The sequence below is a fragment of the Bos mutus genome, chromosome 18 (assembly GCF_027580195.1).
Source record: "Bos mutus isolate GX-2022 chromosome 18, NWIPB_WYAK_1.1, whole genome shotgun sequence".
Lineage (NCBI taxonomy): Eukaryota > Metazoa > Chordata > Mammalia > Artiodactyla > Bovidae > Bos > Bos mutus.
Window position 1 is genome coordinate 29282224 of NC_091634.1, and position 144179 is coordinate 29426402.

General features: G+C 42.8%; 1 long non-coding RNA gene across 1 annotated transcript; it reads right to left on the reverse strand.

Moving 5' to 3' along the window:
- Positions 1-35907: 35907 nt before the first annotated feature.
- LOC138991682 (uncharacterized) lies at positions 35908-103631 on the reverse strand. Its single transcript, XR_011467552.1, has 3 exons — positions 103427-103631; positions 82468-82650; positions 35908-36004 (listed from the first exon to the last, which is right to left on the reverse strand). It is a non-coding gene; the product is annotated as an uncharacterized lncRNA (long non-coding RNA).
- Between the last annotated feature and the right edge of the window lie 40548 nt (positions 103632-144179).

A 144179-nucleotide genomic window follows, 5' to 3' on the forward strand; every position in this document is an offset into this window, starting at 1 on the left:
CTCCAGTGTTCTTGCCTGGAGAATCCCAGGTTCGGAGGAGCCTGGTGGGCTGCCGTCTATGGGGTCACACAGAGTCAGACACGACTGAAGCGACTTAGCAGCAGCAGCAGCATGCATCTGACATCAGAGCACCAGAATATATAAGCAAAAACAGAATTAAAAGGTGAACTATACAGAAAAATAACAATAATTGGAGATTTTAAATCTCCATTCTCAAAAATAGGTATGTTATTGGACAGTCAATAAGTAAACAGTAGATTTGATCGAGGGAACCTAACAAGCATATACAGACTGTTCTACCCAACAATAGTGGAATACAGTCTTCTAAAGCACAAGCGAATTTTCTATGATGGAGCCTATGTTAGAAAACAAAACAAGTCTCAACAAATTCAAGTATTAAAATCCTATCAAGTATCTTCTCTGACCACATGATATGAAACTAGAAAACTAGAAATCAATAACAAGAGGAAAACTGGAAATTCATTAGTATATAGAAATTAATCACCACTTCTGAACAGTGAAGGGATCAAAGAAGAAATTAAAAGGGGAATAAAAAAGCCTCTTGAGACAACTGAAACTGGAAACACACATACTAACTAATGGGATGCAGAAAAACCATTCTAAGAAATGTAAAATACAACAGTATTGTGCATAAAATCATAAAATAGTTTTAAAATACTGGCATAAAGAGATATGTGGACCAATAGAACAGAATTGAGAACTCAGAAAAGAAACTCCACATATATGTATGGTCAACTAATATTGACCAGAGAGCCAAAAAAATGCAATGGATTAAAGACAGCCTCTTTACTAAATGGTGCTGGGAAATGGATATTGATTGACATGTAAGAATGAAACTAGACTCTTATCTTACACTACTCATAACAATCAACTTGAAATGGATTAACGATGTAAATGTAAGATCTGCAACCATAAAATTCCTAGAAGAAATATAGGAAAAAAGGTCCTTGGGGTGGATCTTGCAAATGAATTTTTGTACTGTATATAATAGCTAAAGCATAAGCAACAAAATAAAAAAAAACAAGAGAGACTACATCAAACTAAATGGCTTCTATTCAGCAAAATAAATGATCAACAAAATAAAAAGACAACCTGTAGCATGGGCAAGAATATTTGCAAATCATGTATCTGACAAGGGGTTAATATCCAAAATATATTAAGTCACACAACTCAATAGCAAAACTAAATAATCTGATTAAAAATGGGCAACCAACTTAGAGATTTTTTTCCAAAGAAGATATTCAAAAGGCCAACAGCTACCTGAAAAAGTACTCAACATTAATTATTAGGGAAATTTAAGTCAAAACTACAATGAGACATCACCTCATATCTGTTAGAATGGCTACCATCCAAAAAAACAAGAGATAACGTGGTGACAAGGATATGAAGATAGGAAAACCCTTGTGTACTATTGATGGGAATGTAACTTGGTACACTCACTGTGAAAACCAATATAGAGGTTTCTCTGAAAATTAAAACGTGAACCAACATATGATTTAGCAATTTCACTGCTGGGTACATATCCATAGGAAATAAAATCACTATGTTGAAGAGTAATCTGCATCCCCTTGTTCACGGTAGCGTAGTTTATAGTAGCCAAGACATGGAAGCAACCCAAGTGTTCACTGATGCACAAATGGATGTAGAAAATGTGTGTACATCCATATACTATACACACGCTATATGTGTGTGTGTATATATATATATGTGTGTGTGTATATATATGTGTGTATATATATATACACAATGAAATACTATTTGGCCATAACAAATAAGGAAATTCCGTCATTCGCAACAACATGGATATACATTAAGGGCATAATGCTAAGTGAATTCAGTCAGAGGGAGAAAGAAAATACTGATCTTACTTATATGTGGAATTTAAAAACAAAAAAACTCAACACCAAACTCATTAACACAAGAGATCAGAACAGTTGTTACTAGAGACAGGGGTAGGGGTGGGGAAGTTGGATGAAGTTGTTCAAAAGGTGCAAACTTCCACATATAACAATAACAAGTACTGGGGATATGGTGTGCTACTTTATGACTTCGATTTATACTGCTGGTGGTATATTTGAAGGTTGCTAACAGGGTAGATCCTTAAAGTTCTTATAGGGAAAATAGCTTTTTTCCTTCGGTCATGCTGGTGCGGCTTGTGGGGTCTTCATTTCTGGAGCAGGGCTTGAGCCTGGTTCCTCAGTGGTGAAAGCACTGAGTCCTAACCACTGTACTGCCAGGGAATTCCCCAGATTGCTTTTTTTATATGTATGACAGACATTAACTAAATTTATTTTTTTAATCATTATGCAACATGTATGTCAGGTCATTATGTTATTCATCTTAAACTTATACAATGCTCTATGTCAATTATATCTCAATAAAAATGAAAGAAAAAAAGAAACACTGGTTTGTACAAGAACACCTAAGTTTCTAAACAATGGAGCCAGCTCCCATTATAAAAAACATATCAGTATGCACAATAAGATGCTTCTAAAAATCAAACACACATGCTTATGAAAAAAATATCTGGAGTGTGAGTGTGTGTGTGTGTGAGTGTGTGTGTGAAGTATACCCTATACCTGTATGCTGTGTGTGTGCGTGAAGGTGATAAAGTAAGGGGAGCATCAGAAATATACTGACAATTACAGATTTGGGGTTGTGTTCATGGTATGCCACTTTGCTATAAATTTTTAGAGGTTAATGGGGTAAATAATTGGTTTTAATATTCACGTGGTAATGCGTTTTGAATATATATTAAAGTAAGGCTCGCGTAAGCTGCCTAATAACCAGAAAGATCTCTTTGGCTCCCAAGAAGAGCCAAAACTCTCAGAAGGAGAAAAAAATAATCTAATAACTTTATTCATGATTGTTGGGTTACCAGCAAAATACAGACCATCTTGGTATTAGGTGGAATCAGCCCTACTGTTACCTGTGTGATGGTGTGCAAGGTGCATCGCCTCTCGGACAATTAGTTGCCTTAAATGTGAAACAACAATAATACCCTACTTGTTTCATAATCTTGCATTTAATGCATAAATCCCATCAAGGATCATTTAGGCTTCCAGTAACAGAGGACTTATTCCATTGATATGGGGCCTGTTTCCTTCCTGGGTAGTGCAATCAGAAACTTCTTTCATACATTGATCTGAAACCCACTGGTCATTAAGGATAAGGATCTCCTCCCATCTATGTAGGTCCTTGAAAGAGGCAGTGTATTTCCTTAGGTTCTGTCCTCATACTGCCTGAAATTTTCCATTTCATTCATGTTCCCCTGTTCTGGATGGTGAAACCATTTGAGAACATTTTTCTTTAAATTTAACAACTGCACTGTATATCACTTATGCTCCCAACCACTGCTAATGTATCTTATATAAAATAGTAAGCAGAAAGGAGGAGGATAAATGAAAAACAACAAAAAAGCAATGTGTCTGGTTAGAATGGCCATTGTTAAGAAGTCTGTGAGTAACAAATGCTGGAGAGTGTGTGGAGAAAAGGGAACCCTCCTACATTCTTGGTGGAAATGTAAATTGGTGCAGCCACTATGGAAAAGAATTTGGAAGTTCCTCAAAAAACTAAAAATAAGAGTTGTCATATGATCCAGCAGTCCCACTCCTGGACATATATCCAGGAAAAACTATAATTTGAAAAGATACATGCTACCAGCCTCTGGGGTGGGAGAAGGTCCCCGGCAGTCACAACAGTTGAGACTTGAATAGGACTAGTCATACAATGAATAGTATGTTCATTGCAGCGCTACTCACAATTGCCAAGACATGGAAACAACCTAAATATCCACCATCAGATCAGATTAATAAAGCAGATGTGGTGTATGGATGTATGTGTGTGTGTGTGTGAAAGTAAAAGTGTTAATCACTCAGTTGTGTCCAACTCTTTGCGACCCCATGGACGAGGCTCCTCCGTCCATGGGATTCTCCAGGCAAGAATACTGGAGTGGGTTGCCATTCCCTTCTCCAGGGGATCTTCCAGACCCAGAGATCAAACCTGGGTCTCCCGCATTGCAGGCAGATTCTTTACCATCTGAGCTAACAAGGAAGTCCTTACATACACACACACACACACACACACACACACACGGATACATACAGTGGAATGCTACTCAATCATAAAAAGAATGAAATGGAGCTAGAGATTATCATACTAAGTGAAGTAAATCAGAAAGACAAATATTATATGATATCACTTACATGTGGAATTAAAACTTAAAATTCAGAAAACTAACATCATGGCATCTGGTCCCATCACTTAATGGCAAATAGATGGGGAAACAATGGAAACAATGAGAGACTTTATTTTGGGGGGCTCGAAAATCACTGCAGATGGTGACTGCAGCCATGAAATTAAGACACTTGCTCCTTAGAAGAAAAGCTATGACCAACCTAGACAGCATATTAAAAAGCAGAGACATTACTTTGCCAACAAAGGTCCATCTAGTCAAAGCTATGGTTTTTCCAATAGTCATGTATAGATGTGAGAGTTGAACTATAAAGAAAGCTGAGGGCCAAAGAACTGATGCTTTTGAACTGTGGTGGTGAAGACTCTTGAGAGTCCCTTGGACTACGAGATTAAACCAGTCCATCCTCAAGGAAATCAGTCCTGAATATTCATTGGAAGGACTGATGCTGAAGCTGAAACTCCAATATTTTGGCTACCTGACTCGAAGAACTGACTCCTTGAAAAAGACCCTGATGCTGGGAAAGATTGAAGGTGGGAGGAGAAGGGAACAACAGAGGATGAGATTGTTGGATACAAACACTATGACTCTGAGCAAGCTCCGCGAGTTGGTGATGGACAGGGAAGCGTGGTGTGCTGCAACTTATGGGGTCGCAAAGAATCAGACACGACTGAGTGACTGAACTGAAGATGTGGAATGTAAAATACAGCACAAATGAACCTACCTACATGTCCAGTCAATCACCATGAACATTCATTTGTTTTTCCTAAATATCGGCAGAGTCTGTGAACCACTCCCCTCCTCTGTCACTACCACCTTCCAGCCAGCCAATGTTGATTCGTTGATTCTCATCAGGATAACATCAACAGCCTCCTGACAGCCTCTCCCCACGTACCCTTGCCCCGTTCAGATGCATTCTCTACCCTGCAGTCAGAGCAATTTTAAAAATGTGACTATGATTACAGACTGTTCATTGTTTAAGAATCTTCAATGGCTTTTCATTTAAGAATAAGTTCTAAAGTCATTCAGTCAGTTCAGTTCAGTCGCGTCCTACTCTTTGCGACCCCATGGACTGCAGCACGCCAGGCTTCCCTGTCCATCACCAACTCCTGGAGCTTACTCAAACTCATATCCATCAAGTTGGTGATGCCATCCAACCATCTCATTCTCTGTTGTCCCCTTCTCCTCCCGCCTTCAATCTTCTCCAGCATCAGGGTCTTTTCCAGTGAGTCAGTTCTTTGCATCAGGTGGCCGAAGTATTGGAGCTTCAGCTTCAGCATCAGTCCTTCCAATGAATATTCAGGACTGATTTCCATTAGGATGGGCTGGTTGGATCTCCTTGCAGTCCAAAGAACTCTCAAGAGTCTTCTAAAGTCTAAAGTTGTTACTGTGCTTTAAAAGGCTATCTGTGATCGGGCCATAACAAACCTCTCCACCTCAGCATTTCTTGCCTTATCTACCCAGCCATCCTGGGACCCACAGTCAGTCCTACTTTCTGACCAGATGCTTCTGTTAACAGGCACTAAGCACTTACCCTTGGATGAAAGTAGCAGTGAGCTTTAGGAAACAGGATGTGCATGTTTTTTCTCCTCCCTTTCTGTTTTCTTAAATATTCTTCATGGAATCACAACCTCTGTTAACTACAATATTTTATTGTTGTTGTTTAGTCATTAAACCATGACTCATTAAGCCATGTCCAACTCTTTTGCAACCCCGTAGCCTGCCAGTAACTCTTTTGGTTCCCCATAACTCTTTTGGACCGTAGCCTGCCAGGCTTCTCCATTCATTGGATTTCTCAGGCAAGAATACTGGAGTGGGTTGCCATTTCCTTCTCCAGGGAATCTTCCCAACCCAGGGATCAAACCCACATCTCCTGCATTGGCAGGCAGATTCTTTACCCCTGAGCCACCCGGGAAGCCCAACTATAATATAATTGATACTAAAAGAATGAATGAATGAAAGATATTTTTCATGTTCCCACTAGACTAGGAAGATTTGTAAAAGGGAAATAATTTCTAGGGTTGGCTAACCAGAAGAGGGATTTCAAACAGAATGTCTGCCTGTGCACAGAAAGAAAAGCAGGGACTAAGTATCTGTGTCACCCATTTATAATTATGAAATAATCATAAAATAAGTTGAGAAAATATTACCATAAGGCTGGTAGGATTCAGAATAAATCTTCACAAAAGAGCATTAAGCAGTTGCTGTGACAAGATTGAGCAAGTGAACGAATGTCCTCCTATTTTTCAAGGTTTGTGGGGGCAAGCGCTCCCTTCCTGCTCCACAAGGCTCACTGTAGCCCCCTGCTTCACACTCCCTGGTGAGAGTGTTCTCAATATGAATTGCTGGTGGTGGACTCACAGGGCTCCACTGAGGAAACAAAACTCTGGATATCTCACAGTTCTATTGCTGCCAACAGAATTTTTAATCTATAAAGGAAATTTTATTTTTTCCTCTTTTCCTGATTCTTTTTATAATTCAGAAGAAAGAGCAGTTCTCAGATTCTATCCCATCTACAGCATTTGAATCTATTCACAATTATTTAAAAGTGCTGCAAGTGGTCATTGACTTTCACATATGTCCCCGCTTGGGAGTGATGTGTTTGATGGCACCCACCCCTTTTCCCTTCCAACTCCAGTCACAGCTCTCCTGGTCCAGGGCTCCATCCCAGAGGATGCTTTCCCAGACAGCTGATGTCTAGGATACAGCCTTGCAGCAAGTATCCAGGATATCAGTGGACTTCTCCACTAGTCTGACAGCAGTGCACGGTTTAATGTTCAGCTGATTTCAAGGTGGTGGCCACGGTCTCAGCAAGTGAAAGGGATGCAGCTTCTGTAACCACATGACGACTTCCCAGGTGCCCACAGCAGATTTAGACAGCAGCCCCATGATTACTTCCCTGAGGACATATTCCTGGATTCTCCCTGGTCAGTTCAGATTGCCCTATTATAGGCTGTCATAACCACATGCTCTCATTACACATTTACTTCCTGATTTCTTTGTTTTTCTCTTGTTAGGATAAGTTCCACGAAGATGGGGTTATAATCTTTTTTATTCATTCACTCCTTCCCTTTATGTTTTCCTTCCTTCCTCCCCCTCCCTCCTTTTCTCTTTCTTCCATATATATATATATATACACACATACATATTCCTTTTCTCTCTCTCTCTCTCTCTCTCTCTTGGCAGTGAAAGCCCAGAACCCTAACTGGGTTGCATAGGCCACCAGGGACCACCCCCCCCACTCCCTTTATGTTTCTATTTACTGTTTTATCTCCTACGTCTAACCCAGTACAAGGAACATGGAGGAGTTCAGCAAGACTTGTCAAATAAATGCATAGATATAAAAATACTCAAGACATTCTGATTTAGGTAATAGTGAAGCTTGTATGAACAAAGCTAGTGGAGGTGATGGAATAGTTGAGCTATTTCAAATCCTGAAAGATGATGCTGTGAAAGTGCTGCACTCAATATGCCAGAAAATTTGGAAAACTCAGCAGTGGCCACAGGACTGGAAAACGTCAGTTTTCATTCCAATCCCAAAGAAAGGCAATGCCAAAGAATGCTCAAACTACTGCACAATTGCACTCATCTTACACGCTAGTAAAGTAATGCTCAAAATTCTCCAAGCCAGGCTTCATCAATATGTGAACCGTGAACTTCCTGATGTTCAAGGTGGTTTTAGAAAAGGCAGAGGAACCAGAGATCAAATTGCGAATATCTGCTGGATCATGGAAAAAGCAAGAAAGTTCCAGAAAAGCATCTATTTCTGCTTTATTGACTATGCCAAAGCCTTTGACTGTGTGGATCACAATAAACTGTGGAAAATTCTGAGAGAGATGGGAATACCTGATCTGCCTCTTGAGAAATTTGTATGCAGGTCAGGAAGCAACAGTTAGAACTGGACATGGAAAAACAGACTGGTTCCAAATAGGAAAAGGAGTACGTCAAGGCTGTATATTGTCACCCTGCTTATTTAACTTATATGCAGAGTACATCATGAGAAACGCTGGACTGGAAGAAACACAAGCTGGAATCAAGATTGCCGGGAGAAATATCAATCACCTCAGATATGCAGATGACACCACCCTTATGGCAGAAAGTGAAGAGGAACTAAAAAGCCTTTTGATGAAAGTGAAAGTGGAAAGTGAAAAAGTTGGCTTAAAGCTCAACATTCAGAAAATGAAGATCATGGCATCCGGTCCCATCACTTCATGGGAAATAGATGGGGAAACAGTGGAAACAGTGTCAGACTTTATTTTTTGGGGCTCCAAAATCACTGCAGATGGTGATTGCAGCCATGAAATTAAAAGATGCTTACTCCTTGGAAGGAAAGTTATGACCAACCTAGATAGCATATACAAAAGCAGAGACATTACTTTGCCAACAAAGGCTTGTCTAGTCAAGGCTATGGTTTTTCCTGTGGTCATGTATGGATGTGAGAGTTGGACTGTGAAGAAGGCTGAGCGCTGAAGAATTGATGCCTTTGAACTGTGGTGTTGGAGAAGACTCTTGAGAGTCCCTTGGACTGCAAGGAGATTCAACCAGTCCATTCTGAAGGAGATCAGTCCTGGGATTTCTTTGGAAGGAATGATGCTAAAGCTGAAACTCCAGTACTTTGGCCACCTCATGCGAAGAGTTGACTCATTGGAAAAGACTGATGCTGGGAGGGATTGGGGGCAGGAGGAGAATGGGACGACAGAGGATGAGATGGCTGGATGGCATCACTGACTCGATGGATGTGAGTCTGGGTGAACCCTGGGAGTTGGTGAAGGACAAGGAGGCCTGGCGTGCTGCGATTCATGGGGTCGCAACGAGTTGGACACAACTGAGCGACTGAACTGAACTGAACTGAAGCTTGTACTGAACTAATAATTCCAGAGGAAACAGAAAATAAGGATACAACATAAGGAAAAAAAAATACAGGAATTAAAGAGTGCCCCCAAAGTAGAAATAAACACTAAGGATTTTATTCTTAAAAAACAAAACCAAACAACAACAACAAAAAAACCCAGCCACGTTTGATGAGACCCACATTTATTTTTCCTCTGAGGCTACTCTAATAGTATGGGTCTGACAGCTAGAGCTCAAGCCACAGTACTTTGGGTCTAAGGAACCAGAGACAGTTTAGGGGCTTCCAGATATCTTGGAACACTGAGGAGAAAAATTCTAAGAAGAAAATCACTGAAAATAAAATTCCCAAAACCCACATATGAACTCTTCTCTAATCTGGGCCTAAATACTTAACTATGAATGTTGGAGTGAGGCTATAGGGAGCCCAGAGGCAATATGAACAGCTGAAGGATAAGAGAGCTAAACAGAGATTTAATCTCCTGCCTATCAAAGAGGCACAAGAGTATGGAGTTAGAATCCCTCTATGTGAGAAGCTTGGTAAATATATTTTGTTTTTTGTTGAAATTGGAGAGAGGCCAAAACTTAGAAGTAAAGACTCTGAGAACTGAAAGATTTTACCACGAAGGGCAAAATGAACATAGCAACAACCTGACAGACTCTAACGGTAAGGCAGGATCAAGATGATCTGTGAATAACTGCTCAACTGCCAGGGCAGAAAAGCAGCACTGTTCCGAAGGGCCTAACGTAATTCAGAGTCTGTACAACCAAGTGATGACGCCCAACACACACTTTTAACAATTATTAGATGCATGAAAAAGCAGGACAGTGGTGAAAACAGTCAATAAAAGTAGACCTGTAACGTCCAGCAGCTGGAATTAGCTGGCAATCAGTTTAAACTAACCAAGGCAGGACGTCCCCGGCGGTCCAGTGGTTAGGAATCTGCCTGCCAATGCAGGGAACATGGGTTTGATCCCTGATCCAGGAAGATTCCCTATGCTTCAGGGCAAATAAGCCTGTGCATCACAACTACTGAGCCCACGAGCTGCAACTCCTGAAGTCTGTACCCCTAGAGCCTGTGCTCGGTAACAAGATAAGCCACCACAATGAGAAGCCTGTGCGCTGCAACGAGAGAGAAGCCCTCACTTGCCTCAACTAGAGAAAGCCCACACACAGCAATGAAGACCCTGTGCAGAAGAAAAAACAAATTTTTTTAATTAAAAGCAAATAAAATAAACCAAGTATTCTGGGGAATAAAGACAGTATAGGAGACTGCAGCTTCCCTGTCCTCCCACAAAGGTCAGTGACTAGAGAGCTACCCACAAACACACCTGAAGACATTTTGGCAACACCATCGAACCAAATGTATGAGAAGAACGGCAGAAGAGGAAGGCAGCTTTGTTTTACCTGCCTCGTCCCATGTCCCAGGCTGTCTTTGTTCAGCTCTGAGAAGGAACTTCCCAGCTAGTAAAAGCTCCTCTCACCAGGAGAGGAAGAGAGGGGTGAATGACTAGCTTCTTCAGGCTTTCTGAGCACTGTGTGAAGGACCAGCTTAGTTTTTTCCATCCTAGATAAGCAAAGAGAGCTGGCTAGGGAAAAGAAAGAAGAGGCTATTATTAGCAAACACACAGTGGGAATGATTTGGTCAAGAGAGATCTTTCTTCCAGACAAATTCAGCAGCTTCCACCACACACCAGGTTATGGACTGGCTGTGCAGATCTTGCCAGCTGCCTTACCGGTGTTTATGTTCACTGACACTGGTTGTGATTCAGTCCTTCCCTGCTCCCTTCACACTCCTCATACCCCACCAGGGCTTATGCCCACCCTGCAGCCATCTAAGGTCTTTCTGGCAGTACAAATATAAAACAACAGCCCTTTGGGTCCCCTCTCCTCATCAGAACCCAGGATCTATGCTCACAGCCAGCCAGGCTTTAGGAGCTAAGTGAATACTGATTTTTGAAAAAGATCAACAAAATTGAAAAACTTTTTGCTAACTAACTCAAGAAAACAGAGAGAAGACTCAAAAATCAGAATTAGAAATGAGAAAGAAGACACTGAATTTGATACTGCAGAAATATAAAAGATCATGAGAGACTTCTGTGAACAGTTATATACCAATAAACTGGACAACATAGAAAAACAGATACATTCCTAGGAATATACAACCTACCAAGAGTGAATCATGAAGAAATAGGGAATCTCAACAGACAGATATCAAGGAAGAAGATAGTATTAGTAATCAAAACTCCCCAAGCAGAAAAGCCCAGGCAGACTGTTTTACTGCTAAATTCTACAATATTTACAGAAAAATTAATGCCATCTTTCACTAACTCTTATAAGAACTGAGGAAGAGAGAACACTCCCAAACTCATTTTATGAGGCTATCATCAACCTGATACCAAAGCCAGAGGACACAAGGAAACTACAGACAAGTATTCCTGATGAATATTGATGCAAAAAATTCTCAACAAAATATTAGCAAACTGAATGCAACAGCACATTTAAAAGCATCGTTCACTATGATCAAGTAGGATTTATGTAAATTTAGGATGCAAGGATGGTTCAATATGCAAAGCAGTAAATGTGAAACACCACATTAACAGAATGAAAGATAAAATCATGATCATCTGGATAGATGCAGAAAAGCATCTGACAAAGTACTGTATCCTTCATGATAAAAATGCTCAACAGATTGGGTATAGAGGGCATACACCTCAAAAAGTAAAGGACATATATGATAAACCCATAGCCAGCATCATTCTCAATAGTGAAAGTTTTGAAAGCTTTTTTCTAAATTCAGGAACCAGATAAATGTGCCCACTTCCACCACTCCTATTCAACATAGTCCTGGAAATCTTAGCCAGAGCAATTAGGCAAGCAAAAGAAATAAAAGGCATCAGAACAGGAAAGGAAGAGGTAGAAATGTCTTTGCAGATGATATGATTATATATGTATGAAGTCCTAAATTATATATATATATATATATAAAGTCTCCACCAAAATCATAACTAAATCAATAAATTCAGTAATATTGAAGGGTATAAAATCAACATACAGAATACAGTTCAGTTCTGTACATTAGCAATAAAACATATAAAAAGAAAACAATCTTGTGTATAACAGCATTAAAAGTAATAAAATACTTAGAATTAAACTTTTTTTTTAACCAATCCATTGATTTTTAATGTATGTAGTGTAACATTTTCAAATATCAAGTGAAAAGCATATTATAAATCTATTTTTTGGCACTTTAACATGTCTTTAATGCAAATGTCCGTTTTAGTATTCATTTGGTGCCCAAGCTCCAATGAATCATTGGAGTGGAATTTTGTTGCCTACCAGGACCCTGAGCTAGGGGTGGGGGCAGAAATTAGCAGAAGACCCGTGACTTAATTCTGGAACTTCTTGGCTGCATGGTCCTAAACCATTTTCTGGATTCCTTGTGCTTCATTTTCATCCTGTGTAAAATGAGTCTTAATGGTACCTGTTCCTCAAGTGCTTAACTCAGTAAGGTATAGGCCACAATGCTTACTCTCCTGGTTTGGGTTCGTAAAAGCATGGTCTGTACTAACCCAGTATATGACCTCCTCGGCATGTTGCATGTTGCTGAATAACTGCTAACATCTGTGTCTAAACATTGGTATACACTCAGGCCAAGAGTTTCAAGAGATGGTTTGCTTTTATTTCCATTACTCTGGGAGATGGGTCATAGAGGATCCTGCTGTGATTTATGTCAGAGAGTGTTTTGTCTATGTTTTCCTCTAGGAGTTTTATAGTTTCTGGTCTTACATTTAGATCTTTAATCCATTTTGAGTTTGTTTTTGTGTTTGGTGTTAGAAAGTTTTCTAATTTCATCCTTTTACAAGTCGTTGACCAGTTTTCCCAGCACCACTTGTTAAAGAGATTATCTTTTCTTCATTAGCTTCCAATTAAAATAAATTAATTTACAAAAAAAAAAGGAGATGGTTTGATTCTGAATTTTGCAACTCATGATATGTTCCTTGAATCTCCAAATTTTTCTTTTCTTTCTCCCTAATGTCCTACTGTGGGTTATCTTAGAAAAGTCTGTTGAGGAACTCCAAGCTTGGTGAACTCCAGTTCTCGTACACAAGATCTATCCTCCAAGAGCTTAGTAACAATATGGTAACAGGAACAGAGCTAGCACATGTGTGGCTAGCCTATGGCCCAGTCTGTCATATCTGGAGGAAGAACCACAGCATGCATTCTGGCAAAGGGACTTACAGTGAAACGGACTCAGTCCCCAGTTTGTGAGAAACGCCATGCGCTGCACTGTGCTTTCTTAGCCCTCAAAATCCCAGCTTTGCCTCCAGAGCTGCTTAGTCTCCAGAACCATTGTCCCCAGTCAGGTTGGAGGACTTCAGGCTTCAGAGGGTTGGCAAGAAGAGATCTAGAAAAGCCAGGCATCCCAGACACATGCTGCAGGAGGGAAACGAGATGAGGACAGGTTTCTTGCTTGCTATTATTTTAGGTCAAGTGACAGTCAACACAGTCACAAGAGAGTCTGACCATGAATTAGCAAACTCAGTTATGTTCCCCAAACATGAGGCTACAGAAATCTGATCTGTTTTCCCAGAAGGCCTTGCCAGGTGCTAGCAGCTAGGTTTAAAAATGTCAAGTGATGTCACAGATAGGTTTTTCTGCCTTCACCCACTCCCCTTTTCAGTTACTTCCCACATCTCCCCATCTCCTTTTTCTTCCCTTGGACCACTCCCTGTGCCTCCCAACAGTATCATGTGGAATTGAAAATAGTGCTGTGCCCTCCTGATTTGCTGCTGGAAGGAACTTGTTTGTTCCAGAGGCAAAGGGGGCTGAAAGAAAACAGCTGGTGTCTGGTCAGCTTTGTTTGTATTCTGCTGTGATGGTGATGAACTGTTTTCCTTTGGCCATCCTTCCTGCATGGTTGGGTCTGGGGGCGCTCTGTCCTGAGTACATTGCTTCTTTATTATTATTTTTCTTTGGGTCTCTCTTTGCTGGCTTATTTTCTATCACATGCCACTGTAAGATTCATTTAGGGTGAAAGTAATGAAGGCTTTTTTTTTTTTTTAAATCAGCATCCTTGATAAATGTTCTTAAGGCTCTGAATGTAGAATACAGGGCTAGACCCAGATGTATAAAGTATATACCTTTTCCAGAGGATTACAATCTACCTAAATAAGTAATCAAATTTAATTCAAGTTCATACAGGGTGGACAGGGCAAAGAGTAGGGGCGGGGTAGTCATGGATCTTGGTCATTGCCGGGTGCTGGGTCCCTAGGATACATCTTACATGAGTGACCCATCCTAACACCCCTTGAGAAAAGGGTGGTTCCCATTTTACCCGCAAAGAAAATGAAGTCAGGGAGGAGAGATGGCTCCACACAGGTGTGATGTGGCAGATCTCATCTGCCACTCTATGAGGGGGAAAGTAAGAGGGTTAAATGATAGGAATTCAAGGCAGAATTATTAATATTAGAGAGCCAAGGTCCAGCAGTGATTCTCAAAGTGTGGTCCCTAGACCAGATGCATTAGCACCCCCTGGGAACTTGTCAGGAAGGCACATTCTGAGGCCCCACCCACACCTTCTGACCAGAACCTCTGGGGGTTGGAGCCTAGCAATCTGTGTTTTAACCTGGTCATTTTAACCAAGTTACTCAGAGACAGGAAAATGTTGACAACCACTGACCAGGGAAAAGAAGTCCAGCTGGGTGAGGGAGCAGGCACCCGGAGATGGAGACAAGATGATGATGCAGGACTGAGTAGCAAACTTGGAGCATCCAAAACTTTGAGAAGGCAGCATGCAAACCTCACTGGGAAAGAGGGGCCTGATCTTAGCACACTCTCAGCACAGCCTGGTATCCTGCCAAGGACAGAACCTGAGGCCTCAGCTGGTTCTCTTAGACCCAGCGTGTTTGAATCATCACATTACAATGAATTCAGCAGGCAACAAAGGTTGTGCTATCTGAAATGCTCATGCTCTGGTGCTTATCAAGCATCTAACCATGATGAAACTCCTGCAGGTCTTGGGTGGAAGACCATTTGTCCTTCAATTTTATTTTTACATTAATTATTGTGAAGTAGAGTTTAAGTGTGGACCATATCCTCTGATTCCAGCTAAAAAGATAAGCACATTTGTATTTGTGTGGACAAGCCTGTAGATTTCTAACTGTTGTCATTACCTGGATAAAAGCAACACTTTTAAATAACAGTTCCCCTACATGATGAGATTAAAGATTGTTCTTATTGCTGTTAACAAGAATACTCATGGGTTGGTTGTGTAGATGAACAGAAAGTATTTCTATTGTTGCTTGGAGTTGTGACATCATCTGTTGCCTAGTAGCTTTACTTGGGGCTATCTCTCAGAAAATTGATAAAAAGACAGAAACATAAAGGATTCAGAAGAAATGTTCCCTGAACTCTATTATGAGAACTTCTTTTCACATGTTTATCCCCACATTTTCTCCTTGGAAAACATTAGTTTTGGGTAGAAAAACATACCAAGTACAGTTGTGGGGTTTTTGTTTTTGAGCTACCTATTATATAACTTAGAATCAATCACTCTCTGGTTATAATAAAATATACCAGTTGACCTTTAAACTTTTTTGGCATCTTGAAATTGAAAATGAACTGTTTCTATCTGGATCGCAAGGAAAAATTAGAAAAACTCAATCCTGACATCATTACAGCTTGGCATTTTGCATATATATGTTCAAAGGATGTGTGTCCATGATGTACCAAAAAACATCATGCTGGTGCCTGTTTCTTCACAGTCTACTGAACATCCAGTGTACAGTATAGTGTACATCCCAGTGTACAGTTGAATGTACATTCAGTGTGCAGTATACACCCCAGTGTATGGTGTACAGTCCAGTGTACACTCACTGTCCAGTATAGTGTACATCCCAGTGTACAGCCTAGTGTACAAGTGTACATCTATGTACAGTCTGATGTATGGTCCACTGTACAGTGTACATTCCAGTGTACAGCTGGAGTACAGCAGGCATACAGCCAAGTGCACATCTGGACACATCTGGTGTACAATCCAAAGGCACATCTCAGTGTACACAGTGCAGTGTAAATCAGTGTATGTCTGGCGTACATTCCAATGGAACAGTCTGATGCACAGCCCAGGATACACCAGTGTATATCTAGTGTACACCCATGTACAGTCCAGTCTGTGCCTGTCTCTTTCACATTCATAAAATCTTATGAATAGCTCTTACAGTCATTCTTACAAGAAATGGCAAAGAACAAATAATGAATAGGTTCAAAGAAGAAAGGAAAAAAGGAACAAAATTTAGGCAAATTGAAAATCGGATTGCTTGACATTGAATTCAGGTCAGTGGTGTGCCAGAGCTCTCTCGTATTGTCCTACACAAGCAGTGTTCAAAACAACAGGAATTTTGCCAGCTGATTATTAGGCCCTTTGTAGCTTGAAACTGCTGGGAACAGTTACACCTGGGAAATCAGCAAGCTCTACAAGTCAGGGCGTTTATCAGCAAGTCCAGGTTCTAGTGGGCAACTGACATTCATGGTTGTGGTACAGTTCGTCCAAGTTCTTGTCCATCCAACATATGATGCTACTAAATCTCCCAGATGCCAGTGACCGGCAGTTCACGTCCTAAGTATCTCCCTGGTATGTCCCTTCTCCCCCATCCTGCCATCTCTGCCTAGTTCCTGTCTTTATTGTCTCTGCCTTAGATTACTGCTATTGCTTCCCAGCAGACTCCACCCCTGGAACAATATCATGGTTAAAGATACCACTAGAGGGACTTCTCTGGTGGTCTAGTAGTTAAGACTCCATGCACCCAATGCAGAGGGCACAGGTTCAAATCCTGGTTGGGGAACTAAGATCCTACACGTTGCATTGTATGTGTGTTAGTCACTCAGTCATGTCCAACTCTGCAATTCCCATGAACTCTAGCCTGCCAGGCTCCTCTGTCCATGAAATTCTCCAGGCAAGAATACTGGACTGGGTCACAGCTAAGCCAAAAAAAAAAAAAAACCTACCACTAGAATAGTTTAGTATGAACCCTGCCAGTCTGGAATCTAAGAAAATAAGACTATTATCTTTGACTACGGGGAAAAATAATGTGTAACACATTCCTATATAAACAGGGAATTTTTGATTGACTATAAAGTAGGTGCTTTTATTTTTTTCCTCTTTTGATGTAGGTTTCTACACATTGAATCCATAACCATAGGTTTTATTTTCGAAATAGTTGGCCATGGCTAGGTTACAGCCTGTAACTATGTGACAGGGATGGTAATATGATCACAGTGGTGTTGACCCCATGACTTTTAACCTCAGGGTTGTCCTGTTCTAGCCAGCCGACCAAAAGCAATTTGTCAATGAAAACATCCACCAGAGGGAATGTTCCTGTGGAGCATGATTAGACCTATTTCTGTCTTCACTCCACCCTAAGCTTAGTCTGGGGGAAGAAGTCTTTCAAGCTGCCTCAGCACTGATTTTCTGTCACCCAGGCTGGTGTAAGTGTATCTATAATTAACACTGGTAGACATGCAGAAATGCAAGAATGCCATCTTCTCTTCTAATCCATGCAGATTCATTAAGAAAGTAAAATATCTATGAGTCTCCTGCAAGGTTTCCTCCTCTGGGTTGTAGAAGCTCTCTGGCTGTTGGCACAGCACTCTGGGCCAGGAAAGTTCAGAGAATTACTTCAATCATATGACAGCTTTGTCTGTTTAAAATGGAATTCAATGTTGGCTTCCTTCAGAGGCATTCATTGAAAGTCTGTGCATGATCTGTTCTTGTAGTCACTTAACAGTGTTTCTTATGTTTGCTGGCCAGTGACAGCATTCCTCAAGATCATTAGGATGAAATGGGCTTACTGGGATGTGATTAGGCTCCTGTGGCTCATTCTGCATCTTGTTCCAAGCAAGAACAGCAGCTGTCACCAGGCCATTAGGGATTGCCACCATGGGCACAAGTGGAGGGGTCTTAGAAGTCAACTTAACCAAGGAGAGGAAAGATCTGTAAAGTAAATGCTATAAGACTTTGATGAAGACAAACAAATGTAAAGATACCCCAAGTTTATGGATTGGAAGAATGCTGTTTAAAATGTTCATATTATCCAAAGTCATTTATAGATGTAGTATAATCACTATCAAAATTCCCATGGCATTTTTCACAGAAATAGAAAAAAGTCCATGCCCAAATTCTCATGGATCCACAAAGGGCCTCAAATAGCCAAAGCAATCTTGAGAAAGAACAAAGCTAGAAGCATCACATATTTTTATTTTAAACTAAACAATAAAACTATAACATTCAAAACTGTATGGCACTGGCATAAAAATAGACACATGGAATAGAAGTGGGAGCCTAGAAATAAACCCCTATATATATGGGCAACTAATATTTTATAAGAGTACCAAGAATACCCAATGAGGAAAATATAATCTCTTCAATAAATGATGATTGGAAAAGTGTATAACATACAGAATAATGAAACTGGATCTCCATCTTTCACAGTGACAAAATAGAACTCAAATTGAAGGCTTAAATTTAAGAATTGAATCCATAAAATAATTATAAGTAAAATAGAGAAAAATCTCCTTGACATTAATCTCAGCAGTGATTTTCTGGATATGATAGCAAAAGCACATGCAACAAAAGCAAAAATAAATAAGTGGGACTACAACAAACAAATGAGCGAACTTCAGGAGACAGTGGAGGACAGAGGAGCCTGGAGGGGTACAGTCCATGTGGCTGCAAAGAGTTGGACATGACTTAGCAACAGAACAACATCAAACTGAAAAGGTTTTGCATAGCAAAGGAAAAAATAAACAAAACCTAAAGGCCATCTGAGGAATGAGGAAAAATATTTGCAAATCATACATCTGATAAGAGCTTAATATCTAAATTATCTCAATACAATCTAATAGCTAAAAATCTAATAGATTAAAAAATGGACAGAGGGCCTTAGTAGACAGTCTTCAAAAGAAGACATACATATAGCCACTGGTACATGGAATGCTGGTCAACATCATAAATCATCAGGGCAATGCAAATCCAAACCTTACAGCAGTTAGAATGCCTGTCATCAAAAAGACAAGAGGTAAGTGTTGGCGAGAGTGTGGGGAAAAGGGAACTCTAGTGCGAATGTAGGAATGATGTAATGTACTCTAGGAATATAAATCGGTACAGCCACTAGAAAACAATATGGGAGTTCCTCTAAAAATAGAAACATAACCACCATATCCTCCAGCAATCCTACTTCTAGGTATATTTCCAAAGAAATTAAATCAGGATCTTGTAGAGATATCTGCACTTCCATGTTCATTGCAGCATTATTCACAATAGCCAAGACATGGAAACAACCTGTGTCCATCAACAGATGAATGGATAGGAAAAAATGTGTTTATTTAAACATAGAGAAAAAGGAATATTATTCAGCTCTAAGAAAGAAGTCTTGGTGTTTGCCAACAACTTGGATGACATTGAGAGCTTTATGCTAAGTGGATAAGTCAGAGAGAGAAAGATACAATACTGAATGATATCACTTATATATGGTAGCTAAAAAAAGACAAACTCAGAGAAACAGAGTAGAATGGTGGTAACCAGTAGTTGGGGGTTAGGTGTAATGAGTAGACACTGGTCAAAGGCTACAAACTTCCAGTTATAAGATTAACAAATTTGGGGCTCTAATGTAGGAGCATGGTGCTTATGCTCTACACTATATACTTGAATATTAGAAGACAGTAGCTCTTAGATTTTCTCAGTACAAAAATGATATGGTAACTATGTGACAGATGGCAGCTAATGGTGGTAATCATTTTACAATTAATAAATGTATCAAATGAAGATATTGTAACCTTAAACTGGCACCATGTTACCTTGTCAATTACATCTCCATGAAGCTAGGGGGAAATGTCTTTGCACTTTGTTAAAAAATAACCAATAAAAAATGTTAGAGATAAAGATAATAAGTAGATAATTTCAGGAGATATAACAACTTAGAAAAGGCTCAAATAGAGATCTTACATGGACAGCACATCAGCTAAAATTAAATAAAAAGAATTACCGATTAACAGAAGATTGGATCCAACAAAAATAATTCATAAATTTAAAGACACATTAACAGTAATCATTTTAGACTAAGAACAGAGGAAAGAAAAACTTGGACAAAAACCCCATAGCTGTGTCCAAGAGGATAGGAAAGGGAGAATTAGGGGGATAAAAACTGTATATTGGAAAAAATGTTGGCCAAAGTTTTTCAGAGTTTGAGCAAAATCATCAACCCACAAATTCAATAATCCCAGAAAACCTCAGGCAGAACAAATACAAAGGAAATCACACCTGAGCACATTACAGTTAAACTGCTGTCAAACAAGGTAGAAGACAAACCTTGCAAGCTTAGGGGATGGAAGGTGCGGAGATGTCTACAGGAGAACTCGGAGAAGAATGACAGCGGATGTATTATTTAAAAAGAAAGCCGGAAAAAGCGTGAAGACTGGAAGATAAAGGAAAGACATCTTAAGAGTGTCATGGGGTGATGTGTGGGGAGGGACCATTATATAGATTGCTCCACCAAGTGCGAAAATATCCTTTTTAAAATGACAGAAAAAAATAAAGACTTTTTTCCCAGTAAATAAAAGCTGTGAAAATATATCCAGACTCATACTACAAGAAGTGCTATAGGAAGTTCTTCAGGTTGAATGGGAATAATACCAAATGATCCATTACATCTGAAGAGCACTGCAAACATTAAATATGAAAAGCTGTATTTTCTTTTCTCAAATTTTATACCATGTAATGAACTGTTTAGAGTGAAAAATAATAACTGGAGGCTGATAACAAAGTATTGGTAAAATATGTGATGGTAGCACTAAGACAGGGTGGGAACACACTATTTTAGGCTTTGTCATTATATGTGAAGGGATATAAAGTTAATTCAAATTAGGTTTGAATTTGAATTTATCAAAATAGGTTTAGATAAGCTAAGGATGCATATTGTTATCGGAGTAACAATTTTAAAAAGACTAACTAAAAATGAAAATGCCAATAAAGGAGGGAAGTTAAAAAAAACTCAGAAAGGTGATTATACCAAAACCAGACAGCAAGGGGAGAACAAGAGGACCAAGAACTGAGAATGCAAATAAGCAATAAACAGCCTGCTGGTATAATCAACACAAACTATATCGATATTTCCATCAAATGCAAAGAAACTGCACATTCCAATTTAAAGGAAGAGATGGTCGCACCAGACAAAAAGAACTACCAAATACATGTTTTTAAGAGATCTCCTCTGTCCATGGGATTCTCCAGGCCGTGATACTGGAGTGGGTTGCCATTCCCTTCTCCAGGGGACCTTCCTGACCCAGAGATCCAAGCTGGGTCTCCTACATGGCAGGCAGATTCTTTACCATCTGAGCCACCAGGGAAACCCTTTTAGGAGATACAGGGTAAGTATAACCACATGGATGAGTTGAAAGCAAAAAGAAAGAAAAACAGTGAACAGAACCTTAATGCTCTATGTGGCTATGAAGAGGCTTATACTGCACATCGGGTAAAGACGTCAAGACAAGGAGGACTGCCATAAGTAAAGAATAGGATTTAATACCAGCTTGAGCATACTGGTATTTTGTAGAACAAATACCAGCAGCTGCAAAATGCACGTTCTTTAAAAGTACATGTGGCACATTCACAAAGACAGACCGCACGTTGGCCCTTAAAGTGAAGTGAAAGTCGCTCAGTCGTGTCCAACTCTTTGCAACCCCGTGGACTATACAGCCCTTGGAATTCTCCAGGCCAGAATACTGGAGTGGGTAGCCTTTCCCTTCTCCAGGGGATCTTCCCAACCCAGGGATTGAACCCAAGTCTCCTGCATCCTTTACCAGCTGAGCCACAAGGGAAGCCTGCTGGCCCTTAAAAGATGTTCCTAAAATCATCTACTGGTTGGAATTATACAGAGTATATTCTTGTACAAGAGTAGAATAACATTTGAAGTCAGTAAGATTTCTGTAAGATATCTAGAAAGGTCTAACATACTTGCAAATTAGTAGAAATCACAAAGGGGGCGGGGTTAAAAATATTTTGAAATAAAGGGTAATGAAAGCACAACCTATCAACATTTGTGGGCAGGAACTAAAGAAAAATTTAGAAATGAATGTGTAAACTGTAAATAATTATATCAGAAAAGGAGATAGGCTTAAAAATCAGCGATTGAAGCTTCCACCGTATGAAGCAAATAAAAGTATAAGTTAGTCACAAAGGAAAACAAAAATCAGGAAATGATGAAGATGAGGTCAGAAATCATGACCGAAAACAAACCAACAGTGACCAGTGCTGAGTTGTCAAGTCCACAAGGCCAAAGTTTGTTCTCCAAAAGGATTCCTAGACCAATTAAGGAGAAAATATAAATGACAGATACTGTTATGATAGAGGAGAAATCAGTACTGTATTATTGGTCCCCAGACTGCCCAGGTTTCCTGGGATGACTCAGCATATAGACAGACTCATGGCTAAGTGTTTTGTTTGTTTGTTTTACAGCAAAAGGGTATAAAACGAAATTAACAAAGAGAAGCATTTCATGGAGTGATGTTCAGAGGAAACCAATGTGCCAGCAAAAATGGCACTGATGGCATTCCTATCTGTAGGGCAGGGACAGAGGCACAGACATGAGAATGGATCTGTGGACACGGTGAAGGAGAGCGTGGCGCAAATGGAGCAAGCAGCACTGACATATATACACTGTCGCGTGTGAAACAGACAGCTAGTGGGAAGCTGCCCACAGCAAAGGGAGCGCAGCTCGGCGCTCTGTGGTGGCCCAGAGGGGTGGGATGGGGGGAGGGGGGCTCAGGAGGGAGGGGATAGGTGTATACTTTTGGCTGATTCATGTTGTTGTATGGCAGAAAGCAGCACGACATTCTAAAGCAATTATCCTCCAATTAAAAACAAATTAAAAAATAAAACCATGCTTAGTTTCCCCACAATGACTTATGACAGCGTATGTAATACATCTGACGAGCTTAACAGAGACGCAGTGTTCAGGGATTCGGGGGGCTGGTCACGTATGCAGCCTCTGTCTATCAGATAACAAAATTCCAGGGAGACTTTCCTGGTCATCCAATTTCAACCTCTGGTCAGGGAACTTGATCCCACAGTCTGAGACTAGACCTGGTACAGCCAAATAAGTATTTTAAAAAATTCCAGAAGGAAAGTACATATTTAGCACGCACCATATTGTCTATACAGTTTAGGACAACGAGGACCCTCCTGAAACCCAAGTTTCTAGATGCTAGGCAGGGGCCAACCTTGCAAGCAGCTCTTTCAAATGACAGCAGTCAGATATGCTGTGTTACCTCTTTTTCTGCACTAGACACCCTACAAATATGACAGAACTGACCATTTTACACTAATATCAGAATGACAGAGGAGAATAACAACAAACCCCATAAATATTACAAAACTAACAACTTTGTGTGATTTGTCAACTGAAACAAAATGGTCAAGTTTCTTGGCAGTGACAACATATCAAAGCAAACAGGAAAGATTTTGAATGGCAATATAGCTTTCAAGCACTTTCACAGCATCATCTTTCAGGATTTGAAATAGCTCCACTGGAATTCCATCACCTCCACTAGCTTTGTTCATAGTGATGCTTTCTAAGGCCCACTTGACTTCACATTCCAGGATGTCTGGCTCTAGGTGAGTGATGACAGCATCGTGATTATCTGGGTCATGAAGATCTTTTTTGTACAGTTCTTCTGTGTATTCTTGCCACCTCTTTTTAATATCTTCTGCTTCTGTTAGGTCCATACCATTTCTGTCCTTTATCAAGCCCATCTTTCCATGAAATGTTCACTTGGTATCTCTAATTTTCTTGAAGAGATCTCTAGTCTTTCCCATTCTATTGTTTTCCTCTACTTCTTTGCATTGATCTCTGAGGAAGGCTTTCTTATCTCTCCTTGCTATTCTTTGGAACTCTGCATTCAGATGCTTATATCTTTCCTTTTCTCCTTTGCTTTTCACTTCTCTTCTTTTCACAGCTATTTTTCAGGCCTCCTCAGACAGCCATTTTGCTTTTTTGCATCTCTTTTCCATGGGGATGGCCTTGATCCCTGTCTCCTGTACAATGTCACTAACCTCCATCCATAGTTCATCAGGCACTCTATCTATCAGATTTAGTCCCTTAAATCTATTTCTCACTTCCACTGTATAATCATAAGGGATTTGATTTAGGTCATACCTGAATGGTCTAGTGGTTTTCCCTACTTTCTTAAATTTAAGTCCGAATTTGGCAATAAGGAGTTCATGATCTGAGCCACAGTCAGCTCCCGGTCTTGTTTTTGCTGACTGTATAGAGCTTCTCCATCTTTGGCTGCAAAGAATATAATCAGTCTGATTTCGGTGTTGACCATCTGTGATGTCCATGTATAGAGTCTTCTCTTGTGTTGTTGAAAGAGGGTGTTTGCTATGACCAGTGCATTCTCTTGGCAAAACTCTATTAGCCTTTGCCCTGCTTCATTCCGTACTCCAAGGCCAAATTTGAGCTATTTCAAATCCTGAAAGATGATGCTGTGAAAGTGCTGCACTCAATATGCCAGCAAATTTGGAAAACTCAGCAGTGGCCACAGGACTGGAAAAGGTCAGTTTTCATTCCAATTCCAAAGACAGGCAATGCCAGAGAATGCTGAAACTACCGCACAATTGTACTCATCTCACACGCTAGTAAAGCTAAGCTCAAAATTCTCCAAGCCAGGCTTCAGCAATATGTGGACCATGAACTTCCAGTTGTTCAAGCTGGTTTTAGAAAAGGCAGAGGAACCAGAGATCAAATTGCCAACATCTGCTGGCTCATGGAAAAAGCAAGAGAGTTCCAGAAAAACATCTATTTCTGCTTTATTGACTATGCCAAAGCCTTTGACTGTGTGGATCACAATAAACTGTGGAAAATTCTGAGAGAGATGGGAATACCAGACCACCTGACCTGCCTCTTGAGAAACCTATATGCAGGTCAGGAAGCAACAGTTAGAACTGGACGTGGAACAACAGACTGGTTCCAAATAGGAAAAGGAGTACGTCAAGGCTGTATATTGTCACCCTGCTTATTTAACTTATATGCAGAGTACATCATGAGAAACGCTGGACTGGAAGAAACACAAGCTGGAATCAAGATTGCTGGGAGAAATATCAATAACCTCAGACATGCAGATGACACCACCCTTACGGCAGAAAGTGAAGAGGAACTAAAAAGCCTCGTGATGCAAGTGAAAGTGTAGAGTGAAAAAGTTGGCTTAAAGCTCAACATTCAGAAAACGAAGATTATGGCATCTGGTTCCATCACTTCATGGCAAATAGATGGGGAAACAGTAGAAACAGTGTCAAACTTTATTTTTTTGGGCTCCAAAATCACTGCAGATGGTGACTGCAGCCATGAAATTAAAAGATGCCTATTCCTTGGAAGGAAAGTTATGACCAACCTAGATAGCATATTCAAAAGCAGAAACATTACTTTGCCAACTAAGGTCCATCTAGTCAAGGCTATGGTTTTTCCAGTGGTCATGAATGGATGTGAGAGTTGGACTGTGAAGAAAGCTGAATGCCAAAGAATTCATACTTTTGAACTGTGGTTTTGGAGAAGACTCTTGAGAGTCCCTTGGACTGCAAGGAGATCCAACCAGTCCATTCTGAAGGAGATCAGCCCTGGGATTTCTTTGGAAGGAATGATGCTAAAGCTGAAACTCCAGTACTTTGGCCATCTCATGCGAAGAGTTGACTCATTGGAAAAGACTCTGATGCTGGGAGGGATTGGGGGCAGGAGGAGAAGGGGATGACAGAGGATGAGATGGCTAATGGCATCACTGACTCGATGGATGTGAGTCTGAGTGAACTCCGGGAGTTGGTAATGAAGAGGGAGGCCTGGCGTGCTGTGATTCATGGGGTCGCAAAGAGTTGGACATGACTGAGCAACTGAACTAAACTGATAGGTTTTAAAGAAATCAAATTAGGGGGGAAGATTACAAGAAAACCCTAGATTCATACAGTTACTCTGGTAAATTCTATAAAATGCTTTAGGAAGAAATAGCATGAATCTCACACAAACTCTTTCAGAAAACAGAGGCTCAGGGAGCATATCTGACTTGTTTCATAAGATCATCATTACTCTGATACCAAAACCTGACAAACATATTATTAGTAAATAAAATTATGGTTCACTGTCCATCATGGTTATAAATGCATACTTAAAAGTATACTAGAAGATTAACCGAGAAATATATAAAAGGAGTAATGCATCATTGGGATTTATTCCAGGTAGTCAAGATTGATTGATGTAGGCATGTTAAACCAATGTAACTTAACCCATTAGCAAAATAAAGAGAAAAATTACATGACTACCTTAATAGATGCAGGAAAAGCATTTGACAAAATTCAGTTCCCATGAGTGATCATGGAAGGGGGGTAAAAAAAAAAAAAGACCTCAGCAATCTAGAAATAGAAAGAAATTTTTTTCAAGCTAATAAAAGACATGAGGTATAACCAACATTATACTTTAGGGAGAAATACTGGATGTTCTACTTGAGATTGGAGAGAAGACAGGGTTTCTGTTCATACCATTTCTGTTCAACATTGTGCTGCATATTTTAGCCAGTGCACTAAAGCAAGAAAAATAAGCTACATTAGAAAGAAAAATCTTTATGCACAGATGACATGATTTCGTTTACAAAGAAAATCCTAAGACATCTTAAAAAGAAAAAACCTACTAAAATTAATGTCCACGTAGCAAGGTCACAGAATGCAAATCAACATAGAGGAATCAGTTCTATTTCTATTGATGGGATTGGCATCTAGTTTCTAAAATGATTTTTAGTGACCCCTTGCTTCCCACTATTTACTCCCTGTCTAGTTGGCTCAGACGGTAAAGAATCCGTCTGCAATGCAGGAGATCCAGGTTGGATCCCTGGGTTGGGAAGACCCCCTGGAGGAGGGCTTGGCAACCCACTCCAGTATTCTTGCCTGGAGAATCCCCATGGACAGAGGAACCTGGCGGGCTGCAGTCCATGGGGTTGCAAAGAGTTGGACCTGACTGAGTGACTAAGCCCAGCACACAGTCTCTGCAGACACTGAATCAGGGCTGCCTTAAGTGACTGGTAGGATAAGCAAAAATGACTATGTGTAGTTTCTAAGGCCAGGTCACAAAAGGCATTGCAGCTTTTGCTCAGTCTTTTGGATCACTCTCTGTGGAGGGAGCCAGCTACCCTGATACGAAGACGGCCAACCAACCCCACAGAGAGGCTCACACAAGGAGAGTGATCAGCATCAAACCACCAGCTTTGTGAGGAGCTTATGTGTGATGAGCTCACCTAGTTAGGGTCAAGCCTTCAGATGACTGCAGCCTGATTTTACTTTTTCCTGCAGACTTAGGAGAGACTCTTGAGTTGAAACTTCCCATCTAATCAGTTCCAAATCTCTGACTGATAGAAACTATGAGGGGAAATAAATGATGACTGATTTTTTGAGCCCTGTTGGAAGGTGTATTGTACAGCAACTGATAATGAATATAGAGATTAGAAAATGAAATATAAAGTAATACAATCTACAACATCAAGAAAGTATTTGAGGATATAACTTTATATGTCAGGTTTTATGCTGTAAACTACAAAACACTGTTGTGGGGGTGGGGGGAGGCGGGAAAGACCTAAGTAAAAGATTCACCATGTTCATGGATTAGAAGATTCAGCACTGTAAGATGTCTTCCCCTCCTCATTGTTCTATAAAATTAATGTCTTTCTTATTAAAATTCCAACAAGCCTATTTGTACTAATTGATTAGTGGATTCTAAAATTTTTATGTAAATACAAAGGAGCCAAAACTATCTTGGATAAAGAAGATAGAAGACTTACAGTATCTGAATGTTAAGACTTAAAAGAATTCAGTAATGAAGAGTGTGTTATTGTAATGATGAGGACAGACAAATCAATCAAGCATTACCAAATGGAGAATCTGTAAATAAATTCATACATATAGACGTCAAGGCAACTCACTGGGGAAAGGAAGGTCTTCAAGAAATAATATTGGAAGATGTTTCTAACAACTTTTTTTTTAAGATTTTTTTTTTCTTTGAAGTGAACCATTTCCAAAGTCTTTACTGAACTTGTTACAACATTGCTTCTGTGGTTGATGTTCTGATTTTCCAGATGTGGTTCATGTGGAACGTTAACTCCCCAACCAGGATCAAACCTGCACCTCTGCATTAGAAAGTGAAATGTTAACCAATGGGCTCCCAGGGAAGTCCCTCTAACAACTCTTAAAACAAACAAAAAACAGTATTAGATCAGTTATTTACTAGATGCCTTCAGAGCACTGCAGCCCGGTTTTACTTTTTCCTGCAAACTAAGGAGAGACTCTTGAGTTGAAAAAAAAAATGGGAAAACTCAATCCTTACTCATACCATTCACAAAAGTTAATATGAGATGGATAGTATACCTAGCATACCAGCTAAAACTAGGTAACTTCTGGAAGAAATGTAAGAGAATATCTTCATGCCTTAAAGGAGATGCAAATTTCTTAGCTGGGACCCAAATAGCACTCATCATAAAAGGAAAAAAAAAAAAAACTTTAGTAAAATTAAAATCTGTTCTTGAATAAAAGTAAAAAAAAAAAATACATCAGGCTGGTAAACACATTTGCAATGGAAGCATTTTATCTAGGATATACAAGAATTCATGCAGTTCATTAATAAAACAATAGCCCATTAAGAAAATGGACAAATGATTTGTAAAATAATATACACATAGCCAATAAGTATATGAGAAGATGTATCACACAATTAGTCATTAGAGAAGTACAAATTAAAACCACTGGGAGATATCACTTTGTAGACTGACATCAGAACAGCTAAAGTTAAAAAGACTGACAATACCAGGGGATTGGTAAGCATGGGGGGCATCTTGCAATTTGATGGGAATACAAAATGGTTCAGCTGTGTTGAGAAATAATTTGGTAGATGCTTATAAAGGTAAAGATACAGCTACCCTGTGACTCAGAAATCTCACTCCTCTTTAGCCAAGTGAAATGAATGCATGATTATTTCCACAACAACTGTACAGGAATGTTCATAGCTTTACTTGTTATCGCCCAAGCTGTTATCAACCCCAGTGTCCACCTACAAGTAAATGGATTAACTGTGATACATTCTTATAATAAAATACTATTCGGCAATAAAACAGAACCAATTTTTATTGCACACTACAGCAGAGACAATGTAAAATCATTCTTCTGGGAGAAAGAAGTCAGACCGAAAAGCATACTGTATGATTCTGTTAGGTAGGTAGAATAGGGAAAAGGAGTCCAGAATGGCGGTGGCTAAAGGACAAAGAAGGGAAAAGCCCGCGAAAATAGAACAAAGGAAGGTCTGAGGACCGGAGTGAGGACCTCAGGTAAAACAAACAACACTCCTGGCTGGCCCAATTTACACAGGACAGGCCCAGGGAGAGATAAACATATAAAAAGAGGAGCCAAAGCTAGCTCTCTCGCGCGTGAGCGCGCTGGGGCGCTCTTCTCTTCTTGTCTTTGGATCGTCGTGCCCTCACGCCTCGAAGATGGATTTTCCTGCTATCTTCTAAATAAAATAGAGCTGTAACACTGAGCTGTAACACTGGTTTGTCTAAGAGCTATAACATGGTCCTTTCGAGACCTGAGAGCTATAACATGGTCTATCCAAGACCCGAAAGCTGTGACACGCTGAGGGGGCTTTAATGTCCGTCACTCCAAATCTTTGTTGTGACGAGACAAAGAACCGAGGAACACACACTCCATTTAAATGAAGCTCTAGAACAAGCAGAACTCACCTTGTGATGACAGAAATCAGTGTTTGCCCCTGCAAGGGAAGTGGGGTGAATACTGGCTCGAAGGGGCAGAGGGGAACCACTCTGGGCTGACGGGGAAATGTTCTGTATTTTGACCGGGACACTAGTTACATGAGTGATCTGTTTGCAAAACTCAAATCAGCTGCACCCGTAAAAACAAAACAAAACAAAACAACTGTTGTATGTAAATCGTTCAGTTAGAAAAAGTAAACACCAAAACACTTTTATCCTCGGGGTCAGGTTGGCTAAGGGAGAAGCTGGGACATTCCTGGTTTGGGGTTCTTCAACCTGGGAGTCTCCATTCGGAATCATGCCTGTTCTTTTCTGCCCGCAGTCCCCAAAGACACCCTCCCCTTGGAAAGGGGTGACCTCTGGCTTGGCACGTCTCTTCAACCCTCCCTCTGACCCACAGGGCTCCCAGCCTGCCCACCCTTTTCTCCACTTCTGACTCCATCCCAGACTCACAGATATAAAGCCTCCCAGCTGAAACAATTTTCTTCCTTCTGCCCCTGAGCTCTTGCAAATTTCAGGTTGATTTGTCTCTAGGGAACAATCTCCACTTAAAGTCACAGCTACCAAGAGGCTTCTCTAATATCAAAAGCATTCGTGGAGCTCAAAGCCATGTTTTCCTTTGCGGGCTAACCTGCCTGCAGTCACCAACTCTGCCTTGTCCTGTCGCACTTTCACAGCGAGTGCAGGCAAATGGGGCCCGCTTTCCTTAAAAACTCCTGTACCTGACAGGTGACCCTGAACCTCACTTTTCATCCTGAGTTGTTGCTCCCCAACGCAGAGACAGAAAGGCAGGCTCTGGCTTCCTGAGTCCCCATCAGCCGTTCTGGAGCACAGGGACATCTCATCAGACCACCAACCCCTTTGGCAGACAGCATCTCCCTTCCCAGCACACCCCACGTGTGAGCCTTTCCTCCTTCACAAACCATCAGTAATGATATTTTCTCCCGGGCCGACACCTGCCTTATTAGGAATGTGCTCCACTCAGCAGAGCAGAGCCCAGGCCTCCAGCCTGCCCCAGGGCTGGCTGAACCCAAGAGATGAAAGACAGTCGATTCAGAACATCAAAACCGAGTCACCGAGATTTGCAGATACTTGTGTCCTTGAGGGAGCTGTTAGGATCCAGGGATATTTTCAGAGTCACCTGACTGGATGTGATTTGGGGGCTTCGTTAGTCCTTGTTCAATGGCATGATCCAACCTTCCTCCATCTTGGCAAGTGTGGTTTGCATTTTGGGGAGCTCCCTCTGCACTCACACAGGGCTCAGGGAGTTTGGAACTCAGATAACAAAAGTTCTTAGAAGGTCCCCCTGCATTCTTTGTGTCAGCTCACTGCAGATCAGCAAAGGAGGGCAGGGATGCGTGGCTGCCTGCATCTAAGGTAATAGCTCGTAAGGACAGGGAATGCTACCTGGAGTCTGCACACAGCAGAGAACACTGAGCTGGAGGGGCAGGGGGCTGAAAAACATCCTGCTGTAATGAGAGAAACAGTCATGTAGACTGTCTTCCCAGACATACTGCTATCAGGAAGCTTGAAGATGTTCTGGGAACCTGATTTCCTTGAGCTTTTCCCAGGCTGGAGGCTCCAGGGGGTCCAGACTGAGGCCATGGGAAGGCATTAAACTGTGTGACTCGGGCATAAAGAACACACATTTCTAGTTCTGACCCCACAGCTGGGTTCCAAATGCTGATCAGGAGTCCCTCCTTCCAGGGCTGTTGAGCAGCATGTGTCCAGATCTGTCTGCTACATGCCCTCCTCATGTGACTTCAGTGGTCTTCCCTGCTCGCATCGGCCTGGCGCCTGGAGGCTGGCTGTGACCGGAGAGGGGGACACAAAGGCAGTTGAGACCAGCACAGGTTTTGCATCTTTAGAAAATGAAGCAGAAAGGTATAGTGGGCAGCCGCTGGGCAGTACAAAGCAGAATCAAAAATAAAACCCAGGCTTAGGGGTGAGACACTTGTGTACTTGAATCCCAGCTCTGCCATCAGCCAGCTGGTTGGTTTTGGGAAAAAAACACTGATGTCTCTAAGTCTATTGTTTCTTTATCTGTGAACTGGGGAAAATATGTGGTATCTGGTGGCTGTGTGAATCCAGGCAGGTAATGGATATAATCAAGTGCTCAGTGCTGGGCTTAGCACACAGAAGCATGAGTAAGTGGTTGTCTTGGCTTACCAAGTTTAAGTTTGAGTCATTACGCCCGAGTTTGAGACCAAATTTCTGTCATTTCATAGCTACGCTGCCTTGGGCTACTAAGACAGAATCTTTTTAAAAACTTCATTGTCCTTACTTACAGGACAAAGAAAGTGATGTCCAACTCATCAAATTGTTGAGCACCCCACAGCTCTTCCCGATCCCCTGCCACGTGGAGTACTGCTCTCAGACTTTAAAGTGCTTTTGCTAAGGCACGGGTCATGATCAGTATGTCTGTGATGGGGTCTGAGAGTCTGAGTTTATAACTCACATCCAGGTTATGCTGATGCTGCTGGGCCATGGACCACACTTTGAACAGCAAGGATATAAAGTTAATCATTCTGAGGGGGGGGGGTGGTGTGTGTGTGTGTGTACCTTTACACATGTGCATGTGAGTGTATACATGTGTGTGTGCCTTTGTCTCCCATGCACAGGGCAGGGACCAGGTTGGACTCTCTTCCCTCCATTCTTCACAGATGGGTCCATCCCTGTCCAGGGCTCAAGACAACTTTCACAGGCAGGAGGCTCCAGCTCAGTCTTGTGAGACTTTGAACGAAGTCCCCCGCAGTGACCTGGAGTGGAGAAGCCCAGCTCCACCTGTTGGCAGCCCCATGATTCCATCTTGGATCTCCTCCACGTCCCTTCACCCTCAGAGTCCTTGCCCATACACATAACTTTCGATTCACCACCCTTCAATGGACATGAGTTGGAGCACACTCTGGGAGATAGTGAAGGACAGGGCAGCCTTACGTGCTGCAGTTCATGGGGTCGCAAAGAGTTGGACATGACTTAGCTACTGAACAACAACAATCCCACCCCATGTTGGCTTCTAGAACTCTCTACTGGTCTTTGTGCCCAGGATCCAGTGTCCCTCCATCTGATGCTGCTATCCTCTGCTCATGGACCATAGGCTGCCCTCCTGGGTGGGGAACATACACTGAGTCCATACATCCATGGACATAACTAACCCTAATCTATCTGCCGGGTCAGGACTGACCCTTCCTCTGTCAGAGACCTCAGAGCCAGAAACCCAGTTTAGTGCTTGCTGCCTGTGGAAGCTGAGCCTGACCCTGCAATAGACCCCAGCACCCTCCCCTCTGACCGCTTTCAGGCCTGCAGGATTCCCCTCCAGAGTGACCCCCTGCCATGTCCCAGGGTGTGAAGCAATAAACCACAGAGTCCCCAGCTGCTGACGAAATGACTGGAAGAGCTGGTTCCTTTCCAGGAAGAGAGGAAGAACGAAAAGCAAAGCTCTTTTGGACGCTTACAGAGGTGTCTGAGGTAGTGAGGGGCGGGTGAGGCAGAGGGCATCCTCTAAGTCAGAGAGCTTCAAATCCCGTGCCTGTCGGAGGCTCCTTCCACACACACACCCCCATCACATGTGCACACACGTATTCGCACACACCTGCAGCATCGTCATCCACACTCACTCGTACACCCTCGTTCACACGCCCTCACACCTACCCTCACCCGCGGCCGTCAGCCTCGGGCGCAGTCTGTTCACAGACTCGCCTCTTCTTCTCGGAGCCCCCAGCACTCCTGTGGGTTTCTGCCTTCTGTCTCATTCTGCTCTGTCTCTTTCAGTCCTCCTCGCCTGTCTTTTATTTTCACAGCCTTTCCCTCTGTGCCCTTCACTCCTTGTCTCTGTCTTGCTCCCCTCTCCCTGTCCCCTCTTCCTGTTACCACTCTTTCTCTCCTTCCCTGCCTTTTTCTGAGCTGTCTGCTCTCTGGGGCTCACTCTCTCTTGTCCTATCTCCCAGCATCTCTGAGCTTCTCCATCTCTGTCTGTTTCCCCAGCGTGTGGGTATATTTTGTCTCCTCACATACCTCAACCAGGCTGAACAATGAGAGAAGGGAATGGCCAGCTGTCTTCCTCATCAGAGCCTGACAATCTGGACTTAAGCCCTTTGAGTCAACCCAGCAGGCCCTCTGCTTCCTGGCAGGAGAAGAGCTGGGAGGTCCTGCCTGAGTCATCCCATCCCCACATCATCCAGTGGGCATGGGTCAGACACCGCCCATCAGTGATGCAGACAGCTAAGAGGGATGGACACAGACACACACACACATGTATCAGCTTCCAAATCTCATTGTAAACACACCCTCCTGCCCTTTCTACCGTCAGTTCTGAGGAGAATCATTTCTTCAGCCTTTACTGTCTTCCCTGAGGGAATTCTCTGAAGGGTGGGCTCGTTTCTGCTTTCTTCAACCCTTTTCAAATAATTTACAATGACTGTGAATGATCTTTGTTAGAAGAGAAAAAGAGTCATGAAATAAATAATTAGTGTGTTAACCTTAGTCATCTTTGGACCCACTTTTCATGATTCTGTGATAGCTCCTGACTTTGCAAACTCAAAAACAAAAGAATGTTATGTGTCAATTATAGCTCAATAAGGGGCTTCCCTCGTGGCTCAGCTGGTAAAGAATCCTCCTGCAATGCGGGAGACCTGGGTTCGATCCCTGGGTTGGGAAGATCCCCCGGAGAAGGGAAAGGCTACCCACTCCAGTGTTCTGGCCTGGAGAATTCCATGGACTGTATAGTCCACGGAGTAAGAGTTGGACGTGACTGAGCTACTTTCACACACACACGTAGCTCAATAAAAAAAGAGAACGTTAGCACGCGTGAGTGAGTGTAGGCTTCTATGCTGAGGAAAGAAAGTCATTCTACATAGAAAGGGCCTCTGCTTCTCTTTTGAGCTTGGAAGGAGGAATTTCAGAGGTGATTGATACTTTTTAAGTATTTCACAACAAGAATGATAGATTAGGTGATTAGCACCTGCCCAAGCCATCATTTGGCTCCTCCCAGTTTCTCAAGAACTCACTTCATCTGCTTAGGTGGAGCATTTGAGTGGTCCAAAGATGCCCAGTGAAATACCAAAACCCTTGAATTTTGCAGGTGACATCAAGAATATCAAAGATGCGCCACGTACAAGGAGACTCAAGTCATTTTACAAAAGGGGAACAATGCCTATAGCATTTGCTGACACCTTCTCTTATATCCTCCTTCATAGCATCACAAAAAACAAAATGCCCCGTCTAATTCCATCCGCGGGCCTCGGCTGTCTATTACATTATCCCACAATTAGCACAACAACGGGTGATCTGGGCGGGTGGAGTGATATTGCTGCGAATGACCTATTATTATCTGCAGATTACATTTTCCATGGAAATTAAATGAATTCTGTCAGAGCTCTGGGGCCTGGGAGAGAGGAAAATGCCTCATTGTTCAGTTCCGCGAGCTGAAGGGACTGCACGTGGCGATAAAGAGACCTGTGTTTGTGCAAACAAGGCGTGGGCTTCCAGTTTGAAAGATACATTTGTTACACCAAAGCTCGAAATAGGAAATGTGTGTGGGCAGAAACAACGGAGATGAAAGGGGGAGAAAACTAATTATTACTACCGCTGCATATGCGTATTGGGGTATTTATATAATGTGCTAAACTTCTTCTGTTGGGAAAATGTTTGTCATATCAGTGAGAATGAAACTTTACCCTGAGAAGGGGTGTTCTAAGGCTTCATGCTTTTAGCTCAGTGGTTTTTTTTTTCCTTAAAAATTATCTTCTGCACTTTTCTCTTCTCTCCACTTGTCTTTCAATGAACACTCTCCTTTTTCTCCATAAGTGTGCCTTTTGTTTTTCTTTCTCAGGCATATGGCAGTTATTAGTATCAAGTAAAGAGCGACTTAGCAGCAGCAGCAAAGAGTCAAAGGAAAAATAGCCTTGGCCTGAAGCCACAGTGATCTGGGGAAACAATATTAAAGCTGAGAAATCTATAAAAGGTCAGAGACTCATAGAGACCTTAACTTGGATGGGAAAACATACCTTCAGCCAAGTGTTCTGAAATGAGGAGGAAGAAATGGGGTGACCGCCTCCTTTTGGAAAAGGAGTTGAGTTCTGACTGATGAAGGTGTTTTGTCATCTGTAAAAGGAGAAGGACAGGTATGAATCAAGTCTCTCAAACTCTTCTACTTCTGATAGTTGCACAAGGCTGTTTAGTATCTTGACTCATCCATCCAGCAAATATCAACTGACTTACCATTAGCAAGCATTGTGCTGGGCATTGGTGAAGACCGAATCTGGGAACAATACATACAACTAATGAGCTAACTCCTAAACAAGCCCTTTTTACCAAGCACCCAATAAAACTTTACCCCTTTCCTTTTTTTTTTTTTTGGTGCACATTTCCTTTTAATTTTATTTTTTCAGTTAATGTTTAGGGACTTTCTGGTGGGCCAGTGATTAAGACTTTGGCTTCCATTGCAGGGGGTGTGGGTTTAACTCCTAGTCTAGGAGCTAAGATCTCACATGCCACACAGCCAAAAAAAAAAAAAAAACACCAAAATGTAAAACAGAATCAGTATTGTAACAAATACTAAAAATGGACCACACCAAAAGCAAAATCTTTAAAAAAAAAAGTAATGCTTAATTGAAGTGATGTTGATTTATAACCTTACGTTTTATGTTGGTTTATAACATGATATAAGTTCTATGATGTACAACATATGTGTACACATGTTAACTTCTGTGTATACAACATGCTTACCACCAAAAATTTAGTTTCTAGCTGTCAGTACCACAGGGAAAAGAATGAAACTAGACCACTATTTCACATGGTACACAAAAATCGTCTCAAAATGGATTAAAGCCTTGAATGTTAAGACTGAAACCACAAAACCAGAAGAAAACATAGGCTGTATGCTTTTTTGACATTGGTCTTAGCAACATCTTCCTGGATATGTCTCTTTGGGGAAGGGTAACAAAAGCAAAAATAAACACATGGGTCTTCTGCATAGCAAAGGAAACCATCAACAAAAGGAAACCTACTGAATTGGTGAAGATACTTGCAAATCATATATCCTATAAGGTGTTAAAATCCAAAATATATAAAGAACTTGTACAGATCAACAATGATAAAACAACCCCTGCCCCTTTTTGAGGCACCTTTTTCTCAAGAGTAGGAAGACTACTGCCATCTCTCCATGGCTATGCATCTTTGTGTCTCAAATAGGAACAGAAGGACCGTGATTGGATACCCAATTCAATTCATCAGCACAAGGGTATAGCGGATCTGGAACAAGGTTGCAGCTAAGCCATCTGAGTTGTTGGGGAGTGAGGATCCTCTATGTATGTTTTAATAAGGACTAGTAAAAACCAGATTTTTGCGCTCATTCTCTTAGTCAAGAGGTGCTGCAGACACATGGAGGAACCTGTGTTTTGTTTTGTTTTCCTTTTTGGATTTTTTTTGGAATGTAATGGATCATCAACAATATAACAAATATGGATTGGGAAGAGAAGAACATCTTTCCCCATCCACAGTGGAAATGATGCTGGTAATGCGCATTCTGGCCATTAGGGGATGTGAATCTTTTCAGGAAATTGCTGAAATGCTATATGAAATGCTCAAGGGAGAAGAATGCAATGGTGTTTAAACTTATGTGAATCAGAATCCCTTGTGGCATATTAAGATTCTGGGTGCATGTGTACTAAGTCACTTCAGTTGTGTCTGACTCTTTGCAACTCTATGGACTGTAGCCTGCCAGACTCCTCTGTCCATAGGATTCTCCAGGCAAGAATACTGGAGTGTGTTGCCATGCCCTCCTTCCCAACCCTGGGATGGAACCTGCATCTCCTGTATTGCAGGTGGATTCTTTACTCCTGAGCCAGGGAAGCCCAGGATTCTGAGTACCACCTTCTCATTCACCTGGTCTCATTCAGTTGGTCTGGGCTGGGGCCAGATAATCTGTGTGTGTAATCTTATAGGTGGTCTTACAGGTATTCTTTGTCCAGGCTGAGAGAAATATCCCTGATACAGGAGTGAAGTACTTGAATTCTGCCCATATTAGCCGAGTAATTGTATACAAGACCCTACAACATATAGAGTATGTCTGCTGAAATCCCAAGGAAGAAAATGGCCATGAAGATTGAAAGTTAATCTATATTAGGGCTTCCCTGATGGTCCACTGGTTAAGAATCTACCTTGCAACATAGGGGACACCAGTTAGACCCCTGGTCTGGGAAGATCCCACATGCCACAGAGCAACTAAGCCTGCAAGCCACAACTACTGAGCCCACAATCCTCAAATCCTGAAGCTCATGTGCCCTAGAACCTGTGCTCTGCAATGAGAGAAGTCACCACAATGAGAAACCCATGTGCCGTGACTAGCTAAGCCCCTGCTTAGCGCAACTAGAGAAAAGCCCACACACAGCAATGAAGAATCAGCACAGCCAAAAATCAATAAAAATAAATGCATAAATTGGCATATAAAAATTAAATAAAAATAAAATTAATCTATATAAAGCAATTATGCCAGTCTCAGTTGACATTGTGTGCTTAATAATACCAACTCATTACCTTTATCCTGTGAGAAGGGTAAGAGGTTCTGGGGTGTAAATGTCACCCATTGACAGTTCCTAGGCATATCACAGACTGGTAGAAATGTATGGAAGGAGTCCAGAGTCTCAAATCGAATAAAGCTGTGAGGCTAAGGCATGGAATTGGAAGAGAGGCATTTAGCTTAGAAAAGCTTAGGAAGAGGATCATGCTGATAGGAGATGGTGCAGAGAAATTCCAAAAGCAAGACACCGTAGGGGCCTTTATGACATCCCAGTGTGATCTGGAGCTGGCCTGTCGGCTCATTTAAAAAGGTCAGAAGAGGGTAACCACAAGTTTTATGGTAACTGCAAAGACTCCAGGTGACCATACACAGACCATCATGCACTCCAGAAGGATCTTATCTGTGAATCAACACCAATACATGTTTTTTTTTTCCCCTTTCTTTCTGGTATGAATTATACTTGATTATTAGTTAGCTTCCTAGAACAGTTCTAGAAAAGGTCTACATGGCTTAAGTTTGAGTCAACAGTTTGTTCCCACATGAATCCTAATGAAAAAAAAAGTCACATTCAAGCTCTATGAACGAAGTCACCGAGTTAACATTCACTTTTGTAGCTAGCACATTCTAAGATAAAAGTTTGCAGTTTGCTATATAAAGAAACTAATTAATACTGAATATGTAGAGTGAATATAGTATAATATATACACACACAGACACATTTATAGTTTTAAAACTATTTTATTGATCCAGCCCTGTCAAATCACTTTACAGATAATTTTCTCATTTTGGCATCAAAGTTGCTGATGTTATAAATACATCTTTCCATTACTTTAATTATTTCTAACATTTCAAAACATGCTTTTCATCTGTTTCCAGCTATTAGTTTAGGGATAGACATACCATTTATAATGAGATAGTTTCCTATATTTTAGAGCAGAATGGTGATTTACATGTAATACAAATTTCCATGGAAGAATAAAAGGGTTGATTTTACTTCACTGAAAAATGAGTATTGAAACAGGAAAATAATCTGGAGTCTCACAGGTGTAAAGAAACATTTTCATAATACCAGCCCCACTGCCCAAGTGTGGACCAATTCATCTTTGAATTTTTAATTCATTGTCCCTTTTCTTAAAAAATTAAAAATGCTTTATTTAGATACAATTTACTTATCATGTAGTTCACCCATTTAAAATACACAACTCAAGAGTTTTTAGTATGAAATTGTGTAACCATCACCACAGTCTGAATTTCAAAACCCATTTATCCCTCCAAAAAGGAAACCCCCTGCCTCTTTAGCAGTCTTTATTATCTCCCAGTTTTAGGATAACCATTGACCCATTTCCTGTCTCTATGGATTCACCTATTCTGGACATTTCACATAAATGAAATCATGTAATACATATTTTTTTTCCCCTGACCTTACACTTAGGATATGTTTTCAAGGTTTATCCAGACTATAGCATGTATCAAAACTTCATCCCTTTTCATTGCTTTTTATCACGAGAGTATATCACCTTTTATTCATCCATTCATTTTCTGTTGAACACTTGTTTGTTTCCACTTTTTGGCTTTGTGAATAATGCTGCTATGAACATTCATATACAGATATTTGTCTGGATATATGTACTTATGTATCTACCTAATAGTGGAATTGTTGGGTCATATGACAATTCTATGTTTAACTGTTTAAGGGAATGTCAAACTATTTTCTAAAGTGACTGCATCACTTCACATTCCCACTGGCACTGTATAAGAGTTCCCATTTCTTCATATCTTTGCCAACACTTGCTAATTGCTGTTCTATTATAACCATCCTACTAGGTATGAAGTGGTATCTTATTGTGGTTTTGATTTGTATTCCCTAATTACTAACGACATGAACATTTTTCATGTGATTATTGAGATTTGTGTATCTTCTTTGGAGAAATACACATTCAGACAATTTGGCCACTTTTTAAATTTGGATTTTTTATTATTGAGTTATTAATTTCATTTTCAGATATGTCATTCATAGTGTACAGAAATACAATTAATTTTTAGCATATTGCTCTTGTATCCTGGAACTTTGTTAAATTAATTTGCTACTTCTAATGGGTTTTAATATTAAGTAAATTCCTCAAGGTTTTCCATGTATAAGATTACCTTCAAATATACTTTGACTTTTCCTGTCTAATCTGAATGCTTTTGATTTCTTTTTCTTACCCTCATGCCCCACATAGAATCTCTGGTATGATGTTGAACAGAAACAATGAAAGCAGTCATCCTTGCCTTCTTTCTCATTTTAGGGGACAAAGTATCCTGTTTTTCTCCACTAAGTTTTAGTATCTGTGGGTTTTTCATAGATATTCTTTATCAGATTCAGGAAATTATTTTCTATTCCTAGTTTATTGACTTTTTAAAAAAAATCATGAGGGAGTGTTGATTTTTTCAAATCCTTTTCCTACATCTATTGAGATGATCATATTGATTTTATCCTTTATTCTATTAATATAATGTATTGTGTTAACTCAATTTTGGATGTTAAATTTGCCTTTTTTGTATAAATCCCACTTGGCTTCAGTGTGTAATTCTTTATACTGTTTCTAAGTTTGGTGTGCTAGTATTTTGTTGAGAATTTTTGCGCCTGTATTCACAAGAAATGTTAGTCAGTAATTCTCTCATCATGTTTTTGTCTGATTTTGGTATCAGCCTATTACTGGCCTCATAACCATATGGTATCACTTACATGTGGAATCTAAAATATTTATGACACAAATGAACATATCCTTGAAACAGAAATAGAGAACAGACTTGTGGTTGCCAGTGGGAAGAGCTGGTGGGGAAGGAAAGGATTGAGAGTTTGAGATTAGCAGATACAAACCATTATATATAGGATGGCTAAACAACAAAGTCCTGCTATATAGCACACAAAACTATATTCAATATCCTGGGATGAACCATAATGAAAAAGAATGTGAACACACACACACATATGTAACTGAATCACTTAGCTATACAGCAGAAATTAACACAACATTGTAAGTAAATCATACTTCAATAAAATCTTTAAAAGACCCAGAATTGCCAGAGTAATCCTGAGGAAAAATAACAAAACAGGAGGTATAACCTCTCAGACTTCAGACAATACTACAAAGCTACAATAACCAAAACAGTGTGGTACTGGCACAAAATGGATATATATGGAACAGAATAGAGAGCCAGAAATAAACCCACACACCTATGGTCAATTAATCTTGAACAAAGGAAGTAAGGATATACAATGGAAAAAGACAATCTCTTTGGCAAGTGGTGCTGGAAAAGTTGGACAGCCACATGCAAATGAATGAAGCTAGAACACACCCTCACCCCATATACAAAAATAAACCCAAAATGGCTTAAAGACAAGACCGGACACCATAAAACTCCTAGAAGAGAACATTTTATGACATAAACCAATGTTTTCTTAGTTTCCCAAGGCAACAGAAATAAAAGCAAAAATAAACAAATAGAACCTAATCAAACTTACAAGCTTTTACACAGGAAAAGAAACCATAAACAAAATGAAAAGACAACCTACAATATGGAAGCAAATATTTGCAAATGATGCAACTGACAGGGCTTAATTTCCAAAATACACAGATGGCTCATACAACAACAACAAACTACAATCAAAAAATGGGCTGATGATCTAAATAGACATTTCTCCAAAGACATACAGGTGCCCAACAAGCACATGAAAAGATGCTCAATATCACTATTAGAGAACTGCAGGTCAAACCTACAATGAGGTACCACGTTACAATGATCAGAATGGCCATCATTAAAAATTTTTCAAATAACAAATGCTGGAGAAGTTGTGGAGAAAAGGGAGCCCTCCTACACTAGGGTTGGAATGTGGTACATCCACTATTGGCCCAGCCACCCTGGAAAACAGTACAGAGGTTCCTCAAAAACCTAGAAATAGTGTTTCCATATGATTGAGCAATCCCACTCCTGAGCACATATCTAGACAAAACTATAATTCAAAAAGACACATGCATCCCTATGTTCATAGCAGCACTATTCACAATAGCCAAGACATGGAAACAACCTAAATGCCTATTGACAGGTTGAGTGTATAAAGAAAATATGGTCTCTCTCTCTATATGTGTGTGTGTGTGTGTATGTATATGTGTATATATATATATATATATATATATATGGAACATAACTCAACATAATAAAAGCCATATACTATATGACAAACCAACAGCAAACATTATCCTTAATGGTGAAAACTGAAAGCATTTCCTCTAAAATCAGGAATAAGACAAGGTGTCCACTCTCACCACTGCTATTCATATAGTTTTGGAAGTCCTAGCCACAGCAATCAGAGAAGAAAAAGAAATAAAAGGAATCCAGATTGGAAAAGAAGTAAAACTCACTGTTTGCAGATGACATGATCATCTACATAGAAAACCCCAAAGATACCACCAGAAAATTACTAGAGCTAATCAATGAATATAGTAAAGTTTCGGAATATAAAATTGATACACAGAAATCTCTTGCATTCCAATACATAACAATGAAAAAAACAGAAAGAGAAATTAAGGAAACAGTCCCATTTACCATTGCAATGAAGAGAATAAAATATTTAGGAATAAATTTACCCAAAGAAACAAAAGACCTATATATAGAAAACTATACAACACTGATGAAAGAAATCAAAGATGACACATATAAATGGGGAAAAATACCATGTCCGTGGATTGGAAGACTCAATATAGTGAAAATGAGTATATTACCCAAAACAATCTATAGATTCAACACAATCCCTGTAAAGCTACCAATGGTATTTTTCACAGAATTAGAACAAATAATTTCACAATTTGTATGGAAACACAAAAAAACTCAAATAGCCAAAGCAGTCTTGAGAAAGAAGAATGCAACTGGAGGGATCAACCTTCCTGACTTCAGATTATACTATTAAATTACAGCCCTCAAGATAGTATAGTACTGGCACAAAGACATAAATATAGATCAATGTAACAAAATAGAAAGCCCAGAGATAAATCTATGCACCTGTGGACACCTCATTTTCGACAAAAGAGGCAAAACTATACAATGGAGAAGAGACAATGTCTTTAACAAGTGGTGCTAGGAAAACTGGTCAACCATGTATAAAAGAATGAAACTAGAACACTTTCTAACACTATACACAAAAACAAACTCAAAATGGATTAAAGATATAAGACCAGAAACTATAAAACTCTTAGAGAAAAACATAGGCAGAACACTCTGTTGCATAAATCACAGCAAGATCCACCATAACCCACCTCATAGAGTAATGGAAATAAAAACAAATGGGACCTAATTAAAATTAAAAGCTTTTGCATAATGAAGGAAACTGTAAGGAAGGTGAAAAGGCAGCCTTCAGAATGGGAGAAAATAATAGCAAACAAAAAAACTGACAAAGAATTAATCTCCACAATATACAAGGAGCCCATGCAACTCAATACCAGAAAAACAAACAATCCAATCAAAAAGTGGGCCAAGAACTAAACAGACATTTCTCCAAAGAAGACATACAGATGGCTAATAAACACATGAAAAGATGATCAACATCACTCATTATTAGAGAAATGCAAATCTAAACCATAACGAGGTATCATCTCACACCAGTCAGAATGGCTGCCATCAAAAAGACTCAGTTCAGTTCAGTTGCTCAGTTGTGTCTGACTCTTTGCAACCCCATGGACTGCAGCACACCAGGCCTCCCTGTCCGTCACCAACTCCTGGAGTTTACTCAAACTCATGTCCATTGAGTCAGTGATGCCATACAACAATCACATCCTCTGTTGTCCCCTTCTCCTCCCGCCTTCAATCTTTGAATTCATCAGGGTCTTTTCCAATAAGTCAGTTCTTTGTATCAGATGGCCAAAGTTTTGGAGTTTCAGCTTCAACATCAGTCCTTCCAATGAATATTCAAGACTGATTTCATTTAGGATGGACTGGTTGGAACTCCTTGCAGTCCAAGAGACTCTTAAGAGTCTTCTCCAACATCACAGTTCAAAAGTATCAGTTCTTCGGTGCTCAGCTTTCTTTATAGTCCAACTCTCACATCCATACATGACTACTGGAAAAGCCAAGGCTTGACTAGACAGACCTTTGCTGGCAAAGTACTGTCTCTGCTTTATAATATGCTGTCTAAGTTGGTCATAATTTTTCTTCCAAGGAGTAAGCATTTAATTTCATGGCTGCAGTCACCATCTGCAGTGGTTTTGGAGCCCCAAAGAATAAAGTCTGTCACTGTTTCTACTGTTTCCCCAACTATTTGCCATGAAGTGATGGGACCAGATGCCATGATCTTAGCTTTCTAAATGTTGAGCTTTAAGCCAACTTTTTCACTCTCCTCTTTCACTTTCATCAAGAGGCTCTTTAGTTCTTCTTCATTTTCGGCTATAAGGGTGGTGTCATCTGTGTATCTGAGGTTATTGATATTTCTCCCAGCAATCTTGATTCCAGCTTGTGCTTCTTCCAGCCCAGCATTTCTCATGATGTACTCTGCATATAAGTTATATAAGCTGCTGCTACTAAGTCACTTCAGTCATGTCCAACTCTGCGACCCCATAGATGGCAGCCCACCAGGCTCCCCCATCCCTGGGATTCTCCAGGCAAGAACACTGGAGTGGGCTGTCATTTCCTTCTCCAATGCATGAAAGTGAAAAGTGAAAGTGAAGTCACTCAGTCATGTCTGACCCTTAGCGACCCCATTGCAGCCTACCAGGCTCCTCCATCCACGGGATTTTCCAGACAAGCAAACTGGAATGGGGTGCCATTGCCTTCTCCAGTTATATAAGCACAGTGACAATATACAGCCTTGACTTACTCCTTTCCATATTTGGAACTAGTCTGTGGTTCCACGTCCAGTTCTAACTGTTGCTTCCTGACCTGCATACAGATTTCTCAAGAGGCAGGTCAGGTGGTCTGGTATTCCCATCTCTTTCAGAATTTTCCACAGTTTATTGTGATCCACACAGTCAAAGGCTTTGGCATAGTCAATAAAGCACGAAAAAAAAAAAAGTTTTTCTGGAACTCTCTTGCTTTTTTGATGATCCAGCGGATGTTGGCAATTTGATCTCTGGTTCCTCTGCCTTCTCTAAAACCAGCTTGAACATCTGGAAGTTCACAGTTCACGTACTGTTGAAGCCTGGCTTGGAGAATTTTGAGCATTACTTTACTAGCGTGTGAGATGAGTGCAATTGTGCAGTAGTTTGAGCATTCTTTGGCATTGCCCTTCTTTGGGATTGGAATGAAAACTGACCTTTTCCAGTCCTGCGGCCACTGCTGAGTTTTCCAAATTTCCTGGCATATTGAGTGCAGCACTTTCACAGCATCATCTTTCAGGATTTGAAATAGCTCAACTGGAATTCCATCACCTCCACTAGCTTTGTTCGTAGTGATGCTTTCTAAGGCCCACTTGACTTCACATTCCAGGATGTCTGGCTCTAGGTCAGTGATCACACCATAGTGATTATCTAGGTCATGAATATCTTTTTTTGTACAGTTCTTCTGTGTATTCTTGCCACCTCTTCTTAATATCTTCTGCTTCTGTTAAGTCCATACAATTTCTGTCCTTTATCATGCCCATCTTTGCATGAAATGTTCCCTTGGTATCTCTAATTTTCTTGAAGAGATCTCTAGTCTTTCCCAGTCTATTGTTTTCTTCTATTTCTTTGTACTGATCGCTGAGGAAGGCTTTCTTATCTCTCCTTGCTATTCTTTGGAACTCTGCATTCAGATGCTTATATCTTTCCTTTTATCCTTTGCTTTTCGCTTCTCTTCTTTTCACAGCTATTTGAAAGATCTCCTCAGACAGCCATTTTGCTTATGCAAACTCTCTTACACTGTTGGTGGGAATGCAAACTGGTATAGCCACTATGCAGAACAGTTTGGAGAATCCTTAAAAAACTGGAAATAGAACTGCCATATGTCTCAACAATCGTACTGCTGGGCATACACAGTGAGGAAATCAGAATTGAAAGAGACACATGTACCTCAGTGTTCACTGCAGCAGTGTTTACAATAGCTGGGACATGGAAGCAACCTAGATGTTCATCAGAAGATGAACGTATAAGGAAGTTGTGCTACATATACAAAATGGAATATTACTCAGCTATAAAAGAGAACACATTTGAGTCAGTTCTAATGTGGTGGATGAAACTGGAGCCTATTATACTGGAGCCTATTAAACTGGAGCCTATTATACTGGAGTGAAGTTAGAAACAGAAACACCAATACAGTATATTAACATATATATATGGAATTTAGAAAGATGGTAACAATGATCCTACATGCAAGGCAGCAAAAGAGACACAGATAGATGTAAAGAACAGACTTTAGCACTATGTCGGAGAAGGCAAGGGTGGGATGATTTGAGAGAATAGCATTGAAACATGTATATTGCCATTTGTAAAATAGATGACCAGTGAAAATTTGAAGCATGAAGCAGGGCACTCAAAACTGGTACTCTGGGAGAACCCAGAGAGATGGGGTGGGGAGGGCAGAGGGGTTCAGGATAGGGGGACACAAGTGCACCTGTGGCCGATTCATCTCCATGCATGGCAAAAATCACAATACTGTCAACTAATTATCCTCCAATTACAATAAATAAATTAAAAATGTAAAAACAAAAAGCCTCTTGATGAAAGTGAAAGTGGAGAGTGAAAAAGTTGGATTAAAGCTCAACATTCAGAAAACTAACATCATGGCATCTGGTCCCGTCACTTCATGGGAAGTAGATGGGGAAACAGTGGAAACAGTGTCAGACTTTTTTTTGGGGGGGGGCTCCAAAATCTCTGCAGATGGTGATTGCAGCCATGAAATTAAAAGACACTTACTCCTTGGAAGGAAAGTTATGACCAACCTAGATAGCATATTCAAAAGCAGAGACATTACTTTGCCAACAAAGGTCCATCTAGTCAAGGCTATGGTTTTTCCAGTGGTCATGTATGGATGTGAGAGTTGGACTGTGAAGAAAGCAGAGCGCCAAAGAATTGATGCTTTTGAACTGTGGTGTTGGAGAAGATCTTTGAGAGTCCCTTGGACTGCAAGGAGATCCAACCAGTTCATCCTAAAGGAGATCAGTCCTGGGTGTTCATTGGAAGGACTGATGCTGAAGCTGATACTCCAATACTTTGGCCACCTCATGTGAAGAGTTGACTCATTGGAAAAGACCCTGATGCTGGGAGGGATTGGGGGCAGGAGGAGAAGGGGACAACAGAGGATGAGAGGGCTGGATGGCATCACCAACTCGATGGACATGAGTTTGGGTGAACTCCAGGAGTTGGTGATGGACAGGGAGGCCTGGCGTGCTGCAATTCATGGGGTTGCAAAGAGTCGGACGTGACTGAGCGACTGAACTGAACTGAACTGAAAAACAAAAAGAATAAAATAGTACTCAGCCATAAAAGAAGAATGAAATAATACCATTTCAGCAACATGAACAGACCTAGGGATTATTATACAAAGTGAAGTAAGTCAGAAAGACAAATGCCATGTGATATCACTTATATGTGGAATCTAAAATATAACAGATGAATTTATCTATGAAACAGAAACAGACTCACAGACAGAGAACCGACTTGTGGTTGCCGAGGCAGGGGGGATAGACTGGGAGTTTGGGATTAGCAGATGCAAACTGTTATATATGGAATTTATAAACAACGAGGTCCTACTATATAGCACAGGGAGCTACATTCAATATCCTGTGATAAACCATAATGGAAAAGAAATACAAAGTATGTGTGTATGTGTATGTGTGTATAAATATATATAAAATACATATACATACCTAATGTATGTGTATATGTATATACACACATATATACACACATACACACACATACATACCTGAATCACCTTGCTGTACAGCAGAAATTAACATTGTAAGTCAACTATAATTCAGCAACTTAAAAAACATTACCAGTTATATGCGTGCATGCACGCTGAGTCGCTTCAGTCATGTCCAGCTCTTTGCGACCCTATGGACTGTAGCACACCAGGCTCTTCTGTCCATGGGATTCTCCAAGCAAGAATACTGGAGTGGGTTCCCATTTCCCACTCCAGGGGATCTTCTCTATCCAGCAACTGAACTCACATCTCCTATGTCTCCTGCATTGGCAGGCAGGTTCTTTACCACTAGTGCCGCCTAGGAAGCCCCTTACCAGTCACAGGTGCAAATTATTATTTGACTGTTGGCTTAATTTTCAGGTATCTGAGTTTGGACATATTTAAATGTTTGCAATCCACTTTGATTTGCTTTTGTGTGTGTTTATTCATAATCTTGTCTATTTTTCCTATGAAGTTTCTTTTCTTTGTCAATATGTTAAGGTTACTTTAAATATTATAAGACCCATGTTGTATGCAATGCAAAGAGATTTGGGGAATATTATTTTCATATTAAATTTGTGTATACTATATTGTGTTATAAAATTTCCTTTCAATTCTGACTTGAACTAATGTCCCCCCTATTTTCTGTAAAACAATTTTAGGTTCTCAGATCTGATCAACAATGTCCCCATGCCCTATATATCCTATGCATGTTTCTTGAGTTTTATGTAGTATTTTATTTTTATATTTAAGACTTTAATGTATATAAAATATTCATGTATATGGCCTTAGACATTTTTTTTAGATGGATAGCGAGTTGTACCAATACCATTATGAAATAATCCACTCTTTTCCTGTGGATTAAAATGTATCTTTGCCACTTTTGCTGCTTCTCACAGTTATTAGTCTCTGGTATATAACAAGTTTAACTTATTAACATTTAATACTTGTACTGATATATTCATAAGTGAACAGTCAGGATTTTTATACTATCTTCATCAGATTTTGGTGTTTTGCTAGCTGCCTGTTAAATTGGTTAGTTTTCTGTTTTTTTTTTTTCTATATCTGAACATACATAACATTTGATTGTTTATTAGAAATGATGGATGAAAGTCAACTTTGAATTTGTCTTGTTGCCTTTTTAGTGATAAATTTTAAATTATGTTTCCAGCATTATCTAGGGTAATATTGTATTCTATTTTTTCCCTTCTTGAATCAATTGTGGTAATACATGTATTTTTTAGGAAATTATATATTTATTCTAAGTTTTTCCATTGATTCCATAAAGTTGTAGCTATGATTTTCCCTTAATTATTTTAATTTCCTTTCTGTTTGCAGTCATGTCTTCTTTCTCATAATATTGCATGTTTCTCTTTTCCTCTACCTCTCTGAGTGTGTGTGTCTCTCTCTCTCTCTAACAAAACCCGTAATTGGTCTATTTTATGCCTGGAAAATCCCATGGACAGAGGAACCTCTGGTAGGCTGCAGTCCATGGGGTTGCTAAGAGTCAGACAAAACTGAGCAACTTCACTTTCACTTTTCACTTTCATGCATTGGAGAAGAAAATGGCAACCCACTCCAGTGTTTTTGCCTGGAGAATCTCAGGGACAGGGGAGCCTGGTGGGCTGCCGTCTATGGGGTCGCACAGAGTCAGACATGACTGAAGCAACTTAGCAGCAGCAGCAGCAGCAGCAGCAGCATTGGTCTTTCCAAGGAAACATTTTTGGGGTTTCATTGCTTTCTTAAAAACTTGATCAATTATATACTTCATTAAATTCTTCCTATCTTTTGTTTCTTTTTTCTGATTAAATTTCTTTAAATTTCCTAGCTTAGTCTTATTTTTAAATTCTAAAATGAATGCATTTATCAATTTAATTTGTAGCTGTACATTTTCCCCTGAGAATAGTATTTTTTTTGTTTGTTTTTAACTTCTGTAGGTTTTGGTATGTGAGTATTTATGTCTTCATTGCTTTCTAGGTTTGTAATTCAATTATTTAGGGGTATTGTTTTTAGTTTTCAACTAATTTTGATTTTGCTTATTTTGGGTAACTATTTCTGAAAGAGATGGGAATACCAGACCACCTGACTTGCCTGTTGAGAAATCTGTATGCAGGTTAGGAAGCAACAGTTAGAACTGGACATGGAACAACAGCCTGGTTCCAAATAGGAAAAGGAGTACGTCAAGGGCGTATATTGTCACCCTGCTTATTTAACTTATATGCAGAGTACATCATGAGAAACGCTGGGCTGGAAGAAGCACAAGCTGGAATCAAGATTGCTGGGAGAAATATCAATAGCCTCAGATATTCAGATGACACCACCCTTATAGCCGAAAATGAAGAAGAACTAAAGATCCTCTTGATGAAAGTGAAAGAGGAGAGTGAAAAAGTTGGCTTAAAGCTCAACATTCAGAAAATTAACATCATGGCATCCTGTCCCATCACTTCACGGCAAATAGATGGGAAAACAGTGGGAACAGGGGCTGACTTTCTTTTTGGGGGCTCCAAAATCACTGCAGATGGTGACTGCAGCCATGAAATTAAAAGACACTTACTCCTCAGAAGGAAAGTTATGACCAACATAGATAGCATATTAAAAAGCAGAGACAGTACTTTGCCAACAAAGGTCCATCTAGTCAAGGCTCTGGTTTTTCCAGTAGTCATGTATGGATGTGAGAGTTGGACTATAAAGGAATCTGAGCACTGAAGAATGGATGCTTTTGAACTGTGGTGTTGGAGAAGACTCTTGAGAGTCCCTTGGACTGCAAGGAGATTCAGCCAGTCCGTCCTAAAGGAGATCAGTCCTGGGTGTTCTTTGGAAGGACTGATGTTGAAGCTGAAACTCCTAAACTCTGAAACTTCAACTTTGTTGAAGTGCTGACTCATTTGAAAAGACCCTGATGCTGGGAAAGATTGAGGGCAGGAGGAGAAAGGGATGAGAGAGGATGAGATGGTTGGATGGCATCACCAACTCAATGGACATGGGTTTGGGTAGACTCCGGGAGTTGGTGATGGACAGGGAGGTCTGGTGTGCTGCGGTTCATGGGGTCGCAAAGAGTTGGACACAAGTGAGCAACTGAACTATGTCTGGATTTCTGAATTTGTTGGATTTTGATTAAGGAATGTGAATTTTATAATCTCTTTAATTTTATTAATTTCTTTTGTGACCAAGTATATAATTGCATATATTCCTGGTGGCAATAAGTTGGCCTAGTGATTGGGAGAACAATTTGTCAATGTGCAGTATTGCTATGGATGTGTGTATTCTGTGACACAGTCATTCCACTTATATTAATAGATTTGTATGAAACTCATACATATGCACAATGTCTCCTTTATATGTATATGGGTGTGTTTACAAGTTTGCACAAACATATTGGGAAGATAATGTGCATATATATGTATATATATACATGTATATATATACATATATAAAATTTTATTTAAAAAAACTGGAATATTTGCAAATGAAGTGACCAATGAGGGATTAATCTCAAAATATCAAACAGGTTGTGCAGTGGTATATCAGAAAAACAACTCAGTGTAAAAATTGGCAGAATATCTATATAGACCATTTCTCCAAACAAGACATACAGATGGCCAAAAAGCCACATGAAAATATGCTCAATATCACTAATTATCAGAGAAAGGCAAACAAGACTACAATGGGTTAAATTATATATACATCTGTGTGTATACACATATATGTATATATATGCATGCATGTATAACAATCACTTTGTTATAAACTAACAGAATATTGTAAATCAACTATATTCTGATAAAATTTTAAAAGCACTGGAATTACCCTAATTATTGTACAGATAAGTGGCCTCACACTGGTCAGAATGGCCATCATCAAAAGTCTACAAACAATAAATGCATGAGAAAGAGTGGAGAAAAGAGAATCCTTTAACATTGTTGGTGGAAATGTAAATTGGTAAAACCACTGTGGAGAATGGTATGGAGGTTCCTTACAAAATAGAACTACCATATGATCCAGCTACCCCACTTCTGGGCGTAAATGCAGAGAAAACCATACTTTGAAGGGATACACGCACCCCAATATTCATTGCAGCACTATTTACATTAGCCAAGACATGCAAACAACCTAAATGTCCATTGACAGAGGAATGGATAAAGAAGATGAGGTACACATATACAATGGAATACTACTCAGCCATAAAAAGAATAAAATCATGTCACTTGCAGTGATGTGGATGACCTAGAGACTGTCACACGAAGTGAAGTCAGAGAGAGATAAATATCATGATATCACTCATATGTGGGATCCAATTTTTAAGATTATATAAATGAACTTATATACAAGACAGAAATAGTCTTACAGATTTTAAAAACAAACTTCAGTTATCAAAAGGGAAACATCAAAGAGAGGGATAAATTAAGGGATTGGGATTAATATATACACACTACTATTTATAAAACAGATAACTAAGAGGGACCTACCATACAGAACAGGAAACTCAGTATTCCGTAATAGCCTAAATAGGGAATGGGAAAAGAATATGAAAATTATATATATGTCTGTGTGTATACACATATATGTATATATATATGCATGTATAACAATTACTTGGCTATAAACTAACACAATTTTATAAATCAACTATACTCTGATAAAACTTTAAAAGCACTGGAATTACCCTAATTATCCTACAGGTAAGTGGCCTTTATAACAGGATTGAGTAAATGAAGTACAGTTGAGTCACACAGTGAATTTCTATACAATAATTAAAATTAATGTGTATAACAACATAGATGAATCAACACAGAAATATAATACGGGATGCAGACAGTAAGACATGAAGTGCTATGCACAGTATGGAAGCATCTATTTAAATCTGAAGTGCTTGCACCAATACTACACCTTATTTGTGCAAGCATCCACATGTATCCACATACAAAAATATACATGAAGAGGTTACATATCAACTTTCAGATATTGGTTCTCCCTCTGGGGACAGGGAGGGAGGTGAAGCCATACTGTATTATTTACTATTTAAAAGAAAATTGAAACAAAGATGGTAAAATGATAGCAGCTGTTTAATCTCCGAGGAAAGTACCTGGGTGTCTTATTATTGCCTATTCTCTCGCTTGCATTATTAGACAGAGCAGTTGTTCGGCTGGTTCACCACTGTTACTCAGCATGAAGCACTGAGCTGAGGAAATTTCTCAATTTTAAACAAGTTAGGAAGTGAAGTTCAAGTTAAATTACACAAGAGCCTAAAACTAAAAGAAATGACTTTTTTAGCCTAGAAAATAGACTTGACAAGATTAGGATGAATCACTTTAAATTATTGCAGAGATTTCTAATAGAAGAATTGGATTTGTTCTGCCTAGGGGGCAAATGTAGAAACAGTGGTTTGGAACTGAGAAGTCTCAGATCCTAACCCAAGTTATGGCAGATCAACCCAATGGCCAGAAGTATCTACAACGAGAGGAAGTGACTTTTTTGACAGATGTTCAAACAGAGGTAAAACAACGCTGTAAATGCAAGATGTAGCAATGCTCCACAATACTAACAGATATACTTTACTGAGTGCTTTCTATATTTTAAGCATTTTAAGTGTACTAGTTTTTAAAATTTCCATAACAACCTTATGAGTTTATAGCAGTTTGTACAAATAACTGCTATGAGGCTTGCAAAGCACATACCACAGTATCTGGCACTTGATCATCTCACAGGGAATCATGTAGTTATTATTTTACAAACAAGCTTGATTAGGACCCCACTTCTTATCCCAAACTTGGTAGTCAACCAGAGGGTTATTATAAAGAGAATAGACACTGAGTCTTAACACATTCATACACAGTGAATTTACTACCTAAGTCACTCCTTCGTGAGGTGGTTAGACATAGAATAAGGAAGCAAGGATGAGGTGCAGGTATTTCGACCAAGATAACACACGCCTGTCAAACCTGGGTGTTGGAGAAGGCATTGAACCCAGAAGTCTGTAAGCTTGGAGTAGTAGAAAGGTCTCTGTCTTTTACAAGTGGCTTTGTGTCCCTGAGCTAGTACTTTTATGTCACCGAATCTGGGTCTCCTTAGCTTGAAGTCACCTTTGTCTCCAAATTCTATGCTGTTTAGATCCCATGTGGGGTCAGTGGAGACAAGTTCTCAGAAAACAGATGACCCAATTCAGTTGACCCTTGAACAATGTAAATGTTAGGGGTGCCGACCCCTTAATAATTGAAGTTCTACGTGTAACTTCTGACTCCCCCAAACCTTAACCACTTATAGCCTACTGTTGAAGGAAGTTTTACCTTACCTATTTAATGTAAGCAATTGGTTAACACATATTTTATATGTTATGTGTATTATATACTGTATTCTTACAATAAAGTAAGCTAGAGAAAAGAAGATGTGTTAAAATCATAGGGACTTCGCTAGTGGTCCAGTGGCTAAGACTTTGGGCTTCCAGTGCAGGGGGCCTGGGTTTGATCTCTGGTCAGGGAACTAGATCCTGCATGCTTCATCTAATAGTTGGCAGGCTGCAATCCCGCATGCCCCAGTGAAGATCAAAGACCCCAAGGGATGCAATTAAGACCTGGTGCAGCCAAATAAATAATAAATATAATAATTATTATATTTAACTTATAAAATAATTTAAAATAATTGTATTTTATTATTAAAAGTAGTAAAAAAATTATAAAGAAGAGATATACATTTATACTATATATGGGTATTTATTGCAAAAAAACCCCACATAAGTGGACCTGTGCAGTTCAAACTCATGTTATTCTAGGGTCACCTGTACACAAACAGGAGACAGAAGCTCTTTCTTTAATTTAAACCTGTTGATAAACCTGCTGTATTAACTATCAGGCCTGTTTGCATACTGCATCCTATGTGGCTGCTTCCTCCCAATGATGGACATGTTCGGAGCTTTTCAGATCCTGGGAATGATTTGGGTGGATAATGTCAGCTGATTATGAATTTCTGATGTGTGGCCCATAGCTATTGGTGATGAATCAGGCTGCTACACAAGGGGACTTTTGATCAAGAGCACATTTCCGCATAATGAGAAGTAAAGTAGTGCAGATTAATGGTGTCAGCATTTTAATGGGACCTGGGAAAATGGCTGGGTGATGGATTCTTTTTGCAGAGAGCAGCCCAGTCTTCTGCTTCTCAGATTTGCATCCGGGAGAGCCCAAGGGGAGCCACTGAAAGGCCATTGCCTCTCCCTTTGACAGGTGTTGGCACAAGAGTTTCCTTTTTGTGGGCACCTCCTCTTTGGGGCTGTCCTTTCCCCCACTGCATGTGATACTCGGAGCAAGAGACAAGGAACATTGTCCAGGGTCAGGAATGTCAGAAGCACCATCATTAAAAAACATGAAGGAAGTGTATAGTCATTGGGGAGTGCTAGGGTCATGAACGTGGCACTTGCCAAGCAAGGAAAACTTATGAAAGTGGCCCATCTTTATATCTGGGTGTGGGTGTACACTGGACCTGCCCTCTACATAAGCTTTGTTACCTCAAGTAAACCTGGAGAAGGAAGACCTGTCAGTAAGTGAACATCACCTATAAGCAGCAGACAGGGCCAAGCTCAAGGCCAAGGCATTTCATGAGGTTTGGGCTATTGCTGTGAATACCAAGTCATATCTACTGAACATCTACAGGATGCGGAGAAGATGCACACCCTTTGCATTTATCATTTCAGTGAATAATCCCCCTGCAGTGAAGGTATTCATATTACCATTTTATGGATGAGGAACCCTAGGCATTGGGTGTTTATCTGCCTCTTTTGAAATTACATAGAAAACAATAATAACAGCAATAATAATCATGATTATACTCATGATCATAATTGCTAACATTTGCACAGCTTTCACAATGAGCTGTCTCCACTCTTCCATGAGCCTGCTGGGTATGAATTTACCAGAGTATCAAAATAATGCTACAAGATCGGGCATTGTAGTTTTACATGTACAAATGTGGAAACTGAGGTACCATAAGGTTATATAACTTGCCCAGGGTCACACATATAAAGATATGATTTGAATTTTAGCATCTTGTATTAACCTCTATGCTTATGAGTCAGATGTAAATGCCAACTTGTAGTGATAACTGGAGTACACTTTTCCCAGTCCTCCCTGCTTCCTTGTGTAACTCCTCATCTGCCTGTGAACTGCTAAAATTACACACTCATAAATATTTATATAAATGTTACTGACCCCTAAATTGAGTTGGGTCTCTGATATATGTTTGCATGCTATTCTTCCTCACTTTTAACACCCATCACAATTTCCTATGAATTCTTACATAACACTGTGTCTTCCCTTGTAGATTTCAAGCTGCAGCAGGGCAGGTGATGGACCATCTTTGCTGAACAGCATCCATATGAATAAAATCACATTTCTAATTGTTACCACATTTCACAAATACTCTTGACAGCATATTGGCAACTGGGAAGGTGTATTTTATAAGGTCTAAGATAAATATTCACTGGAAGGACTGATGCTGAAGCTCCAATACTTTGGTCACCTGATGTGAAGAGCTGACTCTCTGGAAAAGACCCTGATGCTAGGAAAAATTGAGGGCAGAAGAACGGGGCGACAGAGGATGAGGTGGTTGGATGACATCACCGACTCAATGGACATGAGTCTGAGCAAACTCTGGGAGATGGTGAAGGACAGGGAAGTCTGGCGTGCAGGAAGTTCATGGGGTTGCAAGGAGTCAGACACAACTTAGTGACTGAACAACAAGATAAAATATAAAACCATATGTCTAAGCAAACATTCCTACTGGGATTTTTATGGTGCTCCAGGGGGCACCGTAAGAATTAGACAAGAGCATTCCTGAGCAGTGAACACTGAGCTGCAGCAGTGATGCCTGATGCCCCAGGACAGCCAAAGAGAAAACCCCTTCCTACCATGTGCTATGAAAACAGCAAATAAACCATGATTTCAAATACAAGCTCTAAATTGAAAAACTATATGCCTTGACTTGCAATCAAATTTCCTCACCATGGCAACTCTGTCTGGCATGATTAGTGATAGGGAGCAAATATGGTGCATTATTAATGATAGCGAGTGGGTTTTCTAAGCTAAGTCATGGAATAAACATTTGTAGATGAAGGGATGAACAAATGATTGAATAAATGAATCAATATAATACATTCGTGTTTGCTCTAAGGAAACCTAAGAATTTTTCCCCTAAGGAAAAATTGATGCTTCTCCACCACAAGATGCTTCTATTTCCAATGATCCTTTATGTGTACACACTACAGTTTCAGGCCTATTTCCTGGTGACTGTCTATGGTCTAAAGATGAACGTTAGGATCTGCATTTTACAAACGAAGAAAGGGCAGTTTGCAGAGGTGAAGAAATTTTTTTTAAATGATGCATCATAGGGACCTCCCTGGTAGTCCAGTGGTTAAGAATCCACCATGCAATGCAGGAGACATGGTTCCATCCCTGGTTGGAGAACGAAGACCCCACGTGCCACAGGGCAACTAAGCCCACGTACCACAACTACTGAGCCCACAGGCCACAACTGGGGAGTCTGTGCACTGCAGAGATATGATACAGAGGAGACCCTGCACATCATAAGTAACACCAGCACAGCCAAATAAATAAAATAATGTATCATTATTGTTGTTGCTGTTATCTTACATATGCCCTTGCCTTTGAGCAACCTGTTATATGCTAGGGATGATCAGCCCAAAGACAAGCTCAAGTGCAGCAGAGACTAATGGGCTTGGCTGCCTACCAAGAAAAGAGTGGAGGGTCCCAGAGACCAGCACAGCTAAGGACTGCCAGCTGGATCTGAGGAACAAGCAGAGAACTCAGCTACTGCCCCATTTAGAGCAGCACTTACTATGTTCTCAGATCTGTAGTGGTGACCTACTTCTTGTGGCCTCCTCATGCTGGGACATTTGCTCATTTTTCTGCTCCCGAAATCCATGACACTCTGATGTTTATAAGTCCAATGTCAGTCTCACTGCTTGGAACGTGTCGTTAATATTAAAAATGTTTCATGATACGTGGCTTTGTTTATTCAAACCTCATTCTTCCCTCACATCTTAATGATTTTAAAGCTCAGACTATTAATCTTACCCAAGTTAAACCTTCCTCCCAATATGTTCTTTTATAGATATTTCTCAACACAGAAGCTTACATTCATTGCCCTCTATGGACTTTCTTGGGGACAGTAATTAGCTGTGAAGCCTTGTTATCAGTCAGAAATGCTGAAGGAAGTGTTCTAGTATTAGGTCCGACTGGGGGGGTGGAAGCTTTCTGGGGTATTCACCCTGCTGAAGTCACTGAATCAAACAATTTAATTCAGTTCATTTTGGGAAAAACATTGACTTTCTCTCTGCACTGGCTACTGTGTAAGTCTAGGGAATAAGATTTACTGAAGCCATCATCATATGGTGATAAGAAGTAAGAGATACAGTAGAATTACAAATAATGAGCTCCATGTAGAAATTTATATAAATAGAGTTCTAGCAGGGACTTCCCTGGTGGTCTAGTGGTTAAGACTTCACCTTCTAAGAGCTGGGGGTACAGGTTCAATCCTTGTTTGGGGAACTAAGATCTCATGCTTCATGGTCAAAAAACACAAAACAGAAGACAAAAGCAATATTGTAACAAAGTCAATAAAGACTTTAAAACTGGTCCACATCGAAAAAAAAATCTTAAAAAAAATTGTTGTTGGGGGAAGAATTAATTCCATCAGGGGAGTTGCTGGGCAAAGTTTCAGGACATAGATAAATACTGAACCAAAGTATGCACTAGACTAAGAAGGACGACATCATTTGACACCAAGGTAAGAGCAGGAGTGAAGACAGCAGAGGGGCACAAAATAGTTTGTGCATTATGTTGGGAGAACTGTTTCTTCTGCCAGTGTTCTGGTTTCCTTCATTTCCAAGAATAAAATCTTCTTTCTCGGTGTTGGTTTTTTAAACTACTCTTCCTTCAACCTGTAACCATATCCCCAGCCCAGCTCTGTCCACTTGCCTACCTTCTTCCCATTCCTTTAATTCTCAGCTTCCATGCCACATTCTCAAGCTGGCCTGTCCTAACACACTAGACTCAACTCTATCGTTTGCTTTATGCTCTCATCACGTTTTTGAAATCCTCTTTGTTAACTTTCATTACATCCTACATACTTGCTTAATGCCTATCTTCCTCAATCCAGGGTGTTAATTAAATAACGAGGTCATTAGACTGATATGTCTCTAATCCACAGACATAAGCACATTAAAATCTAGTGCTGTAAATACCTTGAAGCTAGGAAACTGAAACACTAGGGACAGCCAATCACAGACAAGGAGGCTTTCAGCTACAGCCAATCAAATACTTTCTTCTTCTTTGCTTCTACATTGTTTCTGTGTAAGTCTTACTTCTGGCTCCTGTTGGCAGAGAGCTCCTAAACCACTTCTGGTTTGGCATTGCCTGATTACAATCAAGTTTTGCTCAAACAAACTCAAAAATTTTAATATGCCTCAGTTTATCTTTTCAGAAGAGTAAACTCATGCAGGCTAGACTGTGTTTGGTTCTCCACGTGTTCTCAGTACCTTCCTCAAGACCTGATCCCTAGATACCACTTGTCAATTTGTTTCTTTGTGAAAATGGTGGGAACTGCCTAGAGATGAGGAAAACATTGACAAAGGGAGAGGAAATTACAGCAAGTTTGAGCAATGTCTTCCATGCAAACATGCTTCAAGACACCTTTATTTGAAAAGGCAAAGTAAATGGAAGAAACACAAACATAATTTTCTTTGAGCTTTTAAGGACTGTTTCATAGGAAAGGAAGATAAAATATGGGTAATTCACAACTATTTATACATACATACACTTGGAGGCAGGATGTAGATGGGCCCTGCCTCTAGGATAAAGCAATTGGAGACTCCCTGTGGACCCGTACTCCAAGACGAGAATGGCAGGACTATTGAGAGAGGAGGCTGCTGCTAAGTCACTTCAGTCGTGTCTGACTCTGTGCGACCCCATAGACATCAGCTCACCAGGCTCCCCTGTCCCTGGGATTCTCCAGGCAAGAACACTGGAGTGAGAGGAGGCTAGGCCCCACCTAGATAGAAGGTAAGAAACCATATATTTCTCATTCTTGAAGTCTGGAGACCTCTCCAACTACACATGAGCAGAAAGGCTCCTTAGAGGTCAAAAGGGGTGTGATGCTAACTAATGCCAAACTACTCATAGGCCTCTTAGATTCTATCCTGGCTAAGAGTCACATGGACACACAAGGGAGGATCCTGAGATATACCAAATATAGACTCTGAACCAGGTGAATCAAAATGATTGGCTGAGGAAAATCAGAAGAAATTCCCCATAAAAGTGATTCAAACTATCACAAATGCGTGACTCGGGGACTCTCTCTCTGAATCTACTCACATGTCTATGCTCATGTGAGTAGTACTCACATACTGCGCTCTTTTTTTCCTAAAAAGTACATACTTCTCTATTTTCCATCTTTGTGGGAATTTTTTTTTTTTTTCCTGCAAAGTCAAAGAATCAGGGCCTGTCACTGACCATTGGTCTAGTGGCTAGGATTTAGTGCTCTCACTGCCATGACCCAATCTCAATCTCTGGCTGGGAACTGAAGCCCTGCTTCAAACTGCTGCAGGCTGAGGCTCCCCTGGATCACACTGATAATGATTCCTGAGAACTTAATCTCACAGGAAATGATGGTGCTAGAAAAATAGTCTCATATATGTGGCAGTCTTTAAATGTTCTTCAAAGTATGGAGTAATTTATCCATGCATATACCTCAAAAGAAGAAAGGAAAACGAGGGGGAAGACTAAGGGTTCATTCATATCTATGGTAACGGGAAGTAGACGCAACCACATAAATGAAAAGGCCTGTCCAGTCTTACTAGAGGAACGTAGCACCTTGGCTATTGGTTGATTGATTCATTCACCCAGTGAATGTTCACTGAGCACTTGCTCACTCAGTATCATGTCCATCATTACACTAGGCTCAGACCTTTTTCTTACAGAATTCACCATCCAATAGGAGAAAGACATCAAATAAATAATTAAACGAGAATTAATTCACCACAATGGCCAGGGCACTACCAAGGAGAAGCACAGATTTGAGGGTAGGTTTGGCCACGGGCAAGGCCATGAGAAGGCATCTAAGACAGCTCGTGCACTGGCACTGAGAGAGGGAAGCTAGAGTCAGGCCATGCTCACCAGGCCTTGCGGTGTCTTGAGTGCGTCTAGCCCACCTGCCGGCACCCATAACTCACGTGGGTTCATTTTTACTTCTCATCATGTAACGAGTGACACCAGATCAGTTCAGTCGCTCAGGCATGTCCAACTCTTTGCGACCCGTGGACTGCAGCATGCCAGGCCTCCCTGTCCTTCACCACCTCCCGGAGTTTACTCAAACTCATGTCCTTTGGGTCAGTGATGCCATCCAACCATCTCATCCTCTGTCAAGCCCTTCTCCTCCTGCCTTTGATCTTTCCCAGCATCAGGGTCTTTCCCAATGAGGCAGTTCTTCGCATCAGGTGGCCAAAGTATTGGAGTTTCAGCTTCAGCATCAGTCCTTCCAATGAATATTCAGGATTGATTTCCTTTAGGATGGACTGGTTGGAACTCCTTATTGTACAAGAGACTTTCAAGAGTCTTCTGCAACACCACAGTTCAAATGCATCAATTCGTCAGCACTCAGCCCTCTTTATGGTCCAACTCTCACATCCATAAATGACCACTGGAAAAACCACAGCTTTGACTAGACTCACCTTTGTTGGCAAAGTAAGGTCTCTGCTTTTTAATATGCTGTCTAGATTGGTCATAACTTTTCTTCCAAGGAGCAAATGTCTTTTAATTTCATGGCTGCAGTCACCATCTGCAGTGATTTTGGAGCCCCAAAGAATAAAGTCTGTCACTGTTTCTACTGTTTGTCCAACTATTTGCCATGAAGTGATGGGACCAGATGCCATGATCTTGGTTTTCTGAATGTTGAGCTTTAATCCAACTTTTTCACTCTCCTCTTTAGTTTCAACAAGAGGCTCTTTAATTCTTCTTAGCTTTCTGCCATAAGGGTGGTTTCATCTGCATATCTGAGGTTATTGATATTTCTCCCAGCAATCTTGATTCCAGCTTGTGCTTCATCCAGCCCAGTGTTTCTCATGATGTACTCTGCATAAAAGTTAAATAAGTGACAATATACAGCCTTGACGTACTACTTTCCCTATTTGGAAGCAGTCTGTTGTTCCATGTCCAGTTCTAACTGTTGCTTCCTGACCTGCATATAGGTTTCTCAGGAGGCAGGTCAGGTAGCCTGGTCTTCCCATATGTTTAAGAATTTTCCATAGGTTGTTGTGGTCCACACAGTCAAAGGCTTTGACATAGGCAATAAAACAGAAATAGATTTTTTTCTGGAACTTTCTTGCTTTTTTGATGATCCAGCAGTTGTTGGCAGTTTGATCTCTGGTTCCTTTGCCTTTTCTAAATCCAGCTTGAACATCTGGAAGTTCACAGTTCACGTACTATTGAAGCCTGGCTTGGAGAATTTTGAGCTTAGCTTTACTAGTGTGTGAGATGAGTGCAATTGTGCGGTAGTTTGAACATTCTTTAGCATTGCCTTTCTTTGGGATTGGAATGAAAACTGACCTTTTCCAGTCTTGTGGCCACTGCTGAGTTTTCCACATTTGCTGACATATTGAGTGCAGTACTTTTACAGCATCATCTTTTAGGATTTTAAATAACTCAACTGGAATTCCATTATCTCCACTAGCTTTGTTCATAGTGATGCTTCCTAAGGCCCACTTGACTTCTCATTCCAGGATGTCTGGCTCTAGGTTGGTGATCACACCATCATGATTATCTGGGTCATGAAGATCTTTTTTGCGTAGTTCTTCTGTGTATTCTTGACGCCTCTTCTTAATATCTTTTGCTTCTGTTAGGTCCATACCATTTCTGTCCTTTATTGAGCCCATCTTTGCATGAAAGATGGTATCCCTTGGTTCCCTTTTTCTAAGTTAAGGGCCTGTATCATGGCCTTCCACCTGTCTTTACCAGTATGACTATTTCTTAAACAGAAAAACAAAACAAAACAAAACAAAACTGGGGTCCTCTTAGAATATGTGCACAAGAGGTCTGGAAAACACAAAAATGGACCTTAATCCCCAACCTAGAGGTGACTGCCCCTCTCCTTAGTGAGCTGACCCCCAGACCAAAACCAGTGTGAAGAACTTGACACAGTGATAGTCTTGTTTAGAATAAGAATAGTAACATTATAGTTTTAACTTCTGGATTATTTTGAAATACTGTCTCCCTAGACTTTCTCTCCCTTTTGATTATCTCTAGGTTAAAGAAAAAAAAGAAGAAAACAGAAAGAACATAAAAAGCAACAACAAAATAAACAGCTTCTAGACTCTCTAACAATTCCCAGCCAAGGGCTCATGCCAGTTACTAGATCTATGATGTAGAAGCAGCGTCCTGACTTCTGCTTGATTTCATGACTTCCTGATTTACTTTGAATTTAAATTTGGGGATGGGCCAGAAGTCTAGATTGGGCACAGGTTTTAATCCTCTAGAATGCTAAGGTTAGGGAGGAGGAGATGGGTGGAAATGCATGTGAACTGAACTGAAAATGGCATGAACTGAACACTAGTCAGTAATGAAGGATAAACATTCCCCAACAGGGACTTCACCCCCACCATCTCACAGTACTGACTGTTGGCACATTTTGGATCCTGCTGGAATACCTTCTGTGATGGCTAATCTCAGTGTCAGCTGGGCCAGGCTATGGTGTCCTGTTTTTGGATAAAACACTAGTTCATAGCGAAGGTATGTGAAGGTGTTTTCTTAGATATGTGTGTGTGTTAGTCACTCAGTCATGTCCAACTCTTTGTGACCCCATGGAGAGTAGCCCACCAGGCTCCTCTGTCTATGAGATTCTCCAGGCATGAATACTGAAGTGTGTAGCCATTCCTTTCTCCAGGGGATCTTCCAAACCCAGAGACAGAACCCAGGTCTCCCACATTGCAAGCAGATTCTTTACTGTCTGAGCCATCAGGGAAGCCCTTTTTAAGATGTTACTGCTGCTGCTGCTAAGTCACTTCAGTCATGTCCGACCCTGTGTGACCCCATAGACGGCAGCCCACCAGGCTCCCCTGTCCCCCGGATTCTCCAGGCAAGAACACTGGAGTGGGTTGCCATTTCCTTCTCCAGTGCATGAAAGGAAAAGTGAAAGTGAAGTCGCTCAGTCGTGTCCGACCCTCAGCGACCCCATGGACTTCAGCCTTCCAGGCTCCTCCATCCATGGGATTTTCCAGGCAAGAGTACTGGAGTGGGGTGCCATTGCCTTCTCCTTCATAACATATGAACATTTAAATTGGTAGCTTTTAAGCAAAGCCAATTACCCTCTGTAATGTGAGTAAGCCTCATCCAATCAGTTGAAGGCCTTGAGAACAAAGACAGGTTTCTCAATGTTGAAGAAATTCTCAAGACCACAAATTAGAAACCCTGCTTGAGTTGTCAGCCTGCTGACCTTTGGAATCCGAACTCAAGCCTGCAACGTCAGCTCTGATCTGAATCTCCAGCCAGTCCTGTGAATTTCAGACTTGCGAGTCACCACATCACAGGAGCAAACTCCTTAAACAAAAACAAACCCTACATATATCTTCAAAGAAAGCCTGCTACACTGACTAGAGCACTTCCTTCTCAGGAAAGGTCTGCTGGGTCTCACTTCTACGTCAGATCCCGGGAATCTCAGATGGCAGTACCAGAAGTGACCTTACCCCGTTTGGCCAGTGGATGAAAATCTCTGTAAACTGCAGTGATACTCAACCTCCAGTCACCAGGGCGGGTGTCAGTCAGGGTCTCCCTTGACTATCTTCACAGCACTAGGGGCATGCCTGGCTCATGAACCACTGCAGACCCCCAGTCTCCCCTGGTGGCCATGCCCTTCTCCCTCCTTTGAACCACCACTCCTGCCACTGCAAAAATGAGGACTTAAGAGCAGAAGGAAAAGTAAGGTCTCCTCTAGCTCTGCAGTGGTAAGACTTTCACTTTGTTGAACATCAGAATTAAAAGGGCAAAACCTCCACCCCGGACCTCCACAGCTACCCCCGCAGATTGGCTGCAGAAGAGAGCCGGGCGAGAGGTAATTAACCACTGCCGATCACTAACAGTTCAATGGGAAGGCCTGGGTCCAGGAATTCCTTTTGCCAGAGGTCCTGGGAGCGTTTGCTGAGGAGAAATAAGTTTGCAAATAAGCACTTTTCTTTGAAAAGGCCCCCTTTCCCCAGCTCCATTAGCTCCCAGCTCGGCTTTCAGCTGCGAGGGCTGTCTTTTCATCTTGAATTTGACATATTCTTCTACTTTAGCCCAGTCACACAGAGCCCTTTGGCAAGCCACTCTCTCCCCCACTGTGAATTGTTGGGTACCAAGGCGGAGAATCAAGTTCGAGGTCGGCCAACTTCTCCCCCACAGCCCTCTGACTCTGTGTCTCTTTGTGTTCAACAATGGGTTTCCACATTTTTGGTTTTCTTTGTCATCAGGAAAGATATTGGAGTCAAACAAAGGGAGAACAAGAATTCAGACGTGCTGAGAAAATGAGTGAGTGAGTGAGTGAGTGTGTGTGTGTGTGTGTGTGCGTGTGCGTGCAAGCGAAAGCGCAAGCGCACACGTCTGCATGCTGTCTCTAGCCACCCCCAAGGCCATTGATCAGCATTTGCAACCCTCAGGAATGTGTGTCATTTAGGGTTGAGTTAGCGGTTGGAGAAATGTTCCTTCCAACTTCTTGCTGTAATGTTTAACCTCTTTCTCCTCTTCGGTGAGGTGAGGAAGCAGAACGCCCTGTGTCTCTGCTCTTACCTGCGGCACTTCTTTAGAATGCAGTCCCAGCTCCCCATCTGCATCGTCCAGCCATTTTCCTTTTCTTGGATTCTCAGCCTGTGTCCTAAGCTTTTCTCATCTCCTGTCTTTTGCTCCCTCCAAAATATGCTCTGACCACATCCTAAGGGATCTTTCTAAGATGTGGATCTGACTACCTAGCTGCCCATTTCCTGGAGATTTAAGTCTAAGCACCTAGGGGTAAGTCAAGGTGCCCTGGGGTTCTGATCATACCCACCACAGCCCCTCGGCTTCCCTTTCTCTTCTCTCCTTCTCGCTCTCCTTTCTCTCTCTCCCCACCCACTCTCTTTATTTTTTGTAGCTGTGCTCCTTTCTTGATATCAGTTTTTTGTTTGTTCATTTTTAAAGGTAAACTCTGCCCTTCCCTAAACTCCTAAGTCCTGATCTACTCTTGCCACCCTAGATGGGTGAGCCATTTATGAAGTTTTCACTGCTCCTCTCCATTCTCAGTGTATCACCTGCATTTGCTCACCTTTCTGGCCAGCCTGAAAGCCCTCTGGGGTGGAAGCTTTCTATCCATAATGGAGCCCTGCATAGCGCGGGACATGTAAACTATCCTCAGCTATTGCACTGGACTAACAGGAGGCATAATACAAATATACTGTAGGAGTTACCCACTCTGACTCTGTAACTGGATTGGTGCAGATTGAATCCTGGCATTCATTGCCTGAGCCTCTATTGCCTTACCTGTGAAATGGGCATAATCATATCACTCTCAGAGCACAGCTGGTCAAAATCCACCAAGATACTGCATACAAAGTGTTCAATGCACCCCTAATATAAACAGTTAATAAAACATTGATATTTACCATCTTTGGGAGGTGGAGACCTGTTTATCTCCTCCCTCTTTGTTCATAGGCCACCTCCATCCCAGTTCCCCACCGAGGTCATTCATTACAGGGGAAGAAAGAGTTAAGCCTGACTCTTCACCACAAATCCACAGGCACTAAATAAGGCTCCAGCGCTGAGGCTTTAAGTATGGGCTGCAGTTAACTATAAACAGCTGTTGGAAGATAATAGCCTTCTACTGGTAAAATAAGGCCAGCCCCCCTTCCTCACAATGAAACCTTTCTTGTAAAGAGCATTCAGAACAGATAGATAGATCTCAGTCTGGCAATAATCAGAATTAAGAGATGGGGGATGGAGGGGCCTTCCCAGATCAGGCCGACATATATATATATAGCAATTATATTTTCCTTTCCAAAAGCCCAAACACTGGGCGTCTCTTATTGCAGTACATTCCCCCTTTTGTTCCAAGTGGGATACAAAACTCTGGCTCCTGCTGCTCCCTTTCTGGGCCAGCATTAACTCTCATAACAGGCAAAAGAACAGACATTAGCCAAGAAGACATACATATCGTTCTTTATACTAAAGCGCTTCCCTCGGCTAATCTCTTCCCATTTTAGGAAACTGTGTTTGAATCAGAGCTCAGCAATGTGAGTCTACATGGAATTTAGGCACCTTTAGGCCCATTTTGGAATATAACAAAGGTGAGGTTCCTGCGAGTTGCTTCCATTGTGCTGGACACAGATGCATGGGATGGGCTTGGGGAATAGATTATGGAAAACAATGTTTGTTTCAGAAAACATCCAGAATTTGTTAAACATGTCCCTGGTGTCAGGCAAACAGGAGGCATTTGATGTCTGTGTGTTCTTGAGTGTGCTCATCAACATCCATGTGTGAAGAATGATGAAACAACTCCAGAAGCAAATGGAGTTGCTTTCAGAGAGTGGGTGCTGGAGCCAGTATTTGAAATGGCATTTTGAGTGGGTTGTCTAGTGTAAATTCTACTCATCCATCCATCTAGCCCATCCTTTCTTCCATCTTTCTATCATCTATTGTTCTATAACCTCTATCTATTGAGTTTGTTGAGAGACTCAGAAAAACTAAGTAGTTTACACAGTGTCAATCAGAAAGTTAGAAGCAGAAACAGGAGATGTAGCAAACCTTACGACTCCCAGGCTTGTGAGTCAATCAGACATGGAAAATCATGGGACTAAAGTCATAGCACTGTTGCAAAACTTCTAGGGCCCACAACAGATTTCCCAACCTGGGGATCTGGCATAGGGACTGAGAACCCCCAGAGAATTTGACTTTGATGGGCCAGTGGGATTTGATGAAATCTTGGAGGGCACAAATAAACCCTTGCGTCCACCAGGACCCAGGAGAAAGCAGCAGTGACCCCATAAGAGACTGAGCCAGACTTGCCTGAGAGTGTCCAGGAGCCTCCTGGACAGCGGGTTGGAAGCATGGGTTGACAGTGGCCTGCTGCAGGGTCAGGAGTACTGAATACAATAGTCCTGGGAGCCCCAGCTTGCTGGAATAAGGTCCTTTGTATGAGGTCACCATTACCGCCGTTCCCCCTACCGTGGATTGGTCTCACAGGGAGGGAATACAGCCCCAACCATCAGCAGAAAATTGGAGTAAAGACTTACTGAACATGGTGAGACTTTATTGGGTTGGGGGGGGGCTCCAAAATCACTGCAGACAGTGACTGCAGCCATGAAATTAAGACACTTGCTCCTTGGAAGAAAAACTATGACCAACCTAGACAGCATATTAAAAAACAGAGACATTACTTTGCTGACAAAGCTTGCAACTTTTGTTGCCGAAGTTGAACTGGAATACAAAAGTAGGAAGTCAAGAGATACCTGTAGTAACAAAAATCTGAATGCAGAGTTCCAAAGAATGGCAAGAATAGATAAGAAAGCTTTCCTAAGTGAACAATGCAAAGAAATAGAGGAAAACAATAGAATGGGAAAGACTAGAGATCTCTTCAAGAAAATCATAGCTACCAAGGGAATATTTCATGCAAAGATGGGCACAATAAAGGGCAGAATCCATATGGCCCTCACAGAAGCAGAAGATATGAAGAGGTGGCAAGAATACACAGAAGAACTGTACAAAAATGATCTTAATGACCCAGATAACCACAATGGTGTGATCACTCAACTAGAGCCAAACATCCTGGAGTGTGAAGTCAAGTGGGCCTTAGGAAGCATCATTACGAACAAAGCTAGTGGGGTGAGGGAATTCCAGCTGGGCTATTTCTAATCCTAAAAGATGATGCTGTGAAAGTGCTGCACTCAATATACCAGCAAATTTGGAAAACTCAGCAGTGGCTACAGGATGGGAAAGGTCAGTTTTCATTCCAATAAGAAAGAAAGGCAATGCCAAAGATTGTTCAAACTACTGTACAATTGCACTCATCTCACACCCTAGCAAAGTAATGCTCAAAATTCTCCAAGCTAGGCTTCAGTAGTACATGAACCAAGAACTTCCAGATGTTCAAGCTGGAATTTAGAAAAGGTAGAGGAACCAGAGATCAAATTGCCAACACTGCTGGATCATAGGAAAAGCAAAAGAATTCCAGAGAAACCTCTACTCTGTTTCACTGACTATGCTAATGCCTTTGGCTGACTTGGAAAATTCTTCAAAAGATGGGAGTATCAGACCACCTTACCTGCCTCCTGAGAAACCTGTATTCAGGTCAAGAAGCAACAGTTAGAATGGGACATGAAACAATGGACTGGTTCCAAATTGGGAAAGGAGTACGTCAAGGCTGTATTGTCACCCTGCTTATTTAACTTACGTGCAGAGTAAAATGTGAAATGCCAGGCTGTATGAATCACAAGCTGGAATCAAGACTGCAGGGAGAAATATCAATAACCTCAGATATGCAGATGACACCACCCTTATGGCAGAAAATGAAGAGGAACTAAAGAGCCTCTTGATGAAGGTATAAGAAGAGGGTGAAAATGTTGGCTTAAAACTCAACATTCAAAAAACTAAGGTCATGGCATCTGGTCCCATCACTTCATGGCAAATAGACGGGAAAACAATGGAAACAGTGACAGACTTTATTTTCTGGGGCTCCAAAATCATTGTAGATGGTGACTTCAGCCATGACTTTAAAAGATGCTTGCTCCTTGGAAGAAAAGCCATGACAAACCTAGACAGCATATTAAAAAGCAGAGACATTACTTTGTCAACAAAGGTCCATCTAGTCACAGGTATAGTTTTTCCAGTAGTCATGTATGGATGTAAGAGTTGGTCCATAAAGAAGGCTGTGTGTCAAAGAATTGATGCTTTTGAACTGTGGTGTTGGAGAAGGCTCTTAAGAGTCCCTTGGATTGCAAGGAGATCAAACCAGTCTATCCTAAAGGGAATCAGTCCTGAATATTCATCAGAAGGACTGATGCTGAAGTTGAAGCTCTAATACTTTGGTCACCTGATGCTAAGAGCTGACTCATTAGTAAAAAACCCTGATGATGGGAAAGACTGAAGGCAGGAGAAGGGGATGGACAACAGAGGACGAGATGGTTGGATGCCATCACTGACTCAATGTCCATGAGTTTGAGGAAGCCCTGGGAGATGGTAAAGGACAGGGAAGCCTGGCATGTGCAGTCCATGGGGTTGCAAAGAGTCAAACACTACTGAACAACAGCAACAAAGTCAAAGTCTCTGAAGCTTGGGTAAACAAAACTCAGAAGGAGTGGTAGTAGGAGCAGCACTCAGGAGTTATGTTCTGTTTCTTGCTGTGGTCTCAAGAGAAACAGTGTTGTCTGCTGATGTCGATCCCCAGCTAGACCTTATATCTTGGAAAGTAACAGGGATGGTAAGTACTGTTGAATTAACGAATGACTTATGGACCTGCCCACTGCTGTGAAGGCAGCTTTTGCATGCCTAACAATGCAGGAGTAATGAGTACCCTTGGTTATCCTTATTGGAGTTAATCATGAACCAGTAAATGATGGCCTGAGAGATGGACTCTAGTTATTCCCATTTTACAGATAAGGAAACTGAGGTCTGGAAAGATTACAGCACTTGCTTCTTGTCACTCAGTTAAGAAGTTCCAGAGCCAACCAAGGTTCAAAGCTCTATTTTCTGACCTACACCTTGATGTCTTGACTACTAAGATGCCTTACTGAAAAATAATTGAAAAATCATTGCCCTCCATGTATGATGCAAAGCATACTTGTGTTTTTGCTTTGTGTCCTTAAACTGTCAAAAGTGTACCATCCTGAGAGATAACTTTGTCAGTCCTATTTGACATGAGTGAGATCCGAGGCTCTGAGCAGGCACCTGACTTGTCCAAGGTCACTCAGTTTGTGAGATATGGAGATTCCTAAACTCAAGTCCCATGCTTCTTTCACGACAGCATTGATGTGCTGTGCTGTGCTTAGACCCTTAGTCGTGCCCGACTCTTTGTGACACCATGGACTGCAGCCCGCCAGGCTCCCCTGTCCATGGGGATTCTCCAGGCAGGAATACTGGAGGGGTTGGCATGTCCTCCTCCGGAGGATCTTTCAAACCCAGGGATCGGACCCAGGTCTCCCACAATTGCAGGCGGATTCTTCACCGTCTGAGCCACCAGGGAAGCTATCTTCCTGGATATTTTAAATCCACAAGGTGTTATCTGTACTGTGTCCTAGCAAACACAGGTTAAGATCACCTTTCAAAAAATTCTAAGATGTTACCAACTTCAAAATGATCAAACCAACCAAAGAAGAAAAAGGAACAAGGTCCCAGGCTTGGGTTGAGACAAATGTGACAAATGTAGCCCAACTTCTCATCAGTTACTTCCAGGCCAATTCCAGTCAATTATTCTTAGATCCCTGGACGGTTGTGCCAAGAAAGACCATAATCATAATGGGAAAGCATCCGTTGATACTGAATTAAGCAGGTACCATGTTGGAATGCATATGGGTGGCTGGGAGGGAATGTCTTATTTGTCTTTCCAGATGTCCTTTTCCCTTTTCACTCTGCTCTGTGGTTGACCCTACACCAGAGGAGTCCCTTACTCTCCAGTCTCTGGCTGGGTTTGGCCAATGGGGGGCCCACCAGGAGACTGAAAGGAGGGAGAGATGAGTGGAGGTGGTGGTTTTTAGTTCCCTGATTCCCTTGCTGTGGGACCACCATGGCTGATTGCACCCCCTCAGAGGAATGTCACGGCCTCTGCTGGGAGGCTGTCTGCTCTTGGCATTCTCTCTCCAGATCCCAATCCTTCCCCCTTCCTCCTTTACTAGCCCTGGGTCACTGTGCACTGCACGTGTCTTGAGGGTTTCTCACATGGTGCTAGGTCTGTAGAAACATTCTCTTTACCAAACTCTCTCCAACTGGAGTGTGACCAACTGACACACGGTGCCGAATGGCCGAGTGGTCGTGTCATATGGGAACATGTCATGGATGGATGGATGAGTACAGCCTCTTGTGGAAAGGGGATCCTAAAGATGCTTTTCCTCTTTTCTCTCTTGTCTTCCCTTCCCTTCCTTCTCTCGCCTTCTTTTACTGGTGACATTTTATTGTATATTATTATATATTACTGGAAAAGATTGGGGGCAAAAGGAGAAGGGGGTGGCAGAGGATGAGATGGTTAGATAGTATCAGTGACTTAATGGACATAAATTTGAGCAAACTCAGGAGACAGTGGAGAACAGAGGAGCCTGGCGTACTACAGTCCATGGGGTTGCAAAGAGTCAACCAGGACTTAGCGATGGAACAACAACAACAACAACATTATTGCAGACCTTTTTTGGATCTGTCCAACCTCCTTCAACTGAAGACAATGTTGCACAGTGAAGAGTGTCTGGGATCTCACACCCAATGGAACAGACCTGGACTCATTCATATCCAGCTCCAGCCACACCTGAGTGTCCAAGTTCCAAGCTTGGATGGATGGTTAGACATTTGGGGCCTCAGTTTCCTATACAAAATTGGGATAATAACACCTACATCACTAGGTTTTGTGTTATTTTTTGCTTGGAAGACATGGCACCTGTAAAATTACTGTTATTTATAACATTTGACCAAGTTTACATGGATACAGAGTAGAAATTTTGGGATAAGGCTTTTTTTTTTTCCATCTGCCCAAAGTTAGCAGGATAGCAGGGTTCTTTCCTTCTTCCCTCCTTCCCTTCCCTCTTCCCTCACTCCATGACTCTTTTCCTTCTCTTTCTATAATAATTAATCTTGTTGCTTCTTTAACCCTGACAACTTAGAGGTGGTTCTCACCTCTAGGAGTCCTGGAAGACTCAGAGAAGAGGGAGGATTTAACCATCAGCTTTTCATACCATAGAAGCCTCAGCCATCCAGACCCCAGTTAAATTAGATGTTGAGCTTCCTGAAGAGAGGAATTGATATTATTTGTTTCTTTATCCCCAATTCCTGATGTACAGTTTATATACAGCAAATGATTACTGAGTTAATGAGTTATACTGGGTAGTCTTGCTTCCCATAGATATACGGCTTCCCTCCTTTAAATGTGGAATGACTAACTTTTTTATTTAAATCATTTTGAATGAAAACCTTTTCGAAAAATCACCATTTCAAGTAGAGTATACAAAACACTATTTGCATTTAAAAATAATTTGGAAACATCTTTCTGAGCACAGATTATGCCACCATACTTAAATGAACCGGTGCCATCAAGGGAGATTGAGTTGTAGAGACCCTTTGCTTCTTAACCAAATGTTCCTGGATGGTTTCCTATTTTAAATCCTTAAAGCCCAATTTTTCTACTCACTCTCCTCTCTTTCCAGTTGCTGTTTCTAACATGTTGTGGGACTGGATACCAAGAAATTATGAGCATTTGAGTTCTGTGTAAAGTGAGAGTAAAAAGCTCTGAAAAGGTGTGTGCAAAGAGGGAATGGAATGAACACCACCTGCTCTGACTGTTCAGAAACTATTTTCTTGGTATTTTTTAAAATGATGTTAGATATGAGAAAGCATTGGTACCTAAGAATGATTTGGGAAGACAAAATAAAACATCTGCTTTTTTTGCCAAAGGAGGCCAAAGAACACCTTGAAATGCCTTGAGGTGGCATCTGGGCCTAGCATACCTGTGAGGGATTTTATTTGAAGTCCAAATTGTCCATATTGAAATGCCCATCCCTCTAATGTGGATTCTTACAGGAATCAGAAATGAAGTTTACACACATAGCCTCAGGTTCAGATTAGCTTTATCTGGGGTTCTGTCCCCAGAGTAGTCAAGGGTGATGGAAGCAGCAAGAGTCCCTTTGGAGGAGGGAGGAAAAGCTGGGTTCTGGGATGGAGCTCCCTATCCTATGTGCCACCGGGAAACCAAGCCCTTTCTGGCCCTCAGCTTGCTCATCTGTAAAACAGGAGTGACTGTACAGCTGGTAAGGCGTCCCAACGTGGGCCTGAAAATGATAGGAGGAGGAGCAAACAGAAGTATCCTGTAAAGACAAATGTTATCAAAAGTGTTCAAATGGTAACATGAGTGCTCAAGTGTCTCGCATGATGATGAAGGCTCATTTCCGGTGCTGGCTGTGAATCTCACTGTGCTTGTGTGAACTTCTAGGGGAGAGATTCCTGAACCAACCATGGGAATCTGAAATGAAATCTCCTCTGGACTTTGGGGTTAAAGACTTTCCATCTGGGAGCCTGCAAGCAGCTCCAAAGTCAACTTCAGTCCATCTCACTCTCCTACAGAAACTTTACAGCTGACACTGTGTTTAGGGCCGGAAAAGGATCTGTCTGTCCTAGGATGCTGCTCTGCTTGGAGGCCAGGCAACTCTGAACTTTCAACTTCTATTGCAGTAACTGCTTCACGTTAAGCTCTGATCAGTTTGTCTACACCATTTCTCTCTGAGAATCTCTGCAGATTCTGATCTTTCTGTTTTACTTTAAATACCTTTAAAGACTATTTCTAAATGTCAGTTAATTCAACTTATTTTTGAGTGTGTGAAACAAGAGTACTGTAAACAGTGAATAAATGGGAGATAGATGATGAAAAATAAATGAATAATAAAACTTGTACAGCACAAAAAAGGCACTTTAATGCATATGCACACGTGCGCGCACACACACATACCATTTAGGAAATCGGGAATTCCAGGAAAGAATGTAGACTGTGACAAGAAAACCTAACTGTGTTACAAATGTGTAAGACAACCTCATTGAAAAGGGTGGGAAGAAAAGGTGCTGACCTAAGTAATTTTGGAAATGAGTAGAGTCTTCAAGATTGAAGGCAAGAAGAATGACATAAGCACTGTACCCAGGCTGACAAAGTTGTTTTCCACGGGGCTACAGGTTAACAGTTCTGATACTGTTGTGCACTGGAGCGAAACAAATAACTGAATGGATGGCAGGAGATGGGAACAAGGTTTCTCACTGCTGGAGTGGAAACATAAATGAGCAAGATGAGGAAGCTAGAGTAATTCACGTGCTCAATGATCAAAGCTGGAAACATCAAGATGAACTGATATTTCCTTACTATAACTGCAGATGGTTACAGATGGAAATATTTACATGGGTGTATACACAAATGTGTGTGTATATATATATATATATATATGCATGTATACATGAGTCAGCATACACATGCTTAGGTAATACATATTTTTTGATCACTTAGCTGACAACATCCAAAAGAAACAGTACCCCAGCGGAGAAGGAAATGGTAACCCACTCCAGTGTTCTTGCCTGGAGAATCCCAGGGATGGGGGACCCTGGTGGGCTGCCATCTATGGGGTCACACAGAGTCAGACATGACTGAAGTGACTCAGCAGCAGCAGCAGCAATGAGCACAGCTAGTACCCAAGCTAGATCTTGGTTTTTAATACCATTCTCCATTAAGAGAAACCAGGGCTTCTTGGAAAAATGCTCTAGGACTTGAGCAAGAAATATATAAAATGAGCTTGACGGAGAAGGTAAGAAAAGGCTCAAAAATTTTAAATGCTCACAATGATGTAGGGATGTCAAAGGAGTACAGGTGCTCGTTGAAAGAACTGAAAGAAGTCTCAATAGCCAAAGCTAAACAATTTACAGCAACAAAAGTATGTAGTGTTGGATTAAAACTCAAAGTAGAAAATGCACATTTATGAGTCTATACATATCTAAATAAATGATTAAATAAGTTAATAACTCAGGGAGGAGGGACAAATAACCTGTTTAAATGATTTCCAGACTATTTTGTAGATACTCTTGTCTTTAAGGAGGGGAAGCATAGTTTCAGGCTCTCTAGGTTTGGTCTGCACACTGTGACTTTGTTCCCAAGAATGTATGAAAATCAGGGGGGAGGGGATTAGTAATTTCACAGTAAAGAAATCTGACACACACTACCTTGGTCTTGTGATCAAGGTCAACCTCCACCCTCATAAATCACGTTGATGATAAATAGCTTTGATAGGACATGATGGAAATGGAGTTTTGCCACTGTAGTTCTCCTCTCAAAACCCCATAACTCTAGACTAGCCATGGGAAACCATCAAATTCCAATAAAAGGACATCCTACAAAATACTTGGCTCCTTAAAACTGTCAAGGTCTACAAAAGCAAGGAAAGTGACATGTGGTCACAGCCAAGAGGGACCGAAGGAGACACGACGATGAAATGTACTGTGATATCCAGGATGGGATTCCACTGCAGAAAGGACAACAGGTGAAAACTAGGATCTGAATAATCTGTAACTCTAATAATCATGCATAAATATCAGTTGGTGAGTTACAGTAAATATACTAAACTCACGCGTGATGTTAATAATAGGGAAAACAACATGGAGTACAAGGAAACTTTCTGTACTACATTTTCAATTTTTTGACAAATCTACGACTTCTAAAAATAAAATCGATTTTTTAAATGAATGAAAAACAGTTACAAATTTAGCTTTACAAATTATTGAGCAGTTGCTATGTTTACTATGTCCCAGACATTGTCATATTTGGAAAGCTCAAGATTTTGTTTGTTACTTCATTTAATTTCAAATCCATAGAGATGCTGTGTATATTAAAAAATGAGAATATATTTCAAGTGATTAGAACAGTGGCTCAAACCTAAGGGACCCTCAATGATTTTTTTGGAGGGTGATGATGATGATTAGGTTTTGCTTTTTACTTTTTAAAATTGAGATATATTGATGTACAATATTATGTAATTTATAGGTATACATCATAATGATTCACAATCTTTAAAGGCTGTACTCTATTTATAATTATTATAAAATATTGGCTATATTCCCTGTGTGGTACAATACATCCTTGGAGCTTTAATCCCTACCTCTCTCTTGCCCCTCCTCGCTTTCTCCTCCCACTAATAACCACTAGTTTGTTCTTTGTGTCTGTGTCATTTTGGGATTTCACATTTAAGTGACATCACACAGTATTTGCCTTTCTGACTTATTTCACTTAGCCTAATACCCTCCGAGTCCATCTGTGTTGTTGCAAATAGCAAAATTTCATTTTTATGGTTAAACAGGATTCCATTACACACACACGTACAGACATACCACTTGCTAAGTGGGAGAAAATATCTGCTAATGATATGATCAGGGAGTTAATAATCAAAATATATACACAGCTCATACAACATGACATCAAAAAACAAACACCATGATTTAAAAATGGGCAGAACAAAAATATACATGCACCCTAATGTTCACTGATCACTATTTATAGTAGCCAGGTGATAGAAACAATCTAAATGTCCATCAGCAGAGGAATGGATAAAGATGTGGTGCATACACACAGTGGAATATCACTCAACCATGAAAAGGAACAGAATTGCATAATCTACAGAGATATGCGTGGACCTAGAGACCATCATACAGAGTGAAGTGAGTCAGAAAAGCAAATGTATAATGTTGCTCCCATGTGAAATCTAGATAAATTACGCAGATAAACTTACTTGCAAAGCAGAAAGAGAGACACAAACACAGAGAATGGACATATGGATACCAGAGGGAGAAGGGAGGTGGAAGGAGCTGCCAGACTGGGGCTGACATGGATCCACTCTTATGTATAAAACAGATAACTAGTCAGAATCGACTGTATCGCACAGGAACTCTACTCAGTGCTTAGTGGTGGCCTCAATGGGAAGGAAATCCAAAAAAGAGAGGATATGTTTATAACTGATTCTCTTTGCTGTTCAATAGAAACTAATACAATATTGTAAAGCAACTATATTCCACTAAAAACTAATTTAAAAATCTTCCCACAAAGAAAATTATATATCTAGCTGGCTTCAAGGTAAATTCTACCAAAAAAATTTAAAAATGGGCAGATCTGAATAGACGTTTTTCCAATAAAAAGACATACAGATGGCCACCAGGCACTTGAAAAGATGCTGAACATTGTTAACCATCAGAGGAATGCAAATTAAAACCACAATGAAATATCACCTAATATCTTTCAGAATGGCTATCATCAAAAAGACCACAGATAACAAATGTTGGTGAGGATGTGGAGAAAAGGGAACCCTTGTACAATGCTGGTGAGAATATAAATTGGGGCAGCCACTGTGAAAAACAGTATGGTGGTTGCTCAAAAGCCTAAAATCATGTGACCTACCATATGACCCAACAATTCTACTCCTGGGTATTTATCTGAAAAAAAAAATGCTAATTTTTATGAAAAGATACATATACCTCAGTGTTCACAGCAACATTATTTACAATTGCCAAAATACAGAAACAATCTAAATGTTCATCAACAGATGAATGGGTTTTGCTTTTTAAAACTCATAGATATAGCCTAAGGTGACTCCCCTGCTGTAGTCTGGGGCTGGTCAAGGAAGTTTTTGGATAAGGTTTGAGTCCTTAAGGATGAGTAACAATTTGCTGAGTGAAGAGGGCAGAGGCAGAAAATTGCAACTGACATAGATACACCGGGCTTCCCTGGTGGCTCAGCTGGTAAAGAATCTGCCTGCAATGTGGGAGACCTGGGTTCGATCCCTGGGTTGGGAAGAGTCCCTGGAGAAAGGAACGGCTACCCACTCCAGTATTCTGGCCTGGAGAATTCCATGGACTATCCATGGGGTCACAAAGAGTCAGACACGGCTGCGCAACTTTCACTGATACTATGGACAATATAGATAACTAATGAGAATCTACTGGACAGCACTGGAAACTCAACTCTGCTCCAAAGGAAAGGGAATCCAAAAGAGAGGGGATTTATGTAAACATATCATTGATCTACTTTGCTGTACAGCAGAAATTAACACAACAAAGCGACTTCCCTGGTGGTTCAGTGAACAAGACCCCAGGCTCCCGATTCAGGAGGCCTAGGTTTGATCCCTGGTCAGGGAACTAGATCCTACCTGCCTCAACTAAGACCTGGCACAGCCAATTAAATAAATATTTTAAAAAGAAGACGTTAGCAACATTGTAAAGCAGCTATACTCCAATAAGAAAAAAGTTAAAAAGATTATAAAAAAGAAGGCAGAGGCAGCATTCCTGTGGTGGAACCAGCATAGTCCAAAGCAGGGAAGTATTACCCCAAGTGTCCTATAAGTCAGGATGCAGCTTGATGTGATCTGCTTTTGCTGAAGAACGTTACAGAAGGCTGAAAGGAGGGAAAGGAAGGCTGGAGTGATCAGCAGTGGCCACGGCACAAAAGGCACTCGGCTAAGGAACCTTAGCTTTCTTCCAGAGAGCCGGTGAGACTTTTCAACCCTGCAGAGAAGGCAATCACGTTCCCATTTTGGATGGACTCACACCCCTGGCTGCGGTTAAGAGCAGGGTGAGAGTACAACCAGATGGGAAGCTGGAAGGCTGGGGAGCTTGAAGCTGTCTGAAAAGCACAACATTTTCTTGGGGCCACGTATAACCTTCTGACTTCCTAAACTAACCACGCTTTTGTGAAGCGCCTGTCTAAATATTCTCTTTTGACGTGTATTAGCTATAAAGGTAGACGCTGACTTTGGCACAGAAATACATTTGTGAGACAGATGGAAACGTTCCCTTCACGACTGCTTCTTGTTCCAGCCTTCCTTGCCAGGAGAAAAGAATCCGTGCTAGAAACGAGAAATTTGAAACTCCAAGAACTGCCATTTTGAAACTCTCCCTCTCTTCATACACAAAGCCATGGTATTTTACAGGTCCTGTGTTTTCCATTCATTTTGCCCTAAGTATTTATGATGGCTAACCCCAAACCAAACTTTAACAACAAGCTATTATTCTTGTTAACCATTCATGGTTAAATGGACAGAACCCAAATCTGAAATTTGGGCATCCCTGTTCTTATTCCAGCTTGGCTACTTACCAGCTGTGGGACTTTATATGGCCCTTCAATATTTTGGATCCCATGTTTCAAAATTTCTTCAATGGGAAATATGTCCCAGTTTCCACCAGCATCAGCCACATAAAGCCATCACCAATCCTGACTCCTTCATCTGAGGTTTCCAGAAGGATTAAACACAACCATGGATAGAAAAACAGCTTGCTTTTGTCATCAGCAGGGGCTTCCCTCATGGCTCATTGGTAAAGAATCTGCCTGCCAGTGCAGGAGACACAGGTTCCATCCCTGGTCCAGGAAGATGCCACATGGCATGGAGCAACTAAGTCTGTGCATCACAAATACAGAGCCTGTGCTCTAGAGCCTGAGTGCCCCAACTACTGAGCCCGCATGCTGCAACTGCGGAAGCCTGTGCTCCATGACGAGAGAAGCCACCACAATGAGAAAATCACGCCCTGCAATGAAGAGTAGCCCCTGCTCGCCGCAACTACAGAAACGCCTGCAGAGCAACAAAGACCCAGCACAGCCACAAATAAATAAATACATTTTTAAAAAAGATAATAGCATATGAATAATCCTCAAATTGCAATGTTGAGACTTTGGTCAAATTCAGTGCCTGGCACCTACTAGTCACTGAGAGAATATTTGCTGAATGAAGACCAGGTCATTTATTACAGCCGTGTGCCCCCTGTGCTAGTTGGACGCATGCTCTATGACATGGAAATGAGGAATCAATCTGTCCTGGTACTGCTGGCTTTCTGGCATAGAGTAGCTTAATGAACTGTGAGTATAAGCACTGAAACAGCTTTGGTTGTGTTATTATTAGAGACTCCAGATATGTCCTAAAACACGTGTATGATCTCTTAGAGTGGGCTTGGTTCATTAATCATTGAATCCACTGAAAAACAAAGAGATCCTTTCATGCAGTATCTATCTATTACCATCATACTGATCATTTTCTTATTCCCCAGCTAGGTAGATCACTTTTGTCCTTTATGCTCAGGGCCAAACAGTAGTTTCCATCACAGACTCCATGTCTTGCTTTTGTTACCCTAAACTGCTAGGTTTTATGTCCTCCCTTCCTTCCATGTCTTGAGCTAGCTTTTCTCCCATCAGGGAAGCCAGATGCCTTTTTCACTAAGGACATTTTCTTAAAAAACAAACCAGACCAAAACAGACATAAATCCTTGATAAACAGGCCTCCAAACACGGCTAAGTAAAGGTGGTATACACAGAATATTTTCTTTTGCCTCTCTCCAGCTATGTGGACTACATGCAAATTCCTCTGTGGCAGACACTAGATTTCTGCACCTTAGTATTTAGCATAGGGTCCAGTACAGAGCAGAAAATAAATATTTGTGGAGAAAATAATCTCTTTCTTAAGAAACCACCACAATGAGAAGCCCTTGCATCACAAGTAAGAGTAGCCCCTGCTGGCCCCAGCTAGAGGAAGCTGGTGCGCACCAATGAAGACTCAGCACAGTCAAAAAAAAAAATAAATCAAAGGCTGGATGTTGTTTCAAATATCTCAGGACTTGACTTGGACACAGGGATAATTCAGTACTTTGCTACTCGAAGTATAATCTATAGACCAGCAGCACTGACAATAGCTTGGAGCTTGTTAGCACTGCAGAATCCCCTGCCCTGATTTGAACCAATTAAATCACAACCTTCATTTTAACGAGATTGAGGCGATTCATTTGAGAACCACTGACCTTGTCCAATGGTTATGAACCTTAGCTGAAAACTGAATTGTCTAAAGAACTTAAAATATATATACATATAATTTTGCTATCAGGGTCCCATGGATAGAGATTCTGATATATTTGGTCTGGGAATGTTGCTTGGATATTAAGATTTTTAAAAGTTCCCTATGCCACTCAAGCGATAAGCCAAGGCTGAGAACCACTGATCTGGTCCAGTTTTCGCGTGTAAATATAGACAGTTCTCCACTGAGCTCACATGCCACAGCTACAGAAGCCCACACACCTAGAGCCCGTGCTCCACCACAACAGAAGCCATCGCAATGACAAGCCTGGGCACTACAGCAAGAGGGTAGCCCCTGCTCGCCGCAACTAGGGAAAGCCCACACATAGCAATGAAGACACCATAGCAATTTTTGACACCAGCACAGTCAAAAATAAATATTTAAAAATATATATTAGATTGTTCTCTAAAGCTGGATGGACACATCTAGATATTCAACAGCACTTTATAGAGAATAGTGACTGAGCAACCTTTAGTCTACTACTTCTTTCTAAATCTCTTCCCTCCTACAGTCTTCCTCAAATGATCAATCTGTTCCTGTATCGTAGAATATCCAAGATGCATAGGGGCCCCTAGTAGCCATTTGTCTTCTATGACTTACCACTCAGAGCTGATGAGTAGAAGGCAGACTCAAGCTGAAGGGATCAGATTCTATCTTCTAGGAGTCTGAAACGGGGACCAGGAGCAGGACTGATGGTCTTGGCTGCTGGCTGGTCCTCTCACAGGTGAAGCCGGGATCCTTGGGGCTACACAGTCTACCCTGGGAATTTGGAGCAGAGAAGGGCTGTAAGGAAACAGAACAATAAATCAAGTACGTGACGAGAAGTAGGAACAGTGAAGGGGAGAGAGTCAATTTTTAGGTTTACTTATGGCTTCCAGTTCTTGTTTCCAGACCCTTCCCTAGCTAAGCTCAGTTGCAATTCCATCCCATTATTTCATGAAACATTACTATTTATAATTTACCACAAGCATTTTTCCTTAAGTCAGCTCAAGTTGGGTTTAACCTTGGCAAGCACAAAATGTCCTAACTAATTCAGTCATCTTATTTCCCCGCTTAATTCTGATCAGCACTTTAGCACACATGTGACATCAGTGAAACCCATAGTTAAGAGCTGAGCTTCGAGGCCATCCAACTCAAAACAGGGATAAGGAATATCCATATGTGATGGCAATTCTCTTTTTCAATGAGGGCATTATTATTAAAAAAAAAAATCCATATGATTGAGGCTCTAGTTAGACCTTTCCAAAAATAGCTACTGTTTAATCCTCTCAGCATTATCGGCATGATACAGAAAACAGAACCTGGGTTTCAGAGCGCTTGACGGAGTTTCCTGCGGTTGTACATCTAGAAAGGGGGCATTGTTTGGACTCAGGTCAGTCTTTCAGACTTTAAACCCATGCTTGGGGACCAGCAGGGATGGGTGGCAGGGAAGTGTGTCGGGTGATAAAGCCGAGTGAGTGAGGGAGGTGAGGGGTGAACAGCCTGGTTTGTCATCAATCAGGGATCTGATAATGGAACAGATTAACCAGAGCACCTCAAATATCTCCCCCTTCTTCTCTTGAATGAGATAATGACTTAGGAATGTTTGGGGGTCACCCTCCCTGAAGACTGTATATGTTCTTCTACCTCATTACAGTGGATTATATGGCGTCTTACAGATCGTGGCCTCAATAACCCTTGTCTGAAACCATCTGCAGACAGCAACCATGAAACACACCTTTCTGATGTGTGCTTTCTAACTCATCCTAGGACATATTTGAAGAGCAGCCTGCACCAGAATACTCTTTGTCCCTTAAAACTACCAACTGCAGCTGTCCCCTGCCATTCTCATTCATGCCTACTTTTCATCTACCATTTGGGTAAAAACCAAAAGGCTGTGGGTTTGTCCACTGTTCCCATTGAATTAGACTTTCTAATTGACTGGAAGAGTAGACTTTCTAGTCTGGCAGTGGAAGCTAAAGGAATGTCCACTGGCCTTTCACTGGGGACTGGAGTCTCTGTGAAAGGAAGTGGCTATGATCACTCTACTCTCAGAATCTTGTGACTTCTACCCAGCAGATAGGTGCTTCTGGGAAGTTCAGGACACATCTGAGGGTTATTTTGATATTTATATTCCAACCTCGTGATAAGAAGTATAAGAAAGCAAATCTTGTCTTGATTGTATGAATGCTATTAGGAAGGTATATCCAGTTCAGTTGCTCAGTCATGTCCGACTCTGTGACCCCATGGACTGCAGCACACAAGGCTTCCCTGTCCAGCACCAGCTCCCAGAGTTTGCTCAAACTCATGTCCATTGAGTCATTGATGCCATCCAACCATCTCATCATCTGTCATCCCCTTCTCCTCCTGCCCTCAATCTTTCCCAGAATCAGGGTCTTTTCCAATGAGTTGGTTCTTTGTATCAGGTGGCCAAAGTATTGGAGTTTCAATTTCAATTTCAGCATCAATATTCCAATGAATATTCAGTACTCATTTCCTTCAAGATTGACTGGTTTGATCTCCTTGCAGTTCAAAGGACTCTCAAGAGTCTTCTCCAACACCACAGTTCAAAAGCATCAATTCTTCAGTGCTCAGATTTCCTTATAGTCCAACTCTGACATACATACGTGACTACTGGAAAAACCATAGCTTGGACTAGACGGACCTTTGTCAGTGAAGTAATGTCTCTGCTTTTTAATATGCTGTCTAGGTTGGTCATAACTTTTCTTCCAAGGAGCAAGCGTCTTTTAATTTCATGGCTGCAGTCACCATCTGCAGTGATTTTGGAGCCCAGAAAAATAAAGTCTGTCACTGATCCCATTGTTTCCCCCTCTATTTGCCATGAAGTGATGGGACTGGATGCCATGATCTTAGCTTTCTGAATGTTGAGTTTTAAGCTAACTTTTTCACTCTTATCCTTCACTTTAATCAAGAGGCTCTTTAGTTCTTCACCTTCTATCATAAGGGTGAAGCACAAGCTAGAATCAAGATTGCCGGGAGAAATACCAGTAACCCCAGATACGCAGATGACAGCAACCTTCTGGTAGGAATGTATACTGCTCCTGCTGCTAAGTCGCTTCAGTCGTGTCCGACTCTGTGTGACCCCATAGACGGCAGCCCACTAGGCTCCCCCATCTCTGGGATTCTCCAGGCAAGAACACTGGAGTGGGTTGCCATTTCCTTCTCCAATGCATGAAAGTGAAAAGTGAAAGTGAAGTCCCATTAGGGCTGAGATTGTTCTTGAGCACCTACTTTACATCAAGTGCTGTGTCAGGTGCTAACAAGTACTGTTTTTCCTCTCTGAAGGGCCATCCCCTCCTGTCCATTCTCACTCAGTTTGCAAAACACCTCCACCCCATCCTTTTGAAGCTTTTCCTGATCACTTTGGTCCACCCAACTTACTCTGGGTGCCATCTTGGATCTGTATACATTACCCTAGGGATGCACCTGTCATTCTGGAGGGACTGCAAATGCATCTCTTTTCCTAGAAGTTCACTCTCCTGGACCAAACCTCCTTGAGCACAGAGAGCATGCTTCAGCCAGTTCTGGATCTTCAGCCTCTTGCTCTGTGCTCAACAAGCAGTCCATGGTCATTTGATCATGCACCTCAGTATGTCAGCTTTGTTGGTTTGCTTTTACATCTTCATTTTGAAGGTGAAGACAACGAACTCCACAGAGCAAACCCCCTTTGCCCTTAGGTTACATCAGACCTAGGCTTAGAAACAAATGTACCTGTCCCATGAATGTGCATATTTTAATTTTCAAACTACCAATATATAAAAGGCATGCACACTTTGGTCTAGCAACCTCCCTTGTAGGAATTTATTCTATGAATACAGTCACAAAATGTTTGTCAGAACATGTACAAGGATGCCCCTCACTGCACTGGTTATATTCAGTTCAGTTCAGTTGCTCAGTCGTGTCCGACTCTTTGTGACCCCATGAATCGCAGCACACCAGGTTTCCCTGTCTATCACCAACTCCCGGAGTTCACTCAGACTCACATCCATCAAGTCAGTGATGCCATCCAGCCATCTCATCCTCTGTCGTCCCCTTCTCCTCCTGCCCCCAATCCCTCCCAGCATCAGTCTTTCCAAAGAGTCAACCCTTCGCATGAGGTGGCCAAAGTACTGGAGTTTCAGCTTTAGCATCATTACTTCCAAAGAAATCCCGGGGCTGATCTCCTTCAGAATGCACTGGTTGGATCTCCTTGCAGTCCAAGGGACTCTCAAGAGTCTTCTCCAACACCACAGTTCAAAAGCATCAATTCTTCAGTGCTCAGCCTTCTTCAAAGTCCAACTCTCACATCCATACATGACCACAGGAAAAACCATAGCCTTGACTAGACGGACCTTTGTTGGCAAAGTAATGTCTCTGCTTTTCATGCTTTTCAATATGCTATCTAGGTTGGTCATAACTTTCCTTCCAAGGAGTAAGCATCTTTTAATTTCATGGCTGCAGTCACCATCTGCAGTGATTTTGGAGCCCCCCAAAAAATAAAGTCTGACACTGTTTCCACTGTTTCCCCATCTATTTCCCATGAAGTGATGGGACCGGATGCCATGACCTTCGTTTTCTGAATGTTGAGCTTTAAGCCAACTTTTTCACTCTCCTCTTTCACTTTCATCAAGAGGCTTTTTAGTTCCTCTTCACTTTCTGCCATAAGGGTGGTGTCATCTGCATATCTGAAGTTATTGATATTTCTCCTGGCATTCTTGATTCCAGCTTGTGTTTCTTCCAGTCCAGTGTTTCTCATGATGTACTCTGCATATAAGTTAAATAAGCAGGGTGACAATATACAGCCTTGACGTACTCCTTTTCCTATTTGGAACCAGTATGTTGTTCCATGTCCAGTTCTAACTGTTGCTTTCTGACCTGCATACAAATTTCTCAAGAGGCAGATCAGGTGTTCTGGTATTCCCATCTCTTTAAGAACTTTCCACAGTTTATTGTGATCCACACAGTCAAAGGCTTTGGCATAGTCAATAAAGCAGAAATAGATGTTTTTCTGGAACTTTCTTGCTTTTTCCATGATCCAGCAGATGTTGGCAATTTGATCTCTGGTTCCTCTGCCTTTTCAGCTTGAACATCAGGAAGCTCATGGTTCACATATTGCTGAAGTCTGGCTTGGAGAATTTTAAGCTTAGCTTTAGTAGCATGTGAGATGAGTGCAATTGTGCAGTAGTTTGAGCATTTTTTGGCATTGCCTTTCTTTGGGATTGGAATGAAAACTGACCTTTTCCAGTCCTGTGGCCACTGCTGAGTTTTCCAAATTTGCTGGCATATTGAGTGCAGCACTTTCACAGCATCATCTTTCAGATTTTGAAATAGCTCAACTGGAATTCCATCACCTCCACTAGCTTTGTTTGTAGTGATGTTTTCTAAGGCCCACTTGACTTCACATTCCAGGATGTCTGGCTCTAGGTCAGTGATCACACCATTGTGATTATCTGGGTTGTGAAGATCTTTTTTGTACAGTTCTTCTGTGTATTCTTGCCATCTCTTCTTAATATCTTCTGCTTCTGTTAGGTCCATACCATTTCTGTCCTTTATTGAGCCCATCTTTGCATAAAATGTTCCTTTGGTATCTCTGATTTTCTTGAAGAGATCTCTAGTCTTTCCCATTGTGTTGTTTGCCTCTATATCTTTGCATTGATTGCTGAAGAAGGCTTTCTTATCTCTTCTTGCTATTCTTTGGAACTCTGCATTCAGATGCTTATATCTTCCCTTTTCTCCTTTGCTTTTTGCTTCTCTTCTTTTCACAGCTATTTGTAAGGCCTCCCCAGACAGCCATTTTGCTTCTTTGCATTTCTTTTCCATGGGAATGGTCTTGATCCCTGTCTCCTGTACAATGTCACGAACCTCATTCCATAGTTCATCAGGCACTCTATCTATCAGATCTAGGCCCTTAAATCTATTTCTCACTTCCACTGTATAATCATAAGGGATTTGATTTAGGTCATACCTGAATGGTCTAGTGGTTTTCCCTACTTTCTTCAATTTAAGTCTGAATTTGGCAATAAGGAGTTCATGATCTGAGCTACAGTCAGTTCCTGGCCTTGTTTTTGCTAACACTAAACCAGTGTGGTCACTTATAGAAGGCCAGCATATGCCCTAGAATGACATCTAAACTCTGATTTTATGGAAAGCATAATTCAAAAGGACTAAATATATTTACAGGCAAATGTATAAAAATCACTACTGTAAACAAAGCATAATACTGAAGAATATGTAGAAGTATCCCTTCCCAAGGAGAAGGGAATGGCTACCTACTCCAGTACTCTTTCCTGGGAAATTCCATGGACAGAGCAGCCTGGTGGGCTATAGTCCACTGGGTGGCAGAGAGTCAGACATGACTGAGCAACTAACACGATACACTGGGGTTTCCCAAGTGGCTCAGTGGGTAAAGAATCCGCCTGCAAAGCAGGAGACTCAGGAGATGTGGGTTCCATCCCCGGATCATGACGATCCCCTGGGAGGAGGGCATGGCAAGCCACTCCAGTGTTCTTGCCTGGAAAATCCCATGGACAGAGGAGCCTGGTGGGCTACAGTGCTAGTGTGGCAGTGACTGAAGTGACTGAGCGCGCACATGCATCATAGCAGCTATTGCCTTGTTCTTAATACGCAGAACATGCAAATATTTTAATTCACTTAATTCTCATAACTATCATGAGCCCCATTTTACAGAAGAGGAAGATGAAGCAAAGAGAGGTTATCCTGTTCAAAATCAGAGCTGGAAAGTGGGAGAGCCGGGATTTAGTGCCATCTGAGAAACTGTTCTTGCCTGGAGAATCCCAGGGATGGGGGAGCCTGGTGGGCTGCCATCTATGGGATCACACAGAGTCCGACACGACTGAAGTGACTTAGCAGTAGCAGATAAACTGTTAAATGTGCAAATTCCCCACCCCAGTGGCTGAATCAGAATCTCTGAGAATGGGTCCCAGCAACCTGTGATGGAACAAGCTTTCCAGACATCAGGTCAGAGAGGCCCTGCTCTAAGCCAGTTTGCTTCCCCAGGCACACTATTTCTAAAGGAAACACAAAACTCTATTAGCTGTTGAGAGACTGTGCTTAGAAGAGGGGGTGGGGAAGATGGTCACTTTAACTTTGTTACTTATTGAACTCCTCAGATTGTCTAGACCTACCTATATTGCATTACTTCCATTTTGATTGGTTTTAAAGGTCAAATGAACTCACTGGGTAGGCGGATTATGAGCCATTTTTATGTCTACTTCTCTTTATTGAGACAATAAGAAAACAAAGTTAACCAATATATGCTTTAAAAATTTTTTTTTTTTTTTTTACAAAGTCCCCCTTGGAAACATCCCAGGGAAGATGCCAGGAGAACTCTCCCACCGGAGATCCGAACCTTGCATCTGCCTAAGGGAAAGCATCTCCTGGCAAAACAAATGATTCTTTCACCACCTGAGGAGCTGCCCTCCACCCCTTAAATTGGTCGCATCCATCACCGTCAGCCCAGACGTGGTTGCTGTTCAATCCTGAGCCCCTGTGTGATAATTGGCATAATTTCCCCGAGATAATGTGGAGGTTAATGAGCTACAGGAAGCTTCAGGCCATCCACTGTCATTTTCAGCTCAGGCAACTGGGGTTTGATGAGAGTGGGGGGAAATCTACCAAAAACAAGAATGAAGAGGTCACAGGAGAATGTGGGTGCAGAGTGGAGACCAGAGTGGGAGAGAGGGGTCCTCCCAGCCCATCAGTGATGACACTGCTCTGGATGGAAGCCCCCTCCTCCTCTCAGCTTTGTGGGAGAGTCTCCATCCAGGAGGCAGTGCGGTGCACCCCAGCACATTCCAACCCTGTACGAGGCTTAGTATTTTTTGTTGTTGTTTGCTCATTAAGTCATATCTGACTCTTTGCGACTCCATGGACTGTAGCCTGCCAGGCTCGTCTGTCCATGGGATTTTCCAGGCAAGAACACTGGAGTGGGTTGCCATTTCCTTCTCCAGGGACTCTTCCCAACCCAGGAATTGAACCCGTGTCTCCCGTGCTGGCAGGTGGATTCTTTACCATTGAGCCATCAGGGAAGCCCTGGTATTTTTTAGGACTGTTCAAAAAATTAAAAAATAAAAATGAAATATCCAGAAGATGATCTACCTTCTTAGAATTTCTGAAGCACATGAGAATGTTTAAGGCTCTGTGAAATTCAGCAGTAAGGAAGTAGGTTTAGTGTTGATTAATCTAGAGTAGTAATCTAGCTTAGAGTCATCCAGGCTAAATTCACTATGGAAACATATTTTAAAATTTTTAAGTTCAGCTTCGGGTTGCTTCTAAGAGAGTCAGAGAGTTGTATTGTATTCACTGCAGTATAACCTGGGAAATTCTAATACAAACAACAGTAAGGTCTCTAGACTAGACTGTTAAAACCATGAATGCATTCATTTATTTAACAATCGACAGGCTGTGTGTGCCCTGCAGGTAGGTATTGGGGCTGGGAACCCAGAGTTGAAAGCAACTCTCTATCTACCCTGAAAGCCTTCACAGTCTAGAAGGAGAAGGGGATATAAGCAAACAGGAAGGATGCCAGAGAAAAGGCTGTGGGAGAGGCAAGTGCCTCCAGCTATGAGAGCACAGGGCGGAGCTCCTGCCACAAGAACTAAGGACAGGCACTGGCAGCTCAGTAAGGGGTGGGGGAGTCCCCAGGGAACAGGAGCTAAGCACGGCTTTCCCCTCAGATGACCAGGCTCTGTCATCTATCAGCTCTGTACTTTAAGGCACTGTATTTATCCTTCTGAACTCAGGTTTCTTTAACTGAAAATGGATCAGTAAGAATACGGAGCTTATAGGTCTGGCCCAAGGACTGAACACACATCACTCAATTAAATATGGTGCTGTGGGGTAGAGGAGAAGCTTTTGAGTGCAAAGGTGGATTCCTCAGGTCAAGTACTGAGGAGGCACAGGTGGCTGACATGGCTGTGCAGGGGGGCGAGGGACCACTAACGAGTGTCTGATGAGTGCCCGGACAACGGGGAGGGGAGAGAGAAGAGGGCATACGGCAGGTTCCTTTGCCCCTTTCTACTTTTGGGGGGAATGTGTATGAATATAGGGCTTCCACGGAGTATATGAATATAATTAACTTTCCATCAAACCAGGGTAAAGTAGGTTGAATAAAGTGCAAAGTGAAAGTTCTCAGTCACATGGTCATTAATTTGACTCTTTGCAACCCTATGGACTGTAGCCCACCAGGCTCCTCTGTCCATGGGATTCTCCAGGCAAGAATACTGGCATGGGTAGCAATCCCCTTCTCCAGGGGGTCTTCCTGACCCAGGGACTGAACCCAGGTCATCTGCATTGCATGTAGATTGTTAGGTTGAACAGTGTCTCCTAAAAAGATATGTCCCAGGAGTGCAAAGTGGGCCTTCGGAAGCATCACTATAGACAAAGCTAGTGGAAGTGATGGAATTCCAGCTGGGCTATTTCAAATCCTAAAAGATAATGCTGTGAAAGTGCTTCACTTAATATGCCAGCAAATTTGGAAAACTCAGCAGTGGCCACAGGACTGGAAGAGGCCTGTTTTCATTCCAATGCCAAAGAAAGGCAATGCCAAAGAATGCTCAAACTACTGCACAATTGCACTCTTCTCACGCACTTGCAAAGTAATGCTTGAAATTCTCCAAACTAGACTTCAAAACGGTATGAACTGAGAACTTCCAGATGTTCAAGCTGGATTTAGAAAAGGCAGAAGAACCAGAGATCAAATCGCCAACATCCACTGGGTCATAGAGAATTCCAGAAAAGCATCTACTTCTGTCTCATTGACTCTGCTAAAGCCTTTGACTGTGCAGAACACAACAAAGAGTGGAAAATTCTGAAAGAGATGGGAATACCAGACCACCTTACCTGCCTCCTGAGAAACCTGTATGCAGGTCAGGAAGCAACAGTTAGAACTGGACATGGAACAATGGACTGGTTCCATATTAGGAAAGGAGTATATCAAAGCTGTATATTGTCACCCTGCTTATTTAAGTTATATGCAGAGTACATCATGCAAAATGCCAGGCTGGATGAAGCACAAGCTGGAATTAAGATTGCAGGGAGAACTATCAATAACCTCAGATATGCAGATGACACCACCCTTATGGCAGAAAATGAAGAGGAACTAAAGAGCCTTTTGATGAAAATTAAAGAGGGGAGTGAAAATGTTGGTTTAAAACACAACATTTAAAAAACTAAGATCATGGCATCTGGTCCCATCACTTCATGGCAAATAAATGGGAAAACAATGAAAACAGTGAGAGTTTCTTTTCTTGGGCTCCAAAATCACTGCAGATGGTGACTGCAGCCATGAAATGAAGACACTTGCTTCTTGGAAGAAAAGCTATGACCAACCTAGACAGCATACTAAAAAGCAGAGACAGTACTTCACTGACAAAGGTCCATCTAGTCAAAGCTATAGTTTTTCCAGTAGTCATGTATGGATGTGAGAGTTGGACTACAAAGAAAGCTGAGGGCTGAAGAATTGATGCTTTTGAACTGTGGTGTTGGAGAAGACTCTTGAGAGTCCCTTGGACTGCAAGGAGATCCAACCAGTCCATCCTAAAGGAGATCAGTCCTGAATATTCATTGGAATATTGGATCTGAACCTCCAATACTTTGGCCACCTGATGCAAAGAACTGACTCATTAGCAAAGACCCTGATGCTGGGAAAGAGTGAAGGCAGGAGGAGAAGGGGACGATAGAGGATGAGATGGTTGGATGCCATCACTGACTCAACAGACATGAGTTTGGGCAAGCCCCAGTAGTTGGTGATGGACAGGGGGCCTGACATGCTGCAGTCCATGGGGTTGCAAAGAGTCAGACAGGACTGAGTGACTGAACTGAACTGAGTTTGAACCCCAGTACCTGTGAAGGTAACAGTATTCAGAAATAGGGCCTTTGCAGTTGTAGTAACTAATTAAGATGAAGTCATTAAGTTAGGCCCCAAATCCAATGTCTGGTACCCTTATAGGAAGAGGAGAAAAATAGACACCTTGGGAAGGAGGCTGTATGAAGATAAGAGGCAGAGATCAGAGAGGCAGGCAGCTGTGAGCCAAGAACACTCAAGACTCTCTGCCACCAGCAGAAGCCACCAGAGAATCAAGGAACTGACTTCTTCTCAGGCCTTCTAGAGGGGACCAGCCCTACCAACACCTTGATTTTGGACTCCTGGCTTCTTCAACTGTACTCAACTCCATTTCTGTTGTTTTAAATCACTCGGTTTGTAGTGCTTTGTTCAGCAGCCCTAGGAAAGAACTTTCTAGGGTTTCTCAACTTCGACACTGTTGACATTTGGGTGGAACACACTCTCTGCTGGGAGGTGGGGGCCGCTGCTCTGTGCAGGTTATCTGACAGCATCCCAGCCTCTCTCCACTGAATGCCAGTAGCACCACCATGGCATGACGAGTGAGAATGTCTCAAAATATTGCCAATATATCCTGGGAAGGGGGAGCTCGAGGGGCAAATCTCCCCTGGGTGAGAACCATGGCTTGCTTGCTCACTCATTTATCTATTCGTCCATTCATTCATTCATGCATTCACTTATATTTGATTATTTTCTATAATATTTACATAGAAATGAGTATGGACCAGGTTATCTCTTTAGGCTCTGGGAATGCAATGGAAACAACAGTCTTTATGTTCATGAAGCTTACAGTGGAGTACAGAGTCTAAGCAAATAATCCACAAACCCTTACAAAGTGGGATAAATACCCCAAATCAAGTGACCATGGTTCTAGACAAAGGAGCCTGACTTAGATGGTGGGCCCAGGGGGTTTGATGGAGGTCTGAGAAATGAAAGGTTGCCTAGGCACAGATGACAGGGGCAGATGAGATTCCCACGTAGAGCTAAGGCCCTGGGGTAGAAGGAGCATGGGGAAGGGCAGGAAGATGGTGGCTGAGGGAAGGTGAGGGCAGGGCCCAGGATCTGGTCGGTATCCCAGAATCAGATCTGGTTACAGGGCAGAAGGAAAGAAATGCCCAAGCAAAAGACAGAAAAGGCCCCCTGGGAACTACGTCATTGATCTCCAAGGTAATTCTGAGACAACTGGCCGTTGATTTCCACCCACCCCCCACCCCCTGCAACAAAGTGGGGCCCTTTCTGCCATACGGCTGCAATCCCCCACGTCTATATGGGACACAGGTAGACGCAGTTTCTGGGAAGGGCTGTCTGGCTTTTTATGGTTTAAAGAAGAGATGTGCAGCGACCATCAAGTCAGGTAATAAAAAATGCTCAGAAATCTATATTTATGCCCTGTAGCTCTCTGGCAAAAATAGCATATTGTCCTACAAGATGGATGCAGCCCACTCCTTCCAGGGAGTACCATGTTCCCTAGAAGGCCCTTCGGAGATGGATGTGCTGCCTGGTGGCCCGGAGCTGAGCTCTGGGGAGGAGCCCTGCTCAGCAGGCACTGGATCTGGAACAGCGTGCACCCCCGTTCCTGCCACCCCCATCTCCACTGCCCTCATTCTGCACTGTTGTACGGACACAAGTCTGACCACAAGGCTCCTGGGCAGAGGACCTTAGCATGAAACACTGGTGCCCGTCCTCTGGGTCTGCAGCTCATGAGGAAGGACCCCCCCACTCCTTGGATTCTTAGCTTTCTTTTCTGTAAAATGGTGTGAACAATCTCTGCCCTGGATTTGCCAAACCTCTGCTCTAGGTCAGAGAAGAGTCCCGTGTATGAACTACTCCAGAAATCATGACATGCTTCACAATACAGGCGGCCACGGACCCTGGTGTATGTGTGGACATGGCATCCAGAGTCCATATAGATTCAGGGGTAAAGCTTAATCTCCTCAGCTACCAGCTTTGAGACTCAACTCATCTATAAAAAGGGAATAATCATGCTGTCATAAGAATGTGTCCAAAGGAGTACATATTTAAATATGGAGGCCTCCTAGCACATTCTTGACTCAATGCCTAGCTGCAATTACTAATGTAACTGTGGACTTTGGGAAGTTGTAAAGGATGGGAAGGGCTTCCCAAGTGGCCCCGTGGTAAAGAATCTGCCTGCCAATGCAGGAGATGTGGGTTCAGTCCTTGAGTTGGGAAGATCCCCTAGAGGAGGAAATGGCAACTTGCTCTAGTACTCTTGCCTGAAGAATCCCATGGACAAAGAAACCTGGTGGACTACAGTCCATGGGGTCGCAAGGAGTCGGACACAACTAAGCAACTGAGCACACACATAGAGGATGGAAAGGAATATAGATTAACCTCCTGGAGGCTGCGGAACTGGTGTCCAGGGCCCTGTACACTGAGGGCCTCTGATGGTCACCTGGGCAGGCTCCCAGCTTGAAGCCCCTGCAGCCTCTTCCATCCCCAGCACACACAGCAGCATCCCCCAGCCGTCCATGGGCCTTCCCCATGACGCCTCTCATACCTGCTCCATCCTCTCCTCCTTCCCTTACTGTCTCTCACGAAGGCTGTGCCATGGAGCGGGCCTCCTCCCCTCCATTCAGGGGACTTGGTCACAGCTGTCCCCCTGGGCAGAATCTCCCCATCCCTGCCAGCGGAGGTCAGCTCCTGCATTTCTCTGCTCCCTGAGGATGCTGTCTGCCCTTTCTTACAATTTCTTACACGTCCTTCTTAACCCTTCCATCCGTGTGGTACAGCCTCCCCAGAACCTTCTCCATTTACCTGTCCACCTGCCTAGACTGTGAGCTGGTGGGGGCTGGGTCTGAGCGGGTTCTCACCACATCCCTCTCAGGGTCTCTCCTCCTTTCTCCCTTCCTCTAAGATCATCTCATCATCTCGGCACCCTTACCTGCCAAGAGCTGTGCTGGGGATAGATTCAGAAGTAAGCCTGGCTGTCAGCCCTGCCCTCACGGAGCTCACATCCCCTTATGTATGGGTGGTGAGGAGTGGCGGTGGTGGGGAGTTACTACAGGAAACGATGAGATATTATCAGGTCACTACAGGCTCCATGCTGAAAAATAAAGCAGGATAATCCTATAGGGACTTCCGTTGGTGGTCTAGTGGCTAAGACTCTGAGTTCCCAATACAGGGGGCCCGGATTCGATCCCTGGTCGGGGAACTAGATCTCCCATGCTGCAACTAAGACCCAGTGCAGCCTAATAATCAAATCTTTAAAAAAAAAAAGAAAAAAAAGAATAAGCCTGCAGAGAGTATCATGAGACGCTACTTCAGAAAAGGGAAACCAGGGCCCACCCAGTGTGTTGGGGACCTGGCAGGGCGTCCTGGATGGGCTGTCCAATCTCTTTTCAAATCCCAGACTCTGCCCCTGGCCCAGGAAGTCAATTCAAGGCAACCTGTGCCTCTTCAGCAAGAGTGTTCGTTTCCTGTGTGTTAGTCGCTCAGTTGTGTCTAAATGTTTGAGACCCCATGGACTGTAGCCTGCCAGGCTTCTCTGTCCAGGGAATTCTCCAGGCAGGAATACTGGAGTGGCTTGCAATTTCCTTGTCAGGGGATCTTCCTGACCCAGGGATCAACCCTAGGTCTTCCGCATTGCAGGCAGATTCTTTACCTGCTGAGCCACCAGGGAAGCCCTTTGTTTCCTAGCCTGCTGTAATAATTACCACCATCTTCATGGCTCAAAACAAGACAAGGTAACAAAGGTCTGACACGCCCTGATCCTGGAGCTATTATTATCCTGGAGCTGGACCTGGGCCAGCCCAGCAGTTCAGTCGCTCAGTCATGTATGCCTCTTTGAGTCTGCAGCACACCAGGCTTCCCTGTCCATAGCCAACTCCTGGAGCTTGCCCAAACTCATGTCCATCGAGTCAGTGATGGTATATAATCATCTCATCCTCTGTCGTCCCCTTCTCCTCCTGCCTTCACTCTTTTCCAGCATCAGGGTCTTTTCTAAATGAGTCAGTTCATCACATCGGGTGGCCAAAGGATTGGAGTTTCAATTTCAGCATCAGTCCTTCCAATAAATATTCAGGACTCATTTCCTTGAGAATGGACTGCTTGGATCTCTTTGCAGTCCAAGGACTCTCAAGAGTCTTCTCCAGCACCATAGTTCAAAAGCATCAATTCTTTGGCACTAAGCTTTCTTTATGGTCCAACTCTCACATCCATACATGACTACTAGAAAAACCATAGCTTTGACTAGACGAACCTTTGTTGGCAAAGTAATGTCTCCGCTTGGAAAATCCCATGGATGGAGGGGCCTGGTGGGCTGCAGTCCATGGGGTCGCTAGGAGTCAGACACGACTGAGCGACTTCACTTTATTTTTTCACTTTCATGCATTGGAGAGGGAAATGGCAACCTCCTCCAGTGTTCTTGCCTGGAGAATCCCAAGGACGGGGGAGCCTGGTGGGCTGCCGTCTATGGGGTTGCACAGGGTCGGACACGACTGAAGTGACTTAGCAGCAGCAGCAGGTTGATAATAGCTTTTCTTCCAAGGAGCAAGCATCTTTTAATTTCATGGCTGCAGTCACCATCTGCAGTGATTTTTGAGCCCAGGAAAATAAATTCTATTACTATTTCCATTGTTTTCCCATTTATTTGCCATGAAGTGATGGGACTGGATGCCATGATCTTAGTTTTTTGAATGTTGAGTTTTAAGCCTGCTTTTTCACTCTCCTTTCACTTTCATCAAGCGGTTCTTCAGTTCCTCTTCACTTTCTGCCATAAGGGTGTTGTCATCTGCTTTTCAGGTTATTGTTATTTCTCCTGGCATCTTGATTCCAGCTTGTGCTTCATCCAGCCTGGCATTTTGCATGATGTACTCTGCATATAAGTTAAATAAACAGGGTGACAATATACAGCCTTGACATACTCCTTTCCCAATTTGGAACCAGTTCATTGTTCCATGTCCCATTCTAACTATTGCTTCTTGACCTGTATGCAGGTTTCTCAGGAGGCAGGTAAGGTGATCTGGTATTCCCATCTCTTTAAGAATTTTCCACCGTTTGTGGTGATCTATATAGTCAAAGGCTTTGGCATAGTCAATAAAGCAGATATTTTTCTGAAATTCTTTTGCTTTTTCTATGATCCAGTGGATGCTGGCAATTTGATCTCTGGTTCTTCTGCCTTTTCTAAATCCAGCTTGAATATCTGGAAGTTCACAGTTCACATACTGTTGAAGCCTGGCTTGGAGAATTTTGAGCATTACTTTGCTAGCATATGAGATACATGCAATTGTGCGGTAGTTTGAGCATTCTTTGGCACTGCCCTTCTTTGGAATTGGAATGAAAACTGACCTTTTCCGGTCCTGTGGCCCCTGCTGAGTTTTCCAAATTTTCTGGCATTTTGAGTGCAGCATTTTAACAGCATCATCCTTTAGGGTTTAAAATAGCTCAACTGGCATTCCATCACCTCTGCTAGCTTTGTTTGTAGTGATGCTTCCTAAGGCAAATTTGACTTTGCATTCCAGGAAGTCTGGCTCTACATGGGTGATCACACCATCATGATATCTGGGTCATGAAAATCTTTTTTGTATAGTTCTTCTGTGTATTCTTGCCACCTCTTCTTAATATCTTCTGCTTCTGTTAGGTCCATACCATTTCTGTCCTTTATTGTGCCCATCTTTGCATGAAATGTTCCCTTGGTATCCCTAATTTTCTTGAAGTGATCTCTAGAGTTTCCATTGAATTATTTTCCTCTATTTTTTTGCATTGATCAGTGAGGAAAGCTTTCTTATCTTTCCTTGCTAGTCTTTGGAACTCTGCTTTCAAATAGGTGTAGCTTTCCTTTTCTCCTTTGCCTTTGTTTTTCCAGCTGGGAATCATTTCATCCTCTCGCCCTAAATCCTGGGTGAGCCCAGATCCAGCAGGAACTGACAAGGGCCTGGTCTGAGGCAGGACAGCCACCCCCTCCTTGTCTAGCGGTGTTTTTAAATATGAGCACACTGGTGAGTGTATCTGGGGAGTGCTGGGGAGGAGCTGAACAAGGCTGCAGAGGAGGAGGATAAACTGGTGTTAAGGAAACCCACATGGTCTGGCACTAAAGTTTCAAATGCTGTAAAAGAAAACCAGAAGTAAACTTAATTCTAAGTGAAAGGCTGCTATAAATCTGTGCAGGGAAGCAGGAATCCTCTGGGTGAATGGATACCAACTTTGGGGCTGGTTCTTCTCACCTGCTGTAAGGTACTAAACCCCCAAACATACATTAATATCCGAACCCCAGAACCTGTGAACACAACCTTATTTGGGATGAGGTCTTTGTGAATGTCAGTAAGGATTTCCAAATGAGATTATCGTGGATAACCCAGATGGGCCCTGAATCCAATGGCAAGTGTTCTCATGAGACATTTCTAAAAGATTGAAGGGGAGAGGACAATGGCCTCCCAGTTCTAGAGGTCAGCAGTCTGAAGTTTAGGTACTGGCAGAGCTGGGCCCCTCCAAAGGCTCTGGGGGAGTGTCCTCTTTTGCTTCTCTAGGCTTCCGGTGACTCAGGTGTTTTTTTTTTTTTTTTAATTTTATTTAACTTTACAATATTGTATTGGTTTTGCCATATATCAGAATGAATCTGCCACAGGTATACATGTGTTCCCCATCCTGAACCCTCCTCCCTCCCCATACCATCGCTCTGGGTCGTCCCAGTGCACCAGCCCCAAGCATCCAGTATCGTGCATCGAACCTGGACTGGCGACTCGTTTCATATATGATATTATACGTATTTCAATGCCAAGGTGTTCCTTAGGTTGTGGCTGCAGCCCTGTAGCCTCTGTCTCCATTTTTCACGTATCTCCTCCTTTGTGTCTGTGTCCTCTCCCCTCCTGTCTTACAGAAATATCTCATGAGAGCACTTGCCATTGGATTCAGGGCCCATCTGGATGATTCAAGATAATCTCATTTGGAAATCCTTATTCACATTCACAAAGACCTGTTCCCAAATAAGGTTGTGTTCACAGGTTCTGGCTGGTGGCTCAGGTGGTAAAGAATCTGCCTGCAATGCAGGAGACCTAAGTTCAACCCCTCAGGGGTTGGGAAGATCCCCTGGAAAAGGGAATGGCAACCCACTCCAGTATTCTTGCCTGGAAAATCCCATGGACAGAGAAGCCTGGTGGGCTACAGTCCATGGGGTCACAAAGATTCGGCACAACTGAGTGACTTTCACTCATAGGTTCTGGGGTTAGGGTTAGGTATCTTTGGGAATGGTCGTTTAGTACCTTATAGCAGGTGAGGGGAAGAACCAGTCTCAAAATTGGTATCCATTCACCCAGAGGATTTCTGCTTCCTTGCATGGATTTAAAGCAGCCTTTACTTTGATTTAAATTTATTTCTGGTTTTCTTTTACAGCATTTGAAACTTTAGTGTCAGACATGTGGGTTTCCTTATTAGGCACGTCACTTTCTCCTCCTCCTCTGAAGCCTCGTTCAGCTCCTCCCTACCACTCCCCAGACACACCCACCAGTGTGCTCATACTTAAAAACACCAACAGACATGGAGAGGTGGCTGACCGGCCTGGGACCAGGCCTTTGTCAACTCCCACTGGATCTGGGTTCGCACAGGATTTAGGGAGAGAGGATGAAATGATTCCCAGCTGGAAAAACAACCCTGTCTGCTGGGCTGGCCCAGATCACAGAGAAAGAACTGGAGTCTCAGGGCGAGTTCTGCTTTTGTTTTCTTTTCCATTTTAACTCAAACTCCTTGTTTCTGTTACTGAAACTCAGACACACACAGACACACATGCAAACAAGTTCAGCTGAGTATGAAATAAGTAGAAAATATAAAATGAAATGAAAAATCTTCTTCCCTTTTCCTTTTGCCAAATTCCACCTTTCTAACTTTCTCCAGAAATGCATTTTCTTCAGAAGAGAAGCACGTCCCCACAAGGATATGCACTTGTGCATGCTCCGCTAGAGTCGGTTTCTATTTTTACACTTTATATATGTACTTATTTATACGTAAATGCTTTTCATTATGTAAAAGGGCTATCCTTTCTCACGCCTCTGCACTTGGCTCTTCCTCCTGGTGGTCTATCTTGGACAGCTTTCCTTATTGGGTTACGTGGATTTATCTCATTTTTAACAGCTGCAAAGTACTCCAATGGGCTACTGACTTGAGTTACCAAGAGCTTAGCCTCTGACTCAGCCTGGTGCTTGCTCACTGTAGCTGTGCATAGAACAAATACACATATCAATAATAGGATATATAAAATAATATTTATACACGAAATACTGGGTTGGCAAAAAGTTGTTTGGATTTCTCAATAACATCTTATGGAAAAACCCAAGTGAAATATTTGACCCACCCAATATTATAATATTACAGCATATATTATTTTATATATAATTTGAATAATTATATATTAACATAACATATATCATAGGGCTTCCCAGGTGGCTCTAGTGGTAAAGAACCCATGTGCCCATGCAGGAGATGCATGCAGGTTTGATCCCTGCGACAGGAAGATCCCCTGGAGGAGGGCATGGCAACCCACTCCAGTATTCTTGCCTGGAGAGTTCCATGGACAGAGTAGCCTGGCAGGCTACAGTCTATAGGTTCGTAAAGACTCAGACACAACTGAATAGACTTGGCATGCATACATAATATATACCATAATTATATAATAAATTACATATCATTTAATTATCACAATTATAGGTGATTGTTATCCTTACTCTAGAGATCAGGGCCTGAAATTTTCATCTCCGACATGAAGCTTGGTTAGCTAAGGCTGAAGGAGGTAAGGCGCTTTATGCAGAGTCCAGGGGAGTGAGATTCCAAATGCTTTATTCTTTACACTGTGCCACATTCCCCACTGTTTTACTTTCTTTGGATCATCTGGCACAAGCCCCACCCTTTGGTTTCCTTCCTGCCCTTCCAAGTCAGTTCACAGTTCCTAAAGCCCAGCGGGAATGTAGACCGGCTTGTGTCTAAGTAGGGCAGCGGGAAGGACCCTGTATGGAGCCTGGCTGGCTCCTTGATGGGCTGTGAACCCTATGCCCTCCAGGGCCCGTGTGTATCTGCATTACTTCCCCTGCAGTCTTCTCCAGTGATCACACTCGACAAGAAAGAAAAATAAACTTGGCCTGGAGTCAGCCCATCCTGATTCTTGGGTGGGCCTGAGAGCTGTGGGGTCAAGTCACTTTGCTCAGGGCCCCAGTGACAACACCCTGCTCTTTGAAGTGGGCCCAGGAGAAGGGTGTGCTGGGTGAGTGTAATGGGTGCAGCAGCTGCCAACCTGCTTAAGCCCCAGGCTGGCCTATGGTGGCCTCACTGTCGAATTAAGTCCCATTTTGCAACATTTACTGACTCACTGTGATATAATGCTGGCTTTGGAACCTGTAACCTTCTAGCCCAAGACTTTGTGCTCCTGGGAAAGCCCTGAGCTCTTTGAGCCTCTGTTTCAATCACCACTAATGTCCTCATGGTTGGGTTGCTGGTGAGCAACTGGGAATGAGAGACAAGAAGTTTTCGGTGCCGAGCTTCTCAATTCACTCTGCTGTGAATTCAGTGCACCTGGGGCGGGGCGGGGTGGTGGTGGCTTGCAAACCCCAATGCACAGGCCACACTCTCCATCAATTAAGTCAGGCTACCTGGGCTGGGGCCCAGGAACCAGCGCTTAAAAAACAACCAACCAACCAACCACCCAGAGCTTCCAAGTGTAGCCACTTCTGAGAACCAGAGAGCAAGTGGCAAGGCCCACCCCATACATAGTCATCACTCGGCAAATGCTCACGGCCGCCTCCTCTTCCCTAAAATCTAAAGACAACATAAATCTCCAAATGCTTTTGAAGAAACCTCTGGAACTTTAAGCCAAACAGCCAAGGTGAGGCCAGGGCCACCGTGTCCATGAAGCTCCCTGACTCGCTGTCTACTTTCTTAAAGAGCAAGGGCAGTTTGAGGTCAGGGTGTAATGTTTGGGAGGCTTCTGGGAAGTGAAGCAATGGCATTTCTGAAATTCCTGCCCTCCCTTCTTATCACCTTCTCTTTATCAGCTTCGCTCTGAGCCACTGTTGGTGCCTCAGGAGGGAGTGCTGAACCAGAGCGCCTCTAACAAAGCCTGGTGGGGTGGGGTGAGGCGGGTGTGTGGGGGCAGGCACCTTGTGCAATCCTCCGTGAGACTCAGAACCCAATGGACTCCAGGCCCCACTAAATCTGTTTAGACTCACCTCCGAAAGTCAGCTTTCCTTGGTTGCTTAATTTGGGGCCTGTGCATTAAGATACTGAAATTAATCATAAACATGGGCAAAGCTATAAGGACTCATGGCCAACCACCCCACTTAGAGAAATTACCCAGACCACCAAGTCCTCGAAGAACATCTTGGTCACATCTGAGTGGGCCACCATGGTCCCCCCAGTCGACGCATCCCCCCATCAACAGCCCCCCGCCATTCCAGTGTCCACCAGGCCTTCACAAGGTTTTCTCCAACTACGGCCCACTGGCATACAACCACGTCAGGGCTGACCCAGCCAACTGGGCTTAACACAGGCCCTCGAGGCAGCCGTGGGCTCGCTCACACATGAAAATCCTTCTCTAAGGCTTTCTCAGAGCTTGCTGCCTGGTGTTTCTGTTTCTCTGCTTTTCAAGAAGCAAAGACCAGGAAAGGAAGCTGAGTGGCGTTCTCTGTGATTTATGGTACCCCTCTCTGTTTTGTTCTGGATACCCAAGTGTCTGCTCCACTAAGCCACGAATGCCCACCCAAAGGCACACAGGCAACCTACCTGGATAGAGCAGCGGGGACTCGAGCTTGGCGTGGGCGAGTTCCTGAAGTGAACTGCTTACAGGAAGGAGGTAACTACCCACGGAGGATCTCCTGACTTGCCTTGAACCACCTGGAATTACTTCAACCTGTGTGAAAACTTTGCTTAAAGGCCCAGAATCTGTTCTCTCTTCCTCTTTGCAAGTTCTTTTCCCCAAAGTGTGGTACAGAACCTTGTTTCCTGGGATGTTGATAGAGGGAGAAAAACATCCTGTTGTCAAAAGAGCATGTTAATTACAAGATACCAAATTTATCTTTCACATAGTCAAAATGCACATTAGTCTCTTAAAGGTGCCGAGAAATTCTGCAGTTTGAAAAAAAATGTTGAAAAAATAATTTTTAACATTGTTTATGCCAAGATTTCCCAGAATTATTTGACGAAGGAATGCTTTTTCTTTTCTTTTCTCTCCTTCCAACTCTCTTTCCAGTCTAACTCACTAGCAGACCATAGAAATAATGCTCTTCAGAGAAAACCTCAGGAGATGCTATCCTGAAAGAAAGAGTCCTTCATTCAATGTGCGGATGGAGTAATGAGCCCCTAGCAATTCCCCTTTCAACAGGTACACCCTCCTCTCCTAAGCCAGCGACCTCCACCTCTGCAGAGTCTCTGCTCCTGCCTAAAGCACCAGAAAGCTAACCTGACCGGAAGGAGTTTCCCAGGCTTGGTGTCAAATGTTTTCACGTGACCACCATTGGTCAGGGCAGGGAGCCTCAGGATTCGGATCCACATGTTTCTTCTGCCAATGCAGTGAATGCTTATGGGATTAATGTGGTGTGTGTGAGTGGTGGTGAGAAAAGTTGGTGCTTCAGCTGTAGGCCTGGAAAATTCAGACTATTTGATTTAGGGCGCCAGCGACCAGGTGCCAGCCATTTGTTTATATTAGTGGTGATTGACTGGAGACTCATCCCAGGATGCTCAGGGGTCTCTGTGATGTGAGAAAAACCAGGCAGGATTGGAATGTCTTTCTGGCGCCAGGTCCCTCAGAAAGCTGTGCCTCCATGCTCTCTGAGATGGGCCCCCAACTTACTGATGGGGAACCCAGGGCGCAGGGATGAGAGGTAACAGGCCAAGGTCACTTGAAAATGACACATTTGAAGCATCTGCCGGTTCTGGGGTGGGTCCCATTGTGACTGCCAGCTGCCAGAACCCCACATGCCTGCCACTCCTCCTCCCCATGGGCGCTGGAGCTGGGATGCAAAGCCATGCATACCTCATAAAAAATAACAATAACAGTCTGCGTGTGTGTGCGCGCGCACGCGCGCACGCGCGAGCATGCAGGAGCCTGTTTCTGCAGGCATTTAACAAATATTTGCAAGTATGTGCCAGAGACTAGGGACATGAGAGGGAACAAGGCAGGCAGCCCTCTTGTCCTGAAGGTGAAGCATCTGGGTAAAATGATGAAAGACAAAACACTGCGTTTGAAATCCACAAGTGACTCTGGCTCAAAATGAGCAAAATGATGTGTGGAATTAAACAGGAAAATCCTTCCCCTTGCTTCTGTCACATTCTTACAGGTCACATCAACCTCAGCTGCCTTAAGGGAAAGATTCCAGCAGAAGAGAATGAGAAAAAGAAAAGAATCTCCTAAGAATCAAAACTAATTTACAGCTTCTGCCAGACACCCCGAGAGGGACTTTAACAGATCTGGTGACTATTGGGTAAAAGTGGGAGGTGTGGTTTTCACAAGTGCACACATCAGTCACAAACACACACCTAAACACATACACACTCAGCCGGCCTGATGCGTGCTCCAGGCAGTCCCCAAATTTTTAACGCAGACCATCCTCTTTAACATTGTTCGTCAACTCAACAATCCACTGTTAATATGCCCATTTCACAAATCAGGAAAACGGAGTTTCAGTAACTTAGCTCAGGTCAGACTCTAACCGACAGCAGCCGGGGTCAAGCCTGGACTCCTCACTCTTGGTTCCATTGCTATAAGGGACTCCAGCAAACTTCATAAGCCACAAAGAAGACAGGGGCAAACTTGGAAACCTGGTGGCTGGAGGGTCGGGAAGCCTGGCTTCCATTCTCCTCTTCCCGTCAGCCCTGTGCCTCCCAGGGCATCTCAGCATCTCAAGTCAGAGAACTAATTCGAGAAAGTGGGGCTGAGTGCGAAAGCGCCAAAACCAAAGCCACTCCCAGACTGTGGGATGCTTCCCTTTTGTCCTTCTCTTTCCAACCAAGGCGCCCCATCCTTGAGAAAGGTTTTACTTTCTTTGGCTGGAGAGCAACGTCTGCGGGAAGTCAACAATCCCAAGACGAGGGAGACACCCAGGCAGAAGAAGACAAACAAAACTGACACCGAGCAAAAATGCAAAGGTATTCACAATGCGAGCTCTAATGCGCTCTCCCCTGCCTGAAGCTTGCCAGACACAGGGCTTTGAGAAAGAAAGAAAGAAAGAAAACAATCTGATTTGTATGAAAGGGGCCAAAAATAACCTTGCATTCTCCTGCAGAAGAAAACAGAAAACTCGGCGGTTTCCTCCTATTTGGATGTTCTTTTCCTTGGGTTGCGGTCAGCAGGGTGAACCTCTTAGCTCAAGACCTGCAAAGAGACAAGAGGCCAAGACACTCAGGCAGGAGGGAGACAATGGGAATCCGGCTGAGAAGGGGGCTCCTAGAGTCTGATTTAAAGCCCTGGCTTCTCCAGGGGCAAGTGGGGCTGGAGGTGGGGGAAAAAGGCCTTCATTTGCATATGTTAATTTAAAGCTATTTTTAATCAGTAATAGGCCTGTTTTTTCAGCCTTCTAAAAAAAAATTACACTGTGTCCCTACTTCCCATCCCTATTTCCTCTGTACTGCTTCTGACTTGTTTTGGTAGAAGCCTAATCCCTGTTGCTTCCAGGCTATTCCTTTCTGCCCCACATTTTCTAAAATACAACTGTGATGTCCATCCTTGCTTCAAAGCGTCCAGTGATGTCTCATCAACCACAGAGAGCCATCTATATCAGGTCCCAAGCTTATTTTATCCCTGTCTCCCTCTAACCTCCGCCAGCTCCCTGAGTAGTCCATGCTTTCCCGACTCTTGCTTCCCTCGGTCAATAAATCTCGTTCACTCCTCCTTCCTGAGTCCTTGCCTTTGTCCATTCTTTACAGCAGAACTCCTGTCTCTCCTCCTCTAGCCCCAAGCGGTCCCTTTTCTCCGAAGGAAGAACTCTTTTCACAAATGCTCTTTCAGTGGGTTGTTGCATTTGCCCTAAAAACAAAGTACAGTTTTCCCCAACCTATTCATGGGGACGGCTTCCCTGGTGGCTCAGCAGTGAAGAATCCACCTGCCAATGCAAGAGAACTTGGGATCAATTTCTGGGTCAGGAAAATCCTCCGGAGAAGGAAATAGCAACCCACTCCTGTATTCTTGCCTGGAAAAATCCCATGGACAGAGGAGCCTGGCAGGCTACAATCCATGGGGTCATGAAGGGTAGGTCACGACTTAGTGACTAAACAACAGCTGATGAGGAACCAGGGCCCAGAGAGGAGAGAGAACATGCCCAAGGTCACATAGCTCATAAGTGATGAACTTGACACACCTCAGCTTCTGGGCTGGATCCCGTGGTGATTGGCAGCTGCCAAAACCACATGTGAGGCCCCTGACGTTATTCCTGAAACGTCTAAATTGCACCATTGCTTCTGAAATAATTAAACAGCGATTCCAGGTGTTTCTGCTGCTGGAGAGAGAACTGATGATGCTCTGGACTTTTTTGGCCTCTGGTTTCTCCACAATGCAGAGAAGCTATTTTAACTCAGAAATCAAGCAGGGTATGATTATCCCTGCCAAGTTTTTTTTTTTTTTTCAAGTGCATACCCCACTGCCAAACACACTGGAGAACTCTGAGCAGGCCAAAGAGAACACAAATGCAGACACGGAAAACCCAGGACAGAGCAAGGGGACCCATGATGAGCAGGTCCAGGGATTATGTGAGGGCTGTTGAAGGTCTGTTGGAATGCTTTGATGGATGAAGACTCTGTTAGTGATGGTGAGAACAGAGACCCAAGGTTGGGAGTCCTAAAGTTGGAAATGAGTGTTTCCAGTGCTGAGACTCCCTGGGCCCCCACCTTGCAGCCTTGAACTTGCAGAGGAGGGGCCACTGCTCTAGGTACTCCCCCAGCCTCATGGATAGTGAGTCTTACCAGCTCCCTTGAGAAAGCACTGGCCCTAAGCACTGTCTCCCCCAGACTCACAGTCTACCCAGAGACCTGGTGAAGGGGTCAGCCTCCTTTCAGAGAGACGTGGGCTGACTTGGTCCTTCCCAGCAGTCCTCAGGAGTGAATTGCTGAGATAGAGAATCCAGAACCTTGGCGGTCTGTGTTAGAAATTGGACCTTCCCTAAGACCAGGTGGCTGTGGTCAATGAGCTATGATGCAGATATACTGGAAAGCTTTCTCATAAGAGACACATGGAGGGAGGCAAAAGCTCCTTTCTGCCTGTTTCAAATGCCTGGGACTGCAGCAGCCATCCGGGCACAAGCTAACCCCTTGGGGATGGTGGAGTGGAGGCTGGGAAGAGCTTAGGTCACAGAAGATGTTGTGAGTCCCTAATTATTCAACTCTGAACACCCCCTTCCATGTTTACCATTTCTGTGGCTTTGGGCATACCAACTAAGTCTCATTTGCTTTTTTCTTTTTTGTAAAGTAAGGATAAAAACCCCATCTCATAGTGGAGATTGATGAAATATGAATTAATTCATCTGATATGCTTAGCAGAAGGCTTTACACTAAAAAACGATGACTATAGTAATAATACCATAGTTAATAGTAACAATAATGCTGCTGGTGATGCCATTTATCCTGGGGAGAGTGTACTCATCACCTGAAAGTGAAAGTCACTCAGTCGTGTCTGACTCTCTGTGACCCTATGGACTATACAATCCGTGGAATTCTCCAGGCCAGAATACTGGAATGGGTGGCCTTTTCTCTTCTCCAGGGTATCTTCCCAACCCAGGGATTGAACCCAGGTCTCCCTCACTGTAGGTGGGTTCTTTACCAGCTGAGCCACCACGGAAGCGCAAGGAAATTAGAGTGTGTAGCCTATCCCTTCTCCAGAGGATCTTTCCGAAGCAGGACTTGAACTGGGGTCCACTGACTTGTAGGCGGATTCTTTACCAGCTGAGCTACCAGGGAAGCCCCAATCATCATCACCTATCATATCCCTACTTTGGATACTCTGATTTTCTTAGTGCACTTTGAGACTATGTTAGGGTTTTGCTTGTCTGTGGTTTTGTCCTTTAAAGTTTTAACAATGATCCCTAGAATATATCCATGTCCATTTTTTTTTTTCTAGTGAATTATACCATAGATATGTCTCTAGGGTAAGGTCAAGTTAGGTCTTTCTCCTATGAGCTGCTGTTGGGCCAGCTCTCCTCTGCATTCTGCTTCCTCGGTGGGTTTGTGAGCAGAACCAGGACTGGGCGCCAGTGGTCCACCCGGGCTGGACTGCACTGGATGCTGTGACTGATGGTGCCCCCAGGCGTTGGCAGCCTCATCCCCTGCCCGTGCCACTTTAACCAGACACACTGATGCTCAGTTGTAATGACCATGACCATGAGATATGAACCCCCAGAAGATAGTTCAGGACAACTCCCCTTCAGAGGCGTCTCCAGCTCCCTCAGGGGTAGGCTCAGCCAGTGAGGGTTCTGGCAGGTCCTCTCATCTGCGTGGTCTAGAGCATCTCAGGGCGACTGGCAAACTTCTCAACATGGCCCAGAAGGTGAGACTAACACAACGCTGTGGTTGTGGAGAAGGCTCTGGAGACAGATCCTCTGGGTCTGAATTCACCCATTCGTGTTTGGTGACCTTAAGTGAGGTATGTGACCTCCTGGGTCCTTTCATTGGCACTTCCACTTTTAAAATGAGGCTGTCAGACTCTGGGGCTTCGAGACTTGAAACTGCTGGAAACATCTATTTCTTATGAGGCATGTATTAATTTATTTATTTTCCCATAAAGAGGCTTCTTCTAGGGTGAAGGTTCTTAGAGTTTGAATAAAATAATTCTTCTCAATTTTTTTTTTAGTAATATTCAATTGTTTTCATTTCTGGATGAAAAGGCCCCAAATTTTACACAGTAAAATTTCACATCAATCTTTTATTTCTACCAGATAGCTCAAGGTTATGATGTTCTCTTGTCTCTGAAAGAAAACAAGGCCAGACGAAGCAGAATACGTGAATCGGCTCAGCGTTCCCCTCGCAGGAGCGGGAGGGGTAGACGGACACTGCAGCCCTTTTCCTGTAGTTCATAATTCATTACTGTAGAGATTTATAAAGGCCTTTTCAGAAGCGCTTCTCAAAACCTACTGGAACAGAAACTCCATATACCATAGTTAAACCTACTAAATTGCTGTTACAAGGGGACAGCCGGGTTGGGTTTGAGGAACCAAATGTGACCAGTGATATGATCCTCCGAGACACAAGACTCTACCTCGGCAGGGGCTGATGGGCACCATCCTGAACTCCTGGCGTTCAGAAGACCAGCAGGGAACCCAAGATTCTTTTTGATGGCTTCCCCTTTCAGGAGTCTTTCAGTGGGAACCCCTCCACTCCTGCCTCCATTCCCCTTGCTAAATTGCTGAGTGTGCTTCTCAACCCTCATTTCTGATTCTTTCTAGGCTGTTCCCTCCATGCCTTACTTCTTCCAGAAATCAACCCTTGACCAGGTCAGGAGCCCCTCCTCTGTGCCCGCACTGTGCTGTACTCGACCTGCTGGTCACTGCTGGAATCACCCATTTGTTCGTCTGAATCCTTCCTTAGCCCGGGAGCGTCAAACAAAGGAGGTCTCACCTCCTGGCTTCCCACTGGATGTCCAGCACCCAGCGCAAGGCCCAGCATTCTGAAAAGTGCAAGTGTTGGTCTTCCAGTCGAGTCTGATTCTTTGCGACCCCATGGAGTATAGCCCTTCAGGCTCCTCTGTCTATGGAATTCTCCAGGCAAGAATACTGGAGTGGGTAGCCATTCCCTTCTCCAGGGGATCTTCCTGACCCAAGCATCGAACCCAGGTCTCCTGCATTGCAGGAAGATTCTTTACTGTCTGAGTCACCAGGGTAGCCCCTGGCACTCTGTGGAGATGTTAAATAAATAGTTCTTAATGGACTTCCCTGGCAGTCCAGTGGTTAAGAATCTGCCGGCCAATGCAGGGGGCACAGGTTCAAGCCCTGATCCGGGAAGATTCTACATGCTGTAGACAACCAAGCTTGTGTGCCACAACCACTGAACCCCGTGCACCTAGAGCCCATGGTCCTCAACAAGTGAAGCCGCTGCTGTGAGAAGCCCGCACCCTGCAACTGGAGAGCAGCCTTTCACTCACCGCAGCCAGAGAACTCCCGTGTGTAGCAATGAAGATCTAGTGCAGCCCAAAATAAATATACGTAGGAAACCAGCTCTTGAAAAAACACATGGATTTCTACTCCTCATTTTCACTGGAAAAAGTAAAAGTGAAACTCGCTCAGTCATGTCTGACTCTTTGTGACCCCATGGACTATACATCCCATAGAATTCTCCAGGCCAGAATACTGGAGTGGGTAGCTTTTCCCTTCTCCAGGGGATCTTCCCGACTCAGGAATCAAACCAGGGTCTCCTGCATTTCGGGTGGATTCTTTACCAACTGAGCTATCAGGAAAGCCCCACTTTCACTGGGGTGATTTAACTCAAATCCTGTTTTCCACCAGACACATCCAGAAACCTCCACTCACCCACTTCCACCCACTTCACCTCACACCTATCGATCAGGTCTCTGAAATCCTCATTATGCACACTACAGTGTAGGGTTTAAGATGATGAATTCTGGACTGACATTTTCTGAGTTCAAATTCAGAATTCCTCAAACACTATCTGTGAGATCTTGGGCAAGTAAAATGGAAATGTTAGTACCTATCCCTCAGTATTGTTGGGAGGATTAAATGAGGTAATATCTGTAAAGCGCTTTGCCTGACTCAATCCAAGGGTTTTTTGAAATGAAATAACCAACAACTTAACTGTAACTTGGGGTTTCTGGAATGTTCACTCAATGTTCATTCTGCTACTGGGAAGAATCTGGGCTCTTGGAACTTTTTCTCAAAAGACCGGACATCCAGACCACCATCCTGGAGGCACTGAGTCTCGTACTGAGACTTTGCCCACACTACCCTTAGAGCTGGTGCTGGCCTGGCCTGTAATGGTGTTTGAATGTCTTTCTCCCAGTTAGGGAAGAAGTTCTCCCAAGACAGGCTTCACGGCATTGTATCTCTGTGTCTCAACATTTCACAAAATGTTTGGACCAAAGCTAGTGCCCAGTAACTGTTTGTTGAATGGATAAATGAAAACAATAGACACATAGCCACCTAAGATTGGTACCCATTGCTCCTTAGTGAGCTCTGAGCATCACACACCTTTCACTGTCCTAGGATGCTGGCTTTTACTCTAGGACTAGTTCACATAGCTGGCTTTTTTTCTCGGAGGTCTGCCTCAGGTTTCCAACCATGTACTAAACCCAAGCCCACAAAAGCTGATGTTCCATCTGGGGCCTGACACTGGTTGCATCCTCTCTCCACCCACAATTTGGCAAGTATTTCTAGAAAACCAGTGTTCTGGGCTCTGTGCTGGACACTGTGGACATAGGTGTGGGTCTTGTCCATGAACCACATCTCAAGTGTGACTGCTCCCTGGAGAATTCTGATGTTTGGTTACTGTGGATATAAGCACTGGGCTGAGACCAGATTTGAGTACATCATGCCTGCTAGGACACCAAGCCTCTGCAGGTTAGTTCTCTAACCTGGACTCAGCCCAATCCCATCTCCATTCTGCCTCTTCTCGGCAGCCGGCAGCCAACACCCACTCATTATGCTCTGCACTCGAGTCTCCTGACATCTCTCAGAAAATAAATTCAAGTAGCATTGCTGTCAGCTCTCCCTAACCCTGGACTTTCGTGGAAATTGGTCACCTACTAGGCTAAAGGGAGTTTCTAGATGTAAACATTCATCACTCCCCACACTATTCTAAAATAATTTCCTCTTAAATTCCAACAGTACTGTATGATGATGATACCCCCTTACACACAAAAAATTAATATGGTCCAACTGGTTATAAATTTTGTACTCACTTCCTCCATATTTACAGGTAGTCATAAAAAATGGACAAGTCTCATGAGCTATATAGATGGGTCGCTGTATAATTGCCTACAAAGAGAGAGAAAAGCGTATTAAGGATATAGAAGTAAAAGAATAATATATAATTCATAATATGGAGATGAAAGGTGGGTGAATATGAAGTGGCCCTTCTCTTGAAAATGTTTAATCGTTTTTTAAATACCAACACACCTTACTATAAAGACAACATGGCTTATACAAATACAATCAGTAAAATCCTACAGTCTTTAATCAAAAGATTATGAAATTCTCAAATAGTCCCTAGGATAGGGCATTTATGAATTTGGCCTGAATATATCAGTTAAATACAGATTTCTTAATAGTTTATCCATTATGTAATGAAATAATATTTATATAATGACAATTGCATACTCCATAAGTGTAAGTTAGATTTAATGAGACGTTTATTGGCACAAATGATTAATAATAAAACTCTCCCTGTGGAAGGTAATTCATACACATGCAATATGGCCAAGAAGAAAAGCTCCTTTTAATGCTTACCTTGTGTGCCATGTCCAATTGAAATCAATTCCTTGTTAAAAAACATCAGCCTAAGACTCCAGGGCAACAGTCGTTTGGAGTGAGACAATGGACAAAGGCACCCTTTTAAACATGTTGAACTTACAGCAGATTTGTGTCAAGATTTAAACTTTATTTTGCCAGTAAATTGGTACTTTTTCTTCAGTAATTTATGGAAATGTCTCAGGGACCAAAATAAGCATTTAAAAAAATTTTTTGGGGGGTGCACACTTGAAAAGTAGACAGTGTGGTAATTATGTGATCATCATCTCAAAAGTGACAAGTGCAGAATTACATGATATATGTCAAGCTCTTGTCAAGTGCCAAACACTGTGCTAGGTGCTCTACCCCACAATTTCAGAGAAAAGAAAAAAGAGTTTGTTTGGGGCTTGTAACTAGAAGAACATCCTGGCTGCTAACTGTCATGACGATCCTGAAGCAAGTAATCAGGAAAGCAGTACTAGGCAGACTGGGACTTGCAGCGTTTAAGGTATAATGTGTCTAAATGCCCATGTATAGCTACTTACATTGCCCTGTTTACATTAGGCGCATCATAAACATGGGTTTGAGTTCTAGACTGACTCCTTTCTACTTGTGCTTCACCCTCAATTAAGCCACAAAATGCCTTAAAGTCTCTGTTTTCCTTCTCAGCAAACTGGTGACATTGAGGTGTCCCTTTTACTTCCCATACTTAAGAGAAACAAACCACTTATTGTCCAAGGGCTGGACTCCCGTTGCCCCTTTCCCGACTCCAAAGAGAAAGCACACCAGAAGATACAGTTTTATTTGTGTGGTATCCTTCATACCTGCTACAGCAACTTGTGCAGAGAACACACTAATTAATATTGGAGGAATGAATGGGTGTGTCTATTGAACTCTACTTAAAATTTCCTCAATTATTTCTTTTATTCCATAGTAAGATAAAAAGGAGAGATGTCACAATACTTGAATTCAATGTACATGTGTTAATAACAGTGTACTTAGAGCACCCAACTGCCATGATTTTGGTCCCTCCTGGAGAACTGCTGTATCACTGGGAAACTGTCATGGGCCAGACCGCCTTTCCTGAAATGAATCTCTTATGAGCAGTGTCATCCCTCAGTCTGTAGTTTTCAAAATTGCTATTCTGCATTGGAAAACATACTTCTCAGGAAAAACACAATCTGGACTAACCCTGAGGTTTATTTGATTTCTCTAAGTCCAAGCTTACAGAAGATACTAAGGATGATTCAAAAGTACAAAGAAGGGACTTTCCCGGTTCTCCGGTGGTTAAGAATCTGCCTGCCAATGCAGGGGACATGGGTTTGAGCCCTGTTCTGGGAAGATTCTACATGCCATGTGATAGCTAAGCCAGTGAGCCACAACTACTGAAGCCCACGCACCGCTGAGCCCTTCTCTACAAGAGAAACCATGCAGTAAGAAGCCTGCGTACTGCAACTAGAGTGGCCCCAACTTGCTGCAGCTAGAGAAAACCTGCACACAGTAACGAAGACCCAGTGCAGCCAAATATAGATAGACAAATACAGCAAAAAGTGTAAGGAAGAAAGACTGAACAGAGTTAGTCATTTACCAAGAACAATTTTGAGGAGTGAGGTGCTTAATACATATTTTCTGTTCTAATTTTTGCTACAATTTTAACCACGATTATAGTTGGGTAGAGGGGCTATGGATTTTGTTTATTCTGTGTGTGAGTGCTAAGTCGCTTCAGTCGTGTCCAACTCTATGCGACCCCATGGACTGTAGCCCGCCAGGCTCTTCTGTCCATGGGATTCTCCAGGCAAGAGTACTGGAGTGGGTTGCCATGCCCTCCTCCAGGGGATCTTCCTGACCCAGGGACGGAATCCCCTCTCTTATGTCTCCTTCATTGGCAGGCGGGTTCTTTACCACTGGGTGCCACCTGGGAAGCCCCTTTGTTTATTTCACTCCACTCCAAATTTTCAGGCAGTAACATGGAATGGTTATAAATGATTTATATGCATTTTTCCTAAAATGTGCAAATAACTACAAGAGGTTTGGGAAACTCTGTGCTGAGCATAGGCTCTCATCGGATTTGGAGGGTGAGGATTTTCAATCCTACCTCCACCATTTAGTAGCTGCATAACCTTGGAAGGGAATTCTTAACACCTCTGAGTCTGGCTGACTTGCTGTTAAATGAAGATGATGATAATAACAATCTAATAAGATTCCTGACCTTGGAGACTCAACTTTGCTCTTAAGAAAGAGAAAATCACATCAGTCCCAACAACTCTACAGTACAGCCTTTCTAAGACACGGAAACTGAGGACATGCTATCACTTGTATCTCAAAATCGCCTCTTCCAAGGCTTTTGGGATGCACACACAGAGTGTGGACAAATCACACACACACACACACACACACACACACACACGAGACACACAGTTTCTCTCTCTCTCTCTCTTTTTCTTTTTTTGCCAAAGAGTAAGTCCATTCCTTGAACATCAGTAATTTTTGGACCTTATATTTCCTAAAGTGAGAAAGGTGTTTTGGATATACATTCTCCAGTAACTCCTAAAATGAACACATTTCTGTGAATCAAATTCCAGTTCAATGTGTCCAACAGACTTTTCATTGTCAACTGAAAAGCAGAAAAGATGATCTTGCCCAGAAAAGTAAATTCAGACCACATTTCAGTAACTGATAGGGAAGGCCATCTTTGACTACCTTCTCACGCCCCCTATCCCCAAACCCCTGATCCTTTCAAATGTGCCTTGAAAAGTATGGGAGAAAAGTCTAAGTCTTCACAAAATCTTGTTATCTTTTCTGCCTGGGAACACAGCAGGACCACGGCTCTCAGGCTCCCTTGCATTTCAGCGGAGCACAGAGCTGAGTTATGACTGATGGTATGCGAGCAGAAACAGCAGACTTCCCCGGGGATCCAGGCCAACCTCCCATGCAACCTGCAAGGCTTGTCCCCACTGCACCGGGAGGAAGGGTGCAGAGCATCCATGGGGGCTCTGGAAACTCAGGAGATGACAGGACCACTAGGTTGAATAGCTCTGTGTCTCTGAATCACAGTATTGGAAGACCACCCCTCAAATGTCCAACTCCATACAACCTTAGCAGGGGATACACTTTTTGTAAATTAAGCCACTGAAGTTTTGGGGTTGTTAGTTACAGCACTCAGCCTCACCGTGATACAGGAAACAAATCTGAATCTCACTCCATGATGACAGCTGATAGACAATTCCACAAATCCATCCCAGCGGTAAGGACATTTACAAATGAAAACAGAATTTGTTGACAATCGGAGGTACTGATCTTGAAAGACAGAAGTTGAGTTCAGAACTCAGGAGGCTCTGCTGGGGAGGCATCTGCTCTGTACCTGCCCCCCAGCCCCTGAGGGCCAACACAGCCTCAACAGACAAGAAACTTCCGGGGCCATCCTCTTTCCCACCCCTGCCACCCTAATCACTGCCTCCAGAAAATGAGAGAACCTCCACAGTATTTTTAGATCAGCCTAATTTCTAGAAGCAGCCACATGTGGGAACTGGACTTCAATGCTCCTGCTGATACCTTTACTATTTAGTGTGTGTGCTAAGTCACTTTAGTAGTGTCCGACTCTGTCCAACTCTATGGACTGTAACCTTCCAGACTCCTCTGTCCGTGGGATTCTCCAGGCAGGAATACTGGAGTGGGTTGCCATACCCTCTTCCAGGGGATCTTTCTGAGCCAGGGATTGAACCCACGTCTCTTACATCTCTGGCAGGCTGGTTTTTTACCACTGGAAAGCCCTGCTATTCAGTATTGCTATTCAAATAGTATTAGTATTTACAACAATATAATAAGTCTGTTTCTGAGCCTCTATCTTATAGGGCATTATAACTTTTCCAGCTATCAAGTCCAGGAAGTAGACCTTATATTCTGCCTCTCTCAATAATCCCATAGACTCCTGGGGTATGTGCACTCTTCCCTTGGGTTCTGTGTCCTTGATGATCAGGCTTTGGGATCACTCCCCTGGGAAGCTTTCACGGGGTACCCTTTAGCTGGGTTCCCATGCTCTCATAACATCCAATGCTACTGAATGACGTTGATTTCAGTGAGAGTATATTAGAAATATTTCACTTTGATTCTCTCGGAATGTGAGGGTTGAGTCAAAACAGTTTCATTTCCAGCACTGGGGGGACACAGCCTGGTGTATCCTTTAGTTCACTTCAGAAAGATTCATTGAGCACCTGGCTGTGTACCAGGTGCTAGGTAGTCAATGGGGACTAACAGCTGTTAGGGTCCCTGCTCTTGTGGCGGTAATGGTCTAAAGATGGGAGATGGACAGTGAGCACAGACTGGCTCTAATAAACACACAGGCATGGGTGGTGGTGGTGATCTGCAAGAAGCAAGCATGTTTCTGTGACATTATCTTTGTCTTTCCCTAAACAGACCTTTTAGACAAGAGTTTGGGTGCAAGTTGTTTATTTGGGAGGTGATTTCTGGGAGAGCAGTGAGAGAGTGGAGAAGTGAGACAAGGAATTGAGGCATGTGAGTAAAAGTTCACAGCAGATGATTGCTGTAGGTGACAGTCACTCAGCCTTCCTGGCAGCTCTGAGACTGTATGGACCATGCCTGAGAACTGCACCCTGTGGGGCAAGACCACAGTCTTAGGAAAGATCAGAGGCAAAAATCAAACACAAATGGATGGATGGATGGATGGATGGGTCCTGTATTCTAGGATTAAACAAGAGGATTGAAGGAGGTAATGGATAAGAAAATAAGGAGCAGATGGGGAATAAATCATTGCTGGATGCATGGTGATATCCACTGGCCTCTGTGAGGGAATGCCTGATTGTCACCCACAGTGTATTTCTGCACTGGGAGCTTCGAGAGAATACGAATATGCTAGTTACACATGCAAGGAGATGGAAACCCAGCCTGAGTTTTCTCATGCGTGCCAGTGGACCTCTGAAGAAATTTCAAATGTATTCAGAATAAATTACCTTCAGCCGAATGATGCTGTGTCCCATAGACTCCTCATGGTCTGGAAACAAGTGGTTCTAACTCAACCTTCCTAGAAGTCTTTGATCCATCCCAGAAATGCTGACATGGCACAGCCAGGCCTGTAGACAGAAGCATCCTGACAAGTGAAGAAAGGAATGCAGGAGGTCCCTGGAGCAGCCTGAATATGGCGCAAGAGTGAGCTATTTACACAGATGTGAACACTTGAATATTTATTTTACCTCTTGGAATTGTTCACATGTATACATTAACAAGCACACATTCATTTCTATTTACTCACTTATTCATTTAGTACATATTTATTGAGCATCTACTAGGAACCAGCTGCCAGCGATCCCATGGTGGATAGAGACACCATGTCTCCTTCTCAGAGATTTCCCTAGTGGAGGCTGAGGGTGTTCAGTGTGTGCATATGTGCTAAGTCGCTTTGGTGGTGTCCAACTCTTTGCGACCCCGGGGGCTGTAGCCCACCAGGCTCATCTGTCCATGGGATTCTCCAGGCAAGAATATTGGGGTGGGTTGCCATTTTCTTCTCCAGGGGATCTTCCCAACCCAGGGATCAAACTCAGATCTCCTGCATTGTAGGCACATTCTTTACTGCTGAGCCACCAGGGGAAGCCCAAAGATGTTCAGTACATATACAGAGTTATGATATGGTAAAGAAGGAAATCATACAGCCCCCCATGCGATGACATCTATGGTCATACAATTTACCTCAAATGCCTCCTTGAAGAAAGGGTGGATGAGTAGGAAGTAGGAGGTAAAGGTGTGAGAGACGAGAAGAGTGTCCAGCCAGGGGGAAGAGCCCCTGTCAAGACCATGACCAGGCAAATGACTGTGGTTCATTCAAGGATGAGGCGAAATGCTGGGGAGGCAGGAACACAGAAAGACAGCGAGACCCCGGCAGAAGGCGAGGCTGTAGAAATGGGCAGGGGACAGATACACAAAGTTTCCTGCCCATAGTGTCTTACATATTTCAAAACGTGTTTGTGGGCAGTAGATTAAGCAGATTTTACAGATTAACCAACTGAGGTTCAGAAAACATTTGCATAAAAGAAAGAGAAGCTGTATGACCCAAGGAGCTCAACCAAGTGCTCTGTGACAACCTAGAGGGGTGGGATGGGGTGGGAGTTGGGAGGAGGATTCACAAAGGAGGGGACATATGTATACCTGTGGCTGATTCAGTGTTGATGTGTGGCACAGGCCAACACAACATTGTAAAGCAATTACCCTCCAATTAAAAAAAAAAAGAAAAAGAGAAGACACCTCAAGGAATTTCCTTATTTCCCTTAGATCAGCAGCAGACACTTCTTTAGAGACTTCCCTAAGTAGCTCCACTGGTAAAGAATCTGCCTCCAATGCAGGAGAATCCGTTTCGATTCCTGTATCTGGATGATACGCTGGAAAAAGGATAGGCTACCCACTCCAGTATTCTTGGCCTTCGCTGGTGGTTCAGCTGGTGAAGAATCTGCCCGCAATGTGGAGACCTGGGTTTGATTCCTGGGTCAGGAAGATCCCCTGTTGAAGGGAACCTACTCCTGTATTCTGGCCTGAAGAATTCCACAGACTGTATAGTCCATGGGGTTGCAAAGAGTCGGACACAACTGAGCGAGCAGATTCTGCTGCCTCCTTAGATACTTCTCTAAAAAGTCTTTTGGTCATGCCACACACCATGTGAGATCTTAGTTCTCCGACCAGGGGACCAGGGATTGGACCCACACTCCCTGCATTGACAGCACTGAGTCTTAACCATCTGACCACCCAGGAAGTCCCAGCACATAATTCCTGAGTGCTCAGTATGTGCTAGGTCCTAGCAGGCACAGGATTAGAAGAGGGTGGGTGGCCAGATGAACACTAGAGTCTGGAGGCCACAGGACGCAGAGGCTCCCATGTGCCAGTCAGGGATTTCAGGGGACCCTGTAGATTAGAGAGACCACCCGCCTTCCCCTCATGCTCTGCAGTCTATGTAAGGGCCAGCAGGGGATACTGAGTCAGAGACCTATTTTGAACCTCATCTCTGTTGCTTACCATCAATGTGACCTACCTGTCCTAACTGAAGTCTCACTAATCTCTACAAAATGGGAATCTTGACAATTCCTGCCTGACATAATATGTGAGGGGAGGCCAAGCAGAAGAGGCTGCCTGACCTTGTAGATGGTATGTAGTCACTGCCATACAGGAGGAGCGGGGACTGGATCCCCACTTATCAGATCCACATTCCCCCACATCCACAGCCTCTCCATCTTCTCACTGTAACCACTGTGGAGATGCTAGACAATCTCATGCCTCAGCCCCTGGATCCTAAGATCCTTAAATGCTCCAGGCAGTCGCCACCAGCTGCTGTGGACTAAGCATGGATTCCCCACACTGGTTCCTCCTGCAGGCAGGGATCCAGCTCCAGGCAGGCAGACTCTCGCATCCCGCTGTGCTGAGAACACAGGGCCGTCTTCCTTGTGCTCCCTCGGGCCTTTCTCCTGAAGCTCTGATGCCTCTGAGCATCTGAGATGGCTCGGTCCAGCTGCCCATGTGGAAGCCGGGCCCTGTGGCTCTGAAGGAGGTTTTCTGGGTGGCAGCCTTGTACGTCTGGGAGCACCTGATTTTCTGCTGAGAATTTCAGGTCAGATGGATTCCCTGGGTGCTTTCCAGACTCATCCCCAAATGACTGAGATGATGAAAATGGTAACTGTGCCTCTTGTTCCTCTCTCCCACGATGGAGCACTATCCCCTCGCAGTGCCTGGAGCCCAAAGACTCCTTCAAAGCCTGCTCTGCCCCTCAAAGTCTCCTTGCTAAACCCCGGCTCAAGCTGCCCAGAGGGAGGCACCCGAGCAGCATTTCCTGCGACAATCACGTGACAGATGACGTCCCAGGAATGACAGAGCTATGGCAACAAAAGCCAGAGCCCTGGGGACATGTTCTTTGGAAGAAGTTGGCAGTGAGAAGGCGTGAGAAGGTGAAAGCTGATACCAATATCTATCTATCTATCTATCTATCTATATATATATATATTTCAAGTAAGTCTATACAGAGGTCTTGAAGAATTTTAGATATTTGGGAGTCTCTTCTCTTCCATCGGGCTTCCCTCATGGCTCAAATGATAAAGAATCTGCCTGCAATAAGAGAGACCTGGGTTTGATCCCTGGGTTGGGACGATCCCCTGGAAAAGGACATGGCAACCTACTCCAGGATTCCTGCCTGGGAAATCCCATGGAAAGACGAGCCTGGTGGGTTACAGTCCATAGGTTCGCAGAGTCAAACACAATTGAACGACTAAACACTTTCACTTTTCTCTTCCAGCAGAACTAAAATTTCAGCCCAGATATTTACTACTTGTGTTAGCTGACTCCTCTGTTCTCCTGTTTCTTCACCTGAAAATAAGGAATCGTATTTTAGCTTTCTGTATGAAGGGCTATTAGGGGAAATTCAATTAAAAAAAATTCAAAACATTTGACACATGGTAGGTGCTTCATAAACATAAGTTTACTTTGTATTACTTTATCTTTTGCTTGAATTTAGAATGTGTGCAGATCTGCTTTGACTGTTCATTTGTTTATTCATCAAATATTAACCTCTCACCTCCAATGTTCTAAGCCACAAGCTGAGAACAAGGGGTAGAAAAACATGATCCTTGCCTGGGGCCCCAGGTCTATCGCTCACTTGAGCCTCTGGTTATGATGAAAAGTCTCAGGTGTCAGGCAGAGTTCAGAGATTCTATTTCCTCTGGTAGCTTTATGACTTTCGGGCTGTTCCCCTCCAAATTGCACTCAGTTTTAACTTCATTAACTTCCTGTTCTGTCACAACAGTTGAACAAGAATTTCTCCATGAGCAGTATTCAAATCAGCTTTTAATGAGCTATTTAATTAAAGGCTAATTGAGGTGAATTCATTAAAGATTTCTAAATTATGCTTATCAGGGTAGCTATGTTTTAAGATAAGTTTTAAATATTTGTTTTATATTGCATTGTTTGATCATAAAAGTATGTATAAAATTACTTTTTAAAATTACTAATTAGAATGTGGGTACATTTTTCTCCCTTAATACTTGAGTGGGGCAGTTAGCAAATCAATTTAATATATGTCCAGGGTTGGGCTGAGGCAATAAGAGATTACTAGTGATTACAGCTGAGGCTGTGTTTGGTCCATGAAGAATGCTCAAGACTCTTGAGAAGAGGTGTTGTTGGACTGTCTTTGATCTGGTGTTCCAACTGCAGTGTAAATCATAACTGCTTAGATGCAGGGTTCTCACCAAGCCCTGAGGACTCCTGGGTTTCAAGTTGACTCTGTAGAGAATGGGACTACATCTTTCTTATGCTCAGTACCACTTGCAAAATGAATACGTGAAACAAGTCACGGTCTCCCCAGACACACCAGGGCAGCCCTAACCCTTAGAATCCCATTCGATGGGGCTGGAAGTTTAGCTCAATAAACATGCACTGAACATCTCCTCTGTGCTAGCTATGGCCCCAGACACCAACATACAGATGAATCAAGGTCCATGGTTCAGTGAGAGGGATACACATGTCAGCAGACAGCTACACTCCACTGTGATATGTCTGTGCTTTGAGACCAGGGAAAAGCCTCAGGAGAGAAGGACAGTGTGCTAGCCTGACTCAGGACTTCCCATGAGGGATAAGACTAATTCTTGATGGACAAGTAAATGCTGCCCCAGCAAAGAAGTGGAGAAGGTCATCATTGGCACAGCAAGTCCAACTAAGTGGAAGAGTCTGATGAGCATTAACATGGAATTCAAAATTGCTGAATGGAGATGGGAACGGGACAGAGGGTTAGCTAGGAAGTCAGGTGATGGACAGATCATGAAGTGCAGGGTAGGAATTTGAAGTTTGGACTTGAACTTTAAGGTGCGTAGCATGAAAGTGTGAAAGTGAAAGTCACTCGGTCATGTCCAGCTCTTTACCACCCAGTGGGCTGTACCTCTCTCCATGGGATTCTCCAGGCAAGAATACTGGAGTGAGTTGCCATTCCCTTCTCCAGGGGATCTTCCCAACCCAGGGATCTAACCCAGGTCTCCTGCATCGCAGGCAGATTCTTTACTGTCTGAACCACTCTCTCTATGCATAAGGGTGTAGAGCCATAGAAAATCTGTCCCCCTCACCCCTCCCCCCTACACACTGAAGACTTTAAGAAAGGAAAGGGCAAGCACAGACTACAATTTATAGCCCCTGGGGCAGTGTTATAATGTCAGGGCAAGAGACGAAGACTCAAGGCAGGTATTATAGTTTCACTGGCGATTTTTGCACTCTTTAGGCGAGAGGGTGGATAGCTAGTGGGTTGTAAACAGATTAAGGAAGGAAAATCCAAGAAAAAACTAAGACATAAATATCCTGAGGCTGTGTAATTTGCATGGAGCAAGAGAATGGTCTTAGCTGAGCTGCTTTAAAAAAGTACCAGAGACTGGGTGGCTTATGAACAATAGATATTTGTCTCTTACAGGTCTGGAAGCTGGAAGTCTGAGATCAGGGTGCCAGCATGGTTGTGTTCCTGTGTTGGGGGTGGGGGACTGCTTTGGGCTTGCAGGCTTCAGACTTATCTTCTTCTCCCACGAGGGTGGGAGAGCTTTCTGAGGTCTCTTTTATAAGAACACTAGTTTCATTATGATGGAGAAGGCAACGGCACCCCACTCCAGTACTCTTGCCTGGAAAATCCCATGGATGGAGGAGCCTGGTAGGCTGCAGTCCATGGGGTCGCTAGAGTCGGACGCGACTGAGCGACTTCACTTTCACTTTTCACTTTCATGCATTGGAGAAGGAAATGGCAACCCACTCCAGTGTTCTTGCCTGGAGAATCCCAGGGACGGGAAGCCTGGTGGGCTGCCGTCTACGGGTCGCACAGAGTTGGACACGACTGAAGCGACTTAGCAGCAGTTTCATTATGAAGGCTCTACCCTCACAAATAATTGTGTCCCAAGGCCCCACCTCTAATACCATCACACTGGAGGTTAGGATTTCAGTATATGAAATTTAAGGCCAGGGGTAGGGCAGGGATCTCTTTGGTGGTACAGTGGCTAAGACACTTCCAATGCAGGGGGCCTGGGTTCGATCCCTGGTCAGGGAACTAGATCCCACATACCGCAACTAAGAGTTCATGTGCTACAATTAAACATCCCCAGTACTGCAAAGAAAGTGGAAGACCTGGCACAGCCTAAATAAGTAAATACATATTTTTTAAAAAAGAAATGTAAGGGGACACAAATATTCATCTCTAACAACAGGGGAAAGGAGAACGGGAGGAAGTGCCCAGATTTAGGTCTTAGGTATCAGACTGAGTGGTGGTTCCAGGAGCCAAGACAGAGACTTTCAGTCAATACACACCTGGAACACTCTGATGCCTGCATTTCATTTTAGGAGAGATAATACCCAACTTCAGGAAGATATACAACCAGGCTGGTGGAGGATCTGAATCAGCTGCTGTGTGCAGCTGCTAAAGGAAATGGGGCTGCTGAATAAGGAGCCTCAAACTGGTGGGTGGCTGTCCCAGGATAGAAGGGGGCAAGCCATGTGCCTAAGGGGAGGACAACCTTATTTTCTTGTTTATATGGACACTAACAGAGTGAGTGAATCAACAGTGGAATGGAGGAGAGTGCTATTGAGTGGTGAGCTCCTTCTTCTAGGGAGGCTACAAGAATAAGCTGGGGTACCTGCCATAGCTTTTCTAAAGGAGATTCTTTGGAATCCGGATGGAGTGAGGGGGTGGCTGGTGGCACTAAGGCTGCAACTGAATGGCTCCCTGAATCCCTGATTGCACTAATTAATCAATCATTTGGCCCTCTCTTGCCAAGACTAGCTCCCTCATCCTGCGTGTGCACATGTGAGGTGAATGAAGAAAACTCCCACTATAAATACTGTGGAAAATGGTGCTTGGCTAATATCACAAACACTATTGAGTAAAACCACTTTCTTTTTAAAAAGTTACTTTGCAATTTACGTTGTAAAAGCATTCCCAAGGACGGGGTGGTCTAAGAAGTAGAAAGGCTGACATGAATCAGAAACGCCAATCCCAGGGTCCCTAGTAGGTTCAGCAAGGGGAAGGTAGGCCCTTTCCTTGCACGCTTCCTCCTGACACAGTGCCTGCGGACCACCTGGTGTGTGGCAGGCCAGGGGAGAGCAGTGTTTATCCCCTGGCACACAGATTAAGAGGCTCCCTTACACAAACTCACCAGCAGTTTAGAGAAGTCTCTCACCTACATAGGACAGACAAGAAAGATAAGTGTCACTCTACTGATGTTAGGGCAAAACCAGGGTTTTCACAGGGATTGGGGGAATGGATTGACTCATTCGTTGGTTTCATAAACATGCATGCATTCATTCACTCTTCTACTCATTCAGAACTGGCTTTCCCAGTTCCATCTTGATGTTCTCTCCTCTCCTCTAGATCTCACTTCCCCTGTCTTCTCCTGCTTGGGCAACCACCATAGCTCCTAACTGATCTCCCTACATTTATTTCTGCCACCCCATGAGCTCTTCTGCACCCTTCTCTCAAAGTGACAGCTTTGAAAGCCAAGCAGCCCCATGCCTCACTAGTTTATTGCCTTCGATGGCTCTTCTACACTTTGAAAGATCCCATCCAACTGGCCTTCAACAAGTGCTGTGGGCTGAACTGTGCCCCTTTCCCCCAATTCATATGTTGCCGTCCTAACCCCCAGGATCTGAGGCTGTGACTGTACCTGGAATCAATGTCTTTAAAGAGACTTTAAAGAACCACCTTTAAAGAGGTGGTAAACTACAATGAGGTCATTTGAGGGAATTCCCTGGTGGTCTAGTGGTTAAGACTCCACACTTACACTACCAAGGGCCTGGGTTCAATATCTGGTTGGGGAACTAAGATTCCCACCTGTCGTGTGGGGTGGTAAAAAAAAAAAATTAACAAATAAAAATATGAATAGAAAATGAGGTCATGTGAGTGGCCCTGATCCATTATGACTGGTGTCTTTATAAGACAAGGACCTTTGGACACAGATGGTTACAGAGGAAAGACCATGTGGAGACACAGAGGGAAGACAATGGCCATGTGCAGGCCAGGGAGAGATGCACCAGAAGAAACCAACCCCGACACTCTCATCTCAGACTTCCAGCCTCCAGATCAGATCAGATCAGATCAGTCGCTCAGTCGTGTCCAACTCTTTGCGACCCCATGAATCGTAGCATGCCAGGCCTCGCTGTCCATCAACAACTCCCGGAGTTCACCCAGACTCTCGTCCATCGAGTCAGTGATGCCATCCAGCCATCTCATCCTCTGTCATCCCCTTCTCCTCTTGCCCACAATCCCTCCCAGCATCAGAGTCTTTTCCAATGAGTCAACTCTTCGCATGAGGTGGCCAAAGTACTGGAGTTTCAGCTTTAGCATCATTCCTTCCAAAGAAATCCCAGGGCTGATCTCCTTCAGAATGGACTGGTTGGATCTCCTTGCAGTCCAAGAGACTCTCAAGAGTCTTCTCCAACACCACAGTTCAAAAGCATCCATTCTTCAGCACTCAGCCTTCTTCACAGTCCAACTCTCACATCCATACATGACCACAGGAAAAACCATAGCCTTGACTAGACGAACCTTTGCTGGCAAAGTAATGTCTCTATTTTGAATATGCTATCTAGGTTGGTCATAACTTTCCTTCCAAGGAGTAAGTGTCTTTTAATTTCATGGCTGCAGTCACCATCTGTAGTGATTTTGGAGCCCAGAAAAATAAAGTCTGACACTGTTTCCACTGTTTGCCCATCTATTTCCCATGAAGTGATGGGACCGGATGCCATGATCTTTGTTTTCTGAATGTTGAGTTTTAAGCCAACTTTTTCACTCTCCACTTTCACTTTCATCAAGAGGCTTTTTAGTTCCTCTACACTTTCTGCCATAAGGGTGGTGTCATCTGCATCCAGAATCCTGAGGAAATACCTTTCTGCTGTTGAAGCCTCCAGTCTGGGGTACTCTGCTATGCAGGCCCTGGTAAACTAACATGCAGAGAGTTTCCCAAACATGCAGAGTTCTGACAAAGCAGAGCCTTCTTGGTTCCAAGAGAGTTCGCTGCTCACCCTCTGTACACCTGAGTCCTTCTCAGTCCCTAGTGCCAACTGTGTGTGTGTGTGCTCCGTCACTAAGTGTGTCCAACTGTTTTGTGACTCCATGGACTGCAGCCTGCCAGGCTCCTCTGTCCATGGGTATTCTCCAGGCAAGGATACTGGAGTGGGTTGCCATAGCCTCCTCCAGGGGATCTTCCCGACGCAGGGATAGAATTTGTGTCTCTTAGGTTTCCTGCACTGGCAGGCAGGTTCTGCACCATGAGGACCACCTGAGATGACACCTTTTCAGAAATGCTTTCCTGCCCATATGGAAAGCAGCTCCCTCCTCTCATTCGTCTCTCAGGTACCTGTTCACTTCCTTTCTCCTGCTCTCTAGAATTACCAGCTAAGTCAAGCCTCCTCTACATACTGTAAGCTCTCTGAGTGCAGAAGCCACACCTCCTTTGTTTATTGCTGGCTCCGAGTAGACCCTCAGCTGATTTGTCAAAGGAATGAATGAATGCAACAGTGATTGAGCAGCTCTCACAACCTGTCCTTTACCTGACATGCAGAAGAAAGAGACGAACACATCAGTCCTGGGCCCTCTCAGTGTGGGACATAAAATCCTACAGGTAAGACTGACATCAACCAGGTAAACAGAATAAAGTACAGTAAGGTCGGGGCTTCCCTGGTGGCTCAGTTGGTAAAGAATCTGCCTGCAATGCACGAGACCCGGGTTCAAACCCTGGGTGGGGAAGATCCCCTGGAGAAGGGAATGGCAACTCACTCCAATACTCTTGCCTGGAGAATCCCATGGACATAAGAGCCTGGAAGGCCACAGTCCATGGGGTCGAAAAGAGTTGGACATGACTGAAGCATCTAAGCACAGCACACCATAGTAAGGTTGACATACAAGTAGCTCGCCCAAATTCTAAACTCAGACATCTTTCTCATACGCCAGGGACTTTCCACAGATGACTGGTGAAGAGGATGTCTTACTGAGTAATTTCTGGTGAGCTGCAATGGAATGAAACATCAGGACTTTCAATAAGCTGCTTTTTCACTGAGAAACAATTCAGCCTCAGATTGGTGGGCTTGCACTCAGGCGCCCCTCACTCTCCTAGCAGCAAACATGCAGATTCTATTTCCCAGGAGAGTCCCTAATGGAAGCAGCACGAGGCAGAGGATCCATCATGCTCCAGCTGGAGCAGAGCTGAGCGGAGAGAAGGCCAGGGAGAATTTACTACCTCTAGAGGCAGATTGATTAGAAAGAACTGCCAGGCAATTTCCATTTGCATTTTTGCCCTGGTAGGATTGGGGAAAGGGAGATGGTTCTGAATGAGCACAGCCCCATCATTTTCTCCTAAAACTTGTTCCAATTTGTCTCCCTGCTCCCAGAAGTTACTACCTTGCATAATCCAGGGAGCGAGGTAATCAGCACTTTGAGTTACATCAGTTTTGCCTGTTCCCTTGATAAAATGGCAAAATTCGCCTGTGAAATTCTGGAGTTCATTATGGTGTCACTTTCTCTCCCCTTAAATCAAAGCCATTTTATCAACCTTCGGTCGAACCAGGTTCCAGAAATGGCATCTTCGCTTCCTCTTGCTTTCAGTGATTCAAACTCGTTTGCTGATTAAAAAAAAAAAAAACCCAGGCAGTACCATCTCTGGGTGAGATTTTAGCTCAGACTTTGCCAACTGCTCACTAGAGGTGGACCTGAATTCCCACCACTCACCACCAAATGGAAAACAGTTGCCCAAGGGACAGTTGTGGCACCGCGAAGCCGCTACCAAGTTGGGGACACATGTGGACACAAACTCTCACACAGGCAGACCTTAATTGAAAAATAAAACAATTAGCTTTTACTACTTCTGAAATAACAGAGGGAAGCCCATTTATAGGATGACTGGGAAGAAACAGCCATACGCTGTTTCTTTTTTAATAACATTGAGTTGTGTTCACAGTTAAGCTTATTAAAACAGGAGAGCGGAACAGAGTGGGGACGCCAGCATGCCAGTTCATTGATTATCCGGGAGCAGTCCCTGCTTCTTATTCTCTTCTCAAAAACAAAACAAAAGTCTTAAACTGGAGAAAAGACTTCCTGTCAGTAGGGGCTTGTGTTTCAATCTGTCCCAAGGGCAGGTCATGCAAGGCTGTGCACCGAGGGGCTTTTGAGATCTGCAAGAAGAGAGTAAGGGTTCTGGCCGCTGTGTGTCGGCGGGTCTATGGGGGAGGTGGTTTACAGACGGGTCTGCAGTAACACTGCATGTCTGGTGGGGGTGCCCCCACGGGGCTCCAAACTCGAGGCGAGCCTCCAGCCAGTGAGCCTATTTCCACAGCAACTCTGCACCTGCCGGGTTTTCCTTTGTATTCATAGGTGCTCGTGTGAGGTACGGGGACCCTTATCGGGCTGTGAATGGGAAGATCTCTGCTCTCTCCTGGCACTTAGCCACCCACAGTGTATCCGGGGGCCCCGCAGCTCCTCAGTGTGGCTTACAAAGCCCTCTAAGAAATGGCCCCCAGAATCTGTCTTCCTTGCTAGCTACCCTCACCCACAATTCACACCTAAGCACACACATCGGCCTGTGCTGCTTCTACATCTCTATGCCTTTTCACACAGTTCCCCCCAAATTCAGCTATATCCTTCCTCTTCTGGTACATTCTACATTATCCTAACAGTTTCCACTTGGTTTAATCCTCCTTGGTGAAGCCCCTGACACAGTGTTTCCTCGTCTCAAATTCCGGCAGTTCTCTGCGGGTTCTTCTCTATAGCTATTATGGTTTCTGTCTTTTCACTCACTAGCGTATCTTAAGAGCAGAGAAAGTCTCAGCTCAGGCATCTGGCACATAGTAGGTGCCCAACAATATCTGCTGAATGAAGTGGAAACCAATGAGACACACTGGTGTGCCCTGCTGCGGGGAGGAGATGCTGGTGCAGGAGAAAGGAGTCTTGTGGGTAGTTTCATTGTTTTTCTCATCCAACCTGTAGAGTTCCATAGGGATATGACCACAGTGCAACATGCATCTCCATTTTATTATCATTTGCCTTTTTAAAATGATATGGATAAAATTATGAATCAGGTGAAAGAAGTTTTTAAGAGCTAAAGCTCCCCTTAACCAGAAACCAGTGATTTTATCTCTCTAATGTCTGTCCATATGGACATGTGCTTTGCATAACTGTGGTCAAAAGTCACAATCAGGCATTTTGCTTTTCTCCCTTTTAAAATAACTGATTGAGTTTTCCCTTCTCATAGTTCTTCAAAGTGTCCAAGCAGACACTTGTATTTTCTTTTTCACAGATCAGTAAATGTCCCATTGCTACATATTCTTCACACTTGCTTCCTAAAGAATGGGGAAATGTGTACAAATGTAGCTATTCGGTGTCCAACTACCTAGGTTAAAATCTCAGCTCTATCACTTTCCAGATCTGTGACATTAATGAAGCTATTTAACCTCTTGAAACTTCAGTTTCTTTTATTCTGTAAAATGGTCATAATCGTAGCATTTAATAAATATTATTATTATTAACATTTTAAATATTAATGAGAAACTGTCTAAGCATAATTCCTGGAACATACTAATAGGTCAGTAAATGTTAACTGTCTTATCACTGCAGTTGTTATTGGTAGAAGAAGATGGTAATTTAAACTAAAATTTTACATCTGTCATCTATAAAATAGAATTAATCCCTGAATAACATGTTTTTAATTGTTATTTTTGTTCCCAGAAGGATTAAAAAAAAGATGGTAATAGTTAAGATGTCTATATTTCTGAAATAATTGAACAAATGTCTGGTAATCTGATTAGAGGTCTGTGCATATGCGTGTAATTAGAGAGAAATTTACACTAATTTTTAACCACTGTGTGACTCCACTTATACACATGTCTGAAGTTGAGAGTAAACTGGGTAATTATGACATCAAATTACAGTTGATTGTTGGTTTAGTAGAATAGGGATGGTTCTATTAATAAACTGTTTTCTGATGATTCTATTAATAAAATTGTTTATTCTGTGGTGGCCAAGTCTTGGCCCTATTTGGGCTTTAGTTTTCTCACAGCTACATCAGGCTGGTAGACCAGATGATCGGCAGAGCCAATTATAGTTCTAAAAGTTATTTCTATTCCCTACATATCTGCTTTTGGCACATGAATGGATTTTCAATGAAGAGTCTTTTTGCTTTTGGTTGTTCCTCCTATTTTCTATACCTCTGTTGGCTCAGATGGTAAAGAATCCGCCTGCAATGCAGGAGACCTGAGTTCGATCACTGGGTTGGGCAGATCACTTGGGGGAGGACATGGCAACCCACTCCAGTATTCTTGCCTGGAGAATCCCCATGGCCTGGCAGGCTGCTGTCCATGGGGTCGCAAAGAATGGGACATGACTGAGCAACTAAGGACACACACATAGTGAATAGAAAGTTTTAGAAGGAACTATTATCATGAAAGTATTTGACATTCTACTGAGTTGCCATATTGAAGAAATATGTAGTAATATATAAAAGAGTGAGCCACTTTGGGGAATAATGTTTACGTCTCCTAACAAATTCCTCTAGGCATTATGGTGCCTTGGAGTCCCGGAGAAGATGCCTAAAGTATCCCATTGGGGTGGGCTTGATAACCCCGGAGGACACTTTTGTAAACTTAGAGTTTGTAAAAATGCGTCTTCCGTACTCTAGAAAGATGCTTCACATAAGGAACTGCAACAATGAACTCTTATTTTCACTTAGTCAACTCCTTTTTTAAGCTAAAGGAAAGGTAGTGTCTGACTGCTTCTTCCCTGAAGCTGAGGCAGAGACCTGGGCGTACAGACACTGCGGGTTTGTTTCTCTGAAAAAATGCAGGGTATGCACAGTTCATAGATGGAATCCATACATTGGTCCCTCAGTCTGCCCCTTGCCAGGATTTATGTACCAGCCACCTGCCATGTAGACAACAGTGGGCCATTATGGTGCTAAAGTTAAGCTCCTCTCAGAGCCAAAGTAAAGAAAGGCAACTGTGTTTATTTGAAATACATAATCAATCATAACCTTGTGAATAGCCACTTTTCTATTAATGCCTTCATATATCATCTGAAGCCGTCTTGATTCTACATAATTCTCTTTTGTCTGGTTCCTTGTCTTACACTTCACTGTTCCATTCAGGGGGCAATGCAGAACTGCTACTCAGAACAAGTATTTCCTCTATATTCACTCTTTAGGTCCAGTGTTAGCAAGAGAAACATTTTCTGTAAATAACGTAGAGGGGAATGACTCATAAATACTTCACTTACAAGGGATTTGTGAGCAGGGAAAAGATCAAATGACTTTTGAGGACTGAGTCTCAGGGTTTAAATGCTAACTTGGCCATTTAGTATCTGCGTGAGCACAGGCTAATCATTACTTTTCTGAACCGCAGTTTCCTCAGCTGTAAAACAGGAGCCTCATAGGGCTGCGTGTAAGTCTACACACAGCCAAGTAGTTGGCTACCCAATGGTTCATGAGCATGATGCCCACAGGAGAATCTGTTGATGTTATTTCCCATCCGTGCACGCTCAGTCATTTAGTCACGTCCAGCTCTTTGTGATCCCCCAGACTGTAGCCTGCCCGGCTCCTGTGTCCATGGGATTTCCCAGGCAAGAATACTGGAGTGAGAGTGAGTTGCCATTTTGTTCTCCAGGGGGTCTTCCTGACCCAGGGATCAAGCCCACGTCTCCTGCGTTGGCAGGTGATTCTTTCCTGCTGAACCACCTGGAAAGCCCATTCTGTTACTGTTGTTCAGTCGCTAAGTTGTGTCCGACTCTTTGAGACCCCGTGGACTGAAGGACGCCAGGCTCCTCTGTCCATGGAATTCTCCAGGCAAGAATACTGGAGTGGGTTGCCAGTCCCTTCTCCAGGGGATCTTCCCGACCCAGAGATCAAACCTGGGATTCCTGCATTGCAGGCAGATTCTTTACTGTCTGAGCCAGCAGGGAAGCTCTGATGATGTTGTTAATATCTTACTATTATTCAAATTACCTACATTCGTAAAGAAAGGAGGAAAGACTCTGCCATTTATTGAATTTATACTATGCACCAGATATTGGATATTTATGTCAAGCTAATAACATTTCGACCTCATAGCACACAGTACACAGCCAGGTACCAAACAGGCTATCAGCAAATATCTGTCAAAAGAATGAAGACATAAATAAACGACCCTCTAAAATGTATTATTGTCCACATGTACAAATGAGAAAAGGCAGTTTATGAAAAAGTAGCCTTTGCCAGTGGTCTCAACAAATATGCCCACAATTTTATAACATCTTTGAGGATGAGTTTTAATCAGCAATATTCAGAAAGTCAAGTTTTATTTCTTCTTAGTGGAGAATTTTGAGCTGCAAAATCAGCAGTTTAGAGAATCCTGCTGTTTATCAAATGTTAGAATGCCAGCCATCAGCAGACAGGACAACTGTACTAATGAAAATGTATGGCTTTTATTCTTAGGTCAATTTACACAATGCAACTGGAATTAAGCTGCAACAACTACAAGCCTTGTACAAAACACTAGGATAATTTTTAATGTTACAATTACCATAAACCTTCAATATCCTGTATTTACAAATAGGTCATGGAGAAAAAAAGTTTCCAGCAGGTGTAATGTTAATACCCTTCTATAAGTAACTTAAAAAGGCACCTAGACCAGATGCTAAACCAAATAAAATCCATAAGTTCATTTTCTACTTCCCATAACTAGGAGAGATTTTCTATGAACTCCTGTTGGTCTTCTCTGTAAGTCAGAAGAACAGGGTCTCCCACCCTTTACAGTGTTATCTTCAGAACAGTCTCTATCCTTAGGAGTCTACTCCAGTGATGATTTCCAGAATTACTCTCAAACAAACTTCAGATTAGAACTGCCTAGCCCTGTGAAGTGAAGTCGCTCAGTCATGTCTGACTCTTTGCGACCCCGTGGACTGCAGCCTACCAGGCTTCTCCATCCATGGGATTCTCCAGGCAAGAGTGCTGGAGTGGGTTACCATTTCCTTCTCAATAGCGAGATTAAAAACAGATGCAAAGACTGGAATTCACCATCCTTCCCCCGCCCCAAGTTTAGCAAACAGGGGAACACTCGCAGCTCCAGATGTTAAGGGGCTGCTGAGGCAGGAGCCTGTTGGCTTATCCCCAAACCATTTTCTTTTCTCATAAGTAGTTAACTTTGCTTATTATTGTTGTTTAGTCTCTAAGTCCTGTACAACTCTTGTGTGACCCCATGGACTGTAGCCTCCTCTGTCCAAGGGATTCCCCAGGCAAGAATACTGGAGTGGGTTGCCAGTCCCTTCTCCAGGGGATCTTCCAGACCCAGGGATTGAACCTGGGTCTCCTGCATTGCAGCTGGATTCTTTACCGTCTGAGCCACTGGGGAAGCCCAACTCTGTATACAACATGGGGTTAAAAAATGAAGAAAGCAGAAGGCAGCTCATGATGAAAAATGGATTTTCTTTTTCTTTTTTTTTTCCTATTGAAAGCCTGTGTAGCAATTTGGGCACTATTAGATTGAAAACTTGACAGTGAATTGGAGAAAAGTGGTTTTTGTGGGTCGTCTATTAATTTACTGAGTTGTACAAATGTGTAGCCTCTAATTGGGATGTTGAGTGCCTTTCAAAGGTCAGTGTTAAAGTCAAGAGTAAAACTGCAGTGACTCTCAACTTGCTGAATTCTGCCAAGTTGAGTAATCTACCAACAAGTTTAAATTTTTCTTGGATATCCCAAAAAGGCACATTGGACATTCAATTGTTGTCCTCAGTCACTAAGTCAGGAATTCTTAGCAGCAAATTAAAGAGAATTGAGCTTTTTTGGGTGTGTGTGGAATGTGTGAGTAGGGGTTGAGGGGAGTCCACTGCTTATATTTTCTCATTTCTTTTTTCAGTGAATATTCATGAGTATACTTAATATGTCCCATGCTCTGGAATTAAACACTGGGAATACAGAACTAAATAAGAAAAATATGTTGCCTTTTTGAAAGTGTTTATGGTCTATTTGGGAATGAGGACCATACAAACAAGTCAACATGAGTATTCATAGCTATGACCAACTTAGACAGCATATTAAAAAGCAGAAACATGACTTTGCTGACAAAGGTCAGTCTAGTCAAAGCTATGGTTTTTCCAGTAGTCATGTATGAATGTGAGCGTTGGACCATAAAGAAAGCTGAGTACCGAAGAACTGATGCTTTTGAACTGTGGTATTGGAGAAGACTCTTGAGAGCCCCTTGGACTTCAAGGAGATCAAACCAGTCAATCCTCAAGGAAATCAGCCCTGAATATTCATTTTAAGGACTGATGCTGAGGCTGAAGCTCCAATACTTTGGCCAACTGATGCGAAGAACTGACTCACTGGAAAAGACCCTGATGCTGGGAAAGACTGAAGGCAGGATGTGATGGGGACGACAGAGGATGAGATGGTGGGTGGCATCACTGACTCAATAGGCATGAGTTTGAGCAAGCTCTGGGAGTTGGTGATGGACAGGAAAGCCTGGCATGCTGCAGTCCATGGGGTCTCAAAGAGTCAGACACGACTGAGTGACTGAACTAAACTGAGTAGTGTAGTGAAAGTCACTCAGTCATGTCCAACTCTTTGCAACCCCATGGACTGTAGCCCACCAGGCTCCTCAGTCTATGGAATTTTCCAGGCAAGAATACTGGAGTGGATTACCCTGCCCTGCTCCAGGAGATCTCCCTGAACCAGGAATGAAACCTGGGTCTCCTGCATTGCAGGTAGATTCTTTACCATTTGAGCCACGAGGGAAGCCCTTAGTAAAGTAATTATAGATTATAATTATGATTTGTCCTTTGCAATTCATCAAATAGTTACTAAACTGTCATTTCTTGATTTTAAAGTTTCACTTTGTATTTACCTAAGTATGCGTGAGAAGACCCCATGTGGAGAAAGTTGAGAGCCTGTGATGAATCTCATAGACAAAGATCCAGAGTAGAATGTTGATGGTATGAAGGTGCTGATGAAGGGTGCTGAGGGAATTAAAGGCACTTCCTGGAGGAAATGGCATTGAGTTGGGTCTTGAAAGCTAATGCAGGGATCTGTGAGCAGAAAGTGAGGGTGAGGAGGCAATTGCAGGAAGAGGAGGTGCCTTTGGCAGAGGCATGATGTAAGAAAAAGAGCATGAAGCGTTATGAAATGAGGAGAAATTTGGAATGACAGTATAACCTTGCATGGGAGGATGATAATGGGGTGAGATAAGTCTGAACTGGTGAGTTAGAGGCTTTTGACAAAAAACTCCGGAATGTGTACTTTATAGTCTGGGTAACGGGGAGTCCAAAAGTTCCATAAGCAGCCAAGGACCCCACTGTCCAGACAGAGAGTAGTTCGGTCAGCTGCAGCTTTCAACTGAGGGTGGGGATTAGAGGATATCAATAATGGTCATGATCTGGCCCTAGTTGACTCTGTAGCTGCCTTCCTCACCATTGTCCCCCTGGATTCCAAGTACAAAAAATTCCCAGATTTCTTTCACTGCACTATTTTTGGTTTCTGGATCTTCAAACACTGTGGAGCGTGTGGGTGTCATACTCTCTCCTCCCTGGCTATCTGGCTCTTCACATACTCTTCAGGTTTCAACCCGGATACTAGTTCCTCCGAAAAGTATTATTTGATTCAGCAAATTTGAGTTAGGCCCTGCTGTGGGTTCCTCCAACTCTTGGTTCTTCTTTAATGAGGCTATGTGTCACATTTACGTCACTGCTTGGTTATTTATAAACAGTCTACCTCCCCTTCCCCTCAGCATCTACATATATAAGTGGTCTGTGAGCTCATATGGACAGGAACTCAGGGAATAAATTAATGAAGCATTCAATCTGGCTTATGTTCCTATGGTTCCAATGGCTTTAAAAGACTTAATTTTTAAAATTACTTATATATTTACTGGAATACAATCCACGAAAGTCCTTGTTAAGGTAGACACATTACGAAATGTGGTCGTGCGGCCGCCTTTTAACCCATGTCCCCAGCTTTCTGATCCCAAAATGGTAACAGCTGTAGGACCACGGACTGCCCCATCCCTCCCCACCCTTGCTGTTTCTTGCATTCCTGCCATTATGAGAGGATTTACTAGGGTCCTTTTCAAAGGAAGGGGATCAGGGAGAGCTTTGGCAGAGGTGTAAAAATAGTGCTGGAGCTGAGTGAATAGAAGAAGCCTGATCCTGAGCTGCTGTGAAATAGAAGATGTGGACGAGCGCAGAGCCGCAAGGGCGCAGGCCGCACACAGCTGCCACGCCTGCACCTCGGGCCGCCCGGCCCGTCATGAGTGACACCTGCTTCGGCTCAATCTTAGCTGTTGTGGGATTACAAGCAAACAGAGATCAATTAGAGTCTTTGGGTGAAGAAGTGGATTTTTTCAGCTGAAACGTCTGTCCAAATTCTAGATGTCCAGAAGGGGAAGGTGCAGAACCATCCAAATCTGAAGAGGGCTAAAAACAGAAATGGAAGCTGAAGTACAAAGTTGGGGGGCAGGTTGCAGGTGAGTGGCCAGACTGAAGATGGGGTGCAGGGAAGGGTGTCACGTGGGGTTATTTCATAGAAAAGTCATTATCTGGGTTGCTTTTCTGGCCTCATCTTTCCTGGGTAGTATGCGCCAGGCAAGACTAGGCTCCAATCATTTTGTTTTCCTGCATTGCCTTACCTTACTACCACCACCACTAATGCACATAGACATACTCACAGACACACAAACACACACACACCCTTCTCTTCTGTACCTGCATTTCCTGGATCATCCTGAGGTCAAGGTTGATCCCCAGGGCTGACAGAACAGTATGCTCTCCCAAGTCACATTTTAATGTAATTATTATCTAGGTCACCAGGAAGAGCAATCAATAGCCACAAAACATCAGAGAAAGGCTGCAGAGGTCCAGAGCAAGGAGTACATATGAAGCCCTGTCTAGGTCTGACTCAGAGATTGACTGCTCTGGTCTCAGGCACTTCCCACACTGAATTTAAGAGAAAAGGGCCACTGCCTATTATAAGACCCCTAACCCAGCAGAACACAGAACACGATTCTTCACAGATGGGACACTAGAAACATCCTGCAGAGAACCTTTTCATTCCAGAAGAAACCCTCAGCACCTATGAAGCCTACATATAATTAGAAACTCACCTCATATAATTAGAAACTCTATTCATCTTTACTTAGAATTCAAGTCTACTTATTTTATGCTGCCAGATACTTGTTACATTTGATTACAAGTGAAGAACTCATAAGTTGTAAGTCAGTGTTAAAGGAGGCATTCGTATTTCTCTATTCTTCAAGTATTGTCCTGTGTGTTCCTTGGACCATTCATCTATCTCTTTTCTCTAATGTCTCTGAAGAAGGGACCGAGAAAGGAAAAAGTGAACCATGCCATTTGATTTCGGCATGTTATACATTATAAAAAGAAAGTAGTTTTTATTTTGAACATACTTTATTAACTCTAATGCCTGGTGTAAATGTACAAATCATAAGATTCTGCCACGTAGGGACTTTTCCTAAATGCCTACTATATTCCCTCACCCGAGGGATCATCAACTCCTTCAATCCAAATGACCTGCTTCTTCCTCTCATGGGCTGGAAGATGGAGCTCTTGATCAAGGACTAGCCACTGGGCAGAGCTGATGGTAAAGAAGTGGGAGGCAGAGTTATAAAATATGGGATGCTGGGATTGGGAACTAGGAATGCGCCCCTGAGAAATGGGAGACTCTTGGGGCAACAGCAAACAAAGCTGAAATCTTATGATAAAGCTGAGAGAAGTTCTAGAGGGGGAAAATATATATATATATATGCATATATATACACATATGCATACACACACACACACACATATATATATATATATAAAAGAATGCCCAACTCCGCATCAGGTAAAAACAGACGGGCAGAGGAGGGGTTTAAGAGTACGTCTACGATGGTTGTCTTGGACATCTGTCCTTCATCAGATATTTACAGACCATATGCTTTGAATCCGGTCCTATACTAGATGATGGGACTTCCCAGGTGGCACAGTGGGAAAGAATCTGCCTACCAGTGCAGGAGACACAAGAGACCTCCGCTTGATCCCTGTCTTGGGAACATGCCCAGTAGGAAATGGCAACCCACTCCAGTATTCTTGCCTGGAGAACCCCATGGACAGAGGAGCCTGGTGGGCTACAGTCCATGGGGTCGCGGAGAGTGGGACACAACTGAGCGACTGAGCGCAATACAACGCCTCCACTGGATGGTGAGGTTACAGCAGTGAGCAGAAAAGACTCTCACTCCCTGACTGGCATTTATATTCCGACATCGGTGCTCAGGAGGCAGAATGCAATTGGGGTTTAGCTAGTTTCAAGCCTTGGTTTAGCTGCTCACTGGCCATGTGCCTTAGGGCAAATCACTTAATCTCTCTGAATCTGTTTTTTTTTCTTTTTTTCATCTGCGAAGTGGGAGTGGAATGATATGATGCACGAGTCATGCACGCAGCATGCACTGCCCTGTCAGAAGCTATGCTCCCAGTACGTGGAAGCTCACAGATGTGTCTTTGGGCTCCCAAGGGTGGCTCAGCCTCTGGAGTAAAGCAGACACTTATGCTCAAGGGCCGACTGTTTTAACATTCTTTGATGGTACATTAGCATATGGTGCTATCCATTAAGATCTTCCTATTCCCCACTTGCCATCATAAGAGGAAACTCAATTCCTGGTCACCAAGGTATATTTGGGACCCAAAAGCACCCAGAAAACCCTTCACAGCTTCCATATGAAAACTGATAAACATTATCGGACAAGCATTTAACTGAGTCATTTTTAGTAGTTGATGTTAATCTTAGTAGCAGCCAACTACCTTGTCTTCCTTATGGTAAATATGTTCCCACCCTTTGGGACTCAAGGGGAGAGAACGTCTACAGGGCATGTGGGCCAGAACCGAATAAAGCAAAGCTCTGGGTCTGTAAATAGCAGATCAATGGGAATGAATTCTCCTTTAGAAATTTCTTGAGAAAACACGATCCTACCCATTTTTTACTTGGCTGCCTGTTTTTCCAGTATCAATCATTCACCCTTCAGTGAAGATATTAAGGGATTCATAAGTGCTGAGATGCCTATGGGGTCACAGTTGTTTATTGACTTAAGGTTATTTCCTTCAGTCAATGTTTTTTGCTGTTTTTACATGAAAAATGCATCACAAACTGATAATATCCAGCATGGTAACATCAGCATAGGATGCTGGGAGGCCCATTGTTGGCTCCTGGCCCTATTCTTTCTCCCCAGCTCCCGTTCCTTTGGCATTCTGGCCCTTTAACAATATGACAACAGGAACTGGAAAAGTGATTCCTGCTTCTGATGCAGGCAGATCCCTTCTGATCTGATGGTACCAGTTTGAGTATAGAACCAGCATTACAAGCTGTCCTGACTGAATTGCTGAACTTTCAGTTGTATTATTTTATGTGTATATTGTAAGCCTTCATCTGTATGTGGTCTTTATCATAAATGTTTCTTTGGGAATTTTCAAATTGAAAGAATTAACTACTCAACTCAAGATTAGATTCTATCCTGTACATTTTAAGACATTTTTCTATGAATTAAACTATTTAATATTGTTTTGACAACATCCTACGCGTATGAGTGAGTGTTACTTTCTCAGGTGGGTCTGACTCTTTGCGAACCCATGGACTGTAGCCGGTCAAAGTATTCTGTCCTCTGTCCATGGGATTCTCCAGGCCAGAACACTGGAGTGGGTTGCCATTTCCTTCTCCAGGAGATCTTCCTGACCCAGGAATTGAACCTGGGTGTCCCGCATCGCAGGCAGATTCTTTACCATCGAAGCCACCGGGAAAGCTCTACCACGTGGGTAGCAGATATTAAAATAGCAACCCAACACAGGCAGATAATATTATGGCTACTTTCTGATGAGAAAAAGGAACCTCAGACACTGTCACCAAATGCATGGTGAACAGATCCAATCCAAGCCAACCTGGAATTCCTTTTAATCCAAGCCAATCCAAGACAAGGTACCTCTTGTCTTTTGTTTCAAGTTTCTGCATGTGGATAACTTGAAGCCTGCAAAGGGGTGTCATCAGTCTCTTCTTGTGCTGTGGGTTTCTAATCAGTTCTGAGTCAATGTCGGGATGGTGTTGATCTGTATCGGAAGCTGAGAGCTTGAGCCAGCTGGAGTCCCCGTGGCGATGAATGATGGGACCAACCTTCGAACTTGCCATTAATAAACTGAGCTGTTCATGTTTCTCTGTGGCACAGCCTGACATTTAGACTGAAGGTTTGTAATTCCAATAAACAGCTCAGGATGTGGTGTGTGTGTGTATTTGTCACACAATTAAAAGCTAAACTGAGGAGGCTAAGGCCTTCATTAAAAGCCATCCACTTTTATTTATTTAGTGTTTCGGGCACCTAGAGAGAGTAAAAATCAGGAATAGGCCTCCAGGGGACAGCTTTTTACGTACTAGCCGGTGATACCGGCCTAACTGTTGGACTGCAAACAACCTGATTGTTAGGTTTTTTAAAAATGAACCAAAGAATGTAGTCTTCTGAAGAAATCAGACATGAGATTATTTTCCCCGGATACAAAAAGACCTGAGAGATCTCCCAGCCCCTTCTTTGATTAATACTGCTTGCGGTGGTTACACACTGCTCAACTTGGCATTGCATTTATCAAAATTTGCCAGAGCAGACAGGCATTGCCGCATGAGAAGGATGATTATAATGGGCCCCTGTGCTCCATAGGGAGTATCTAGGTCCCATGAATGCAAGAGGTGGGCAAGTCAGGATGAGTTTGTGTCTTGGGCTCTTGTTCCTTCTTCCCAAACTGAAATGGTCCCATATGCAGCTCTTAAGATGAAGGTTTGGGGACTTCCCTGGTGGTCTAGTGGGGCTAAAACTCTGTGCTCCCAATGAAAGGGACCAGGGAATGATCCCTGGTCTGGGAACTAGATCCCACATGCCACAACTAAAGATTCTCCCATACTACAGTGAAGATCGAAGATACCACATGCCACAGCTAAGACCTGGCATGGCCAAATAAAAACAAATCAAACTCTTTAAAAAAAAAAAGATGAAGATTTCATCCTCATATTCCACATCTACGTGGCAGATGTTCCTCAGGGACCCCAGTCTCTTCTCCTTTGCCCCCTCGCTCCTGCCAAAGGCTGGAAGAGAGAGAAGGGCTTCAGGAGGTGCCACCTGGGCCACTTGTTTCCAGATGCTGGCCCAAACTATCTGCTGGTGATTCATTTGGAGAGTGACATTTAAAACACATACACGTTCCTGAGCACTATCCCCCCAGTGTTTCTGTTTCAGTGTATTAAATGGTGGATCCCAACCTTTTTGACACCAGGGACTGGTTTTGCAGAAGACAATTTTGCCACAGACCCAGGTGGGGTGATAGATTCACGATGATTCAAATACATTACATTGATTGTGCTAAGGATTACCTGTATTTGCAGCTACTCCATAGCGCTAGGCTTACCATCTCAGCTGCACCTATCAGCAGCCACTAGATTCTCATAAGGAGTGTGCAACCTAGATCCCTCGCATGTGCAGCTCATCATAGGGTTCACTCTCCTATGATAATCTAACGCCACGGCTGATCTGACAGGAGGTGGAGCTCGGGCAGTAATGCCAGTGACGGGGAGCAGTTGTAAATATGGATGAAGTTTCATTTGCTCTCCTGTTGCTCACTACCTGCTGTGTGGCCTGGTTTCTAACAGGCCACAGACCACTACTGCTTCATGGCCTGTGTGTTGGGGACCCTGGTATTAAAACACACACACACACACACACACACACGATTCTGATGTTGAATCGGTTTTGTGAAACACTGATTTTTTTAATGCCATGCTGACCTTGACTTTCCATGCCCAACCTTTGTCTGCATAGACCCTGAGCTCAAAGGGCATTCCCTGGAAACTTGAACAGGAGAGAGGTCTTCGAGGTCCTCTTCTTACAAACCTGAAATATATCATCCTAGTCCTCACACAATTGCCATCGCTGAACTGGATGGCAACCAACTCCTCTAACTTTAATTGAAGGTTGTGCTAAAAGCTGAAAGAATGAATTCAACTTTGGCATTTGCAGTAAAATTTTGGCAGATAATGTTGACCTTCATATTACTCCATGGCCCTTTCAAAATGGCCCAGAAAAGAAGTTTCACTCAGAAATCAAGGTTCTCTTTGACTCAGTTACAGAGTCAGGAGGATTTCTCACATCACAGGAAAAGCATCGCGTTTCCTTCTTTATCTTGGATGCCAGGGAGCTCATAGCGCCAGCATTTGGTGACTCACAGAAACACTTTAACCCTTATTATGCTATATCTGTTTCCTTCTTACCCAATTATTCTCCTTTTAAAATTTCTACACTGTCTGTCATTTTAATAAAAATTTGAAAATATTTTGAGAAAAAAAACCAAACATTAAAATTGAGGATTTAGAGAGTACAATATGACACCTGTGGGAAGAAGAGTGCAGGTTTTTGAAGTCCCCACTGGAGGCAAATACAGAAAATGAGATGGCAACATCCCTTCTTCCTTTCTTTGTCTGTTGCAAAATTTCCCTGCCTTAAACTCTTTCTTGTGCCCTTCAAGAAAATCGTTGTGCTATTGGGCAAGTCTTTCTCCACACCCAGGCCACATCATAGATCTTCTTAGACTGCGAGTATTATTCATCAGCATGAGCTACGTTTTTAATATTTCCAGGTTCACACACATAAAACTTTAAAATTATATAGGTCTATAGATTTCTCTTATTACTTTTTATATTCAAATCCATTAATATGAAAAATTTCAAAGCCATTTTAGATTGGAAGTAATTCAGCCAGATACGATTTGAATATGAAGTCTGATTTTAGCTGGTTTAGAAATAGTGAGAGGGTGTTGCATATGGCTGCCCCTATTTCAAGAGCCTGGCTAAGCTCAAAACCATAAAGTTCACCTTCCATAGAACTGCCTCTCTCTCTGAATCCAAAGTGCTCGCATAGGCCAGAGCTAGGCATGAGGGACAAAGCTTTCCTGACCTTTCCCCAAATAACCTTGCAACACACACACACACACACACACACACACACACACACTCACACACATAGAGGAATGAATAAAAGAAAAGAAAAGAACAACAAGCTAAAAATAATCTCTGAAAGTG